The sequence below is a fragment of the Bombina bombina genome, chromosome 9 (genome assembly GCF_027579735.1).
Source record: "Bombina bombina isolate aBomBom1 chromosome 9, aBomBom1.pri, whole genome shotgun sequence".
In the NCBI taxonomy this organism is placed as follows: Eukaryota; Metazoa; Chordata; class Amphibia; order Anura; family Bombinatoridae; genus Bombina; species Bombina bombina.
Genome location: NC_069507.1, coordinates 151,474,496 through 151,608,083, shown reverse-complemented (window position 1 = coordinate 151,608,083; position 133,588 = coordinate 151,474,496). Strand labels below are relative to the sequence as shown.

At 37.5% G+C, this 133,588-nt stretch overlaps 1 protein-coding gene across 2 annotated transcripts; it reads left to right on the top strand.

Annotated features, from left to right (window-relative positions):
* The first annotated feature begins 13,187 nt into the window (after positions 1-13,187).
* LOC128640092 (glutathione S-transferase omega-1) lies at positions 13,188-56,651 on the top strand. Of its 2 annotated transcripts, none has more exons than XM_053692427.1 (7): positions 13,188-13,364; positions 15,231-15,308; positions 24,161-24,269; positions 39,538-39,760; positions 40,166-40,267; positions 51,402-51,508; positions 56,369-56,651. In XM_053692427.1, the coding sequence occupies exons 2-7, from the start codon at positions 15,278-15,280 to the stop codon at positions 56,520-56,522; spliced, it is 726 nt and encodes a 241-aa protein (XP_053548402.1). In that variant the 5' UTR covers positions 13,188-13,364; positions 15,231-15,277; the 3' UTR covers positions 56,523-56,651. The 2 variants fall into 2 exon arrangements, with proteins under 2 accessions (XP_053548402.1, XP_053548401.1); XM_053692426.1 differs by lacking the exon at positions 13,188-13,364 and adding an exon at positions 14,138-14,477.
* The last annotated feature ends 76,937 nt before the right edge of the window (positions 56,652-133,588 follow it).

Sequence of the window (133,588 nt, the reverse complement as noted above, 5' to 3'; positions counted from 1 at the left end):
TAGCATAATGATTTAAAGATTTTTTTTGGGAATTTAAAGAAAAAGTTTAAGCACATATGAGTCGTGGCTGATAGCCTTGGAAGGGCAGCAATTAAAAACAGTAGGCTCTGTAAGTCTGATACACACACGCCTGATAGAAAATACAATTAGATTACACTAGTAAAATGATTTAAAGTTTTTTTTGGGGGGGATTTTAAAAAAAGGTTAAACACATATGAGTCGTGGCTCATAGACTAGGGAGGGCAGCAATTAAACACAGTATGCTCTGCAAGTCAGCAAAACACACAGGCCTGATAGAAAATGATATTAGATTACACTAACAAATTTTTTTTTTTTTATTTAAAATAAGGAGAAGCAGATATGAGTGGTGGCTGCCTTGCACAGAGCAATTAACCAAAAGACTGAAAAAAACTGAAGTATAAAAGTGTGAGCCTGACAGACACAGGCTTGATAGAAAATTACATTAGATTACACTAGCAAAATGATTTCAAAGTTTTTTTTAAATTTAAAATAATGTTATAAGCGGATATGACCACTGGTGGCTGGCACAGAGCAATGAACCAGAGTATATGCTGTGTGACACAGGCTGATAGAAAATGAAAATAAATTACACTAGCAAAATAATTTCAAATTTTAGTTGGTTAAATTTAAACTAATGTTGTTAGGCAGATATCAGTGGTGGCAGTAATCACAGCATATGCTGTGAGCCTTACACACACGCTGAAAGCCAGGCAAATGCCAATAAAAATACGAATTATAGCCCTAAAAAGGGCTTTTTGGGGTGCTGTCCTTGCAGCAGAGATGAGATGAGTTCTTCAGGACTGTAGTGGACACTAAATACACTAGCCTAGCTATCTATTTCTCTATAATGTCAGCAGCAGCAACACAAAACGTCCTCTCACTAACAAAGCAAGGTCGTTATGAGTCTAAAATGACTGCTGCCAAGAAGAGGGGAGGGTCTGTGAGGAAGTGTCTGATGCTGATTGGCTCTAATGTGTCAGAAGGCTGTGACATACAGGGTCAAAGTTTCCGCAATAATGACACATGGGGGCGGATCGAACATCGCATGTGTTCACTCGCAGCTGTGAACGCGAACCAAAGTTTGCCGTGAACCGTTTGCGGGCGAACAGTTCGGGACATCACTAGTTCTCAGTTGGATTCAATTATTTCAACTGTTACTGGGGGGGGAGTTTTTTTTTACCTCAGGATAAAAGATCTACGGGTAAAGCTAAAGTTTCTAATCGTTTTTGTTGTTTTCGACAGAATAAGGGACAGAAAGCCAATCCTTCCCCCAAAGAATCGGGTTCCATTTGGAAACCCTCTTCAAGTTGGAATATGGGTAATTATACCAGTTCCGTTTCAGGAACAGGGTCTGGGGTTTTATTCAAACATATTCATTGTCCCAAAGAAAGAAAATTCATTCAGGCCAGTTCTGGATCTAAAATTTTTTAACTGTTTTGTAAGAGTGCCAACTTTCAAAATGGTGACTATAAGGACTATTCTGCCTTTTGTTCAGCAAGGTCATTATATGTCCATGATAGACTTACAGGATGCATATCTTCATATTCCGATTCATCCAGACCACTATCAGTTTCTGAGATTCTCTTTTCTAGACAAGCATTACCAATTTGTCGCTCTTCCATTTGGCCTAGTGACAGCTCCAATAATTTTTTCAAAGGTTCTTGGTGCCCTACTCTCTGTAATCAGAGAACAGGGTATTGCAGTGTTTCCTTATTTGGACGATATCTTGGTACTAGCTCAGTCTTTACATTTTGCCGAATCTCACACAAATCAACTAGTGTTGTTTCTTCAAAGACATGGTTTGAGGATCAATTTACCAAAAAGTTCCTTGATTTCTCAGACAAGGGCCACCTTTTTATGTTTCCAGATAGATTCAGTGTCCATGACTCTGTCTCTAACAGGAAAGAGATGAATGAAATTGGTTTCCGCCTGTCAGAACCTTCAGTCTCAATCATTCCCTTCAGTAGCTATGTGCATGGAGGTTTTTAGGTCTCATGACTGCAGCATCAGACGCGATCCCCTTTGCTCGTTTTCATATAAGACCTCCCCAGCTTTGTATGCTGAATCAATGGTGCAGGGATTATACAAAGATATCACAATAAATATCCTTAAATCCCAATGTTCAACTTTCTCTGACTTGGTGGTTAAATCACCACCGTATAATTCATGGGACCTCTTTTGTTCGTCCAACCTGGACTTTAATCAAAACAGATGCAAGTCTTTCAGGTTGGGGAGCTGTCTGGGGATCTTGGAAAGCACAAGGGGTTTGGAAATCTCAAGAGGTAAGGTTACCAATTAATATTTTAGTACTCTGTGATATTTTCAGGGCTCTTCAGGTTTGGCCTTGGGTGAAGAGAGAACCATTCATTTGTTTTCAGACAGACAATATTACAACTGTGGCATATGTCAATCATCAGGGTGGGACTCGCAGTCTCCTAGCTATGAAAGAAGTATCTTGGATACTTTCTTGGGCGGAATCCAGCTCTTGTTTAATTTCTTCGGTACATATCTCAGGTATAGACAAATGGGAAGTGGATTATCTCAGCCTTTAGACATCCGGGGGAATGGTCTCTCCATCCAGATGTGTTTTTTCAGATTGTTCAGATGTGGGGTCTTTCAGAAATAGATCTGATGGCTTCCCATCTAAACAAGAAACTTCCCAGGTACCTGTCCAATTATCCTCAGGTGTAGTCAGTTGATGCGTTAGCAGTTCCTTGGTTTTACCAACCTGCTTATATCTTCCCGCCTCTAGTTCTTCCAAGAGTGATATCCAAGATCATCATGAAACATTTGTTTGTGTTTCGGGTAGCACCAACATGGCCTCACAGGTTCTGGTATGTGGACCTTCTGGATGTCCAGTTGTCAACCTTGGCCACTACCTTTAACACCATACCTTCTGTCTCAAGGACCGTTTTTCCATCAGGATCTCAAATCATTGAATTTGAAGGTATGGGAATTGAACACTTAGTGCTTAGTCATAGTATCAATCACTGAGTCAGAGAAACCTCTATGTTACAGGCTCATAAACCTGTTTCTAGGAAGATTTATTATCGAGTTTGGAAGACTTATATTCAGGGGCGTATTACTGTCTAGGCAGACAAGGCACAGGCCTAGGGCGACAGCTTAGGAGGGGCGGTATTTTTTCTCACTATACAGTCAGACAGACTAAATAAAGCTTAGCAACTTGAAAGAAAAAAAAATTAAATTTGTTCTATATATTTTTTATTAGTATGTGTGTTATGCTGCTGTGTTCAACAGTCAGCCTTATCTGATTAATTATAAAAGTTACTGCTTATTGAGCAGGATTCAGGAGACATACTCATACTGTCTTGCATACAGCGGCTGTGAGACTGAGAATCCACTTACAGTTATTGCATGCAGGAGAGACAGGTGCTGCTGGCTGCCTACTATGGATCCTAAACAGGGATTTCCGAGATCTATGCACTGCTGGCTGGTAGGAAGTGACTGAGTGAGAACATGACACTGACCTCCTGCTCCCTCATCACTTCCTCCCAGCTTCCTATGTATCTGCACACGCGGGAAGAGGGCTAGGAGAGGCAGCAGCAGGCACACAGTGAAGCTGGTAAGAAAAACATGCTTTTTAAAAAAATGTCAGCAGGAGAATTCCAAGTAAACAGCCGTTCTGAGGATCTGTCTCTGCGGATTGATGTGAAAATAGAGCTGGCGCTTTGGTTTCTATCCCTTTAATCTATTTAATCTTCTTTGACTACTGGGAGTCAATAACTAAAGCTAGGATCTTACCCAGGAGGGTGCTTAGTGATATCCGTTTACTACATCTGCGGATTGATGTCTCATTCTGCTCTCAGTCTTCCCCAGGTAATAAATCAACTCTTTATCTTGGAAGCCGTTAACTTGCTCCTACACTTGTACTGTGACGGATCTGTAGTCTGCACATATTTTATTACCCTTATCCCTGCCTGTTATGCTTGCATGCAAGGATAAACATATCATTATCATTAGTTTATTGCCCACCTAAATCAAAGCAGTAATAAAGTTTTTGTGTGTGTGTGTAAATGTGTGAATGTATGTGTGTGTGTAAATCTGTGAATGTATGTTTGTGTGTGTGTGTAAATATGTGTATTTGTGTGTAAATATGTGTATGTGTGTGTGTTTGTGTGTGTGTAAACATGTGTAAGTGTGTTTGTGCGTTAATGTATGTTTGTATGTGTGTGTGTAAATATGTGTATGTGTGTTTGTGTGTGTGTAAATATGTGTATGTGTGTGTGTGTAAATGTGTATGTGTGTTTGTGTGTAAATGTATGTTTGTGCATGTGTGTGTGTAAATATGTGTATGTGTGTTTGTGTGTGTAAATATGCGTGTGTGTGTAAATATGTGTATGTGTGTTTGTGTGTAAATATATGTTTGTGTGTGTGTAAATATGTTTATGTGTGTTTGTGTGTGTAAATATGTGTATGTGTGTTTGTGTGTGTGTAAATATGTGTAAGTGTGTTTGTGTGTGAATGTATGATTGTGTGTGTGTCTAAATATGTGTATGTATGTTTATGTGTGTGTGTAAATATGTGTATGTGTGTATGTAAATATGTGTATGTGTGTTTGTGTGTGTAAATATGTGTATGTGTGTATGTAAATATGTGTATGTGTGTTTGTGTGTGTAAATATGTGTATGCGTGTTAGTGTAAATGTATGTTTGTGTGTGTGTGTAAATGTGTATGTGTGTTTGTGTGTGTGTGTAAATATGTGTATGTGTGTAAATATGTGTATGTGTGTGTGTGTAAATATGTGTATGTGCGTTTGTGTGTGAATGTATGTTTGTGTGTAAATATGTGAATGTATGTTTGTGTGTGTGTGTAAATGTGTGAATGTATGTTTGTGTGTAAATGTGTGAATGTATAAATGTGTGAATGTATGTTTGTGTGTGTGTGTGTGTGTGTGTGTGTGTGTGCGTACATATGTGTATGAATGGGAAAAAGTTGTGAACTTTAACAACATTGGAAATAATTGTTCCTTCCTTGCGTCCTAATCTTAAAAAAGTCACATTATACCCTGACCAAAAATTATTGTGGCCGAAAAACAGCCTAAAACATTGGGGGGTTGGGGGGCAGCATAATTTTGATTGCCTAGGGCAGCACAAAACCTAAATACGCCACTGCTTATATTTCATGGTGTTCTCATTAATTCTCCTGGCATTCTTTTAGAATTCCTAAAATTTTACAGTTTCTTCAGGATGGTTTGGATAAAGGTTTGTCTGCAAGTTCCTTGAAGGGACAAATCTCTGCTCTTTCTGTTTTATTTCACAGAAAGATTGCAAAACTTCCTGATATTCACTGTTTTGTTCAGGCTTTGGTCCGTATCAAGCCTGTCATTAAATCAATCTCTCCTACTTGGAATCTTAATTTGGGTTTGAAAGCTTTACAGGCTCCTCCTTTTGAGCCTATGCATTCTTTGGATATAAAACTACTTTCCTGGAAAGTGTTGTTCATTTTGGCTATCTCTTCTGCTAGAAGAGTTTCTGAATTATCTGCTCTTTCTTGTGAGTCATCTTTTCTGATTTTTCATCAAGATAAGGCAGTTTTGCGGACTTCATTTAAATTTGTACCTAAGGTTGTGAATTCTAACAACATTAATAGGGAAATTGTTGTCCCCTCTTTGTGTCCTTATCCTAAGAATTCTTTAGAGAGATCCTTACATTATGTTGAAGCTACTAAAGATTTCAGGAAGACTTCAAGTCTATTTGTTGTCTTTTCTGGTTCTAGGAAAGGTCAGAAAGCTTCTGCCATTTCCTTGGCATCTTGGTTAAAGCTTTTGATTCATCAAGCTTATTTGGAGTCGGGTCAAGCCCCGCCTCAGAGAATCACAGCTCATTCTACTAGATCAGTCTCCACTTTGTGGGCTTTTAAGAATGAAGCTTCAGTTGATCAGATTTGCAAAGCAGCGACTTGGCCTTCTTTACATACATTTACTAAATTCTACCATTTTGATGTATTTGCTTCTTCGGAAGCAGTTTTTGGCAGAAAATTTCTTCAGGCAGCTGTTTCAGTTTGATTCCTCTGCTTATGGTTTAAGTTTTTTCTTTTCAATTATGAGAAAAACTTATTTTTTTGGTTGTGGATTTAATTTTTTCAGCGGACAATGGCTGTTTTTATTTTATTCCTCCCTCTCTAGTGACTCTTCTGTGGGGTTCCACATCTTGGGTATTACTATATCATACGTCACTAGCTCATGGACTCTTGTCAATTACATGAAAGAAAACATAATTTTTGTGAGACCTTACCTGATAAATTAATTTCTTTCATATTGGCAAGAGTCCATGAGACCCACCCCTTTCATGGTGGTTATGTTTTTTTGTATAAAGCACAATTATATTTCCAGTTTCTTTTTTGATGCTTTTTACTCCTTTTCTATCACCCCACTACTTGGCTACTTATTAAACTGAATTGTGGGTGTGGTGGGGGTGTATTTATAGGCATTTTGATGTTTGGGAAATTTTGCTCCTCCTGGTAGGATTGTATATCCCATACGTCACAAGCTCATTGACTCTTGCCAATATGAAAGAAATTAATTTATCAGGTAAGTTCTTACATAAATTATGGGGTTTTTTTTTTCTTAAATTTCATTGGTGCATGTATTCGGACATTAGTTTTCGTGTCTGAAAACAAATTTAAAATTTTCAATATGAATTTACATTTATCCAAAAAAGTGAATTATTACCACATTCCACTACAGAAACAAATGCACGGACATCACTGACCAAGAGGGAAGCTCATTTTCATGCAAACTTTATTAAAGATGGTCCACTGTATAGATGTCAGATCATAGCACAGTGGCTAACCAAGTAAAGTTCTGAGTACACAGGATACGGTTATGTGAGCTACTGCTTTGAGACGACATAAATGATATCCCTGTATTACTACAGTGATCACCTGGCTATTAAAAATTATATAGGGGTTTACTTTTACAGAGGGGGTGATGGGCTTTAAAACAAGGGTGCATGGGGGTCTCTAAGCCATTTTGATCACATTACAGGCACATTCCTAAAAAAATGTTATATTTTTTTTTACATTTTTTTAATACATTGTATGCCCCCAAGACAAGCAGGTGATTACCTTTCCAACGGTTGGTCTTGGGGTTTGTAGGAGTTAAGGGAGCTGATATTGAGGGGATTTTATAAGCACCCCACCATCCAGCTCCCTTCTCCTATTTAGTGAGGCTGTTACTGTCCAGAAACATCCCAGAAATTACCCAAATGAGGCACAAACGAATGCCACCTCGTAAACTGCCTAAAACTGAAACCGAAATTTTTAAATTCATGATTCAGGTAGAGCATGCAATTTTAAACAACTTTCTAATTTACTTTTATTATATGGATGTAGCCTGAGTGCCTCAACTAGAAGTGGGCTAGGATGTGAATAGGTAGTACACATGTATTTATTAATAACAATAAATGATGACAGTTAAAACAATTAAAACAATAATTAAACAAAAGTTTAAAACCATAAATAATATGCAATATACAAAGGTACCTATGTGGAATATTCAAATAGAACATTAACATGGATCCATGTTTATCAACATACACACAGTATATATATATAAATATAAAAAGTATCACTAAAGAAAGTACCACTAAAGCAGTGCTACACCACCTTGGTACACAAATGGGGCACTAAGCGCCCAGCGGGGTCTTAGCCGTGATGTAGTGAGAAGTCACAAATTGTTCCTATCAGTTGAGAGTTTAATTTGTCCAATATAGTTATGTTATAGAGGATTTTTTTCCCACTTTTTTCTCATTATTTTGCACTATTTTTTAAGCGTTCAGTCAAATCCCCTTTTTTTTACACAGACGCTAGGTATATATTCCATTAGTTTACTTTTATTATCAATCAGGTAGATTACGAGTTATTTGTGCTAGAGGGTTTTTAACGAATGCAACAAAAGTTAAGTTATTTCACCCTCTATAGTGCAGCCATTACAAGTTTTGAAACAGCCGGCGTGCAATATGGTTGCGTTGAGCTCCATACCGCACACAATTTAAGCACTGTTTTGACGTGCTGGTGCACGCTTTCCCCATAGACATTAATGGTGAGAGAGTGTCAGAAAAAAACACCTGCGATCGCGGAATGAAAAGCTCCGTAACGCAACCCCATTGATGTCTATGGAGAAAAAAAAATTAAGTTTAAACCTAACACCCTGATATAACCTCCACGTCTAAACACCCCTAATCTGCTGCCCCCAACATTGCTGACACCTACATAATGTTATTAACCCCTAATCTGCCACTCCCGATATAGCCACCACTATACTAAAGTTATTAACCCCTATTCCTCCACACCCCAACATCACCCATACTATAATAAAGATATTAACCCCCTATTCTGCCGCTCCCCGACAGGGAGAACTCACTAGACGCTATGGGAGATGATTTTGCCGTGACTGAGGGCCTAACAGCAGGAGAATATCACCTGCAACTCTTCTGTCTTCACGGTGAGAACACAGACGACAGCGGCACTCTCTCTTTCCCAAGAAGACTATTATCTTGCACTCTCGGCCCACAACCACCCTGACCCCAGAGATCCCTTCAGACCTAGCTCTGTTTAGCGCAACGTTGTACTTCACCCTGGACCCGAGGCAGCCGATTGGGATAGAGCTAGAGAAAAATAGATCGACCACTACTCATACAGGGAGTACTTTCATGCCCCTTTTCTACAAGGTGAGTGATGAGACAAATTTTGGGGGGGCTACAGAGAGACTAAAGATTATCTCTTACGCACACCCCGCCATGTTAGTCTCGCAGCTTTTGTTCACCGGCACTCCCAATACCTCCCTGCTTACGCCTCTATTCTTGCGGTTAAACTGGATTCCCAGACCACCGGATCACACAGAGGTTCTCCCCAAAAGAGGCACCCTATATTGCTTTGACTTACTGCAGGGCCCTTTTGACCTGGACGGTTAGTTTTAAAAGTCATCTAGCCGATAAGCAGGGCTAGATTGAATGCTTGTACCACAGATAGATTGTGTGTTGTCTTAGAACTGAGTCTGCACACGGAGTTACTCAAGTACTCTAACAGCTCCATTATCACTTATGTGTCGTCTTAAGAAGCCAACAGGCCTGATGCTAATCCTCATTGCATTCTATCTGCTGCCGGCTTAAAGGGACATAATACTCATATGCTAAATCACTTGAAACTGATGCAGTGTAACTGTAAAAAGCTGACAGGAAAATATCACCTGAGCATCTCTATGTAAAAAAGGAAGATATTTTACCTCACAATCTCCTCAGCTCAGCAGAGTAAGTTCTGTGTAAAAAGTTATACTTCACCTGCTCCCAGCTGCAGGTAAAAAATGAAGAAATGAACAGCAGCCAATCAGCATCAGCAGTGCTGAGGTCATGAACTCTTACTGTGATCTCATGAGATTTGACTTAACTCTCATGAGATTTCATAGTAAGCTTCCTTTACCTGATTGGTGAAATAATATGAGAGTTCACAAAGCTCATCCCTTCAGTTGTCCCGGTACAGACATACTGATATGCTGCTTAGAAATCCTTTACAATGGGAGGTGGCTACTGAGGAACTTTTGAGGTAAAATATCTTTCTTTTTTACATAGAGATGTTCAGGAGATATTTTCTAGTCAGCTTTTTACAGCTATGCTGCATCACTTTCAAGTGTTTAAACATTTGGGTATTATGGCCCTTTAACTCTACAACGCTCTTAAACATGTTATGCTGCATCCAGTTTTAGAGATAGAGAAGCATTACTTAATACTCTTACGGTTGACTGCATATACAAGCCAATATTTAGAGACTGTACGCACACGTTCCCCTTGGCAAACATCCATCGATTATAACTTCTGAATCTGATGCTAGCAAATATACACACATCCCTGGATAACTGAACTGTAGTCTTGTTAAAATACGTTTGCCTATCTATATTCTATCAGCTTGAAGCCTTTTTGTTACCGTACTTAGTACTTCGCTTAATGTTCTTTATAAATAATATTAGAGGTGTACTGTTTTATAATGGAAGTTTTAAATATCAAGCATTCCTAGGGCAGTCATACAGGTCTTCATACTATCGCTTGCATGATACCTCTACCTCACACGTGGAACTTATGCTGGGACCCTAGAGGTCTTTCATTAGGGATCTTGTCAAAGAACGGGACATGACTGTACTCTCTTAAGGGTTAAGTTATTACTCATTCAGCAAGCCCTGAAGGTCTACAATTGATTTTTGGGGCTACCCCACATATTCCTATTTTCAGATAGGGTTGAAAACTGCTCCACTGTTAATATTTTTGCTAAGCTAGATAGGTTGCCTGGTCCTATGTTTTATGTTTACTTATCAATATATACAGTTGTATTGATTTATTGTTTAACTCTTAATTATCAGCATATAAGATGTTATTTACACTCTCACTGAGGTTCTTCACATTAATCCCCTGTAGGTATATTTCACTTCCCCACTTAGGCTAACTTTAGAGAGGATTACCTAGTAATGAGCCTGTGAGTACTATTTGTTTCTAATCCTCTGTTTGATATTAGTACTGGATGGTTAGCCTGCAAAACAGGGTTTTTATGAAAGGGGATAATACCATTTTAGGAATATATTGACTGAAGTCAATGCCTAAGCAAAACAACCTGTCCATCTAGGTTAGTTGGCTATCACAAATTGGTTTAATTAATTATATATCTATTTGAATGTAAAAGCTAACCTAATATGTAAGTAGTCACTAAGGCAGTAAGTAAGACCTATATATAGATTTTACTTAATTATTTTACATCTCAGGAGTTATAGTTACAATAGATACCATCTGAATTTAGCTATTTATTGATGATAAGGAGTACTATCCCTTAAACGTCATGCCTACGATCTGTCAGCGGCCTTGACGGGGTTATGGGTTTAGACAAGTATATACTTTATGGGTACTCTTTATCCTAGCCACACATTACTAGATCTAACAGTGTTTTACTGCTCTATAAGGCGTACCTATACTAAAGGAGACAACTCATTAATAGCATGTAATTGCGCACAGCTTCTAACCTCCGCCATGGCTTAAAGCAGATTAAAGAACTGATTTATCCAGATGCATCTCATTTAGGACACATATTGTAGTTAGTATACATATTAGCCCACAGGCTTATTACTGTTTATATACTGTATTAGTCTCATGTGTTACATGGTTCTGTTGCGGTAGATGCTAATGCTGGCCACATACGCCAAACTCATATATATGGTAAATTATGCCACCTTTTATTGTTTCTGGAGTATGTTCTTATATATTGCTCTTATACACTAATATACACATGTTGATCCTCGGTTAAGAATTACTCTACACATATATATTTATATGACATGTCATAAAACAATGTACTTTAGCTCATATCTTTATATGACATGTCATAAAACAATGTACTTTAGCTCTGAAAGAGAATCCCCTTATATGAGGTCTATGTTTGAATTTTTTCTGAGATATACCTAGCGGCCACATCTGAATTTAATTAACTTCTCTACTAGTTTGCATTGGGCCCTCACTCTCCTCAGTTTATGAAGTTAGCTCCCATAATATGTTGCACTATGTACACTGCTACTTTTCCATGTCCCTCAGATTAGGGACTCCCCATATTGTTATCAAGACTAACTACTAAGTTACATGAGCTGCCAAAGATATTTAGTGATACATATTCCTGAGGTAATTATTTTAAACCTTACCGAGAGAATCAAAGTATACGATGGCTTGCAGTTACTCATCTTGTATCCTTTCATACCAAGTAACATATAGAACATATCAGATTACTCTCCCTATACACAATTTCTTTAGGAAGCCCCTTCCTATTGTCGTGAGTGAGCTCATCTCAGGTGCAGTAAAAGAGGTCCAGACCAGATATTTATCAAACAAGGGCTCACCTCAAGAGAGGTAATCTTTATTACACTGTTGCAACAGTATCCCAGCACAAAACTCAGCAACGCAAGACTAACACATTTTCTTATACATGCATTTTTATACTATTACAGTAGCTTACAAAGCAGAGAGCTAATTGGCTGATAATGATTGGCCAATAAATCTCACGTGATTAGTGGTTGCTAAAAAAACTGGTTCTCTATGTTAGAATTAGTAAGATATGCTTTCTTGGAATTTGGCCAGATACTAATTGGGTTGGAAAAATAATACTAGACAAAGAGGCCTTGATTTTAAGACATTTTGAAAACAATCTATGAGAAAAAGCCAAAACAAAGTTATATGTTTGTGTAACTTATTAGGTTATAAGTGAATTGCTGGAAAATACAGAAGTAATATATCTGCAGTTTCAGAGAAGAGTTCAGTAAAAGAAAAGGAAAAGTTTGGTTAGACATAAAATAATGAAAATAGAATAAGCAGCTCATAACACTATGTTTTATATTCAATATACTTTAAGACCCAAAAGCTAGCCCAGATTCTCACCCTAACAGACTCCGCCCCCCACCTCCTTCTCTCCCCTTTTTCAAATAAGAGCGGCTCTTGCCCCGCTGAATTTCCTTTCCCCCAAATAAAACTATCACACCATCCCCCATTTTACTCCATTTTATTCAGATTTGATAGCTTACTTTATAATTCCTATAGTAATTTGTAGGCTATCATTATTTTTACTGTACCAAGAGTTATGAAAAGAGGTTTCATTGTTATATGTTGCGGCTACCCATTTCTCCTACACACAAGGTTTTTTTTTCTATTTTCTTTTAATCCTACATATTATTCATTTTATGATCCACAAGTCAGACATATTTTTATAACCCTTCTCACAAAGAACACTCTCATTGGTGAACTTGTTACTCAATCTGGCTAAAGCCCTTTTTACATGTAACTAGTAGACACGATTTTTATAATGGTAACATTTCTACCTTAATGTTTTGAAACTAACCTATTTTCTAGATGAGAATTGTAAAGATGTTCTTTCCAAGTTGGACATATATCTGGGCATATTTCATGTTCTGTTGTTATTGCTCATTGCCTCAATAAAAATTATTTAAAAAAAAAAAGTATAATCTGTGATGATGGTTTTGATCAAATTAGTTAAACTTTAAAAATAATATACACATATAATTATGGGGAAAAAAATATTGTTTTTAAATAAAGCTATTTTCTGATGAGTCATGTTACACAGCATTTTTTCAGTTGACATTTTCTAATCTCAATTTACATGAACTCACCCCCAGCGAATACAAGCAGTTTTTGTTAACTGAAAAGAAATAACTATAGACTAATGACTGAAAGACTGATTTTTCCATTACGTAATGCCTAAAGGTGTTACTGCTTATTGATTATTACTGAGGAGGGAGGGTTTGTAGCTCTGGGAAGATGTATAAGAATGAAAAAGGCTGCTCCCAGGTAAGAGAATCTACAGTAACGCTGGTATGTTTCATATGCTTTTTGCCCTACTAGATTAAGGAGTTGCGTGCAGCAATAGTCCGGGGCACGCTTGTTATTTTCCAGTTATTATTAGGGGAGCTGCATATTTAAATGACCAGTAAATTAAGATTCTAGTATTATATTTTAAACATATAATTGTGATTATATAGTATAAATATTCATTATGTTGGATACATTTTATATATTTTTCTTTACTAAATAAATTAATTCATTAAGCAGGAGAGGTTTGTATTAATATGATCCATTTGCTGCGCTATACATAATGCTAATTAGCATATTTGTTAATATTCCTGCTCACTCCTGAACGCATGGAGATAAAGGAAAAAGCAAGTGCAGTGAGTCCAGGTGAGTGGGGGGTGCAGCCTGTACAGGTGTCCTGTATCACGCTTGCCAATTCTTGACAGTGTGCATGGTCGATACATGGTGACGTAAGCAGTGATGTCAGCGGTATTGTACGGAGCATGTGCCGGGTTCTAAGAACGGTTACGTGCAACGTACCCGAGTAGCCCTTCATGATAGGTAAAGAATAATTATCACAGAAAGCTTGGAGATAATTAGATATTCAATATAGAATTGCAAGGTAAGTATATATAGTGACTGACAGCTGCTCACATAATCAACTACAAGTGGTTGGAGCTCACTGTGAGATACACAGACTGACTGCCTCTTGCTTAACAAGTTTAACAGGTTTAGAATACAACAAGATTAAGCCAGAGGAACTGTTTATATTGGAGCTTCCTGTCCAACCCAACCAAGGATGGAAGTCTGCATTCAATTCCTGGTATAGAGCATGTGCAGCTGCTTTATATGTCATGTCAGCACATTAAAATTGGGCTAAAAGAGACTGCTTCTGGGTGGTAGCTCTCCATGGAACGAGCTACTGAGCTGTTGTTCTTTCCTGGGTATTGTGATTGAGATCGAAAGTTTCCATCTACCAGGACACCAAGAAGGGCACAAGTATTCTAAAAGCAAATAAAGTTTCATCTGCCAGTGGTTGTATATCCAAGAGGACACAATCCTTGTCCAGCGTTATTGAATCATCCTTACCTCATACGATTGAGGGTATCTAATGTAAGTGCATACTCCTAGGGGGATATATACAAGATTGGAAGAAGATAAAAACAGACTCTTCATTTGTTATCTATCCTGACACATAAAGGAACAATTTATGTCTAATACCACATTTTTTATTTAGCTTTCGTGTACACCTTGAATATGTATTTTAACATGTATATCTTTTAAGTTATTTTGTCACTGTGCAGTATATTGTGTGTATATTGTGTGTTCATTTGCCACTCCTTATTGCCTAACTATACATTACTATTAGCCCTATTCAGGCCATTACATTATCTCCTTACTTACACAGCGCCATCTCTATAAATCTTGTGTTTATTTATTCTTTTGGAGGTACTGGGAACTCCTCCGACTTTTGGAGATTGGCAGCTAGTGTGAGATAAAAGGTGTATTTAACATATATAGGGGTACTTGAGATCACTGCAAGTACTAGTCTCTAGACCTTAGGAGCGCTGTGGGGTTAGCTAGAGGGTTCTACCCAATAGCTTTCTGACTTACATACCACTATATATATATATATATATATATATATATATATATATATATAAACATAATCTATGCATATTGTACATTTAATTTTCATATTAAGCCCTTTTGATTAATGAATTAAACATCTCTAGGTTTACTTTCTCTTTAAACCTTAGATAGATTTGGTATACGCCCTGGTTAATGAGGCAGACAATAATATGTTAAAGTACCAGGCTCTTGTGCACTAAAATGACTAATGTGTATTCAATTATTTCTTTTCAGATTGCTTATTTAACAAAGTTATCGATAGCATTGGGAAATTACACAAAATGGCCGGAACACAGAAGAGTTTGGGAAAAGGTAAAAACGTAGATGCTGTCTTGTTGTTTGCATTACCTAACAGTCAATGATCACCTGGAGTTAAAGGGACATAACAATGTAATAATCATTTTAAAGGACCACTAAAGTCAAAATTAAATTTTAAGCAACTTTTCAATTCACTTACAAAACTGTTCAAAGTATTTTTTAGTTTCACACTTTCTGGGGCACTCGCTCCTACTGAGCATGTGCAAGAGTTCACAGTGTATTCGTATATGCTTTTGTGATTGGCTGATGGATGGCTGTTGTAAATTTTAAAATGTGTCAGAAAAGAAAATCTACTGTTTATTTGAAATTCAGAGTTGCTATTGTATTGTCTTGTTATTGTATATTTGTTGATTAGGCAATTATACAGTATTTAATGTAAATATGGGATTATATTGAGTTAAAAGGACAATCTACTATAAAGTTTTGTCCCTATCAATGTGTTCCAATTGATTGATTTTACATGCTGGAGTGTATTAGATTGTTTACAAATATGACCTTTACCTTAATTGTTTCATTTAAAATATCTGCTGTTGGTTGTTGAAACCACCACCTATACTGAACATTTTAATACTGCAGTATTGGTTAGTGAACAGCTATGTAAGAAAAAGGCAGCAGCAGAACTCAACCTCTTATTGAAGGGAGAGGGCTCAGCTTATTTAAAATGGTGTTTGTGAGCTCCTTTCAAACACAATAAACTGCTATCAGCTGCTTGTCTGATTATATTGTCCCCTATGTACTTCCTTAGATACATTTGCATCCATAATTATACAACATAACTCAGAAACTATAGCTACTAAGACTGATTTTGAATGATCAATTTGATCCAAAAACACTTTCCAATGTACTTCTATTATCAATGTTGCTTTGTTCTCATGGTATCCTTTGTTGAAGAGTATACCAAGGTAGGTAAGGCACACGTGTCTGGAGCACTATATGCAAGCAAACACTGCTGCCATCTAGTGCTCTTGATAAGGTATAACATTGCTAAAAAGCATTCTTGCAAAACTGCTGCCATATAGTGCTCTTGCTAATGTATAACATTGTTATAAAGCATTCTTGCAAAACTCTAAAGGGACATAAAACTCTAAATCATTCTATTATGATTCACATAGAGATAGAGAATGCATTTTTAACCAACCTTCCAATTTAGTTATATTATCATATTTGATTCATTTTATTGGTATCCTTTGTTGAAGGTGCAGCAATGCACTACTGAGAGCTAGCTTAGCATGTTGAGTGAGCCAATGACAAGAAGCATTTAAAGAGACAGTTTACCACTTAGTTATCTTAAAGTCTTACCTTAGATTAAGCTGCAAATAGCATCCTGCACCTTTTCTATATCATGCAACAGTAACAGTAAAAAAGTTATTTTAAAATGAATATTGTTTCTGGCCACTTTGAAATGGCTGCCAAGCTTAGCCCACTGATGACATCATGATCTTTGCTGAATATGACATCTAATCACAAAAGGCTCACAAGTTGGATTTAACAACCTGTCACTGCTGTTTAGCAGAGTGCATAGATGCAGCCTAGATTGTGATGTCATCAGTGGGCGGAGCATGGCAGCCATTTCAAACTGGCCAAAAACACTAATCACTTTAAAATAACTTTTTTACTGTTCCTGGTGCATGATATAGAACGGGTGCAGGAGGCTATTTGCAGCTTAATCTAAGGTAAGACTTTAAGGTGTAGACTGTCCCTTTAAGTGTAGCCACAAATGAGCTAGCTCCCAGTAGTGCATTGCTGCTATGTTTACAACAAAGGATAGAATAAGAAAAAAAGCAAATTAGGTAATGGAAGTAAACTGGAAAATTGTATGGTCTATCAGGATCATTAAAGACAAAATAAGTTGTATATGTCCCTTTAAAAATACTTAATTTGCATGTGATATTGTGGCATTTGTAGCTGTTCCCAAACATTGTTGCTCTGAGGGTATCAATTTTTTTATTATATCAAAAACATTTAATTAATTAAATCATTTTATTATCTCACTATAATGACTAATGTAATGTAATGCAATATAATTTTCATATTTATACTGCTAGAAAGTGATAAGGCTGGGATAAAGACCTAGCTAATCAGCATGCTGAGAAATGGGGAGCCTTCAGGCTCTCCAGAAACAGAAGTTATAAAAGCAGCGGTCTAAAGACCACTGCTCCATAACTTGTTCGCCTGCTCTGAGGCGGCGGACAGAAATCAACCCGATCGAATACGATCAGGTTGATTGACACCCCCTGCTAGGGGCCAATTGGCCACAAATCTGCAGGGGGCGGCATTGCACAAGCAGTTCACAAGAACTGCTGGTGCAATGATAAATGCTGACGCTACATCGTATCATATCCGCTCGCACTATAATAAATCTACCCCTTGGTCTCTTTGTTTATAATAAACGCATGTTAAAGATTAACTGAACAGGGAAACTGAAGTTATCAATCATCACATAATGCATAAAAGCCTAATTTGCTGTTGTAAATGGGGGTTTTTTTGTTTGTTTTTTTAACTCCCACGGCTGCAAGGTGCACAAACACACAGGTCTCAACACACAGTATTTTGATTATCAACAGTCCTTTCTTGCACCAATTAATTCTAATTAATCAATCAAATCAGCCAATAGGATTTCAGTAGCTCTCATCCTATTGGCTTATTTGAAAATATCAGCCAATAGGAATGCAAGGTATCCCAAATATAAAATGGGTACCTTGCATTCAAGCTTGAGTGTGCGGCAACGATCGTAAGAAGAGGATCCTCCATGCTAGATGGTTCCGTGGTTGCCGGTCCTGTTCCTCGGTCACCTCTGCTCTGCGCTGCTTTTGCCCTGGATTAAGATAGCAGAGGTCCCCGCGCTGGATGAAGACCTTCAGCACCTGGAAGACCTTCTCCGACGGACTTCAGGAACTGTGAGTAACTATTTGGGGGCTAGACTTATGTGTTTTTGAGTGGGTTTATTTTTAGATTTTTTTATTTTAATAGGCCGCAAAAGAGCTGATTGCCCTTTTAAGGGGAATGCCCATACAAATGCCCCTTAGGTTTTTTTTTAGTGTTAGGTTTTTTATTTTTGGGGGGTTTGGTGGGTTGGGGGGAAATGGCGGATTAGGGGTTAATAGTTTAAATAGGTACTTTGCGATGTGGGGGAATGGCAGTTTAGAGGTTAATACACTTTATTGTTAGGGCAAAGAAGTACAAGAAGCGCAAAAAGACGAGTTATTTAATACATGTATATAAACAAAAATAAACATAAAAACTTACACTTAGGTAAGCACAATAAATCTCCAGACAAGAATCAAAGGCAGCGGCAGTCTGAGTCCCAATCAACAGGCAGATATGTCCGAGTTTGAAAAGGACCACCAAACACAAGCCGGCGTCTGATGTCACTGTAGAACACAGGATCCGGAGCGTCCCCCTTTAGGCCTAAACCTCACAGGCTGCACAAACTGTCAATAAAGACTAACAACAGTTCACGATATCCCTACGCGTTTCATCCGGAACCCGACCGGACTTCTTCAAGGGCACAGTTAGAGTAGTTCAAGTAAGATGTTCAGAGTGACAATGGGCTGATAATTTATACACAGGGGGAGAGCGCTCTCTAGTGATATAAGTACCGTAAAACAACCTATTCATATCTAAACCAAATAAACCATGTTAAAATCTAAAGCAAATGATTCATATTACCGCACAATAGAAATACATGTTCACATATATAATACATAGAAATATAAAACCATCTATAAAGTATATTGCGTACATAAAAAAAAAATATATATATATATATATATATATATATATATATATGTGTGTGTGGATCAATTAATTTAGTTTTTTATATATGGATTTTTATCTATCAGGGCTAGTCAGGAAAATAGTAGTCAATTTGGCTTATTATAGTTTGTCTTCCTCCATGACAAATTGATTTGAATGCCTGTTAGAAGTATTATCATAATTTTTGTCATTAGGAGTCTTAAGAGATACATTTTAAATTTTAAATATTAAATATTAATCATTTTTAAAGTATTAATTAATTATCTTAAAAATATGAATTTGTTTTTAAAATCTATTTTGATTGGATGACACCATTATGCTAAAATATTCCCAATTAATTTTTATTTATTTTTATTTATTATTTATTATTTTTTCATCATGTTTTTATCATATTTTTTATGCAATGTATTGTTTTTGTGCATTTTTATATGTATATCAATGTGTTTATAATCTGTTTTTGATGTACGCAATATACTTTATAGATGGTTTTATACATCTATGTATTATATCCGTGAACATGTATTTCTATTGTGCGGTAATATGAATAATTTGTTTTAGATTTTAACATGGTTTATTTGGTTTAGATATGAATAGGTTTGTTTTACAGTACTTATATCACTAGAGGGCGCTCTGTATAAATTATCAGCCCATTGTCACTCTGAACATCTTACTTGAACTACTCTAACTGTGCCCTTGAAGAAGTCTGGCTGGGTTCCGGACGAAACGCGTAGGGATATCGTGAACTGTTGTTAGTCTTCATTGACAGTTTGTGCAGCCTGAGAGGTTTAGGCCTAAAGGGGGATTTTTTCTACAGTGACGTCAGATGCCGGCTTGTGTTTGGCGGTCCTTTTCAAACTCAGACATATCTGCCTGTTGATTGGGACTCAGACTGCCGCTGCCTTTGATTCTTGTCTGGAGATTTATTGCGCTTACCTAAGTGTAAGTTTTTATGTTTATTTTTGTTTATATACATGTATTAAATAACTCAAGTCTTTTTGCGCTTCTTGTACTTCTTTGCCCTAGTTCTGTCTCTACTCCGGTGATCACAGGAATTATCACCAAATGAGAAGCGGCATCTGCTTGGGTTTTCCCTAGAATCATTTTCAGGACTTGGAAATCACCTTATTCGTATATGGAACTTTTCATTTTAAGCACATTTGTATTCTAGGTTTGCATTTATTTTGCTGATAACTTTTATATCATCTATTGTATGTTTGTTATCATTTCTTTATGTATGTGATGGATTTAAATGTGTGATAGTGCACATTTTTTTATGCATATCTCTGATTAATGTGATTGTTTCTTAATAGATATATAGTTGACAGGATTATTTTCAGTTGACTAGCGCTGATATTCTGTTTGGTGTGTATAATTACACTTTATTGTTAGTTGCAATGTGAGGGAATGGCGGTTAAACCCAATTACGGCTCAATGGAAACAAGCCCTCAGTTGTGAATTCAGCTGTGTGCATTAATTACATGATTGCTTATCAAAACCAATGAACAATAGTTCCATGGGTTGGATAATTTCTTCACATAATAATGTAATAGGGGTTGGGCATATGTGCATGTTTATGTTTTGCTGTGGCTTCTGGTTAGGTATATATTGTAACCAAGTTTGCAACAGATTGAAGGGCAAGCCAATCAGAAGTGAACTTCAAGGATGCATTAAAGGGACAATCAAGTCAAAATTAAAGGGACAGTTCACCCAAAAAAATTCTCCCCTTTAAATTATTCCCAATGATCCTTTTAACCTGCTAAAGTGTATTAAATTGGTTGCAAGTAGCTCCTTTACTCCTATTTCTGCATTTGAAATAGCTGATTTAGCCTGTGGTATCGCCACCTACACTGAACAAATTAATACTGGAGTATAGGCTATTGAATAGCCTAAGTATACACAGCCAGCAGAAGAGATTACACTCTCAGTGGGATGCAGGATAGTTAAGTAATAAAACGATCATTTTCCATTGTTCTCTCTATGTATTGAGCTTTGGTGTTCCAGCCAAATAAAAGATAAGGAAGCAAGTCTGTTTACACAAATTTAGAACATAATGAGATCTGATATCACCTTTAAGTTCAACCCATTGTAATAGGCTGTGGTTTCAAAGCACAAAATCAGCTACTTCATATACACAAATAAGCATGAAAATGGAATTTCTCAAAAATGTTATACTCTGCAGTTGGTATAACAAGTCATTTAAAATACATTAATGGAAAAACAATTTTACAGTGTACTGTCCCTTTAAACTTACATGATTCAGATAGGGCATGCAATTTTAAATAACTTTCCAAAGTACTTTTATCATGAAATTTGTGTTGTTCTCTTGGTATTCTTTTCTGAATGCTCAACCTAGGTAAGCTCATGTGCTAATTTCTAAGCTGTTGAATGCCACCTCTTATCTCAGTGCATGTTGAATTTTTTTCACAGCTAGACACTGCTCGTTCATGTGTGCTATATAGATAACATTGTGTTCACTCCCGTGGAGTTATTTATGAGTCATCACTCATTGGCTAAAATGCATGTTTGTCAAAAGAACTGAGGTAGGGCTGGAACTAACGATTATTTTCATAATCGACTAATTGGTCAATTATTTTTTGATTAATCAACTAATCGGATAAAAAAACAAAAATGTTTTCACTGTATTTAAAATAAAATCCAAGTTATTTTCCTTGCAGCAGAGAAGAGGCGCTCAGATGGTGTTGAGGTGCCTGAGATGATATAAGTAGGGTTTTGCCAATTTCACCAAGGTGGGATATTTATCATTGTTAGCTCCACCAATGCAAGGGGCCTCTTAACAAGTAAGCCTGGATGTCATTCTAGCATAAAAATATCTTGAATATCTATATGTAATGGTAAATACCCAGCTATGAGGTTAGGGAAAAATAATATATTTATAAAGGTTGAACTTGCCTTAATGCATGCACAAAGTAGTCATCCACGGCATACAGGATTCGGTGTGGCCAAAGGTCAATTTGTTCGAATTAAAAGAAATTGTATGAATGACTTAGATTTCCTCAAAGAGACTGGTCACTCAAGAAAAGTGATAGAGAGTACCTGGAAGTAACAAGAATGAATAGGAGGGATCTTATAGATCACACTAGAAGTGTAAATAGTAGAAATAACAGGTTTGATGAGTTCAAAGATTTGTAACATAGTGGGGAAGCATCTCCCTATTCTAACTGCCAAAGACAGTCTTAAGAAATATGTATCCAAGGGTTGTAACTATGTGGCCAGACGTGGCAGTACCTTGGTAATATCCTATCACCTAGCGTATTAAAAACACAAAAGACAAATACCAGTAGTTGGCTGAGCATGAAGGGACACTATAAATGCAATTTTAATAAATGTATAGCTTGTAGCAACACAAGGCCCACAAAGAACTTCCAATCCAAAGTAACACAAAGGGTGTACGACCTGTCAGCATGCACAAACTGCCGCACAACAAACTGCTGCACACTCAAGAACAGGTTTGTGTACTTAGCCGGTATAGGGAAGAGCTTACTACTTACTAAATATTTGCTCTCTATATGGAGAATTAAGGTTTTTGCACTTGGTTAGAGGAATAAAAAAATAATCCATCTGTGTATAAACAGCTTCCTAGAAAAACATATACTTTCAGCATTTTATAGTTTTTTTGTAGCCACTGTTGAATAATTTGAGGATGACTTATTAAGAAAACTATAACTAAGTGGCCAATATACACATTTGTTCAGTTATTTCATTTAATTTGCCTATTTGAACACAGCATTCTTTTAATTATGTTAATTGTTAACCATATAAATTTCCGGTTACAAGCAGTCACAGTATTTCTATGATTAAGGTGTCCTATCACCGAAACGCGTAAGAAGTCTGCGCTGTTGTTCTTAAATGTGCTTATATTAGCCACCGTTGGTTTTTCCTTGAATAAAGTTACTTTTTATGTGCCTTGGAGCTTGCTGGGATTTTTTTGTTGTATATGTATTTGGTACATACCACAATTTATTAAAAATATAAAAAGGTCAAAAGCTCTAAGGACTATATACCAGTAACAGGACAAAGCCTTACACATTTATCAATACAGTACATATAATCAGAAATAGCAAGTGATCCGCTAATAATTGTACAAACAGATAATAGTGCACATCTATTCAAATAACAAATCCCATCAATCTAGGGCTAAGTGTAAGTAACAAGTTTGGCACTATATCATGCAAAGCTTAGTCCCAAATCACCTGATTTAATATAAACAATCAAAATAATGATTCCTCTTATTTCTGGGTTGCACATAAGCAAGGAGTAGTTGTAAACTTAAAAATAATCTTATACTGTCCTGAAAAAGGAAAAAAGTAAATGTCTGATGTCCTTTAGGCTAAGGACATAACCATAAACCACAATACCATGTGCAGGAGCTTATTGGAGTGAAGCAACTGGTGTTGTGCACAGACCACTCAATTGTAAACCAACTAATCAATTATGAGATTCATTGACAACTATTTTCATAATCAATTATCTATTATATCGATTAGTTGTTGCAGCTCTACACTAAGGTAAGGGTTGCAGTCTGCACAGGCTTAGACACAAGGTATTCACAGAGGTAAAAAGTATATTAGAATAACCATGTTGGTTATGAAAATACTGGGGAATGGGTAATAAAGGGATTATCTATCTTTTTAAACAATAAAAATGGTAATGTAGACTGTCCCTTTAACTTTGTAAAGTTGACCTATTTGTCTGTGTGTGTATATATGTATGTAAATCTGTAGAACAAGCTTAAAAAAAACCACATTGTGATGGCCAAAGCTTGAAATGCAATTCTAGCTGTTTATTTATCCCTGTAAAACTGAGGCATTATCTGCGACTGCTTATTGTGTCATATGTCAATGATACCTCAATAGCTGGCTAAGGTTTGATCAATAGGATACAAACAAATCACTAGTCATTTGGCAATTTGTGATTATGTAATGTGCATGCAAACTTGTGTCTAATATTTCAATACAATTTTATAGCACTAATAATAATATAACAATATAACTTGCATTTGTTTTAATATACTCACAGTATTCTGCAAATTGCTGTAATCTATATATAATGGATAAACCTCTGTTTTTCAGGCAGCCCATCTCCAGGACCAGTACCTGATGGATCAATTCGAGTTTATAGCATGAGATTTTGTCCATTTGCCCAGCGGGCAAGGCTTGTCCTAGCTGCAAAAGGAATAAAGTAAGCATAACTTATGCTATGGTAGAATTACATTGTTATGATTATATATTAAATTGTATAATCTATATCAACAGTTTTGGTATAGTGATAAGGTCAACAGAGTGTACAGGTATTAAAAGGACATAAGAGTGCAAAGAAAATGATCTAATGTGTTAGAGAATTTAATTATCGTACTACCTAATCTGCCGCCCCCGCTATCACTGACCCCTGCATATTATTATTAACCCCTAATATGCCGCTCCGTACACCGCCACAACCTACGTTATCCCTATGTACCCCTAATCTGCTGCCCCTAACACCGCCAACCCCTATATTATATTTATTAACCCCTAATCTGCCCCCCCAATGTCGCCTCCACCTACCTACAATTATTAACCCCTAATCTGCCGACCGGATCTCACCGCTACTATAATAAATGTATTAACCCCTAAAGCTAAGTCTAACCCTAACACTAACACCCCCCTAAGTTAAATATAATTTAAATCTAACGAAATAAATTAACTATTATTAAATAAATTATTCCTATTTAAAGCTAAATACTTACCTGTAAAATAAACCCTAATATAGCTACAATATAAATTATAATTATATTGAAGCTATTTTAGGATTAATATTTATTTTACAGGCAACTTTGTAATTATTTTAACCAGGTACGATAGCTATTAAATAGTTAATAACTATTTAATAGTTACCTAGTTAAAATAATTACAAAATTACCTGCAAAATAAATCCTAACCTAAGTTACAATTAAACCTAACACTACACTATCAATAAATAAATTAAATAAACTACCTACAATGACCTACAATTAAACCTAACACTACACTAGCAATAAATTAATTAAATACAATACCTACAAATAAATACAATTAAATAAACTAACTAAAGTACAAAAAATAAAAAAGAACTAAGTTACAAAAAATAAAAAAATATTTACAAACATTAGAAAAATATTACAACAATTTTAAACTAATTACACCTACTCTAACCCCCCTAATAAAATAACAAAGACCCCCAAAATAAAAAAATGCCCTACCCTATTCTAAAATTAAAATAGAAAAGCTCTTTTACCTTACCAGCCCTGAAAAGGTCCCTTTGCGGGGCTGAACTTGATTCTGATTGGCTGATTCCATCAGCCAATCAGAATTTTCCTACCTTAATTCCGATTCGCTGATAGAATCCTATCAGCCAATCGGAATTCGAGGGACGCCATCTTGGATGACGTCCCTTAAAGGAACTGTCATTCGTCAGGAAGTCTTCGGTGAAGATGGATGTTACGCGTCGGCGGGATGACCATGGATCCGGAAGAAAGAAGATTGAAGATGCCGCTTGATAGAAGACTTCAGCCGGATCATGGACCTCTTCAGCTCCCGCTTGGATGAAGACTTCAGCCCGATCATGGACCTCTTCAGCTCCGGCTTGGATGAAGACTTCAGTCGGATCATGGACATCTTCAGCCCCCCGCTTGGGCTTGGATCAAGACATCGAAGTCTCTTCTGGACCGATCGGTGAACCCGGTGTGGTGAAGACAAGGTAGGGAGATCTTCAGGGGCTTAGTGTTAGGTTTATTTAAGGGGGGTTTGGGTTAGATTAGGGGTATGTTGGTGGTGGGTTGTAATGTTGGGGGGGTATTGTATGTTTTTTTTTTTACAGGCAAAAGAGCTGAATTCTTTGGGGCATGCCCAGCAAAGGGCCCTTTTCAGGGCTGGTAAGGTAAAAGAGCTTTTCTATTTTAATTTTAGAATAGGGTAGGGCATTTTTTTATTTTGGGGGTCTTTGTTATTTTATTAGGGGGCTTAGAGTAGGTGTAATTAGCTTAAAATTGTTGTAATATTTTTCTTATGTTTGTAAATATATTTTTATTTTTTGTAACTTAGTTCTTTTTTATTTTTTGTACTTTAGTTAGTTTATTTAATTGTATTTATTAGTAGGTATTTTATTTAATTTATTTATTGATAGTGTAGTGTTAGGTTTAATTGTAACTTAGGTTGGAATTTATTTTACAGGTAATTTTGTAATTATTTTAACTAGGTAGCTATTAAATAGTTATTAACTATTTAATAGCTATTGTACCTGGTTAAAATAATTACAAAGTTGCCTGTAAAATAAATATTAATCCTAAAATAGCTACAATATAATTATTATTTATATTGTAGCTATATTAGGGTTTATTTTACAGGTAAGTATTTAGTTTTAAATAGGAATAATTTATTTAATAAGAGTTAATTTATTTCGTTAGATAAAAATTATATTTAACTTAGGGGGGTGTTAGGGTTAGGGTTAGAATTAGCTTTAGGGGTTAAAACATTTATTAGAGTAGCGGTGAGCTCCGGTCGGCAGATTAGGGGTTAATGCTTGAAGTTAGGTGTCGGCGATGTTAGGGAGGGCAGATTAGGGGTTAATACTATTTATTATAGGGTTATTGAGGCGGGAGTGAGGCGGATTAGGGGTTAAGGGAATGGTTGGTTTAATGTAATCAGGATTGGGATTAGTCCTGTGTGAAGTTAGACCATAGAGGTTGAAATAGTCCTATCTAACGTGTTAATAGATTCATTAAATGCGTGAAGTCCAAGCGTATATTCCCTTAGACTGGGGGTTGTGGTAACATTCACTAAAAATGTAAGTTTAAAATCAAAATTGTATGTATATTACAGTGAAGAATTGCTCGAAAAAACAATGAGTGGCACAGAAAATATGTTTTCAAATAAAATAACAGAATTTAATATCAGTTATATACGAAAATATGGATCCATATCGATATTAGTATTACCTTAAGAACAATATTTCGGTATTACCCTAAAACATTTTTAATGAGTGAAGTCTATCTAACAAGATCTTCACATATACAAGAAAGGGGGGGAGCGTGATACGTTGTCAGGTTATTCTCTAATAAATAAACCTGCTTGATGTGTAAGTGTGCAGAAGTGAAAAATTGACAATGATTAAAACATATATATGATAATGGAGTGGGCTGAAATTTGTCAATAAATAGTATAAACCCTAATATTGGGAAATTACCCTATAAGTAATATACTTTGAGAAATCAGCATGTAAGCAATATACTTTGGGAGATCAGCATATAAGCACTGTAATATGTTGTGACAATTATATAACAACTGTATAACAAATGCTAGATATTCTAATTAAAATAACAGTATAAGAATAGCAGTATAAAAACAAATATAATGTGGGAAAGTAACGTGATCTCCAAATAAAATGGTGACAATCCAAATTGGTGGGCAATAGTTCAATCCGTGAACATGAAATCCAAAGATTATGCAAAGAAAAATAAAATCCACACAAAATCGTATTTCAAAATATATAGTTCCTTCAAAAAATGGTGATGTCTCAAAAAACGGAAAAAATATAGCAAGTGTGTGCACAAACTAGTGAACGTGATCACTGAGAAAACATATAGAGAAAAAGTTAAAGAAACTTTAAAATACTTTAAAAAGCTTCAGAGAGCTTGTTATTCTCAAAAAATAGTCTACAATCAGCTTCCTGATAGCAGAGGTCCCTGAGATGGCAAAAACAATAGTTCAGAAAAGGAGAATAAAAAACGAAATTCGATTAAAAATAAAACAAAAATCGAAGAAAGTGCCTGGGGAATCCTCAAAACCTGTAAACAAAAGATAACAACATAGTGTGATATTGCTATTAATATATATATTATATATATATATATATATATATATATATATATATATATATATATATATTATATATTAATAATAGAGAAAGGCCTCTATTGCAGGCCGAAACGCGTTGACAAGTATATGGTGAGCATTATTCCTTTTAACTATTGGATATTAATAGCAATATCACACTATGTTGTTATCTTTTGTTTACAGGTTTTGAGGATTCCCCAGGCACTTTCTTCGATTTTTGTTTTTTAGTCTGATTGTAGACTATTTTTTGAGAATAACAAGCTCTCTGAAGCTTTTTAAAGTATTTTAAAGTTTCTTTAACTTTTTCTCTATATGTTTTCTCAGTGATCACGTTCACTAGTTTGTGCACACACTAGCTATATTTTTTCCGTTTTTTGAGACATCACCATTTTTGAAGGAACTATATATTTTGAAATACGATTTTGTGTGGATTTTATTTTTCTTTGCATAATCTTTGGATTTCATGTTTTTCACGGATTGAACTATTTCCCACCAATTTGGATTGTCACCATTTTATTTGGAGATCACGTTACTTTCCCACATTATATCTGTTTTTATACTGCTATTCTTATACTGTTATTTTAATTAGAATATCTAGCATTTGTTATACAGTTGTTATATAATTGTCACAACATATTACAGTGCTTATATGCTGATCTCCCAAAGTATATTGCTTACATGCTGATTTCTCAAAGTATATTACTTATAGGGTAATTTCCCAATATTAGGGTTTATACTATTTATTGACAAATTTCAGCCCACTCCATTATCATACATATGTTTTAATCATTGTCAATTTTTCACTCCTGCACACTTACACATCAAGCAGGTTTATTTATTAGAGAATAACCTGACAACGTATCACGCTCCCCCCCTTTCTTGTATATGTGAAGATCTTGTTAGATAGACTTCATTCATTAAAAATGTTTTAGGGTAATACCGAAATATTGTTCTTAAGGTAATACTAATATCGATATGGATCCATATTTTCGTATATTACTGATATTAAATTCTGTTATTTTATTTGAAAACGTATTTTCTGTGCCACTCATTGTTTTTTCGAGCAATTCTTCACTGTAATATACATACAATTTTGATTTTAAACTTACATTTTTAGTGAATGTTACCACAACCCCCAGTCTAAGGGAATATACGCTTGGACTTCACGCATTTAATGAATCTATTAACACATTAGATAGGACTATTTCAACCTCTATGGTCTAACTTCACACAGGACTAATCCCAATCCTGATTACATTAAACCAACCATTCCCTTAACCCTTGGCCTTGCCTCCTTTGGCGCTCCTATCTAACTATTTCTCTAACTATACTGCACACCGCGGGCATTTGGGGACCCGCCTTAGACAGGAGCTATAGGTCGTCCCATACACAAGCGATGCAAGAAAAACAAGTCTGCTCGGATTAGGGGTTAATACATTTATTATAGTAGCGGTGCGGTGCGGTCGGCAGATTAGGGGTTAATAAGTGTAGGTAGGTGGCGGCGACGTTGGGGGCGGCAGATTAGGGGTTAATAAATATTATGTAGGTGTCGGCGATGTTAGGGGCAGCAGATTAGGGGTACATAGGGATAACGTAGGTGGCGGCGGTGTGCAGTCGGCAGATTAGGGGTTAAAAATTTTAATAGAGTGGCGGCGATGTGGGGGGGGGGGGCTCGGTTTAGGGGTACATAAGTAGTTTATGGGTGTTAGTGTACTTTAGAGCACAGTAGTTAAGAGCTTCATAAACCGGCGTTAGCCCAGAAAGCTCTTAACTCCTGGCTTTTTTCTGCGGCTGGAGTTTTGTCGTTAGATTTCTAACGCCCACTTCAGCCAAGACTCTAAATACTGGCGTTAGAAAGATCCCATTGAAAAGACAGGATACGCAAATGGCGTAGGGGGATCTGCGGTATGGAAAAGTCGCGGCTGGAAAGTTAGCGTTAGACCCTTTCCTGACTGACTCCAAATACCAGCGGGCGGTAAAAACCAGCGTTAGGAGCCTCTAACGCTGGTTTTGACGGCTACCGCCCAACTCTAAATCTAGCCATTATGCTTTTATATAACAATGTTTTTAACCTCTGCAAAGGGGGTTAAACACATGGTTAAATTCAGCTCCAGAGATCTGCTGGGATCTGGTTAGCTAGTGACAAGGAGCACATGTGTGTAGCCACCAATCATCATCTAACTCAACTGATTTTGAGCAAAGGATACCAAGAGAACAAAGTGAATTTGATAATAGAAGTAATCTTAAATGTCTCTTAAAATTGCATGATGTATCTGAACCATGAAGTATAAATTTTGACTTTTAAAATCAGGTTAACTTTCCAGTAACACAAGGCAATGGTAACATTTCAGAGTAGTAAAGCAAATGGGATAGTGGTGTTGGGTGCTTTAGATATTATAATTGATTGTTACAGGTGAATGGGGTCATCTGCTTTTTATTCCTGCTTTTCATATTTTAATCCCTCCCCCATTTACTTAGCTTCATGTCTTGGGTGGTACAAAGAAATTAAAGGGACATTAAATTAAAAATTAATCTTTCATGATTTATATCAAGCTGCATTTTTTAAAATTATTTTTTCCAAATTGCTCCTGTTGTTTAATTTGCTTCCCTATCTTGATATCCTTTATTGAAAAGCATACCTAGGTAGGCTCATGAAGAGCAGTGCATTACGTCAACTAGCTGCTGATTGCTGGCTGCACAAATATACCCCTTGTCATTGGCTTACCTGATGTGTTTAGCAAAATCCAAGTAGAGCATTACTACTCCTTCAACAAGGGATACCAAGAGAATGAATCACAAAAGAAAAAACGTGGGATTCATGTCCCTTTAACTAAATGACTGCTTCCAAATGTATGGATAATGATACATTTGAGAATTTGGACTGCAACCCCTTGAACTACAAAGAAACAATGGTGTTATTAAAATGATACCTTTGTTTATAATCACCTGTATAAGTGTCTACACAACTAAATACATTTTTTTAACAGTTCCTTGGCAGAGTTCCTATTAATATAACTGACTGCCATTTCCAACATACCCAGTTTTTTAAGGGATCAAAATATTGATCTGCCCTACATCTTTCATGTTTTGTTTATATTTAATTAGATATTAAATTGTTCTCATTTTTGTGAGGGAATGAAAGTTCTTATGACTTCTGCTTTAATTTTCACACAAATCAACTTTTTTAGTAAAGGAATAAAATTGTATTTCTAGCTTTGGTTTTGAAGTTACATTTGTATTTAAAGGGACATGGAACTCAAATGTTTTATTTCATGTTTAAGACAGCATACACTTTAAATTACTTTAAAATGTACTTAATTTATCTAATGTGCTGCATTCTCTTGGTATCCTTTGTTGAAGGAGCAGCAATGCACTCTGGAACTAGCTGAACACATCAGATGAGCCAATGACAACATGGATATATGTGCAGCCACCAATCAGCAGCTAGCTCCCAGCAGTGCATTGCTGTTAATCAGCCTACCTAGGTATGCTTTAAAAAAAACATAACAAGAGAACTTAGCAAATTAGATAATAGAAGTGAATTGGAAAATGGTAAGCTCTATCTGAATCATGAAATAAAAATGTTAGGTTTCATATGCCTTTAACTTAAGCCCTGTGGTCTCAGATAACTTGGAAATACAAAGGGTATAGGAGGCGCTATAGAGCCGTAGGATATATAGATAGATATGTAGATATAAAATTGGCTGTATTACCAGCCTTTGAGAATCTGAAATTTAAAAATCACGTCCCAAATCCCTTCATATATTTAGTTAACAATAAAGGTGTGACAGATCCTTACAGCATAGACTTGATGGGTGTAAAATAAAACAGAAGGGCAGAGAACCAGGAGTCCTTACTGCATATAAAATACAATTTATTGTCAAAATAAAATTAAATAATCAAAAGCAATATTCAGTTAAAACACATGCAATAATCAGTGAAACACAACCTGTATTGTTCATTAAATTCACAGCTAAAATAAATGTAAAATCCAATACCATTCACACACATAAAAAACAGAACCGGTTAGGCCATTCAAACTATTTCAAAATTCTCAGATATTCGTTAATGAGGATACAAATGATAGCTAGTGGAGAACACCTAAAGAAGCTTGTGTTCAAATCCTAATGTTAATGTCCCATGGGGATCCCCAAAAATAGATGTCCAGAATGACAATGTGGATTTATGTTACTATTCCAACTTTGAGATATTCAGGTAAGCACTCCAGTCTCTCTTAATTTAAAACTTGGCCCCCGATGGTTTCAAAGTTCATTCCTTACTGTCCTCTCGAGCACAGACAGTCAAATATATAAACAAAGCCGGGAGGCTTTCCTACCTCCTTTCAAATGTCCGCCCACACGTGTCTGCCAACGGTCTCCTTACCTGGCCCGACACTCCAGCTGCTCCCTCAGATGTAAAACAGCGATGGTCCCGTGAGTTACGTCACCCGGTGTCCGGATCCTGGGTGCCCACTTGCGCAAGTGTTAGTTACCACAGTTATTTCACAGGATGCCCTCTGCACTTCTGTACGCCAGGGTACACAGAGTTCTGTCCAGCTCCAATTCTTCAGACGTTCATAAACAGTAGCAGGTAAGTACTCTACGCGTTTCAACCCCTTTCCTGGGTCTTTTTCAAGATGCTACTTCCTGCTCACCTCTGTCCTTAAATCCTCTCTCTGCACAGGTGATTCGTTACCACTTCCACACCTTTCTTGTAGGTAAGTACTTCCTGGGGGGGAATCCTAAAAACCTCACATGCCATTCTTCTCTCTAGCTATAGCTCTGATATTAAAATGGATAATCATTTCAAATGAATAATGATGAATATACAAATAAACGAATAAATAATCTAGAAAAATACAATACAAAAATCCAATAAAAAAACAATAAAAAACTAATGTGTATTTAGAGTCCAGAACTAACATTTTAATAGTACACAAGATACAAAATTTAAAGCAGGAATTCGCATCGGATCTAAATCGAACCTAGCTCAAACAAACCTAGCCCTATAGTCCTATCCAAAAAATTCCCTCCTTAAAAATCTTATTAAATACACTATTTAGAAAATGCAAAAACTAAAACGGTTAATAACCTGGACCTCAGATAAAATCAATACTGTGCTAAAATTTCAGACACCTTCCCAAGAATAATAAAGAATAATAATAAAGCATTACCAAAACTGATAGAACCCTTAATTTAAAAAGGGGGCTAATTCCAACTCTGAATTTAGACCAAGTGGGTATAGGGTGTTAAAATCATAAATTAATTCTGCTTCCCTTTTAACTAATTTATTTTCAAAATCACCCCCTCCAATTATTTCTCACTATACACAACTCCAGAATTTAAGTTCTTTAGTATTGTTCATATGGACCTCCCTAAAATGTGTGTATAAGTGGGTCTCCAGTTTTCCCTTTTCTATGTTCCAGATGTGCTCTCTGATCCGATCCCTGAGCATCCTAGTTGTCTCTCCAATATAAAACAAATTACATGAGCACTGTAGCATATAAACCACTCCTTTGTTACTACATCTTATTGTGTCCTTTATAATGAATTCCCTACTTGTGCCCGGGATTGGAACCTTTTTCTTCTTTAACCCACATCTACATGCTTTGCATGTTGCACAGGGGAAAAAAACTTTTATTTCTTTCCCCCTCAGATCCAAATCTTTTTTACAATTTCTTTGCCTTCTGAACTCACTGGGTGCTAGCAGTGATTTAAAATTCTTAGTTTTTTTGTAAACTATCCTTGGGTAGACAGGCAATTTGTCCCCAATTACTGGGTAATTTTTTAACAAGTGCCAGTGCTTTCTCAAAATTTTCTTCATTAAAACATGATCCTCACTATATGTGTTTATGAATGGTATGTCTAATGTGTCTCTTCTTTGCTCTACCTTTCTTTTATATTCTAATAGTGAGTCCCTATTAGTGGTCCTGGCCCTTGTTATGGCGTTCTTTATATTATTTTCTTTATAGCCCCTTTCCCTGAACCTTTCCTCTAATAGCTCCACTTGTTCATTAAAATCCTCAATTCTTGTACAATTTTTTCTAATCCTCAGGCACTGTCCTACCGGTATGTTTTCTTTCCATTTAAAGTAGTGGCAGCTAGTTGCGTGAATATAATTATTGGAATCTGTCGGTTTAAAATGTGTTCTGGTTATTAATTCCTCCTTATTTACCATTATCTCTAAGTCTAAAAAATTAATTAATTCCCACTAATTTCATATGTAAAAGTCAATCCTCTGTCATTATTATTCATGGTGTTGAATACTTCTTTAAGGGAATCTTCAGTTCCTCGCCAGATTATTAGAATATCATCTATGTATCTTTTAAAAAGCACGAGATTCGCACCAAGCTCCGCAAACTGGAGGAACCTTTGCTCCCAGTCCCCCATAAACAGATTAGCGTAGCTCGGCTCGAATCTCGTGCCCATTGCTGTCCCCTCAATTTGTAGGAAATACTTGCCGTCAAATGAAAAATAATTATGTTCCAAAATAAAACTTATAATTTCCAAAATAAAATTTCTCTGTTCTTCTACTATCGTATTGTCTTTAATCAAGTACCCCTCGACAGCCTCTAACCCTAAATTGTGCTTAATATTGGTGTAAAGTGAAGATACATCACAAGTGGCCATCACAAATTCTTTCGCCCACTTAATCCCTTCAAGTATTCTTAGCACACTGGTGGAATCCTTTAGATATGAATCCAATTGTACCACATATTTTTGTAGGAACTTATCCATGTATTCGGATAAATTAGCCGTCAACAAGTCTATCCCTGAGACTATTGGTCTCCCGGGTGGGTTAGTAAGACTTTTGTGGACCTTGGGTAGGAAATAAAATATGGGGATCCTAGGGTGTCGGGGTTTAATATATGAATATTCCTTATCTGTTAAAATGCCTTTTTCTTTGCCTTTATCCAAAATTCTATCCAGCTTAGCCCTGAATTTATTGGTTGGATCCATCTCTAGTTTTTTATATGTTTTTCTATCATTCAATAATCTCTCAGCCTCGATCTTATACTTAGTACTATCCAGAATTACTAAGCCTCCACCCTTATCTGCCATTTTTATGGTTATATTGTTGTTTTTCTGAAGGTTCTCTAATACTTCCCTATCCTTCTTACTTAAATTCCTCCTAAATTTATGTTTTCTATCTGCTCCCTCCCTTAAGTCTGCCAGAACCATCTTTTCAAAGGTCTCCAAATTGCTCCCTCTGTCATTCTTGGGGTAAAACTTAGATTTTGTTTTTAGTTCTGTATGTTTGTATAGATCAGGTTCTTTTGGTTCATTAGTAATATACCTTTCGACTGGATTCTTTAGAAAGAAACGTTTAAGAGTCAGATTTCTCACATACTTTCTTACATTTATATGTGTCTCAAACCTATTCAACTTTTTTGAAGGGGCAAATGAGAGTCCCAAATTCAGAACTCTTTCTTCTTCTTTACTTAGTATTTTTTCACTTAAATTGAAGATCCCTACTTTCTTAACTACTTCTGTCTTTTGGCTTCCATTTTTTCTTCTTCTCTCCCTTCTTCCTCCTCTAATTCCTCTATTTGTCTTTTTCTTTCCCTTGAACTTACAACCTTTTCTTCCTTTCCCTGTCCATTCAAGCCTCTTAGTTGTGGAGCCCCCTCCCTGAGGGGTGTGTGGCCTAAAAAATCCTTTTCCTCTCTAGTTAGGTCTATGTGACCCATGGTCTCACTAGGGGCAGGTTGATGTTTACTTATCATAGCTAGGGGAGTGAACCTGTTTGCCATGGGTATCTCTGACTTTCTTGACTCCCATCTATTTTCATCCTTAGTCTTTTGCTGGTTTGGTCTCCCTTGATATTGGTTGACCTCTTCATAGTAACCTCCATTCCTCTGTCTATGGTTATTAGGCCCTCTCTCTCCATAGAAGTTCCTATTCCCCCTATAATCTCCTCTCCAGAAGTGGTCCCTATTTTCAAAACGATTCTCCCAACCATATCGGTTGCCATAGTGGTTATTATATCTCATATCAGGCCCTCGATTCCACCCTCCAGTGTTCCTATTTCTAAAGTTCTTATTCTGATATCCCCTATTTTCTTCAAAATTATTTCTTTCCTTATATCCATTACCGTGAAAATTATTCTGGTGGTCATATCTTCTCCTATCAACCCTCTCCCATGGATTATTGTTAACCCTCTGGGTTTCTGTGTTCCCCCTTTCTAGATTTTGTTCAACAATCCCTTGTGTCATGGAGGACTCAGAGATATCCCTTTCCAATTTTTTACATTTGGTGACTATAATTTCTTTCTTCACACTTTCTAGTCTCTCAATCACAACCTGTTGTCTTTCTTTCAATGTCTGATCTTCTTTAACTATTTCTAATTTTTCTTTAATGCTTAAAATTTCATTATTGATTTGTTCTATGCTCTCATTTCTGGATTTTTTAATAACTTTGATCAGTCCTTTGGAAGCTTCCTTTAATACATCATCCCATTCTTTTTGTAAGTGTTCACTTAACTCAAAAGTGCAAGTTTTCTTTAGTTTTAACCCTCTAGGGATGGTATTCTGGTCCAAATATCTATCTAAAAAGATCAGTTCCATTTTCTGCCTCAATTCTCTATTTAGAACCTTTTCTAAATCTCCCACTAGTTTTAATACTTCCGCTTTATTCATAGTGTATTCTTCAGGTTTCTGAAATTCATTTTTCATGAGTTCAGACAGCAATTTATCTCTGTATGAGAAAATATCCATATCTATATCTATACTGGACTTGCAGCTAATACACCTCAGGAAGAAAAGGATTAATAAGAACAGACACGGATGGGTATAGCGCTAGACCAAACACCTACTCAGCCTCACTAAAGTTATTGCCTCCTCCCTAGACAATATCGAAATCAAATGGAAATACAAAGGGTATAGGAGGCGCTATAGAGCCGTAGGATATATAGATAGATATGTAGATATAAAATTGACTGTATTACCAGCCTTTGAGAATCTGAAATTTGAAAATCACGTCCCAAATCCCTTCATATATTTAGTTAACAATAAAGGTGTGACAGATCCTTACAGCATAGACTTGATGGGTGTAAAATAAAAGACCCAGTAATTGGGGATAAATTGCCTGTCTACCCAAGGATAGTTTACAAAAAAACTAAGAATTTTAAATCACTGCTAGCACCCAGTGAGTTCAGAAGACAAAGAAATTGTAAAAAAGATTTGGATCTGAGGGGGAAAGAAATAAAAGGTTTTTTCCCCTGTGCAACATGCAAAGCATGTAGATGTGGGTTAAAGAAGAAAAAGGTTCCAATCCCGGGCACAAGTAGGGAATTCATTATAAAGGACACAATAAGATGTAGTAACAAAGGAGTGGTTTATATGCTACAGAGCTCATGTAATTTGTTTTATATTGGAGAGACAACTAGGATGCTCAGGGATCGGATCAGAGAGCACATCTGGAACATCTGGAACATAGAAAAGGGAAAACTGGAGACCCACTTATACACACATTTTAGGGAGGTCCATATGAACAATACTAAAGAACTTAAATTCTGGGGATTGTGTATAGTGAGAAATAATTGGAGGGGGGGTGATTTTGAAAATAAATTAGTTAAAAGGGAAGCAGAATTAATTTATGGTTTTAACACCCTATACCCACTTGGTCTAAATTCAGAGTTGGAATTAGCCCCCTTTTTAAATTAAGGGTTCTATCAGTTTTGGTAATGCTTTATTATTTAAGGAGGGAATTTTTGGATAGGACTATAGGGCTAGGTTTGTTTGAGCTAGGTTCGATTTAGATCCGATGCAAATTCCTGCTTTAAATTTTGTATCTTGTGTACTATTAAAAATGTTAGTTCTGGACTCTAAATACACTTTAGTTTTTTATTGTTTTTTTATTGGATTTTTGTATTGTGTTTTTCTAGATTATTTATTCGTTTATTTGTATATTCATCTATTTATATCTCAGAGAATCGCACAGTAATGATTTTAATCTAACATTTTGAAATGATTATCCATTTTAATATCAGAGCTATAGCTAGAGAGAAGAATGGCATGTGAGGTTTTTAGGATTTCCCCCCAGGAAGTACTTACCTACAAGAAAGGTGTGGAAGTGGTAACGAATCACCTCTGCAGAGAGAGGATTTAAGGACAGAGGTGAGCAGGAAGTAGCATCTTGAAAAAGACCCAGGAAAGGGGTTGAAACGCGTAGAGTACTTACCTGCTACTGTTTATGAACGTCTGAAGAATTGGAGCTGGACAGAACTCTGTGTACCCTGGCGTACAGAAGTGCAGAGGGCATCCTGTGAAATAACCGTGGTAACTAACACTTGCGCAAGTGGTCACCCAGGATCCGGACACCGGGTGACGTATCTCACGGGACCATCGCTGTTTTACATCTGAGGGAGCAGCCGGAGTGTCGGGCCAGGTAAGGAGACCGTTGGCAGACACGTGTGGGCGGACATTTGAAAGGAGGTAGGAAAGCCTCCCGGCTTTGTTTATATATTTGACTGTCTGTGCTCGAGAGGACAGTAAGGAATGAACTTTGAAACCATCGGGGGCCAAGTTTTAAATTAAGAGAGACTGGAGTGCTTACCTGAATATCTCAAAGTTGGAATAGTAACATAAACCCACATTGTCATTCTGGACATCTATTTTTGGGGATCCCCATGGGACATTAACATTAGGATTTGAACACAAGCTTCTTTAGGTGTTCTCCACTAGCTATCATTTGTATCCTCATTAACAAATATCTGAGAGGTTTGAAATAGTTTGAATGGCCTAACCGGTTCTGTTTTTTATGTGTGTGAATGGTATTGGATTTTACATTTATTTTAGCTGTGAATTTAATGAACAATACAGGTTGTGTTTCACTGATTATTGCATGTGTTTTAACTGAATATTGCTTTTGATTATTTAATTTTATTTTGACAATAAATTGTATTTTATATGCAGTAAGGACTCCTGGTTCTCTGCCCTTCTGTTTTATTTTACACCCATCAAGTCTATGCTGTAAGGATCTGTCACACCTTTATTGTTAACTAAATATATGAAGGGATTTGGGACGTGATTTTTAAATTTCAGATTCTCAAAGGCTGGTAATACAGCCAATTTTATATCTACATATCTATCTATATATCCTACGGCTCTATAGCGCCTCCTATACCCTTTGTATTTCCATTTGATTTCAATATTGTCTAGGGAGGAGGCAATAACTTTAGTGAGGCTGTGTAGGTGTTTGGTCTAGCGCTATACCCATCCGTGTCTGGTCTCAGATAACTTGACAACACCCTGCGAAGTATTACTTTACTAGACCTACAGGCAATAAAGGGTTCAAGTAAGAGTCAGTGGTGGTTCTACCCCAGTATTTTACTTGCACCCTCTCTCAGGACTGTTTGGGCTGAGGAGGTGGTTGAATATTCCCCTCCCTGCTGCTGTCCCTTCATGTCTAGCCATGCTCCTAAAACACTAAGATCCACCATAGAACATCCCAGAATCCAACTCCACCTGATCTGACTGGCCCCACAGTCCTCCCTAGCTTAGTCTAAATCTTCTTAGCCCCTCCCCAAAATGTAATTTCAGTACCTGCTACTGACTGTCTATCAATTTAACCCATCAAATGTATCTTTATTTTCTTAAGCCATGAATTGGTAAACATAAACTTAAAAAACAAGCCAGAGTGGTTTGTGGAGAAGAACCCATTTGGTGCGGTACCTGTTCTGGAGACGAGTAAGGGTCAGCTAATCTATGAATCTGCAATAGTGTGTGAATACCTGGATGAGGCTTTTCCTGGAAAGAAGTTAAACCCTAAAGATCCCTTCCAAAGAGCACAACAGAAGATGATACTAGAACACTTCTCCAAGGTACAAACTGATGAACAAGCTTGATTGGTAGACTTTTATTGCATGAAAAATAGATGTCTGGTTCCTACAAAGCTTTCCATTGTTCTCCAGTTCTCTAATCCTGAGCTCATACAGCAGACAGCATTTGGAAAGCAACAAACAAAAATAAAATAATGAACTTGACAGGCTTTTATGTCTAAAACCATTCTGACCGTATTTATTTTATTATAGCCTCATGGTAAAAACACTGTTTTTATTGAAGGATATTCCAGATTAAAAGATATAATTTCTATCTAACCAATACCATGATGCTTGTTGTATTGTCTCTCAGTAATCACAGCACTCATATATCATACATTATATGGCTATATTTGGGGGAAAATTATGATAAATATAGTTATTAAATATGCTTTTTACTCTTCTCAGATAATTATGGTGTTATATAAAATCCTTCCTGCAAAGCAAAACAAGGAAGATATAACAGGACTAAAATCAGAAGTGCAAGAAAAGCTAATTGCATTGGATAAGGTAATAAAATTGTAGAAGTGAATTTGTACTTTGCGTGTTTTTGTTTTTCAGACCTTTAAGTAACCAATGTTTTTGAAATGCATTTGTAGGGTTAGTTAAGAAACTGTAGTGATTCTGTTAATTAAAATAATCAATATACTTCTATATAAGCTATAGATGCCTCATGTTTAAGGAAGATAAAGATGGTCTTTCACTTGGGTATGGTCTGTGCGACCTGGGTTGGTGTTCAGGACTGTGGGGGATAGCCTTGGTGTTCATGTGCAGAGTTGGGAATTCCATGAAGGAATTTGGGCATCTCCAGTTTTTAATATGTGGAGTTGAAATGATAGGTGGGGGAAATAGCTCCCAAAATATGACAATTTTGTAAAAAGCAGTTGGAACACAAAAACATTCCCACTGGCTTTGTTCAGCGATGACAAACATAAGCCAGCTACAGAGTAGAAAGGGATACTCTACACCTAACTGTAGCTCTTAAAAGGGCATTCAAATAATTTTTGTTGTTGTTGTCTATAAAAGAGGGTATTTTAGTATCTATTACATTATTATCTTGTTTTAAAAATTAGATGTCCCTGTCCTGTTTAGATAGTGCTCATTCATTTGTGTGATATACAAGTTTTATAAGTATATAAGTTTTTAGTTTAATGAAACAAGTAAAAAGCTCTCTTCGTATTGCAAATGGAGACAGGTTGAAGATAAGTGTAACCTTATGTCCATACGCTTGTTACAGTGTCATGCTGTACCTATGAAATTCTTTCATAATAGTCTTGTTTTTCAGTACATTTGACTAATGGTTTAATTAAGAAAGGCACCAGGAAAAAAATTTATGTGATGGCTGTCTAGTACCCTATCGGTCTTAGGTTGGAGAATATAGCTTTATATTAATTTTTTTACACTATCATATCTTTAAACTTCAGCATAGTATAATGCATAGCATAAATGTTTTATTTATATTTTTTAACATTTTAAAAGTATTTGTTTTCATTTATATACTAGATGGATACATGAACTATAGTTTAAGCAAGCTGATTTATATAATAAATGGTTACATAAACTATAGTGTAAGCAAGCTGATTTATTTGCTAGATGTATACATGAACTATAGCATAAGCAAGCTGATTTACATACTAGATGGATGCATGAACTATAGTGTAAGCAAGCTGATTTATATACTAGATGGATACATGAACTATAGTGTAAGCAAGCTGATTTATTTGCTAGATGTATACATGAACTATAGCATAAGCAAGCTGATTTATTTGCTAGATGTATACATGAACTATAGTGTAAGCAAGCTGATTTATATACGAGATCAGCGGTTTCCAACCTGTGGTATGCATACCCTGGGGGTAAGCGGCGGACAAGTTGGGGGTACGCGAAAATATTGTTGGTAATGGCGGAAGATGTGGGGGGACACTCTCAATGGGTCATCAACTAATAACCATCGTGGAACTGTGGAAGGAAGGAGCGCTCAGCCTGGATAGTGACAAGTGTAGTCCTGGCCTGGCATATAGGCAGATGGGAGCCCCTGTAAATGAAATATGTGGACTGGGTGTGGATGACTCCGGTCCACATATTAATGATCACGCTGCTTCACCAAACAGCTTAGGCTCCTGCTCCACCCACTCCCGTGCACAAACTTTTGACTGCGAGTGTGCAGTTAGAAGCGGCACTGCAGCAGCATAGCTGCATGGACACGTGTGGTAGAGCCGTGGAGGTTGCGACTCACACAGGCGTGGCGGGTCTGCATGCCCAAATAAGTTATAGTCAGTGCCAGTAAGTAAAGTACTGCTGCTAGTGGTTGCTTGATTCAGATTGCTTCACTTCCAAATATAAACGTCCATAGTGGCTGGGTGGGTAATATCAATCTGATCCTTTTCCTGTGTAATCTAATTGCAGTTGCCTGCCTGCCAAGCCACTTGCCCAGTGCCACCACTTATATCTGGTGTAACAGTAGTGTAAATTAAAAAACTTCTTTGACTGTGAAACATCAGTCTGCTAGTGTAATCAAATTGCAGTTGCCTGCCTGTCTGCCTGCCAGCGTGTGTGCCAGGCCCACTTGCACAGTGCCACCACTCATATCTGGTGTAACAGTAGTGTAAATTTAAAAATAAAAACTTTTTTGACTGTGAAACATCAGTCTGCTTTTGTAATCTAATTGCAGTTGCCTGCCTGCCAGCGTGTGTGCCTGTGTGCCAGGCACACTTGCCCAATGCCCCCACTCATATCTGGTGTAACAGTAGTGTAAATTTAAAAAAAAAACTTTTTTGACTGAGAAACATCAGTCTGCTAGTGTAATCTAATTGCAGTTGCCTGCCTGCCAGCGTGTGTGCCAGGCCCACTTGCCCAGTGCCACCACTCATATTTGGTGTAACAGTAGTGTAAATTTAAAAAAAAAAAACTTTTTAGACTGTGAAACATCAGTCTGCTAGTGTAATCTAATTGCAGTTGCCTGCCTGCCAGCGTGTATGCCAGACTCACAGCGTATACTGTGCCCACTTACCCAGTACCACCACTCATATCTGGTGTAACAGTAGTGTAAATTTAAAAACAAAAAACTTTTTGGACTGTGAAACATCAGTCTGCTTTTTTGTGTCAGGCTCACAGCGTATACTGTGCCCACTTGCCCAGTGCCACCACTCATATCTTGTTTAATAGTAGTGTAAATGTACATTTAAAAAAAAAACTTTTTGGACTGTGAAACATCAGTCTGCTTTTTTGTTTCAGGCTCACAGCTTATACTGGGCCCACTTGCCCAGTGCCACCACTCATATCTTGTTTAATAGTAGTGTAAGTGTACATTTAAAACAAAAAAACTTTTTTGACTGTGAAACATCAGTCTGCTTTTTTGTGTCAGTCTCACAGCGTATACTGTGCCCACTTGCCCAATGCCAGCCACCACTCATATCTTGTTTAATAGTAGTGTAAGTGTACATTTAAAAAAAAAAAACTTTTTGGACTGTTAAACATAAGGCTGCTTTTTTGTGTCAGGCTCACAGCGTATACTGTGCCCACTTGCCCAGTCTGACCACTCATATCTTGTTTAATAGTAGTGTAAGTGTACATTTAAAAAAAAATGACAGGCAGAGGCAGGCCACCCCGCAGGTGCCGTTGTGGTCATGGTGCTGTGATTCCCTTTGGCCCTAGAATAATGCAGTGTGGTGCGTTAAATGGGGAGTTTGGTCTGTCACTGTGAAGCGGGCGTAACCCTTACACTACCTGATCGATACAACATCATACCTGATGTTTTAAAGCACGTTATTCCAAACAATTTAGGAATGTTAGGTGATTTATGCCCTTTATGGATTAAAACCAGACTCTGCATCAACGATGAAATTTTCCGTGGGAGTTTAGTGTAAGCAGGCTGATTCATATATAGTGATGTCGCGAGCAGTTCGCCGGAGAACAGTTCCCAGCGAACATAGCTTGTTCGCCTTCGCAGCGGCGGGCGAACATATGCGATGTTCGATCTGCCCCCTATTCATCATCATTAAGTAAACTTTGACCCTGTATCTCACAGTCTGCAGACACATTACAGCCAATCAGCAGCAGACACTCCTTCCCAAACCCTCCCAGCTCCTGGGCAGCAGCCATTCATTCTGATCCTGCATTGTTAGTCAGAGGAGGGAAAGTGTAGCTGCTGCTAATTTAATAGGGAAATCGATAGCTAGGCTAGTGTATTCAGTGTCCACTACAGTCCTGAAGGACTCATCTGATCTCTGCTGTAAGGACAGCACCCCAAAAAAGCCCTTTTTAGGGCTACATCAGTCGTTTTTTGTTATCTAATAGCAGTTGGCTGTCTGCCACTGCCAGCCTGTGTGTCAGGCTCACAGCATATACTGTGCTTACTTGCTCAGTGCCACCACCAGTCATAGCTGGTGTAACAGTAGTGCAGATTTTAAACAAAAACATTTTTTGACTGTGAAACATCAGTCTGCTAGTGTAATCTAATTGCAGTTGCCTGCCTGCCTGCCAGCGTGTGTGCCAGACCCACTTGCCCAGTGCCACACCACTCATATCTGGTGTAACAGTAGTGTAAATTTACAAAAAACTTTTACATCAGTCTGCTAGTGTAATCTAATAGCAGTTGCCTGCCTGCCACTGCCAGCCTGTGTGTCAGGCTCACAGCATATACTGTGCCTACTTGCTCAGTGCCACCACCAGTCATTCTGGTGTAACATTAGTGTAAATTTTTTAAAAAAACCTTTTACATCAGTCTGCTAGTGTAATCTAATTGCAGTTGCCTGCCTTCCAGTGTGTGTGCCAGACCCACTTGCCCAGTACCACAACACTCATATCTGGTTTAACAGTAGTGTAAATTTAAAAAAAAAACTTTTACATCAGTCTGCTAGTGTAATCTAATGGCAGTTGCCTGCCTGCCACTGCCAGCCTGTGTGTCAGGCTCACAGCATATACTGTGCCTACTTGCTCAGTGTCACCACCAGTAAAAGTCTGGTGTAACATTAGTGTAAATTTTTAAAAAAAAACTTTTACATCAGTCTGCTAGTGTAATCTAATTTCAGTTGCCAGGCCAGCCTGCCACTGCCAGCCTGTGTGTCAGGCTCACAGCATATACTGTGCCTACTTGCTCAGTGCCACCACCAGTCATATCTTGTGTAACATTAGTGTAAATTAAAAAAAAAAAATTACATCAGTCTTCTAGTGTAATCTAATTTCAGTTGCCAGGCCAGCCTGCCACTGCCAGCATGTGTATCAGGCTCACAGCATATACTGAGCCTACTTGCTCAGTGCCACCAGTCATATCTGGTGTAACAGTAGTGTAAATTTAAAAAAAAAAAAACTTTTACATCAGTCTGCTAGTGTAATCTAATTTCAGTTGCCAGGCCAGCCTGCCACTGCCAGCCTGTGTGTCAGGCTCAAAGCATATACTGTGCCTACTTGCTCAGTGCCACCACTCATATCTGGTGTAACATTAGTGTAAATTTAAAAAAAAAAAACTTTTACGTCAGTCTGCTAGTGTAAATTAATTTCAGTTGCCAGGCCAGCCTGCCACTGCCAGCCTGTGTGTCAGTTTCACAGCATATACTGTGCCTTTTTGCCCAGTGCCACCACTCATATTATCTTGTTTAATAGTAGTGTAAGTGTACATTTTAAAAATAAAAAAAATATTTTGACTGTGAAACATCAGTCTGCTTTTTTGTGTCAGGCTCACAGCGTATACTGTGCACACTTGCCCAGTGCCACCACTCATTATCTTGTTTAATAGTAGTGTGTGTACATTTTAAAAATAAAAAAAATATTTTGACTGTGAAACATAAGTCTGCTTTTTTGTGTCAGGCTCACAGCGTATACTGTGCCCACTTGTCCAGTGCCACCACTCACATTATCATGTTTAATAGTAGTGTAAGTGTACATTTTAAAAATAAAAAAACTATTTTGACTGTGAAACATCAGTCTGTTTTTTTGTCAGGCGCACAGTGTATACTGTGCCCACTCACAGTAGTTTGCACGCATAGTAGCACTAATTGAAAAAAAAATTATAGACAGAGGCAAGCCAACCCACAGGGGCTGTCGTGGTGCTGTGATTCCCTTTGGCCATAGAATAATGCCCAGTGTTAGGCCACGTACCATGAACACGAAAAGTTCTGATGAAATAGTTGGCTTTATAACACAGGACACCCAATCTTCTACAGCTTCAGCTCGTAACCTTGATGCACCATCCTCCTCGTCTAGCTTAGCTTCGGGCACCTCTCAACTTACCACTTGCCCGCCTGCCGCCACCACCGACACTAGTACCACAGCCGCCTCACTCGATCTGTCAGAGGAGCTATGTACACCTCAGTGTGAAGAAATGAGTGATGCGCATCCATCATTGACAGAGGATGTAGATAACTGTGATATATCTTAGTCAGGCAGCATTACAGACATGGACAACGCACGGTGTGATGATGATGATGATTTTGTACCCGCCGTTGCTTCCATTGTTGAGTTGTCAGATACAAGTGATGGGGTTGATGATGACGATGCGTCCGTGGATGCCACGTGGGCGCCCGGTAGAAGAGAAGAACAGGTGGAAAGTTCAGATGGGGAGACAGAGAGGAGCAGGAGGAGGAGACGAGTTGGAAGCAGGGGGAGGTCGTCGCAAGGAGCTAGTGGCACAGTCAGACAGCATGCATCGGCACACATGGTCATCCAGACAGCACGCCAATCAACGCATGCTGTTGCCACCACCAGAATGGTGTCATCGCAGAGCTCAGCAGTGTGGCATTTTTTATGTGTCTGCCTCTGACAACAGCAATGCCATTTGCAAACTGTGCCAAAAGAAACTGAGTCATGGGAAGTCCAACACCCACCTAGGTGCAACTGATTTGCGAAGGCACATGATCTCACATCACAAATGCCTATGGGATGAACACATGAGGACAAGCAGCACACAAACTCAAAGCCGCCATCCTCCTCCTGGTCCAGCATCTTCAGCCATGTCAACCGCTGCTGTCCTCCTTGCCCCCTCTCAACCATCCGCCAATATGTCTCTCTTCCGGAGCAGTTCCTGCTCATCTGCCACAGTCAGGTGTCTGTCAAGGACATGTTTGAGCGTAAGAAGCCAATGTCACCAAGTCACCCCCTTGCCTGGTGTCTGACTGCTGGCTTGTCTGAACTGTTAGCCCGCCAGCTTTTACCATACAAGCTGGTGGAGTCTAAGGCGTTCAAAAAATTTGTAGCTATTGGGACACCGCAGTGGAAGGTACCCGGCCAAAATTTCTTTGCACAAAAGGCAATCCCCAAACTGTACTCGATTGTGCGAAAGGAAGTAATGGCATGTCTGGCACACAGTGTTGGGGCAAGGGTCCATATAACCACTGATAGCTGGTCTGCAAAGCATGGTCAGGACAGGTATATCACCTATACTGTGCATTGGGTAAACCTGCTGACGGCTGCCAAGCATGGAATGCCTGGCTCTGCAGAGGAGTTGGTGACACTGCCAAGACTTGCAGGCAGGCCTGCTGCCACTTCCTCTACTCCTCCTACTCCATCCTCTTCCATAACCTCCTCGGCTGAGTCCTCTTCTGCTGCTGCATCGTGCTCCACATCAACGGCACCCCCCCAGCTCCCCAGGTACTATTCCACATCCCGGATATGGCAGTGTCACGCCGTCTTGGGGTTGACTTGCCTGAAAGCAGAGAGTCACACCGCAGCAGCACTCCTGTCCGTCCTGAACGCACAGGTGGATCAGTGGCTGACTCAGCACCAACTGGAGATCGCCAAAGTGGTTTCTGACAATGGAAGTAATTTGGTGGCGGCATTGAAATTGGGCAAGTTGACACATGTGCCGTGCATGGCACATGTGTGTAATCTGATTGTACAACGCTTTGTGCATAAGTACCCAGGCTTACAGGATGTCCTGAAGCAGGCCAGGAAGGTGTGTGGCCATTTCAGGCGTTCCTACACGGCCATGGCGCACTTGTCAGATATCCAGCAGCGAAACAACCTGCCAGTGAGGCGCTTGATTTGCGACAGCCCGACACGTTGGAATTCAACACTCCTAATGTTTGGCCACCTGCTCCAACAAGAAAAAGCTGTTAACGAGTATTTGTATGACCGGGGTGCTAGAACAGCCTCTGGAGAGCTGGGGATTTTTTTGCTCCGTTACTGGACGCTCATGTGCAATGCCTGTAGGCTCATGTGTCCTTTTGAGGAGGTGACAAACCTAGTCAGTCGCACCGAAGGCACGATAAGCGACATCATACCATTTGTTTTCTTCCTGGAGCGTGCCCTGCGAAGAGTGCTGGATCAGGCCGTAGATGAGCGTGAAGAGGAAGAGTTGTGGTCTCCATCACCACCAGAAACAGCCTTATCAGCATCGCTTGCTGGACCAGCGGCAACACAGGAAGAGGATTGTGAGGAAGAGGAGTCAGAGGAGGAATGTGGCTTTGAGGAGGAGGAGGAAGACCAAGCACAACAGGCATCCCAGGGTGCTCATTGTTGTCACCTATCTGGTACCCGTGGTGTTGTATGTGGCTGGGGGGAAGAAGATACCTTCAGTGAGATCAGTGAGGACGAGGAACGGGACATGAGTAGCTCGGCATCCAACCTTGTGCAAATGGGGTTTTCATGCTGTTGTGCCTGTTGAGGGACACTCGTATAAAAAAGCTGAAGGAGAACGAACTGTACTGGGTGTCCACGCTACTAGACCCCCGGTATAAGCATAAAGTGACTGAAATGTTACCGAATTCCCGCAAGTCAGAAAGGATGGAGCATTTCAAAAATAAATTAAAAAGTATGCTTTACACAGCTTATAAGGGGAAGAGATGAAAGTAATACTCCTCCTCCCACGACGGCAAGGACAGGACGCTTTCCAGACATGTTGTTGATAGAGGACATGCGGACCTTTTTAACTCCTATGCATCGCCACAGCCCTTCAGGATCCAGCCTCAGAGAACAACTCAACCGACAGGTAGCAGACTACCTTGCAGTAACTGCAGATCTCAACACTCTGAGGAGCGATGAACCCCTTGACTACTGAGTGTGTCGGGTTGACCTATGGCCTGAGCTATCGCAATTTGCAATTGAACTTCTGGCCTGCCCCGCTTCAAGTGTCCTGTCAGAAAGGACCTTCAGTGCAGCAGGAGGTATTGTCACTGAGAAGAGAAGTCGCCTAGGTCAAAAAAGTCTTGATTATCTCACCTTTATTAAAATGAATGAGGGATGGATCCCGAAGGGACTGACATTGGGCGATACATTCGAGTAAAAAAGGCCTGATGAGATGAGCTGCCTTGGGCTAAAAATGGTCCACACGCTACTGTATTTTATCTTCGAATGCCGGATGAGTTGCGTGACTTATCCACCAACAACTAGGGTTCAAGCCGCAATGTTTTAGGGCACTTTCTAACTATCAAACAACATCAATTTTTCTGGCCGCTGCTACAGCAGCGACTGCAACAATACCTAATTTTTCAGGCATGTGTATATGCCTATTTTTATGGCCTCTGGTGCTGCACTGTGGCTTCAAAACCCAAACAAAAAAAAAAGGCACATAACAGGGATTAAACTGCTAAGAATAGTACTACTTAACACACCACTCATATCTGATGGCACAGTAGATTGCACGCGCAGTGCCCCAAATTTGAAGTAGGTGTACCGACCAAGCATCTTTTTCCATCTCCCTTTTCCTAAAAATTATCTCTGGGTTCCTAAAAACGATGCCATACCTGTACTCGATTGTGCAAAAGGAAGTCATGGCATATGGGGTCTTTCATGCTGTCGTGCCTGTTGAGGGTCGGGGACCCTCATATAAAAAGGCTGAAGGAGAACGACCTGTACTGGGTGTCCAAGCATCTTTTTCCATCTCCCGGTTCCTAAAATCCATGACATATACATGTCCTCTGATAGGGCACGTAACAGGGATTAAACTGATAAGAATAGTACTAGTTAACACACCACTCCTATCTGGTGGCACAGTAAATTGCACGCGGTGCTCTGACAAAATGCAGAAGGACGTTTGGCAGATGGATATTTGGCAGACGGACATTTGGCAGACAGGCAGAAAGCTAAAGAATGTTCCGATTTCGGCCGAGGGCAGATACACAGAGTGCTTTGTTCTAATCAGAGCCTCGGGCGCCGCAACTGCCTCTGGGAACCTTACCATGGGTCCCAGAATGCCCGTCTTGTAATTCTCTGTCTGGGAAATTATCTATCAAATCTATCTATTTATCTATCAAATCTATCTATCTATCGTATCTATCATTAAATGTATCTATTGCATCTATTGATCTATGGGGAGTTTGCGGTTGTGCAAATGGACTGTTTGCGGTTGTTTGCGGTGCGATAAATGGGAAGTTTGGTCTGTCACTCTGAAGCGGGCATAACCCTTACACTACATGAACAATACAACATCATACCTGATGTTTTAAAGCACGTTATTCCAAACAATTTAATAATTTTAGGTGATTTATGCCCTTTATGGATTAAAAACAGACTCTGCATCAACTATGTAATTTTCCATGGAAGTTTTGCCATGGATCCTCCTCCGGCATGCCACAGTCCAGGTGTTAGTCCCCTTGAAACAACTTTTCCATCACTTTTGTGGCCAGAAAGAGTCGCTGTGCATTTTAAAATTCGCCTGCCTATTGAAGTCAATGGCGGTTTGCCGGTTCGCAAACTTTTGCGGAAGTTCGAGTTCGCTGTTCGCGAACGCAAAATTTTAGGTTTGCGACATCACTATTGATATACTAGATGGATACATAACTATAGTGTAAGCAAGCTGATTCATATACTAGATGGTTACATGAACTCTAATGTAAGCAAGCTGATATATATACTAGATGGCTACATGAACTATAGTGTAAGCAAGCTGATTTATATACTAGATGGATACATGAACTATAGTGTAAGCAAGCTGATTTATATATTAGATAGATACATGAACTATAGTGTAAGCAAGCTGATTTATATACTAGATGGATACATGAACTATAGTGTAAGCAAGCTGATTTATATACTAGATGGATACATTAACTATAGTGTAAGCAAGCTGATTCATATACTAGATGGATACATGAACTATAGTGTAAGCAAGCTGATTTATATACTAGATGGATACATGAACTATAGTGTAAGCAAGATGATTTATATACTAGATGGATACATGAACTATAGTGTAAGCAAGCTGATTTATATACTAGATGGATACATGAACTATAGTGTAAGCAAGCTGATTTATATACTAGATGGATACATGAACTATAGTGTAAGCATGCTGATTTATATACTAGATGGATACATGAACTATAGTGTAAGCAAGCTGATTTATATACTAGATGGATACATAAACTATAGTGTAAGCAAGCTGATTTATATACTAGATGGATACATGAACTATAGTGTAAGCAAGCTGATTTTGGAAACCCAATGCAAAATATTTATGTCATAACAAAACAAGCTATTCTAATCAATTATTCCGCCCAAAAAAGTCTCTTGTATCTTACTTAGGGCTTGTGATATTACAATATGTCTGATATATGTGTATGTATATATATATATATATATATATATATATATTTAAATATATATATATATATGTGTGTGTGTGCGTGTGTATGTGTGTGCGAAAAACATAAATATAGAGGTCATTTGTTTATGAAATCATTAATACTAATTTTATGTCATTTCTTTTTAGCTTCTAGGTAAACTGAACAGCAGTTTCTTTGGAGGAGATTCTGTATCCATGATTGATTACTTGATCTGGCCCTGGTTTGAACGATTTATACTTTTTGATGTGAAGGAGTAAGAGAAAATTATAAATATTATTATGTAAAGAAGAACTTAGTATTTGCTTGGTTTATTAGACACCTTAAAATAGCAAGAGCATCTCACATGATGTATCTTTCATTCATTGTTTTCCCAGTTTCATGAACAAGCTTTACTCTTTCTCAGAATTCTCAGAAACCTGAAAGGGCAGACACTCCCTCCAACTCCTTCATATGAAAAGACAGATTAAACAAATAGGAGCCACACCTATACATCTGACACTCTGGGGCTTGGTTATGAGTCTGAAAAGCAGCACAATGTTATTAAAAAAATAATCAAATCTATACATTGTTATACAAACACTCCCATATGGGCTAGATAAATGGATCATCTACAATACATTTATGCATTTGAAAAATCTAGTGTGCAATGTTCCTTTAAATTACATGACTGCAGGGTTGTCTTTACAGGGAATAAAATGATGCCAACACCTGCTACATACAATACGTTCTGCAGACAATCAGTGTAGTTAGAGCCTTTAGTAATAAGAATAAATAAAAAAAGAGATAATGTCGAGCCCACATTCTTGATTCTAGACAACTGGTTTTCAAACCTGTCCTCAGATCTCCCTGATAGATTTTGAGGATATCTGAACTAGAGCACAGGTGAAACAATCAGCTGATTAGTAATCGTGGTTATTTTACCTGCTCACGTCCATGTTAACCCCTTAATGACCAGACCATTTTTCAATTTTCTTACCCTTAATGACAATGGCTATTTTTACATTTCTGCAGTGTTTGTGTTTAGCTGTAATTTCCCTCTTACTCATTTACTGTACCCACACATATTATATACCTTTTTCTCGCCATTAAATGGACTTTCTAAAGATACCATTATTTTCATCATGTCTTATAATTTACTAAAAAAAAATAATAAAATATGAGGAAAAAATGAAAAAAAAAACACACTTTTTCTAACTTTGACCCCCAAAATATGTTACACATCTACAATCACCAAAAAACACCCATGCTAAATAGTTTCTAAATTTTGTCCTGAGTTTAGAAATACCCAATGTTTACATGTTCTTTGCTTTTTTTGCAATTTATGGGGCAATAAATACAAGTAGCACTTCGCTATTTCCAAACCACTTTTTTTCAAAATTAGCGCTAGTTACATTGGAACCCTGATATCTGTCAGGAATACCTGAATATCCATTGACATGTATATATTTTTTTTTAGAAGACAACCCAAAGTATTGATCTAGGCCCATTTTGGTATATTTCATGCCACCATTTCACCGCCAAATGCGATAAAAAAAAAAAAAAGTTCACTTTTTCACAAAATTTGTCACAAACTTTAGGTTTCCCACTGAAATTATTTACAAACAGCTTCTGCAATTATGGCACAAATGGTTGTAAATGCTTCTCTGGGATCCCCTTTTTTCAGAAATAGCAGACTTATATGGCTTTTGGGTTGCTTTTTGGTAATTAGAAGGCCGCTAAATGCAGCTGCGCACCACACGTGTTTTATGCCCAGGAGTGAAGGGGTTAATTAGGGAGCTTGTAGGGTTAATTTTAGTGTAGTGTAGTAGACAACCCCAAGTATTGATCTAGGCCCATTTTGGTATATTTTATGCCACCATTTCACCGCCAAATGCGAGCAAATAAAAAAAAAACAACATTTTTCACAATTTTAGGTTTCTCACTGAAATTATTTACAAACAGCTTGTGCAATTATGGCAGAAATTGTTGTAAAAGCTTCTCTGGGATCCCCTTTGTTCAGAAATAGCAGACTTATATTGCTTTGGCGTTGCTTTTTGGTAATTAGAAGGCCGCTAAATGCTGCTGCGCACCACACGTTAAGTATGCCCAGCAGTGAAGGGGTTAAATTAGGTAGCTTGTAGGGAGCTTGCAGGGTTAATTTTAGAGATCAGCCTCTCACCTGACACATCCCACCCCCTGATCCCTCCCAAACAGCTCTCTTCCCTCCCCCACCCCACAATTGTTCCCGCCATCTTAAGTACTGGCAGAAAGTCTGCCAGTACTAAATAAAAGAGGTTTTTTTTTTTTTTAAATAAAAATAATAAAGTATTTTAGCTGTGATGGACCCCTGCCTTAGCCCCAACCTCCCTGATCCCCCCTCCAGCTCTCTAACCCTCTCCCCTACCTAATTACCACCATCTTGGGTACTGGCAGCTGTCTGCCAGTACCCAGTTTGGCCCCAAAAACCCCCCAAAAAGTATTTTTATTTTATTTTTACTTAAAAAACGATTTCTGTAGTGTAGCAGCCCCCCACAATACCCCCACCCCCACCCCCTCCCAGATCCTTTTATATATATATATATTTTTTTTTTAAATCCCTTTTTTTTCCCCTTTCTGCATCATTCATTGGTGTCAGTGTGGCTAATGGGTGCACGTGCATGCGCACACGTGCACATGCATGCTCACGTGCACGTGCGCGCATCGTGCACGCGCACGCGCACCCTCACACCCGGCACTATCGCTACCGGTGCAGAGAGGGCCACAGAGTGGCTCTCTCTGCATCGGGGGCTTGTAAAGTGGTATTGCAGGATGCCTCCATATCGAGGCATCACTGCAATACCCTCAGAGCTGCTGGAAGCATTTGTGATCGCTTCCAGCACTCTGTTAGACAACTGACGTACCAGGTACGTCTATTGTCATTAACTGCTTGTTAATGCATGATGTACCTGGTACGTCAGTTGTCATTAAGGGGTTAAAGGAACATTCCAGTCAAAATTTAAATGCACATAGATTAATTTACATCTTTGAATAGAAACCTATTTGCAATCTACATCTATTAGCAAAAATGCTTCTAGTAAAAGTTATCGCTGTTTTAGTGCTAACATTTTTATCTGCATGTGCATATGAAGCATAGCTAGATATTGTCACTGCACCCACATTTTAAATAATGCAGCTGCTCAGATCATCAGTGGGGCTTGTATCATGCCAGCAATTAACAAATTGAGTCATTACAAGATGGTACAAGCATCTTAGGATTTCTGAGCAAGTGCTGTGTTTAAAATGCTGGTGCACGGTGCATACTTAAATACACTTTTGAAACAGCTATAGCTTTTATTAGAAGCATTTTTGCTAATGCAGGTATATTACAAAATTGCTTTTGTTCAATACCGAAATGCACCCATGTGGTTTCCAATGTTGGCTGGAATATCCCTTTAATCCTGAAAATCTGGCCTGTTACGGAGGCCTGAAGAGAGGTTTGGAAATCAGTGTTCTAGTCCCATAGCATGAAACACCAATCTAAAGAATTTTTGAAGCCAGTTTGCCTAATATTTATTCTTTTCAGTCTTGATTGTAGATTATCGTTTTATCATCTCTTGCATTTAATTTGTTTATTCAGTTAAATCAAATAGTTATATTTATAAGAAAAGACAACCTAGGGTACACTAATGCCAATGATGCCTTTTACTGTGCCTAATTAGAGGGACCTAACAAGTCAAAATGAAACTTGCATGATTCAGATAGAGCAATGTAATGGCAAACAACTTTCCAATTGACTTCTTGTATCAGTTTGACATTGTTCTCTTGGTATCCCTTGTTAAAGAGCAAGCATAGGTAGACTCAGGAGCATGCACGTGTCTTGAGCACTATAGGTCAGCATTTATTGCAATAATATTTGTAACAATGTTAAATACTTTTATAAACACTGCTGCCTGTAGTGCTGAACAATACTGTTTAAAACATTGTAACAAACACTGCTTCCATATAGTGCTCAGGAAACATGCACGCTCCTGATCCCCATGCAAAAACATAGCTACAGCTAGCTCCAGACCAGCAATGAACTACTAAACACAACTGATGAGCCAATGACTAGAGACGTGTGTGTTACCATCCATCATCATCTGGCTGCCAGTAGTGCATTGCTGCTCCTAAGCCTATCTTCAACAAAGGATAAGAAAAGATCAAACTTTGGCTTAGTTTCCATTGAGGCGGTAAAGTTTGGAAACTGATGGTTTAGAACTTAATGGACTTTAATAAAGGTCAATATTTTTAGCACCAGTTTCCTAACTTAACTAGGCCTACATTTGATAAAAGCAGCACATCAGAAATTTGTTTAAAATTGATGGTGCTATCTGAATCATGAAAATTTATATTTGACTTTCATATCCATTTAGCAAAGGAACCACACAGGATTCTAATTTCCTGACTAGTTATTTTTTTTATTAATTTAGTGGCAATTTAAAATGTATTTTCAAAATAAATTAACCAATCTGACAATAAGAATGATCTTTTAAATTTGCCCTCTTTTGATAAGAGAAGTTTCAATATGTTCCCATCCAATTAATTAAACTAGAAATTGATGGCAAGCCATTGCCTTCTTTATACTAGATGGGACATTTGCTAATTATTTACATCTAAATAGAATTGAGGTTGTTACTTCATGATGATAAGTTGAACTCACACACATGATTTTGACTGGATGGGATGAAAATAAAGTATTTTTTTTAAATTTTCCAGTAAGAAAAAGATGGGTTGCTATATATTTGTTTTCTTGGCACACACAGGTGCATGTGTCTAATTTTGTTATTTTCTTTGAGGGATAGAAAAGTCAATAATAAACTTCTATTTTCAAATGTACTTTGTTCTCTTGGTATCCATTTTTTGAAAAAGGATATGTATGTATCTTACACTAGTGGGAGCTAGCAGGTGATTGGTGCCTGCACACATTTGTCTCAATAGATGTGTTCAGCTAGCTCTCAGTAACGCATTTCTACTCCTTCAGCAAACGGTGCTATGGTTTGATAATAGAAGTACATTGAAAAGTTTTTTAAAATTGTATGTTCTATATGAATTATGAAAGAAAAAAATGTGTTTTTATGCCCTTTTTAATATATGATTTTATTCTTCTTCTCCACAGATGTTTGAATAAAACCTCACAATTAAATGAGTGGTATCAGCGTATGCTGCGGGATACAGCAGTCAAAGCAACCTTTACTGAACCTGACCTTCACCAAGCGTTTATAAAACTTTATTTTAAAGACAGTGTTGACGCTGCTGATTATGGCCTATAAAAAACTGTACGATCCAACCTCTTCCTGTCTCTTTGCAGTACATTGTTATGCAAACGCACTGAATGTATTGCAGTCTTTGTTAAAAATGTAATAGTTTACCAACAAATAAACATTTATTTAATCATCTAATTTCTTCAATCTGTACACATTAGATCATATGGAAATCTTAATTTTTCTCTTTCCAGTACAGTTTATGAAAACTAGTAATTTAATTGCATTCTTTAGTGAATATTTAAAGGGATACTTTCTTTAATGATTCAGATAGCGCAGGCAATTTTAACTTTCACATTTACTCCTATTATCAAGTTTTCATTTTTTTAAAAGCAGGAATGTAAAGCTTAGGAGCGGGCTCATTTTTTGTTGATAACCTGGGTTATGCTTGCTTATTGGTGGCTAAATGTAGCCACCAATAAGCAAGTGCTAAATAAAGGTAGAAAGAGAATGAAGAGAAATTGCTAAAGGAGTTGCTTAAAATTGCATGCACTATCGGAATCATTAAAGAAAAAATTTGGAGAGCTTGCTTTTGAAGTCTGATTGTAGATGGATATATTTACAACCTAAGGCCTAGATTTAGAGTTTTGTCGGTAACGACACGCGTAGCTAACGCGTGCTTTTTTTTCCCCGCACCTTTTAAAGCCCGCTGGTATTTAGAGTTCACTGAATGGCAGGGTTTTCTGTGCAAAAATAAAAAGAGAGAAGCGCTCAACCTGGGAACGAACAATAGCATAATAGATTGTTCTATGGCTAGTTACCACCCTAGAAGCAGCCTCTTTTTGCTCAATATGTGCCTTTCACAGAGAAAAACTTTCCTGTAGCATATCAGTCTGATCCTGACTTCACAGTACAGTCCAGCCCCGAAATACCAGGCAATCCCTCTCTGAACAAGAGAAACAGCAAAACCCCAGACGTACGTTTCGGCCTATTGTGGGCCTCGTCAGTGAGGTGCAGCCATATCCCTCTAGGCACACTGAGCAACGGGTCCACGTCTGGATTCCCGCATCACACTTAGGGAGACTTCCCTAAGTGTCATAATTTGCATAAATAAAAAGAGAGAAGCGCTCAACCTGGGAACGAACAATAGCATAATAGATTGTTCTATGGCTAGTTACCACCCTAGAAGCAGCCTCTTTTTGCTCAATATGTGCCTTTCACAGAGAAAAACTTTCCTGTAGCATATCAGTCTGATCCTGACTTCACAGTACAGTCCAGCCCCGAAATACCAGGCAATCCCTCTCTGAACAAGAGAAACAGCAAAACCCCAGACGTACGTTTCGGCCTATTGTGGGCCTCGTCAGTGAGGTGCAGCCATATCCCTCTAGGCACACTGAGCAACGGGTCCACGTCTGGATTCCCGCATCACACTTAGGGAGACTTCCCTAAGTGTCATAATTTGCATAAATAAAAAGAGAGAAGCGCTCAACCTGGGAACGAACAATAGCATAATAGATTGTTCTATGGCTAGTTACCACCCTAGAAGCAGCCTCTTTTTGCTCAATATGTGCCTTTCACAGAGAAAAACTTTCCTGTAGCATATCAGTCTGATCCTGACTTCACAGTACAGTCCAGCCCCGAAATACCAGGCAATCCCTCTCTGAACAAGAGAAACAGCAAAACCCCAGACGTACGTTTCGGCCTATTGTGGGCCTCGTCAGTGAGGTGCAGCCATATCCCTCTAGGCACACTGAGCAACGGGTCCACGTCTGGATTCCCGCATCACACTTAGGGAGACTTCCCTAAGTGTCATAATTTGCATAAATAAAAAGAGAGAAGCGCTCAACCTGGGAACGAACAATAGCGTAATAGATTGTTCTATGGCTAGTTACCACCCTAGAAGCAGCCTCTTTTTGCTCAATATGTGCCTTTCACAGAGAAAAACTTTCCTGTAGCATATCAGTCTGATCCTGACTTCACAGTACAGTCCAGCCCCGAAATACCAGGCAATCCCTCTCTGAACAAGAGAAACAGCAAAACCCCAGACGTACGTTTCGGCCTATTGTGGGCCTCGTCAGTGAGGTGCAGCCATATCCCTCTAGGCACACTGAGCAACGGGTCCACGTCTGGATTCCCGCATCACACTTAGGGAGACTTCCCTAAGTGTCATAATTTGCATAAATAAAAAGAGAGAAGCGCTCAACCTGGGAACGAACAATAGCATAATAGATTGTTCTATGGCTAGTTACCACCCTAGAAGCAGCCTCTTTTTGCTCAATATGTGCCTTTCACAGAGAAAAACTTTCCTGTAGCATATCAGTCTGATCCTGACTTTCTGTGCGTTAGGCTCCAAAAAGGGAGCGTAGAGCATCATTTACCGCCACTGGAACTCTCGATACCAGAGTTGCTTACGGACGCGGCCAGCCTAAAAAACGTGCTCGTGTACGATTCCCCCATAGGAAACAATGGGGCTGTTTGAGCTGAAAAAAAAACCTAACACCTGCAAAAAAGCCGCTTGCAGCTCCTAACGCAGCCCATTGTTTCCTATGGGGAAACACTTCCTATGTCTGCACCTAACACTCTAACATGTACCCCGAGTCTAAACACCCCTAACCTTACACTTATTAACCCCTAATCTGCCGCCCCTGCTATCGCTGACCCCTGCATATTATTATTAACCCCTAATCTGCCGCTCCGTACACCGCCGCCACCTACATTATACCTATGCACCCCTAATCTGCTGCCCCTAACACCGCCGACCCCTATATTATATTTATTAACCCCTAATCTGCCCCCCACAACGTCGCCTCCACCTGCCTACACTTATTAACCCCTAATCTGCCGAGCGGACCGCACCACTATTATTATAAAGTTATTAACCCCTAATCCGCCTCACTAACCCTATAATAAATAGTATTAACCCCTAATCTGCCCTCCCTAACATCGCTGACACCTAAATTAAATTATTAACCCCTAATCTGCCGACTGGAGCTCACCGCTATTCTAATAAATGTATTAACCCCTAAAGCTAAGTCTAACCCTAACACTAACACCCCCCTAAATTAAATATAATTTTAATCTAACGAAATTAATTAACTCTTATTAAATAAATTATTCCTATTTAAAGCTAAATACTTACCTGTAAAATAAATCCTAATATAGCTACAATATAAATTATAATTATATTGTAGCTATTTTAGGATTTATATTTATTTTACAGGCAACTTTGTATTTATTTTAACCAGGTACAATAGCTATTAAATAGTTAAGAACTATTTAATAGCTAAAATAGTTAAAATAATTACAAATTTACCTGTAAAATAAATCCTAACCTAAGTTACAATTAAACCTAACACTACACTATCAATAAATTAATTAAATAAAATACCTATAATTATCTACAATTAAACCTAACACTACACTATCAATAAATTAATTAAATACAATTCCTACAAATAAATACAATGAAATAAACTAACTAAAGTACAAAACATAAAAAAGAACTAAGTTACAAAAAATAATAAAATATTTACAAACATTAGAAATATATTACAACAATTTTAAACTAATTACACCTACTCTAAGCCCCCTAATAAAATAACAAGCCCCCCAAAATAAAAAAATGCCCTACCCTATTCTAAATTACTAAAGTTCAAAGCTCTTTTACCTTACCAGCCCTTAAAAGGGCCCTTTGCGGGGCATGCCCCAAGAAGTTCAGCTCTTTTGCCTGTAAAAAAAAACATACAATACCCCCCACCCAACATTACAACCCACCACCCACATACCCCTAATCTAACCCAAATCCCCCTTAAATAAACCTAACACTAAGCCCCTGAAGATCTCCCTACCTTGAGTCGTCTTCACCCAGCCGAGCCAAATTCTTCATCCAAGCGGAGCAAGAAGAGGTCCTCCATCCGGTAGAAGTCTTCATCCAAGCGGGGCAGAAGAGGTCTTCCATCCGATTGAAGTCTTCATCAAAGCGGAATCTTCTATCGTCATCCATCCGGAGCGGAGCGGCAGCATCCTGAAGACCTCCGACGCGGAACATCCATCCTGGCCGACGACTGAACGACGAATGACGGTTCCTTTAAATGAAGTCATCCAAGATGGCGTCCCTCGAATTCCGATTGGTTAATAGGATTCTATCAGCCAATCGGAATTAAGGTAGGAATATTCTGATTGGCTGATGGAATCAGCCAATCAGAATCAAGTTCAATCCGATTGGCTGATCCAATCAGCCAATCAGATTGAGCTCGCATTCTATTGGCTGATCAGAACAGCCAATAGAATGCGAGCTCAATCTGATTGGCTGATTGGATCAGCCAATAGAATGCGAGCTCAATCTGATTGGCTGATTGGATCAGCCAATCGGATTGAACTTGATTCTCATTGGCTGATTCCATCAGCCAATCAGAATATTCCTACCTTAATTCCGATTGGCTGATAGAATCCTATCAGCCAATCGGAATTCGAGGGACGCAATCTTGGATGACGTCATTTAAAGGAACCGTCATTCGTCGTTCAGTCGTCGGCCAGGATGGATGTTCCGCGTCGGAGGTCTTCAGGATGCTGCCGCTCCGCTCCGGATGGATGACGATAGAAGATTCCACTTTGTTGAAGACTTCAATCGGATGGAAGACCTCTTCTGCCCCGCTTGGATGAAGTCTTCTACCGGATGGAGGACCTCTTCTTGCTCCGCTTGGATGAAGAATTTGGCTCGGCTGGGTGAAGACGACTCAAGGTAGGGAGATCTTCAGGGGCTTAGTGTTAGGTTTATTTAAGGGGGGTTTGGGTTAGATTAGGGGTATGTGGGTGGTGAGTTGTAATGTTGGGGGGGGGTATTGTATGTTTTTTTTTACAGGCAAAAGAGCTGAACTTCTTGGGGCATGCCCCGCAAAGGGCCCTTTTAAGGGCTGGTAAGGTAAAAGAGCTTTGAACTTTAGTAATTTAGAATAGGGTAGGGCATTTTTTTATTTTGGGGGTCTTTGTTATTTTATTAGAGGGCTTAGAGTAGGTGTAATTAGTTTAAAATTGTTGTAATATATTTCTAATGTTTGTAAATATTTTTTTATTTTTTGTAACTTAGTTCTTTTTTATTTTTTGTACTTTAGTTAGTTTATTTCATTGTATTTATTTGTAGGAATTGCATTTAATTTATTTATTGATAGTGTAGTGTTAGGTTTAATTGTAACTTAGGTTAGGATTTAATTTAAAGGTAAATTTGTAATTATTTTAACTATTTTAGCTATTAAATAGTTCTTAACTATTTCATAGCTATTGTACCTGGTTAAAATAAATACAAAGTTGCCTGTAAAATAAATATAAATCCTAAAATAGCTACAATATAATTATAATTTATATTGTAGCTATATTAGGATTTATTTTACAGGTAAGTATTTAGCTTTAAATAGGAATAATTTATTTAATAAGAGTTAATTAATTTCGTTAGATTAAAATTATATTTAATTTAGGAGGGTGTTAGTGTTAGGGTTAGACTTAGCTTTAGGGGTTAATACATTTATTAGAATAGCGGTGAGCTCCAGTCGGCAGATTAGGGGTTAATAATTGAAGTTAGGTGTCGGCGATGTTAGGGAGGGCAGATTAGGGGTTAATACTATTTATTATAAGGTTAGTGAGGCGGATGAGGGGTTAATAACTTTATTAAAGTAGCGGTGCGGTCCGCTCGGCAGATTAGGGGTTAATAAGTGTAGGCAGGTGGAGGCGACGTTGAGGGGGCAGATTAGGGGTTAATAAATATAATATAGGGGTCGGCGGTGTTAGGGGCAGCAGATTAGGGGTACATAAGGATAAAGTAGGTTGCTGAGCTTTGCGGCCGGCAGATTAGAGGTTAATTATTATAGGTAGCTGGCGGCGACGTTGTGGGGGGCAGGTAAGGGGTTAATAAATATAATATAGGGGTCGGCGGTGTTAGGGGCAGCAGATTAGGGGTACATAAGGATAACGTAGGTGGCGGTCGGCAGATTAGGGGTTAAAAAATTTTAATCGAGTGGTGGCGATGTGGGGGGACCTCGGTTTAGGGGTACATAGGTAGTTTATGGGTGTTAGTGTACTTTAGAGCACAGTAGTTAAGAGCTTTATAAACCGGCGTTAGCCCAGAAAGCTCTTAACTACTGACTTTTTTCTGCGGCTGGAGTTTTGTCGTTAGAGGTCTAAAATTCACTCCAGCCACGACTCTAAATACCGGCGTTAGAAAAATCCCATTGAAAAGATAGGATACGCAATTGACTAAGGGGATCTGCGGTATGGAAAAGTCGCGGCTGAAAAGTGAGCGTTAGACCCTTTAATGACTGGCTCTAAATTCCGGCGGTAGCCTAAAACCAGCGTTAGGAGCCTCTAACGCTGGTTTTCACGGCTACCGCCCAACTCTAAATCTAGGCCTAAGGGTCTAAATGAATACAAACAAAAGTGTCTTTCTTTATATTTGTCATTGTTCACCATTCAAACACATATGTCAATACACATTGCAAATGACCACCCCCCTTTTTTAATATTTGCAACCCCCCTTTTTTAAATTCCTTTATACTAGTATTGCTTGCTGTTAGAAGAAAATATCACATTTATCACTTTAATTTTTTACATTTTACTCACTATTCACATTATCATTTAATTCTCACGTCTGTTTTCCCACAGTCAATATCTCACTAGTTTATAAGTATTTATCTTAAGATTCATTTTCTATATTTGAAATTTATATTATCATCAATTTTTTAAATATCACTATTCTCAAAATTTTAAGCACGGTCAACTCTATATTGTGGCACTGTATACTTACAAATATGTTTTATAGAAGAAAGTTACATTCACACAATTCGTGAATGTGAACATATGACAAGGTTGCACTCAGGTTCAAAATTAAATCTTGTTTATTATAACCCTTGATAAACCAAAAAACACCTTAATTAAAAAGCTGCAAAACACAAGTAAATACAAATCCAGGCCTGGAAAACAAATATAAATGTTACAAGGAAAGAACATCAGAGTTTAGCAAGTACCAGAGCACATAAGTGTATAAAACACGCACCTAAACTCAAAGTGGTTCATACACAACAGTATAATGCAACCCAATTAAAGTATTGGAGCATATAGCGCTATTATAACGTTATAATGTTGCAGAGTTCCTTGAACTGTGACTTAGTTGCCAAAATGGAAAGTGAAGCCCATAGTGTATCAACACGCTCCACTGATCAAAATATAGGCAGATTTAAATCATATGCTTGTTTGTTTTTAATCCAGTGTTCAAATAACAAATCCCTTTACAAAGTACCTTCACGGTTACCAATTATAGGTCAAAACCATTCTGTAGCAAACTTTCAGTGTAATGCGGTTACTCCCATACAGATACGGAGCTTCGCTCAATATTGGTAGCAACTTGAAAGTCGGGGATAGATCCGGAAAACAAACTTCAGCAAGCTGGACAAGATTCACCGGTTTACAGGTCACCAAACATTATGCGTTTCGCCCCTTCCTTTTTCCTGGGCTGTCACTGGGACTTTGCCAGATGCTGAATTGGTGTAGGAGACCAGCCTTTTATAATAGCTTTGATTAGCTCCTCCACTTTCTGTCTCATTCCCCTGAACACAGGTTATACATATAAAATATGTTTTAGCATGAATATATATATAATTTCTCTGTAACAAAAATTTGGTAGTAATTTTAAGTTAATAAACTTTAAGTAAATTCCACACTCATACATCTTAGTAACATACAATATAACTGACAACAGGAATTTATTCTGTCTCATCTTATAAAATCGAACATCTTTGTATGGCTTACACAATAAAATTATCATATACTAAGTGTTGTTGTTGAGTGAAACTTGTAAATAATATATTAATTTAGCAATTAATGGCAGCAAACATATATTCATTCAATGTTCAGAATCTAAATGAGATAATCTAATATCTATTTACTCACTGACACATTTCATATTCTATTACAATTTGCTACACTTTGATAGGTAATATTCATTTATACACTTTCCAAATTCACAAAATAATAATACTTCGTAGTTCTCCTCCCTACTGATATGCAAACTATTACATGAACTTTAAAAATAATCAGTAATATATTCAGTAGAATTCTAATATAAGAATGTGATGAAGCTATGACTGACAGTAATCTCAGACCAACAAGCTATTATGCATAAGAAAGATCATCCAATCATTGGTGACTCGCAATAGTACCTTCTCGTTCATTGGCCCATGTAACGCTGGTGTTATGCACAATTTGATTGACTTATAATATGGAACTGACAAACATAATAACGTATGGCTGATTTCTAAGTTGTACACTAAGATCCAATCTGCATTAGGAGGCGGGCATAATATTGAGATATAAAACACCAAATCTGACCAGCACATACCCCTCAGAGGAAGCGTTATGTGAAACGCGCGTCGGGGCACTCTCACGAGGTCATAGTACCTCTCTTTTAATCGCTTACTCAGTTGTCCTTTATGGAATAATAGCTACCTTGATATTTCATTAGTCAGAGAAATTGTAATTTAAGATCCTGCTATAGGAGGAGCTTTAGGCCAGACTAGCAATCGCTATAGTCCTTAACATACCTTAGCAGCTGCACTGTATGTGATTCTGAAACACAATACCTTACAATAAGTTGATTTGGCTAGTACTGTCAAAACTGTTTGAATACCATATGTATCAATGATACTACCATTCTGATGTATATCATCTAAACTGTGTGTGATTTGGATACACAATACCTTATAAGAGGTTTATTTTCCTATAATTGATAGCACTGTCGGTATACCGTAGGTATCATAGATACTAACACTCTGCTATACAATACTAATTGTTGCTATCTCATTATTCTATACTGAGCTCAAGATACTTTTAAAGTGTGTGTGTGTGTGTACAGCTTGGTTGGATTTTATTTAGTATTTTTTAGTTATTTTGTATGAATGTTTGATATTTATTTTTCATTTACTTGTGACACTTTACCTTTAATCTAATATATCATTAGAGTCAGGCAATCTGTTCTTTGTTCAATTATAGTTGCATTTTTTGTAAAAATGGAAAATAAATTCTCAAATATTCTCTTGGTGCCAAAAGGTAATACTGACAAAAATATTTTTTAGTGCACTATAGAATAAGATTAGCACCTCAGTCATGTTTTCCCGATCAGTTATGAGCAACACATGCTGTGGGGTTGCCAGGGTTTTTTTCCTGTTTTGTTTGCCATGTGCTGCGGGCAGCCATTTTACTCACCTCTCTTCCTGACTATGGTGCATTGTGGGGGATGCTGCTCATTTCCTGCACTTCCTTTTATGGCCAGACTGGTGTGCATCATCCGTGTGAGAAAGGATGCAGTCTCAGAATTGTGATGTCATCAATTATTATTTAAAAGGCCTCTGTTCAGTATGCTTTGCCTTTGCATTGTCTCAGACCTGTTTGTGAGAGTTTCTGTGTATTACCTGGCTGCCTGACGTCCTTCCTGGTTCCTGATCCCTGGCTTGTTCCTGACTCTGCTGTTTTCCTTGTTCCTGATTCCGGCTCATCTGACTATTCGCTGTGGCTCCTGACTCGGCTCGTCTGACTACCAGCTCTGGTTTTGACTCCTGGCTTGTTATTTGACTTGTGGACTTTTTATTATTTTTTGCAATTAATAAAGGTGTGATTATTTTTGCACTTCTCGTCTCAGTCTGATTCCTGGCACCCTGACAGGGGTGTGCAGGGAGGACAGGACATAGTGCTGCTGGATAAGACTATTCATATCCCTGCCTGCAAACCCTGCACCATGTGTAACTCATAACTGTCCTGTAAAATATTGCTGAGGTTACAGCTAGGGATGGATGGGAGAATGTGTTTATATTAAAATATTATTGTAGAAATTCGATTTGCATAATCGAATGTTGATAAGAACGAATATTCTTAAAAATTCTATAATCAAATGTTATTTACAGTATTTGAATGTCCCTTGATTTCGAATGTCACTTTTAATTCCGAATGTCACTTTTGATTTCAAATGTTCCTTTTGATTTCGAATTTACATAATAGATCAAATATACTCATTTGATTATTAAATTTCTATATTTTATTTATTATGAACATTCAAATTTGAATATTACATTTATAAAACAGATGTAGACTAGAAATACTATTTCGAATTTGAATATTATATTTATAAAACAGTTGTAGACTAGAAATACTATTTCGAATTTGAATATTACATTTATAAAACACAGTTGTAGACTCGAAATACTATTTCAAATTTGAATATTACATTTATAAAACACAGTTGTAGACTAGATATACTATTTTGAATTTGAATATTACATTTATAAAACACAGTTGTAGACTAGAAATACTATTTAGAATTCGAATATTATATTTATAAAACACAGTTGTAGACTAGAAATACTATTTTGAATATAATATTTATAAAACACAGTTGTAGACTAAAAATACTATTTCGAATTTGAATATTACATTTATAAAATATAATTGTAGGTTAGAAATACTATTTAGAAAACAAAATTGAATATTACAAATTTGATTAGGATAAAATTAATTTGAAATCAAATTTGATGTAAAATACATATGGCTAGATTACGAGTTTTGTGTTATGGGTGAAAAAGCAGCGTTATGGCACTTTTTCACTACCGCTGGTATTATGAGTCTTGCAGGTGTAACTGTACCGCACACTTTTTTGGCCGTAACGCAACCTAACTACCGCAGCTTTCAAAAAGTCCTTTTTCAATGGGACTTCCATAGCGCCGGTATTACGAGTTTACCTGTCTGGCCAAAAAGTGAGCGGTACAGCCCATAACTACAAGATCCATACCGTAAACTGAAAGTCAGTATTTATAGGTTTTACACTACAAAGCCGTAACATAAAACTCATAACTAAAGTGTTACAAAGTACACTAACACCCATAAACTACCTATTAACCCCTAAACCGAGGCCCTCCTGCATCGCAAACACTAAAATAAAATTATTAACCTCGAATTTGCCTCTCCGGACAGCGCCGCCACTATAATAAACATATTAACCCCTAAACCGCTGTACTCCCGCATCGCAAACACTAGTTAAATATTATTAAACCCTAATCTGCTGTCCCTAAAATTGCCACAACCTACATTACTGTTATTAAACCCTAATCTGCTGCCCCCAAAATCGCTGCCACTATACTAAAGTTATTAACCCCTAAACCTAACCCTAAGTCTAACCCTAGCCCTAACGTAACCCTAACACCCACTAACTTTAACATAATTAAAATAAATTTAAATAAAAATTACAATTAATACCTAAATAATTCCTATTTAAAACTAAATACTTACCTATAAAATAAACCCTAAGCTAGCTTCAATATAACTAATAGTTACATTGTAGCTATCTGTCAGGGTTTTTTCCCTGCTTTGTTTGTTATGTGCTGCTGGCAGCCATTTTACTCACCTCTCTGGTGCATACTGTGTGATGTTGCTTCCTTTTATGGCCAGACTGGTGTACATCATCAGTGTGAGACAGGATGCAGTCGCAGAATTGTGATGTCATCACTTATTATTTAAAGGGCCTCTGTTCAGTATGCTTTGCCCTTGCATTGTCTCAGACCTGTTTGTGGGAGCTCCTGTGTATTGATTATGAGTTCCCAATAACCTCTAGGGAGAGAGGGGGGGATAGTGGGTTTTTAGCCCTTAGACCTATAGAAACCAAACCTGGGTGTTTCCAGTAGGTAGTGCCTTATGCCAAATAATATAGAATTATTACAAAGAAGAGGGACAGAGAAAGTGAAGCATATTGGGCACACTTGAAGGGGCAAAAACCATTGCTATATTGATTGTGTGGTGTGTCGTGTATTAATTAAACTTAACTTTTATATCAATAATCATTAAAAAGTAGTGTAGATTTCCACCAATGTATAAAAGAGAAACAAACAATATTAAAATTGTGTCCGATTAGTACTCGGTACACAAAAGCTCCTCTCAAATGTGATACAGTGATCAGTTTGTATCACACTGTCCTGTTGAAACCAAGTAAATATCAAATATTTCACTATATGTTATTTTTGTGAGAGTATGAGTACCATTTCCATCAATATAGGTCTATTTCATTCAAATTTCCCCATTGCACATATCATTATATAAATGATTATGTGTTTATCAGTCGCTAATGGGGTTATTTGACAGTAAAGTGTTGCCACACTATTATAAGAGTCTAATTTGGCAAATACAAGATTAATAAGTATTGGTGTACAGGTAATTTTATTCAGGTAAATATGAGAAAAACATTTGTAATAAACACCTATATGTCCTGGTGTTTATACTGTTCACATTAGTTCAATATTGAAGATAGTTATTGCTACTAGTGTTGACAGATTTGCAATGTTAATCGTATATTGTTTATTGTGAATCAACCTCAGTAATCATCCATTAACGTGTGCTATATACGTGGTATTAGCCTGGTAAATATAATTATTTCAGGTGAGGTTGGGATTCTGAGGTAGTTCAAAGTCTAAAAACACAGTGCAGGCTCATATAAAGCGATAACCTTTTGAAAGACAACAATCTGTTATAAGGCTTATGGTAGCCCAAATCAATTAAACCTAGGTATAATATCGCTATAAGGAGCAGGCACTAGTGATATTTTGCTGCACAAAGTATTTGCCGGAAAAGAATGGCACTCAGGATAGTCTGTCTATAGCGATAGCTTTACGCTTGAGCATATTGCTCCAACAAACTGTAGTAAGATTAAAGTATTAACCTTTCCCAATTAAAGCCTATAATCGCTGTAACCGCTATGCCAGACTAACATCTAAAGTTTTTTTTAAAAAAAATTAAAGTAAAGGGTGCCTAAAAGAGGCCAACAATTAGTCTAATTTCAACGGACTGATTGAGAGGAGCAGTGCGAATGCCTGACGCGCGTTTCGCAACTGCTTTTTCAGAGGCGTCCGGTCCCACCGCCACACACTACTTTTAAAGGACCTTCAGCCAATCACATGGCTGATTGCATTTTTGTAAATTCTTGTCACCCTATCGGCTGGTTCCTACCATCTAGCTGTGGCCTATAAGACTAGGGTGTGTGTTTGTTAACGTGTCCAATAGATTACTCGTCTAATGTTTATCTTTTTATGTCAGACTGATCTCGAATGGGAATTGAGTGATCAACGATAGTTAATACTACTATAGATGTATACTATCTATTGCAAAGCAAGTGTTTGAACATATATATGTAGATCCTTGTATGATATTTGTATCTTATGATTACCAACCTTTCTATCATATATATTTAGACAATCAGACGTTACTTGTAGCTACCATATGTATACTTTGTCTATTTGTAGCTATTATTTGAACAAATATTTGTGAGGACTGGTAATGTATATCCCGTTGCAGCCCATACAAAGTGGATCCTTCAATTGTGGCACTGTTATATTTACACAGTGCTTTTTACACTTTATAGCTAGATCATATTATAGGATAAAAATGTTCTTATGTCATTTTATTGTGTCACATATATTCGATGTTCAAAATTAGTCACAGTTTCATTATGCACATTTGTCATGTTTAATACATAGCAATGTTATACTATATTTATATTAACGTGCCATTTTTACATTTGAACTATATACACGATATAGATTTTGTAATTTAATCTGATCTTTGTATGGTTTCCACATAGTGCCATTGTAGCACCATATCAGGGATGTGTATTCTTTTATCATAGATGAGATGGCTGAACATTATATTTCCGATCATTGTCATTGAAAATCACAGTTGGCTGGTTATATTCTAGGTACTATGTATAGTCAAACATGATGTCTTAGACTGTGCAGGGTAAATTTATCTCATTCTTTTAAAAGCTCAATTAAAAAATATATATATTACAGAATACCTTTGGTTATATAATTCATTTGGTTTTATAACTGGACATATACTCCGTATATTATTTAAATTGTTGATCAGACAAGGGTATGCCAATAAATAGATTTTTTACACAATTGTGTTTTTTGTTTTTATTCATGTATATGCTTTTTGTAGATCTCTCTAGTATAATCTCGACACAGAATTATTGTACTGTGTCTAGTCAAACATTTTTATGAGGTTAGTGTAAAAAGGCACTGTATTTTATCATTTTGTTTAGCCCATTTGGTTTCATGCTCTGTAGCCAAAAGATCCACCTGGATTCAGCCTTTAGAAGGGTATTCTCTATATTTCCTCCTCTGATACCCAAGGTCAGTTTTTGTAGGACCCAGCATTTCAATTCTGGTTTACTGTCATGGCAGTCTAAAAAATGTCTTACAACTGATGTTAGTTTCTTATCTTTTTCAAGATCTTTTTTTGCATTTTTTATGTTTCCCAGGTGTTCACCTAGTCTTCTCCTGAGTTCCCTAGTGGACATTCCCACATACTTTTTGTTGCAGCTACATTCCAAGCAGTATATTACATTGTACGTTCTGCAGTTAAACAGACCATTAATTCTTTTCACACCATCTGGAAAGATGGGCATTTCTTTGATAGTTTTCATATAGACACAGAATGTGCATGCACCGCATGGATATGTACCTGTTAATCCATCCTTTCTAATGCTGGGTTTTCTTGCAAAGTGACTTCTCATGACTTTGTCTCTAATCGTTGGTGCCCTTTTCAAACTAATGGCAATCTTGTTTCCCACATTTTTGGCTAGATCTACATCGGTTTGCAATATGTGAGCATGCTTGTTCAATATCGTAGTTATCTCTTTGTGGGCTATGTTGTATGTGCCCACAAAACAAATTCTTGTGTCCTTGTTCTGTTTTTGTTTAGGGAATAATAGCTCATTCCTATTCATATGGAGTGCTTTATGGTATGCCCTTTTAAGAATGCTGTTTGGATATCCTCTGCTTTTCAGTCTCATTTTTTGTTCTTTTGATTCCTTTTTAAAAGTGTTAATTTCTGAACAGTTTCTCCGTATTATTAAGAATTCTCCATATGGGATTGCTTTTTTGGTAGAAGGGTGATGTGCACTGTCAAAAGATAGTATCGAGTTTGTAGCCGTTTCTTTTCTGTGTATACCTGATTGTACACATCCAAACATATCCCTTGAGATTTTCAAGTCAAGAAAGGTTACTGCTGTATTGCTGATTTCAAACGTTAGTTTTAAGTTTAGATCATTGCAGTTTAGTTCATGAATGAACTGTTTGAATCTCGATTCTTCTCCCTTCCATAGGATGAATACATCATCTATGTACCTGAGCCACAACAGTATGTTATCAGTGTATTGTTCCATCTTTTCTCCAAATACGTGTTCCCGCTCCCACCATCCAAGATATATGTTAGCATATGTTGGGGCACATGCTGTGCCCATGGCAGTGCCACGTATTTGGAGAAAGAATTTGTCGTTGAACACGAAATAATTGTGGCTCAGGACAAATTTTAGGAGTCTCAGTATGAATTCATTTTTAAGCGTATTCACACTTGGTTCCATTTCAAGGAAGTATCCCACTGCATGGCACCCCCATTTATGCTCTATCGATGTATATAGGGACTCAACATCGCATGTGGCAAGCCAAGTATCAGAATCAAGGGTCATGCCTTCAATTTTGTTCAGAATGTCCATAGTATCCCTTGTATATGAAGGGAGGGAGAGTACTATATCTCTTAATCTCAGATCAATATATTGTGACGCTTGTTCACATAGGCTTCCAATACCTGACACAATCGGTCTGCCAGGAGGTATTTTCTGATTTTTGTGCACCTTAGGTAGCAAATATAATGTTGCTACTTTGGGGTTGCTGACATTTAGGAATTTGTATTCTCTTGTATCTATTAGTTCGTCTTTTTTTTGCTGTCTCAATTAGCGTGTTATATTTTGCCAAAAAATCTTGTGTTGGATTTCCCCAGAGTGGTTTGTAGCAGTTTTTATCTCCTAGCTGTTTTTTTGCTTCAGTTAGGTATAATTCGGTAGGCCAGATCACAACATTTCCTCCCTTGTCTGAAGATTTGATTACCACGTCTTCCCACTTCTCGATTTCTCTCAGTGCTTTGGATTCCTTTTCACTGATATTTTTTGTGTTCACATCACGAAGTTTTAGAATATCTCTAATTACCACTTTTTGATATGTATCTATTTCAGGAAATTGACAGATTTGAGGCATGTATGTCGATTTTTTTACCAGTTCTTTTCTCCAATCATTACTGTCAGTGTTTTCATTTTCATTTTCTTCTAGTAGAGATATTAAGTCCATAATGGCTTGTGTGTCACAATCAGTATCTTCATGTTTAGCAAATATTTTATTCAGAGCCATTTTTCTAGTGAAAAGATGCACATCTTTTATTATTTCAAAATAGTCTATGTTGTTATATAAATATAGTATAACATTGCTATGTATTAAACATGTCAAATGTGCATAATGAAACTGTGACTAATTTTGAACATCGAATATATGTGACACAATAAAATGACATAAGAACATTTTTATCCTATAATATGATCTAGCTATAAAGTGTAAAAAGCACTGTGTAAATATAACAGTGCCACAATTGAAGGATCCAATTTGTTTGGGCTGCAGCGGGATATACATTACCAGTCCTCACAAAGATTTGTTCAAATAATAGCTACAAATAGACAAAGTATACATATGGTAGCTACAAGTAACGTCTGATCGTCTAAATATATATGATAGAAAGGTTGGTAATCATAAGATACAAATATCATACAAGGATCTACATATATATGTTCAAACACTTGCTTTGCAATAGATAGTATACATCAGAGCCATTTTTCTAGTGAAAAGATGCACATCTTTTATTATTTCAAAATAGTCTATGTTGTTAGTTGGGGAGAAGGAAAGTCCTCTTTTCAGAACGTTGATATGGTCTTGTGATAGTATCTTATTGGACAGATTTATGATTTGTAAATCTGTGGTCTTTACCACCTCGGTCTCTTCGACCAGTCCTCCTTGTTCCGGTCTTTCCCGTACCCCCATCTCGATCTGTTCCTGAGATTCCGCTCTGGTTTTCCCTCCCCTCCTTATTCCTTTGTTTTTGGTTTTGTGCTTCTCTCGTTTTTTGACTCTATCTGTGATAGTATAGCAAGTCTTTCGTTAGCGCTAGGTACCAGCAACCTTCTATTAGAGGTACCTTCTTCCACATCCTCAGCTGCTGACGATTCGTATTCAGATGTCGAAATTTCATTCTTATCTCCTTTAGGTGGTAGGAAATTTCTCCTCCGTCTTGGGTTCTGTTCATCCCATGTAAAGACTCTCCCTTTTTTTAAGTCTTTTATATCCCTGCTTAGTTTATCACATTTTGTTTTAATGATTTCTCTTTCTTTTGAATCAAGTTATTCCCTTAGATATTTGTATGCAGTTTTGAAGTTATCTAAAGATTCAAATTTGGCTAGTTTAATTGTTATTTCAGATATTTCTGTGCCTAGTTCTTCAACAATTTCGGTTTCGTAATCCGATAGTATAGCGACAAGTACTTCTGAGCAGGAGATTAGGGCTTGTTCCCATCTTCCCCTATAGCTTTCTATGTGGAAGCTGAAAGATGGGAATAGACTTACTCTTAGTCCTTTTGGGATTATGTGGGATTATACTACATTGTTTACTAAGTTTTTGATGATTTAAAACTTAGTAAACAATGTAGTAATGCAGCGAGTAAGGCTAGCAGAATGCTTGGATGTATTGGTAGAGGTATTTGCAGCAGAAATAGTAAGGTTCTTATGCCACTTTATAGATCATTAGTTAGGCCTCATCTTGAGTATTGTGTGCAGTTCTGGAGGCCATATCTTCAGAAGGATATTAACAAACTTGAATCTGTGCAAAGGAGGGCTACCAAAATGGTACATGGTCTAAAAAATAAAACTTACCAGGATAGGCTCAATGACCTAAATATGTATAGCTTAGAGGAGAGAAGGGAAAGAGGTGATATGATAGCAACTTTCAAGTACATTAAAGGGTTTAGTAAAACTGAGGCTGTGGGTATTTTACATAAAATGGAAAATTCAAGAACAAGGGGTCATGAGCTCAAGCTAAAGGGTAGTAGATTCAGGAGTAATTTTAGGAAGCACTTCTTTACAGAAAGAGTGATTGATTTATGGAATAAACTTCCTCAAGAGGTAGTAGCAACAAACACTGTGGGGGACTTTAAAAATGCATGGGACAAGCATAGGGCTATCCTACGAACTAGATAAGTTTATACTGTTAGGTAAGGTCGGGCAGACTTGCTGGGCCTATGGCTCTTATCTGCCGTCAATATCTATGTTTCTATGTTTCTATGTGCTTGGCTAGGTACTTATCGTAAGCGCTTTTATTCCACACAGAGCGTGTGTGTTTTCTAAGCAGTTCCCCTAGTTCTTTTAGACCAGATTCCCAGTCATCAATTTCTGTTGGTTTATAACCTTCAGCCGATAGGTTGGCAAATATTTTATCTATATTTGCTTTGCGGTCCTTTTCTCTCTTTAGAAAATCTTCCATTAAATTAATGGAAGCCATATTACCCCCAGGAAATGACTACTGAATAGTCTAGAATAAACTGATTATGAGTTCCCTATAACCTCTAGGGAGAGGGGGGGATAGTGGGTTTTTAGCCCTTAGACCTATAGAAACCAAACCTGGGTGTTTCCAGTAGGTAGTGCCTTATGCCAAATAATATAGAATTATTACAAAGAAGAGGGACAGAGAAAGTGAAGCATATTGGGCACACTTGAAGGGGCAAAAACCATTGCTATATTGATTGTGTGGTGTGTCGTGTATTAATTAAAACTTAACTTTTATATCAATAATCATTAAAAAGTAGTGGAGATTTCCCCCAATGAATACAAGAGAAACAAACAATATTAAAATTGTGTCTGATTAGTACTCGGTACACAAAATCTCCTCTCAAATGTGATACAGTGATCAGTTTGTATCACACTGTCCTGTTGAAACCAAGTAAATATCAAATATTTCACTATATGTTATTTTTGTGAGAGTATGAGTACCATTTCCATCAATATAGGTCTATTTCATTCAAATTTCCCCATTGCACATATCATTATATAAATGATTATGTGTTTATCAGTCGCTAATGGGGTTATTTGACAGTAAAGTGTTGCCACACTATTATAAGAGTCTAATTTGGCAAATACAAGATTAATAAGTATTGGTGTACAGGTAATTTTATTCAGGTAAATATGAGAAAAACATTTGTAATAAACACCTATATGTCCTGGTGTTTATACTGTTCACATTAGTTCAATATTGAAGATAGTTATTGCTACTAGTGTTGACAGATTTGCAATATTAATCGTATTGTTTACTGTGAATAAACCTCAGTAATCATCCATTAACGTGTGCTATATACGTGGTATTAGCCTGGTAAATATAATTATTTCAGGTGAGGTTGGGATTCTGAGGTAGTTCAAAGTCTAAAAACACAGTGCAGGCTCATATAAAGCGATAACCTTTTGAAAGACAACAATCTGTTATAAGGCTTATGGTAGCCCAAATCAATTAAACCTAGGTATAATATCACTATAAGGAGCAGGCACTAGTGATATTTTGGAGGATAGAAAAACAAGGGGCGCCAACATAGTGTGAATCAGTTTGGAAAACTGCAAAACAGTAGTTATAATAAAATCTACTCACAAGTGGAGTCGCACCTAGAACCAACTGGGTGCAAACAGGCAGGCTGACATTCAGGACCAGCAGTCAGTACGCTGGGGGTCTCACCCGGGAGACCTGTGGGTGGGTCAGATGAGGTAGATGGAGTCGGCTGTGTGTCGTCTGGTGAGCCGGATCGCCACTGTGGAAGTCCAAAGGGCTGTGTTGTTTATCCCAAAAGGGTAGCTGCTCACACGATCAGCCTTGTTTCCAAACGAGTTTCCAATGTCAGTGTATGGAACAAAGGGATAAAAACCAAAGTGGGTATAACCACTGCAAACTGTGGTAATATTAAAAAGGCACAGAAAAACCGGGTCTGTCTAAAAACAAGTATTTAATTGCTACGCGTTTCTCAGTCCGTAAAGGACCGTTTCCTCAGGCATATACAAAGGTGTTCAACAGGCTACCATTTATACCTGACAGTGACCCGGAATCAAAATGTGGAGGTCATCTCCAAAGAATTGACAATAAAATGTTAAAATACAAAAATACAATAAAAAATGGAACATGTATCAAAATTGTGTTTGAGCAGCAATCAGATAATATATTCATATCATGAAAAAACAAAGAGAACAAACATAAAAACAGCATGTATTTGCATTGATGAGTGACACCTGTGATAGTGTTTCTGAAAAAAAAAAAAAAAAAAGCTAAACCTGTGTGTGTATCCTATCCTATAGATAAACATGTTGTCACCTCAAAAGACTATTGGGTTATATGAAAATAAGATCCCAATGGTGACTATTGTTTAGTGTGCAAAACAAATCTGTATGTAATCATTAAAGAATATATATAAACTAGAAAAAATATATATATGTTTTCCTCTGGGTTGGGCTCGAACCCTTGACCTTGTGTATGCTAGGCTTTTACTGATCTAAAAGAGCTATTCAGATATGACAACAAATGAGAATGATATCACTCGTAATATACCAAACAATAGTAGATAATATGGATGTATTAGAATTATGAGTTTGCAGAAAACATTGTTCTTGTAAAGAGCCCACATATCTTATATTCTAGAAACAAAAATAAGATGGTTATGGTCGATAGATTCTAGATAGAACAAGAAAAATGGTCTTTTATGTATCTAGATAATGATTTAAGGAACGCTATCTCAAACTAGCGGTCCCAAATATAAATTAAATGTCTATGTAAATGTTGAAGGTGTTGGATGAAGATTAAATGAAAGAATATAGCAATCCTGGTTTGGAGACATATAAATATGCTATATGCAAGCTGTTGTAATACTGGTAAAAAAGTGATGTAAAAATGGTAAAAAATGGGTCATGGAAAAAACCTATTGAGAAATATTAGAAAATTGTATATATTAAAAAATCTAATGATATACTGCTAAAAAGTGTATATATATAAAAAGAACCTTCGTTTAAAGCATATATTTTTACTAAATGCTAGCTGTGAAGGTTCTAGTGATACTGCTCATGATATTCTTTTTCTAAACTCATATTGATAATGAATTGTTTCAAATATTTTGGGTGGGATACAAACCCGTGTCTATATATGTAAGGACCCAATGTTTAGTCTGATGAGCTATCTGGAAATAGCAAAGTATATAGGAATCTTAGTGTGGTTGACTCTAAACTAATCGATATAACATTAAAAATGCTGTACACTAATAGGAGTGATTCAACTCATTGATTCTTAGTGTTTGTGTGTATCTCTGATGGTGATGTCTTGATTAATAAATGTATTAGAAAATGTTGTAGAGAATCTATTGATGTAAACTGGATATGTATATGAGATCTAAATATGATGTATGTATCTGAGAAAATGTTGTAATAATGAATGTATGAAAAATATTGTTAGAAATCTGTTGTTGTAAACTGAATGTAGTATGTAATGTGAGCTCTGCAAAGGACGGACTTATATGAAAGCAGCCAAATCAACATTGGCATTCAAACCCAGTGGATACAAAGTTTTGAGTTTATGTATCCAGTAAGTTTCTAATTGTCTAAGTTTAATTAGACGATCATAATCAGTGGATGGAGGTACATGGTCTATCGGAATTATTTTAAAAATATCTGCTCTACCATCATGTATTGTTTCACAGTGATTTGAAACACTGTGATTAATCTTACTTTTTTACAGTTTTTACAATTCCGATAGTGTTCACCCCAACGGGTGCGTACGTTCCTAATGGTACGCCCAATGTATTGGACCCCACAAACACAATTTAAAAGATATATAATATACTTAGATTCGCAATTGAGGCGATGTGATATCTGATAAGACAAACCAGTAGTGTTAGATTTAAATGTTTTTTGAGAACATATAAATTTACACATATTACATCCTCTTTTGCCACATTTATATGAACCATATAATCTCAAAAAACTCTGTGTTTTTTTCAAATTACTTATAGATGACTGGCTGTGTTTTACCCTTTTGCTAGGTGCTAGTTTGTTCCTAAGGGTTGGTGCCCGTCTGTAAACAATTTTAGATCTCTCCTTAACTATATTTTTTAAAAAAGGATCCTTTTGAATAATGTTCCAATGTTTGTTGAGTATATTGCAAATTTTTTTATGATTGCTGTTGTATTGTGTTATAAAGAGAGGTTCACTATTGGCATCCCTATTAATTGTTTTGTTTGGATTGGTTGTGTTATTTTCAAACTTTTCATAAAAGAGATCTCTATCCAAGTCTCGTGCTTTTTTTAAACATCGATCAAGTAAATCAGCTGGGTAACCTTTGTCCAAAAAACGTTGATACAAAATCATGCTTTGTGAGTCAAAGGTATCTAACTCTGAACAATTCCGACGAATTCTTTGGAATTGACTAAAAGGGATATTTCTTTTCCACCCAATGTGGTGGTTACTGGAATAATCAAGGTAACTGTTGCTATCCACCTTTTTGAAAAAGGTTTTGGAGACAACATTCCCTGTACTACCCCAGCTCAACAATAAATCCAAGTATTCTATTGAGGAATTTTGGATATTAGCTGTGAAAGTAAGACCCATATGGTTGTTATTTAAATGTTCTACTATTGAATTGGCTAGAGCAATATCCCCTTTTAAAATAAAAATGAGATTGTCAATGTAACGGCCATAGAATACCAGGTTCGCCCAAAGGTTTGCAGAGTAAATGTATTGATCTTCAAAAATTCCCATAAAGAGATTGGCAAAACTTGGGGCGAACCTGGTACCCATGGCCGTACCCTTGACTTGCAGAAAAAAATTGTCCTGAAAGATAAAATAATTATGTTTGAGTATATACTCTATCCCTTCCAAAATGAATTCCTTTTGAAGATCTGGCATGTATAGATCTTTCTCTAGGAAAACTGAAATCGCATTGATTCCCATGTTGTGACAAATATTGGAATAGAGGGAACCAACATCACAAGTGATCCATATTAGGTTATTGTTATTGCAAACATTTCTGAGTTGGTATAAAAGGTGAGTACTGTCTTTGATATAAGAAGGTAAGTTGACCACGTATTTTTGTAGAAATTGGTCTAAATAAAAAGATAGGTTATAGGTGAGATTGCCTATACCTGCTATAATAGGGCGCCCAGGTGGATTAGCTTGGTTTCTATGTATTTTGGGCAGGTGATAATAGTGTGCTACACTAGGATTGGTTACTTTTAGAAATTATTTTTCTTCTTTGTTCAAAATGCCTGTTGCAATTCCTTTCTGTATCAGATCATTATATCCCTTTATAAAGGTATTAGTGGGATTGAACATGATTTCTCTGTAATAGTTTGTATCTGTTAAAATGTTATTTGCCTCTTTTAAATAGTCACCAATGTCTTGTAAGACAATACCACCGCCCTTGTCGGCATCCCTGATTATCAAATTTCTGTTATTGGCCAAAGTATGTAAAGCTATTTGTTCACTTTTATGAAAATAATATTGTTTCTTTTGATTTTTGGATAATTTCTCTAGATCTTCAATGACTGATCTTTGAAATAGTTAAATATAATGATTAGTTGATAGTGATGGTATAAATTGGGATTTAACCTTTATGTCTGTGTGGATGTAATCTTCAAACAGATGAGTAGTTAGGCCCTCTGTTTCTGAATATATCACTTGCATATTTCTGTTGGGGTTCATACTGTTCACTAAAATAGGCTGTGTATTATCCGTGTGTGTATGTTTTTGTTGTTTGAGTTTTTTCTGTGCAAAAATTTTTTGCAAAGATAATTTTCTTGTAAATTTGTTGACATCAACAAACAGATGATATAAGTTGTGGGGATTGGGTGGACAATAGGAGAGACCCTTGTGAAGGACTCTTTTTTCATTGGTGGTTAAAGTATGTGATGACAAATTAAATATACCATGTCCTAATTTGGAAAGTTTCTCTTTTTGGGCTGAAAGACCCCTTCCTCTTGCACCTCTTGGTCTAAAGGGAATGGTCTTTTTCTTTGATTTTCTAAATTGGTGTGCGGAAAAAATAATCTGTTTTGGTTGTGGCCGTTCTCTAAAAAAGATGAAGAGTATTCATGTGAAGTGCTGGGCATATTTTCTCCATCAGAAATCGATGCTAAAATGCCAAATCTATTCTGATGTTCGAAAGAAATGTTTGATTTTGGTGTCTGGTCATGTGGTCTTTCTAAAAGAGTTCTATGATTCTGTTGTAAATACTCATCTTTTGAGCCCTGATTGAAGGTATTTTTGTGTGTGTTTGGATGTGAATAGGGCATAAGGCCTTGATATGGAGAGTTATAACGTGGTTTGTAGGTGTTATTCTTATTCCCATGGAATTGACTTTGATAGGTCCCATGGTGATGATATGATGTATGTTTGTTTGTGTTTGATTGGTGGATTCTTGGTCCATAATTGCTCTGATTTGCTGCGTGATTTGGTCTGTAATTGTCATGTTGATCATATCTATAATTTCCATTTGTATGATGTGTGTTACTCTGATTTCTAAAATGTTCTCTTTGATAACCTTTGTTTTGGACTGTAGTCCAGTTCTGACCTTCTGTTTTTCTAGGAGCATAAGAGTTCTGATGTCCCCTACTGTTATCTTTAGGTGGAGGTATATACTTGTTTTTCTCTATTCTATTGAAAGTATATACTTGAACATTGTTATAATCTAATTGGTCCCTTTGTAGTTTTTTGCTTTTGTTTGAAACAATCTCATCTTGGTATTTATCAGTGCGGTCATTGATTTCTTTTAAAGTATTTGAATATTCTGGATTATTGACATGTACCTGTAAGTCATTCTGAATTTTTTCAATGTTGTGACTACACTCATCAGTGAGTTTTTTTCTATGATCTATTAAGATTTTAATTAGACTAAAGGAGCATTCATCTAGGGCTTTGTACCAACTTTCTAGGAGGTCCTTATCTTCTTTAAAAGAACAATGTTTTAAAATCCACAAACCTCTGGGAATCTGTTTGATTTCTAAATATTTTTCTAGAGTTTTAAGATCCCACCAGTGCCAGTGTTCTTTCATTAGTTCCTCTTCAAGCAGATGGAACAAATCTTTCATAGATTTAAGAATATTGGGATCAGAATATGTTTCTATGGTCACAGTACTACTTTGTAGGATATAGTTGGACCGTTTTTTGTTTCTATCATCCTTAGACTGCATTTTAGAAATTTAGTGTCTATTCAATAGTCTGAATGTAAAATCAATGTGAATAAAATAAATTGAAGAATGTAAAAAAGAAAGAAAGGTGTCTAGGTGACTTGTGAACCTGAGACAAAAATGGTGTGAATATAAAAATGGTGGCTATTCTCAAAAACAAAAAAAACAAAAAGTGAGCGAAACTGTCCCCTAATAAACACCAAAAAGCAATAAAGTATAGAAGTATTTTCTATAAGAAAAAACTAAGGGGACGCGCTGTAGTGTTGATAGAAATTGTGTTGATGTGAATGATATTCCTCTGGTATCGTGTGAGTTGAACCGTGACAGATAAGTATGTGAGAGTAGAGGTGTATATGTGTATATGATTGGGTGAAATCTTGTTAATCAAAGGAGAATGTGTGACTTATTACAAACCATAAGACTTGAAATAATTGTGATACATAAGCAAAAAATCATGAAACAATTGTGATACCTAAACAAAAAATCAGTTGGAATATTGCAAAAACCTAAAGACTTGCAACAAAATATGTGAACAGTTGAATTTGATTAAACTCAAAAAACTGAAAAGTCCAATATGTGATAAGTGTTCAGAGATAAAAAGTCCAAATTCAATATAAAGGATATATAAAGAACAAAAGTTCAAAGGATCAAAACAAATGGCTTGCTCCGCTTGAATCCAAGGTGTGATGAATCAGGAAATCTAGGAGGATAGAAAAACAAGGGGCGCCAACATAGTGTGAATCAGTTTGGAAAACTGGAAAACAGTAGTTATAATAAAATCTACTCACAAGTGGAGTGGCACCTAGAACCAACTGGGTGCAAACAGGCAGGCTGACATTCAGGACCAGCAGTCAGTACGCTGGGGGTCTCACCCGGGAGACCTGTGGGTGGGTCAGATGAGGTAGATGGAGTCGGCTGTGTGTCGTCTGGTGAGCCGGATCGCCACTGTGGAAGTCCAAAGGGCTGTGTTGTTTATCCCAAAAGGGTAGCTGCTCACACGATCAGCCTTGTTTCCAAACGAGTTTCCAATGTCAGTGTATGGAACAAAGGGATAAAAACCAAACTGGGTATAACCACTGCAAACTGTGGTAATATTAAAAAGGCACAGAAAACCGGGTCTGTCTAAAAACAAGTATTTAATTGCTACGCGTTTCCATTTTTCTTGTTCTATCCAGAATCTATCGACCATAACCATCTTATTTTTGTTTCTAGAATATAAGATATGAGGGCTCTTTACAAGAACAATGTTTTCTGCAAACTCATAATTCTAATACATCCATATTATCTACTATTGTTTGGTATATTACGAGTGATATCATTCTCATTTGTTGTCATATCTGAATAGCTCTTTTAGATCAGTAAAAGCCTAGCATACACAAGGTCAAGGGTTCGAGTCCAACCCAGAGGAAAACATATATATATTTTTTCTAGTTTATATATATTCTTTATTGATTACATACAGATTTGTTTTGCACACTAAACAATAGTCACCATTGGGATCTTATTTTCATATAACCCAATAGTCTTTTGAGGTGACAACATGTTTATCTATAGGATAGGATACACACACAGGTTCAGCTTTTTTTTTTTTTTTCAGAAACACTATCACAGGTGTCACTCATCAATGCAAATACATGCTGTTTTTATGTTTGTTCTCTTTGTTTTTTGTTTTTTCATGATATGAATATATTATCTGATTGCTGCTCAAACACAATTTTGATACATGTTCCATTTTTTATTGTATTTTTGTTTTTTAACATTTTATTGTCAATTCTTTGGAGATGACCTCCACATTTTGATTCCGGGTCACTGTCAGGTATAAATGGTAGCCTGTTGAACACCTTTGTATATGCCTGAGGAAACGGTCCTTTACGGACTGAGAAACGCGTAGCAATTAAATACTTGTTTTTAGACAGACCCGGTTTTCTGTGCCTTTTTAATATTACCACAGTTTGCAGTGGTTATACCCAGTTTGGTTTTTATCCCTTTGTTCCATACACTGACATTGGAAACTCGTTTGGAAACAAGGCTGATCGTGTGAGCAGCTACCCTTTTGGGATAAACAACACAGCCCTTTGGACTTCCACAGTGGCGATCCGGCTCACCAGACGACACACAGACGACTCCATCTACCTCATCTGACCCACCCACAGGTCTCCCGGGTGAGACCCCCAGCGTACTGACTGCTGGTCCTGAATGTCAGCCTGCCTGTTTGCACCCAGTTGGTTCTAGGTGCCACTCCACTTGTGAGTAGATTTTATTATAACTACTGTTTTCCAGTTTTCCAAACTGATTCACACTATGTTGGCGCCCCTTGTTTTTCTATCCTCCTAGATTTCCTGATTCACCACACCTTGGATTCAAGCGGAGCAAGCCATTTGTTTTGATCCTTTGAACTTTTGTTCTTTATATATCCTTTATATTGAATTTGGACTTTTTATCTCTGAACACTTATCACATATTGGACTTTTGAGTTTTTTGAGTTTAATCAAATTCAACTGTTCACATATTTTGTTGCAAGTCTTTAGGTTTTTGCAATATTCCAACTGATTTTTTGTTTAGGTATCACAATTGTTTCATGATTTTTTGCTTATGTATCACAATTGTTTCAAGTCTTACGGTTTGTAATAAGTCACACATTCTCCTTTGATTAACAAGATTTCACCCAATCATATACACATATACACCTCTACTCTCACATACTTATCTGTCACGGTTCAACTCACACGATACCAGAGGAATATCATTCACATCAACACAATTTCTATCAACACTACAGCGCGTCCCCTTAGTTTTTTCTTATAGAAAATACTTCTATACTTTATTGCTTTTTGGTGTTTATTAGGGGACAGTTCCGCTCACTTTTTTTTTTTTTTTTTTTTTTGTTTTTGAGAATAGCCACCATTTTTATATTCACACCATTTTTGTCTCAGGTTCACAAGTCACCTAGACACCTTTCTTTCTTTTTTACATTCTTTTATTTATTTTATTCACATTGATTTTACATTCAGACTATTGAATGGACACTAAATTTCTAAAATGCAGTCTAAGGATGATAGAAACAAAAAACGGTCCAACTATATCCTACAAAGTAGTACTGTGACCATAGAAACATATTCTGATCCCAATATTCTTAAATCTATGAAAGATTTGTTCCATCTGCTTGAAGAGGAACTAATGAAAGAACACCGGCACTGGTGGGATCTTAAAACTCTAGAAAAATATTTAGAAATCAAACAGATTCCCAGAGGTTTGCGGATTTTAAAACATTGTTCTTTTAAAGAAGATAAGGACCTCCTAGAAAGTTGGTACAAAGCCCTAGATGAATGCTCCTTTAGTCTAATTAAAATCTTAATAGATCATAGAAAAAAACTCAATGATGAGTGTAGTCACAACATAGAAAAAATTCAGAAAGACTTACAGGTACATGTCAATAATCCAGAATATTCAAATACTTTAAAAGAAATCAATGACCGCACTGATAAATACCAAGATGAGATTGTTTCAAACAAAAGCAAAAAACTACAAAGGGACCAATTAGATTATAACAATGATCAAGTATATACTTTCAATAGAATAGAGAAAGACAAGTATATACCTCCACCTAAAGATAACAGTAGGGGACATCAGAACTCTTATGTTCCTAGAAAAACAGAAGGTCAGAACTGGACTACAGTCCAAAACAAAAGTTATCAAAGAGAACATTTTAGAAATCAGAGTAACACACATCATACAAATGGAAATTATAGATATGATCAACATGACAATTACAGACCAAATCACACAGCAAATCAGAGCAATTATGGACCAAGAATCCACCAATCAAACACAAACAAACATACATCATATCATCACCATGGGACCTATCAAAGTCAATTCCATGGGAATAAGAATAACACCTACAAACCACGTTATAACTCTCCATATCAAGGCCCTATGCCCTATTCACATCCAAACACACACAAAAATACCTTCAATCAGGGCTCAAAAGATGAGTATTTACAACAGAATCATAGAACTCTTTTATAAAGACCACATGACCAGACACCAAAATCAAACATTTCTTTCGAACATCAGAATAGATTTGGCATTTTAGCATCGATTTCTGATGGAGAAAATATGCCCAGCACTTCACAGGAATACTCTTCATCTTTTTTAGAGAACGGCCACAACCAAAACAGATTATTTTTTCCGCACACCAATTTAGAAAATCAAAGAAAAAGACCATTCCCTTTAGACCAAGAGGTGCAAGAGGAAAGGGGTCTTTCAGCCCAAAAAGAGAAACTTTCCAAATTAGAACATGGTATATTTAATTTGTCATCTTTGCACAGAAAAAACTCAAACAACAAAAACATACACACACGGATAATACACAGCCTATTTTAGTGAACAGTATGAACCCCAACAGAAATATGCAAGTGATATATTCAGAAACAGAGGGCCTAACTACTCATCTGTTTGAAGATTACATCCACACAGACATAAAGGTTAAATCCCAATTTATACCATCACTATCAACTAATCATTATATTGAACTATTTCAAAGATCAGTCATTGAAGATCTAGAGAAATTATCCAAAAATCAAAAGAAACAATATTATTTTCATAAAAGTGAACAAATAGCTTTACATACTTTGGCCAATAACAGAAATTTGATAATCAGGGATGCCGACAAGGGCGGTGGTATTGTCTTACAAGACATTGGTGACTATTTAAAAGAGGCAAATAACATTTTAACAGATACAAACTATTACAGAGAAATCATGTTCAATCCCACTAATACCTTTATAAAGGGATATAATGATCTGATACAGAAAGGAATTGCAACAGGCATTTTGAACAAAGAAGAAAAATAATTTCTAAAAGTAACCAATCCTAGTGTAGCACACTATTATCACCTGCCCAAAATACATAAAAACCAAGCTAATCCACCTGGGCGCCCTATTATAGCAGGTATAGGCAATCTCACCTATAACCTATCTTTTTATATAGACCAATTTCTACAAAAATACGTGGTCAACTTACCTTCTTATATCAAAGACAGTACTCACCTTTTATACCAACTCAGAAATGTTTGCAATAACAATAACCTAATATGGATCACTTGTGATGTTGGTTCCCTCTATTCCAATATTTGTCACAACATGGGAATCAATGCGATTTCAGTTTTCCTAGAGAAAGATCTATACATGCCAGATCTTCAAAAGGAATTCATTTTGGAAGGGATAGAGTATATACTCAAACATAATTATTTTATCTTTCAGGACAAATTTTTTCTGCAAGTCAAGGGTACGGCCATGGGTACCAGGTTCGCCCCAAGTTTTGCCAATCTCTTTATGGGAATTTTTGAAGATCAATACATTTACTCTGCAAACTTTTGGGCGAACCTGGTATTCTATGGCCGTTACATTGACAATCTCATTTTTATTTTAAAAGGGGATATTGCTCTAGCCAATTCAATAGTAGAACATTTAAATAACAACCATATGGGTCTTACTTTCACAGCTAATATCCAAAATTCCTCAATAGAATACTTGGATTTATTGTTGAGCTGGGGTAGTACAGGGAATGTTGTCTCCAAAACCTTTTTCAAAAAGGTGGATAGCAACAGTTACCTTGATTATTCCAGTAACCACCACATTGGGTGGAAAAGAAATATCCCTTTTAGTCAATTCCAAAGAATTCGTCGGAATTGTTCAGAGTTAGATACCTTTGACTCACAAAGCATGATTTTGTATCAACGTTTTTTGGACAAAGGTTACCCAGCTGATTTACTTGATCGATGTTTAAAAAAAGCACGAGACTTGGATAGAGATCTCTTTTATGAAAAGTTTGAAAATAACACAACCAATCCAAACAAAACAATTAATAGGGATGCCAATAGTGAACCTCTCTTTATAACACAATACAACAGCAATCATAAAAAAATTTGCAATATACTCAACAAACATTGGAACATTATTCAAAAGGATCCTTTTTTAAAAAATATAGTTAAGGAGAGATCTAAAATTGTTTACAGACGGGCACCAACCCTTAGGAACAAACTAGCACCTAGCAAAAGGGTAAAACACAGCCAATCATCTATAAGTAATTTGAAAAAAACACAGAGGTTTTTGAGATTATATGGTTCATATAAATGTGGCAAAAGAGGATGTAATATGTGTAAATTTATATGTTCTCAAAAAACATTTAAATCTAACACTACTGGTTTGTCTTATCAGATATCACATCGCCTCAATTGCGAATCTAAGTATATTATATATCTTTTAAATTGTGTTTGTGGGGTCCAATACATTGGGCGTACCATTAGGAACGTACGCACCCGTTGGGGTGAACACTATCGGAATTGTAAAAACTGTAAAAAAAGTAAGATTAATCACAGTGTTCCAAATCACTGTGAAACAATACATGATGGTAGAGCAGATATTTTTAAAATAATTCCGATAGACCATGTACCTCCCTCCACTGATTATGATCGTCTAATTAAACTTAGACAATTAGAAACTTACTGGATACATAAACTCAAAACTTTGTATCCACTGGGTTTGAATGCCAATGTTGATTTGGCTGCTTTCATATAAGTCCGTCCTTTGCAGAGATCACATTTCATACTACATTCAGTTTACAACAACAGATTTCTAACAATATTTTTCATACATTCATTATTACAACATTTTCTCAGATACATACATCATATTTAGATCTCATATACATATCCAGTTTACATCAATAGATTCTCTACAACATTTTCTAATACATTTATTAATCAAGACATCACCATCAGAGATACACACAAACACTAAGAATCAATGAGTTGAATCACTCCTATTAGTGTACAGCATTTTTAATGTTATATCGATTAGTTTAGAGTCAACCACACTAAGATTCCTATATACTTTGCTATTTCCAGATAGCTCATCGGACTAAACATTGGGTCCTTACATATATAGACACGGGTTCGTATCCCACCCAAAATATTTGAAACAATTCATTATCAATATGATTTTAGAAAAAGAATATCATGAGCAGTATCACTAGAACCTTCACAGCTAGCATTTAGTAAAAATATATGCTTTAAACGAAGGTTCTTTTTATATATATACACTTTTTAGCAGTATATCATTAGATTTTTTAATATATACAATTTTCTAATATTTCTCAATAGATTTTTTCCATGACCCATTTTTTACCATTTTTACATCACTTTTTTACCAGTATTACAACAGCTAGCATATAGCGTATTTATATCTCTCCAAACCAGGATTGCTATATTCTTTCATTTAATCTTCATCCAACACCTTCAACATTTACATAGACATTTAATTTATATTTGGGACCGCTAGTTTGAGATAGCGTTCCTTAAATCATTATCTAGATACATAAAAGACCATTTTTCTTGTTCTATCTAGAATCTATCGACCATAACCATCTTATTTTTGTTTCTATAATATAAGATATGAGGGCTCTTTACAAGAACAATGTTTTCTGCAAACTCATAATTCTAATACATCCATATTATCTACTATTGTTTGGTATATTACGAGTGATATCATTCTCATTTGTTGTCATATCTGAATAGCTCTTTTAGATCAGTAAAAGCCTAGCATACACAAGGTCAAGGGTTCAAGCCCAACCCAGAGGAAAACATATATATATTTTTTCTAGTTTATATATATTCTTTATTGATTACATACAGATTTGTTTTGCACACTAAACAATAGTCACCATTGGGATCTTATTTTCATATAACCCAATAGTCTTTTGAGGTGACAACATGTTTATCTATAGGATAGGATACACACACAGGTTTAGCTTTTTTTTTTTTTTTTTTTCAGAAACACTATCACAGGTGTCACTCATCAATGCAAATACATGCTGTTTTTATGTTTGTTCTCTTTGTTTTTTGTTTTTTCATGATATGAATATATTATCTGATTGCTGCTCAAACACAATTTTGATACATGTTCCATTTTTTATTGTATTTTTGTTTTTTAACATTTTATTGTCAATTCTTTGGAGATGACCTCCACATTTTGATTCCGGGTCACTGTCAGGTATAAATGGTAGCCTGTTGAACACCTTTGTATATGCCTGAGGAAACGGTCCTTTACGGACTGAGAAACGCGTAGCAATTAAATACTTGTTTTTAGACAGACCCGGTTTTCTGTGCCTTTTTAATATTACCACAGTTTGCAGTGGTTATACCCAGTTTGGTTTTTATCCCTTTGTTCCATATACTGACATTGGAAACTCGTTTGGAAACAAGGCTGATCGTGTGAGCAGCTACCCTTTTGGGATAAACAACACAGCCCTTTGGACTTCCACAGTGGCGATCCGGCTCACCAGACGACACACAGCCGACTCCATCTACCTCATCTGACCCACCCACAGGTCTCCCGGGTGAGACCCCCAGCGTACTGACTGCTGGTCCTGAATGTCAGCCTGCCTGTTTGCACCCAGTTGGTTCTAGGTGCCACTCCACTTGTGAGTAGATTTTATTATAACTACTGTTTTCCAGTTTTCCAAACTGATTCACACTATGTTGGCACCCCTTGTTTTTCTATCCTCCTAGATTTCCTGATTCATCACACCTTGGATTCAAGCGGAGCAAGCCATTTGTTTTGATCCTTTGAACTTTTGTTCTTTATATATCCTTTATATTGAATTTGGACTTTTTATCTCTGAACACTTATCACATATTGGACTTTTCAGTTTTTTGAGTTTAATCAAATTCAACTGTTCACATATTTTGTTGCAAGTCTTTAGGTTTTTGCAATATTCCAACTGATTTTTTGTTTAGGTATCACAATTGTTTCATGATTTTTTGATTATGTATCACAATTGTTTCAAGTCTTACGGTTTGTAATAAGTCACACATTCTCCTTTGATTAACAAGATTTCACCCAATCATATACACATATACACCTCTACTCTCACATACTTATCTGTCACGGTTCAACTCACACGATACCAAAGGAATATCATTCACATCAACACAATTTCTATCAACACTACAGCGCGTCCCCTTAGTTTTTTTTTTTATAGAAAATACTTCTATACTAGTGATATTTTGCTGCACAAAGTATTTGCCGGAAAATAATGGCACTCAGGATAGTCTGTCTATAGTGATAGCTTTACGCTTGAGCATATTGCTCCAACAAACTGTAGTAAGATTAAAGTATTAACCTTTCCCAATTAAAGCCTATAATCGCTGTAAAAGCTATGCCAGACTAACATCTAAAGTTTTTTTTAAAAAAAAATAAAGTAAAGGGTGCCTAAAAGAGGCCAACAATTAGTCTAATTTCAACAGACTGATTGAGAGGAGTAGTGCGAACGCCTGACGCGCGTTTCGCAACTGCTTTTTTAGAGGCGTCCGGTCCGACCGCCACACACTACTTTTAAAGGACCTTCAGCCAATCACATGGCTGATTGCATTTTTGTAAATTCTTGTCACCCTATCGGCTGGTTCCTACCATCTTGCGATGTGACGATGGCACGGTAGCGTCATCGTCAGCTGTGGCCTATCAGACTAGGGGGTGTGTTTGTTAACATGTCCAATAGATTACTCATCTAATGTTTATCTTTTTATGTCAGACTGATCTCGAATGTGAATTGAGTGATCAACGATAGTTAATATTACTATAGATGTATACTATCTATTGCAAAGCAAGTGTTTGAACATATACAGGGAGTGCAGAATTATTAGGCAAGTTGTATTTTTGAGGATTAATTTTATTATTGGACAACAACCATGTTCTCAAAGAACCCAAAAAACTCATTAATATCAAAGCTGAATAGTTTTGGAAGTAGTTTTTAGTTTGTTTTTAGTTATAGCTATTTTAGGGGGATATCTGTGTGTGCAGGTGACTATTACTGTGCATAATTATTAGGCAACTTAACAAAAAACAAATATATACCCATTTCAATTATTTATTTTTACCAGTGAAACCAATATAACATCTCAACATTCACAAATATACATTTCTGACATTCAAAAACAAAACAAAAACAAATCAGTGACCAATATAGCCACCTTTCTTTGCAAGGACACTCAAAAGCCTGCCATCCATGGATTCTGTCAGTGTTTTGATCTGTTCACCATCAACATTGTGTGCAGCAGCAACCACAGCCTCCCAGACACTGTTCAGAGAGGTGTACTGTTTTCCCTCCTTGTAAATCTCACATTTGATGATGGACCACAGGTTCTCAATGGGGTTCAGATCAGGTGAACAAGGAGGCCATGTCATTAGATTTTCTTCTTTTATACCCTTTCTTGCCAGCCACGCTGTGGAGTACTTGGACGCGTGTGATGGAGCATTGTCCTGCATGAAAATCATGTTTTTCTTGAAGGATGCAGACTTCTTCCTGTACCACTGCTTGAAGAAGGTGTCTTCCAGAAACTGGCAGTAGGACTGGGAGTTGAGCTTGACTCCATCCTCAACCCGAAAAGGCCCCACAAGCTCATCTTTGATGATACCAGCCCAAACCAGTACTCCACCTCCACCTTGCTGGCGTCTGAGTCGGACTGGAGCTCTCTGCCCTTTACCAATCCAGCCACGGGCCCATCCATCTGGCCCATCAAGACTCACTCTCATTTCATCAGTCCATAAAACCTTAGAAAAATCAGTCTTGAGATATTTCTTGGCCCAGTCTTAACGTTTCAGCTTGTGTGTCTTGTTCAGTGGTGGTCGTCTTTCAGCCTTTCTTACCTTGGCCATGTCTCTGAGTATTGCACACCTTGTGCTTTTGGGCACTCCAGTGATGTTGCAGCTCTGAAATATGGCCAAACTGGTGGCAAGTGGCATCTTGGCAGCTGCACGCTTGACTTTTCTCAGTTCATTGGCAGTTATTTTGCGCCTTGGTTTTTCAACACGCTTCTTGCGACCCTGTTGACTATTTTGAATGAAAAGCTTGATTGTTCGATGATCACGCTTCAGAAGCTTTGCAATTTTAAGAGTGCTGCATCCCTCTGAAAGATATCTCACTATTTTTGACTTTTCTGAGCCTGTCAAGTCCTTCTTTTGACCCATTTTGCCAAAGGAAAGGAAGTTGCCTAATAATTATGAACACCTGATATAGGGTGTTGATGTCATTAGACCACACCCCTTCTCATTACAGAGATGCACATCACCGAATATGCTTAATTGGTAGTAGGCTTTCGAGCCTATACAGCTTGGAGTAAGACAACATGCATAAAGAGGATGATGTGGTCAAAATACTCATTTGCCTAATAATTCTGCACTCCCTGTATATGTAGATCCTTGTATGATATTTGTATCTTATGATTACCAACCTTTCTATCATATATATTTAGATGATCAGACGTTACTTGTAGCTACCATATGTATACTTTGTCTATTTGTAGCTATTATTTGAACAAATATTTGTGAGGACTGGTAATGTATATCCCGTTGCAGCCCAAACAAAGTGGATCCTTCAATTGTGGCACTGTTATATTTACACAGTGCTTTTTACACTTTATAGCTAGATCATATTATAGGATAAAAATGTTCTTATGTCATTTTATTGTGTCACATATATTCAATGTTCAAAATTAGTCACAGTTTCATTATGCACATTTGTCATGTTTAATACATAGCAATGTTATACTATATTTATATTAACGTGCCATTTTTACATTTGAATTATATACACGATATAGATTTTGTGATTTAATCTGATCTTTGTATGGTTTCCACATAGTGCCATTGTAGCACCATATCAGGGATGTGTGTTCTTTTATCATAGATGAGATGGCTGAACATTATATTTCCGATCATTGTCATTGAAAATCACAGTTGGCTGGTTATATTCTAGGTACTATGTATAGTCAAACATGATGTCTTAGACTGTGCAGGGTAAATTTATCTTGTTCTTTTAAAAGCTCAATTAAAAAATATATATATTACAGAATACCTTTGGTTATATAATTCATTTGGTTTTATAACTGGACATATACTCCATATATTATTTAAATTGTTGATCAGACAAGGGTATGCCAAAAAATAGATTTTTTACACAATTGTGTTTTTTGTTTTTATTCATGTATATGCTTTTTGTAGATCTATCTAGTATAATCTCGACACATAATTATTGTACTGTGTCTAGTCAAAAATTTTTATGAGGTTAGTGTAAAAAGGCACTGTATTTTATCATTTCGTTTAGCCCATTTGGTTTCATGCTCTGTAGCCAAAAGATACACCTGGATTCAGCCTTTAGAAGGGTATTCTCTATATTTCCTCCTCTGATACCCAAGGTCAGTTTTTGTAGGACCCAGCATTTCAATTCTGGTTTACTGTCATGGCAGTCTAAAAAATGTCTTGCAACTGATGTTAGTTTCTTATCTTTTTCAAGATCTTTTTTTGCATTTTTTATGTTTCCCAGGTGTTCGCCTAGTCTTCTCCTGAGTTCCCTAGTGGACATTCCCACATACTTTTTGTTGCAGCTACATTCCAAGCAGTATATTACATTGTACGTTCTGCAGTTAAACAGACCATTAATTCTTTTCACACCATCTGGAAAGATGGGCATTTCTTTGATAGTTTTCATATAGACACAGAATTTGCATGCACCGCATGGATATGTACCTGTTAATCCATCCTTTCTAATGCTGGGTTTTCTTGCAAAGTGACTTCTCATGACTCTGTCTCTAATCGTTGGTGCCCTTTTCAAACTAATGGCAATCTTGTTTCTCACATTTTTGGCTAGATCTACATCGGTTTGCAATATGTGAGCATGCTTGTTCAATATCGTAGTTATCTCTTTGTGGGCTATGTTGTATGTGCCCACAAAACAAATTCTTGTGTCCTTGTTCTGTTTTTGTTTAGGGAATAATAGCTCATTCCTATTCATATGGAGTGCTTTATGGTATGCCCTTTTAAGAATGCTGTTTGGATATCCTCTGCTTTTCAGTCTCATTTTTAGTTCTTTTGATTCCTTTTTAAAAGTGTTAATTTCTGAACAGTTTCTCCGTATTATTAAGAATTCTCCATATGGGATTGCTTTTTTGGTAGAAGGGTGATGTGCACTGTCGAAAGATAGTATCGAGTTTGTAGCCATTTCTTTTCTGTGTATACCTGATTGTACACATCCAAACATATCCCTTGAGATTGTCAAGTCAAGAAAGGTTACTGCTGTATTGCTGATTTCAAACGTTAGTTTTAAGTTTAGATCATTGCAGTTTAGTTCATGAATGAACTATTTGAATCTCGATTCTTCTCCCTTCCATAGGATGAATACATCATCTATGTACCTGAGCCACAACAGTATGTTATCAGTGTATTGTTCCATCTTTTCTCCAAATACGTGTTCCCGCTCCCACCATCCAAGATATATGTTAGCATATGTTGGGGCACATGCTGTGCCCATGGCAGTGCCACGTATTTGGAGAAAGAATTTGTCGTTGAACACGAAATAATTGTGGCTCAGGACAAATTTTAGGAGTCTCAGTATGAATTCATTTTTAAGCGTATTCACACTTGGTTCCATTTCAAGGAAGTATCCCACTGCATGGCACCCCCATTTATGCTCTATCGATGTATATAGGGACTCAACATCGCATGTGGCAAGCCAAGTATCAGAATCAAGGATCATGCCTTCAATTTTGTTCAGAATGTCCATAGTATCCCTTGTATATGAAGGGAGGGAGAGTACTATATCTCTTAATCTCAGATCAATATATTGGACTCCTTGCCCAGTGTGCTTAGAGGAATGTGGGTGCACCTCACTGACGAGGCCCATAGGAGGCCGAAACGATCGTCTGGGGTTGTCATGTTCCTTGTTCAGAGGAGAATTGCCTGGTATTTCGGGGCTGGACTGACCTTAATTGGCAGGATCAGACTGATATACTTCAGGAAAGTTTTCTTCTGTGAAAAGCACACTGGTCTAAAAGAGGCTGCTTCCGGGTGGTAAATCGCCATAGAACAAGCCACTGAGCTGTTGTTCGTTCCTGGTGGAGCGCTTCTCTCTTTGTATGCAAATTATTATGACCCTGGGGAAGTCTCCCTATGGGTGATGGGGGAAACCAGACGTGGACTCCTTGCCCAGTGTGCTTAGAGGAATGTGGGTGCACCTCACTGACGAGGCCCATAGGAGGCCGAAACGATCGTCTGGGGTTGTCATGTTCCTTGTTCAGAGGAGAATTGCCTGGTATTTCGGGGCTGGACTGACCTTAATTGGCGGGATCAGACTGATATACTTCAGGAAAGTTTTCTTCTGTGAAAAGCACACTGGTCTAAAAGAGGCTGCTTCCGGGTGGTAAATCGCCATAGAACAAGCCACTGAGCTGTTGTTCGTTCCTGGTGGAGCGCTTCTCTCTTTGTATGCAAATTATTATGACCCTGGGGAAGTCTCCCTATGGGTGATGGGGGAAACCAGACGTGGACTCCTTGCCCAGTGTGCTTAGAGGAATGTGGGTGCACCTCACTGACGAGGCCCATAGGAGGCCGAAACGATCGTCTGGGGTTGTCATGTTCCTTGTTCAGAGGAGAATTGCCTGGTATTTCGGGGCTGGACTGACCTTAATTGGCAGGATCAGACTGATATACTTCAGGAAAGTTTTCTTCTGTGAAAAGCACACTGGTCTAAAAGAGGCTGCTTCCGGGTGGTAAATCGCCATAGAACAAGCCACTGAGCTGTTGTTCGTTCCTGGTGGAGCGCTTCTCTCTTTGTATGCAAATTATTATGACCCTGGGGAAGTCTCCCTATGGGTGATGGGGGAAACCAGACGTGGACTCCTTGCCCAGTGTGCTTAGAGGAATGTGGGTGCACCTCACTGACGAGGCCCATAGGAGGCCGAAACGATCGTCTGATAACTTGCCTGAGGAAACAGAGTGGTAGCTCTGAGAAACGCGTAGCGAATTCTACTGATTTTTATTGTACACTGTTATATTTTTATATAAAGTGTTTTTTATATATATCTGGAGTCTCCTGAATTTTTTATCTGAACCTTCTGAATACATTGGACCATCTTTCACCGGAGTGGTATGTGCGCTGGGCCACTTTTAATATACCCAGCTTGCTTCATTAGCACTACAGTGTGCTCTATACTTTGTGAGTATATCTCTGAAGGGTAAAGCTGGTGGGTTCACACTCTGCTTACTAATTCCACACTAGGAGTCGCCCTCTGTATATCTTCTTACTTTTCAGATGATTTTGGAAATCTACTAAGAGGAGCTGCCCTAGCATTCTAATGCACAGTCAACTGGGACACTGATAAGTTTCCAGACTGCTTATCTAGGCATTATCTTTGCCTTCACTACATGTGAGTACAAAATCTATATCTCATTCTATTTATCCTTATATATACTGGCTACACTAGGAGGCGCCCTTTCTTTTTTTGTTTCAGACGTGGACTCCTTGCCCAGTGTGCTTAGAGGAATGTGGGTGCACCTCACTGACGAGGCCCATAGGAGGCCGAAACGATCGTCTGGGGTTGTCATGTTCCTTGTGCAGAGGAGAATTGCCTGGTATTTTGGGGCTGGACTGACCTTAATTGGCAGGATCAGACTGATATACTTTAGGAAAGTTTTCTTCTGTGAAAAGCACACTGGTCTAAAAGAGGCTGCTTCCGGGTGGTAAATCGCCATAGAATAAGCCACTGAGCTGTTGTTCGTTACTGGTGGAGCGCTTCTCTCTTTGTATGCAAATTATTATGACCCTGGGGAAGTCTCCCTATGGGTGATGGGGGAAACCAGACGTGGACTCCTTGCCCAGTGTGCTTAGAGGAATGTGGGTGCACCTCACTGACGAGGCCCATAGGAGGCCGAAACGATCGTCTGGGGTTGTCATGTTCCTTGTTCAGAGGAGAATTGCCTGGTATTTCGGGGCTGGACTGACCTTAATTGGCAGGATCAGACTGATATAATTCAGGAAAGTTTTCTTCTGTGAAAAGCACACTGGTCTAAAAGAGGCTGCTTCCGGGTGGTAAATCGCCATAGAACAAGCCACTGAGCTGTTGTTCGTTCCTGGTGGAGCACTTCTCTCTTTGTATGCAAATTATTATGACCCTGGGGAAGTCTCCCTATGGGTGATGGGGGAAACCAGACGTGGACTCCTTGCCCAGTGTGCTTAGAGGAATGTGGGTGCACCTCACTGATGAGGCCCATAGGAGGCCGAAACGATCGTCTGGGGTTGTCATGTTCCTTGTTCAGAGGAGAATTGCCTGGTATTTCGGGGCTGGACTGACCTTAATTGGCAGGATCAGACTGATATACCTCAGGAAAGTTTTCTTCTGTGAAAAGCACACTGGTCTAAAAGAGGCTGCTTCCGGGTGGTAAATCGCCATAGAACAAGCCACTGAGCTGTTGTTCGTTCCTGGTGGAGCGCTTCTCTCTTTGTATGCAAAATATTGTGACGCTTGTTCACATAGGCTTCCAATACCCGACACAATCGGTCTGCCAGGAGGTATTTTCTGATTTTTGTGCACCTTAGGTAGCAAATATAATGTTGCTACTTTGGGGTTGCTGACATTTAGGAATTTGTATTCTCTTGTATCTATTAGTTCGTCTTTTTTTTGCTGTCTCAATTAGCGTGTTATATTTTGCCAAAAAAATCTTGTGTTGGATTTCCCCAGAGTTGTTTGTAGCAGTTTTTATCTCCTAGCAGTTTTTTTGCTTCAGTTAGGTATAATTCAGTAGGCCAGATCACAACATTTCCTCCCTTGTCGGAAGATTTAATTACCACGTCTTCCCACTTCTCGATTTCTCTCAGTACTTTGGATTCCTTTTCACTGATATTTTTTGTGTTCACATCACGAAGTTTTAGAATATCTCTAATTACCACTTTTTGATATGTATCTATTTCAGGAAATTGACAGATTTGAGGCATGTATGTCGATTTTTTTACCAGTTCTTTTCTCCAATTATTACTGTCAGTGTTTTCATTTTCATTATCTTCTAGTAGAGATATTAAGTCCATAATGGCTTGTGTGTCACAATCAGTATCTTCATGTTTAGCAAATATTTTATTCAGAGCCATTTTTCTAGTGAAAAGATGCACATCTTTTATTATTTCAAAATAGTCTATGTTGTTAGTTGGGGAGAAGGAAAGTCCTTTTTTCAGAACGTTGATATGGTCTTGTGATAGTATCTTATTGGACAGATTTATGATTTGTAAATCTGTGGTCTTTACCACCTCGGTCTCTTCGACCAGTCCTCCTTGTTCCGGTCGTTCCCGTACCCCCATCTCGATCTGTTCCTGAGATTCCGCTCTGGTTTTCCCTCCCCTCCTTATTCCTTTGTTTTTGGTTTTGTGCTTCTCTCGTTTTTTGACTCTATCTGTGAGAGTATAGCAAGTCTTTCGTTAGCGCTAGGTACCAGCAACCTTCTATTAGAGGTACCTTCTTCCACATCCTCAGCTGCTGACGATTCGTATTCAGATGTCGAAATTTCATCCTTATCTCCTTTAGGTGGTAGGAAATTTCTCCTCCGTCTTGGGTTCTGTTCATCCCATGTAAAGACTCTCCCTTTTTTGAAGTCTTTTATATCCCAGCTTAGTTTATCACATTTTGTTTTAATGATTTCTCTTTCTTTTGAATCAAGTTCTTCCCTTAGATTTTTGTATGCAGTTTTGAAGTTATCTAAAGATTCAAATTTGGCTAGTTTAATTGTTATTTCAGATATTTCTGTGCCTAGTTCTTCAACAATTTCGGTTTCGTAATCCGATAGTATAGCGACAAGTACTTCTGAGCAGGAGATTAGGGCTTGTTCCCATCTTCCCCTATAGCTTTCTATGTGGAAGCTGAAAGATGGGAATAGCCTTACTCTTAGTCCTCTTGGGATTATGTGCTTGGCTAGGTACTTATCGTAAGCGCTTTTATTCCACACAGAGCGTGTGTGTTTTCTAAGCAGTTCCCCTAGTTCTTTTAGACCAGATTGCCAGTCATCAATTTCTGTTGGTTTATAACCTTCAACCGATAGGTTGGCAAATGTTTTATCTATATTTGCTTTGCGGTCCTTTTCTCTCTTTAGAAAATCTTCCATTAAAATAATGGAAGCCATATTACCCCCAGGAAATGACTACTGAATAGTCTAGAATAAACTGATTATGAGTTCCCCATAACCTCTAGGGAGAGGGGGGGATAGTGGGTTTTTAGCCCTTAGACCTATAGAAACCAAACCTGGGTGTTTCCAGTAGGTAGTGCCTTATGCCAAATAATATAGAATTATAACAAAGAAGAGGGACAGAGAAAGTGAAGCATATTGGGCACACTTGAAGGGGCAAAAACCATTGCTATATTGATTGTGTGGTGTGTCGTGTATTAATTAAAACTTAACTTTTATATCAATAATCATTAAAAAGTAGTGGAGATTTCCACCAATGAATAAAAGAGAAACAAACAATATTAAAATTGTGTCCGATTAGTACTCCGTACACAAAATCTCCTCTCAAATGTGATACAGTGATCAGTTTGTATCACACTGTCCTGTTGAAACCAAGTAAATATCAAATATTTCACTATATGTTATTTTTGTGAGAGTATGAGTACCATTTCCATCAATATAGGTCTATTTCATTCAAATTTCCCCATTGCACATATCATTATATAAATGATTATGTGTTTATCAGTCGCTAATGGGGTTATTTGACAGTAAAGTGTTGCCACACTATTATAAGAGTCTAATTTGGCAAATACAAGATTAATAAGTATTGGTGTACAGGTAATTTTATTCAGGTAAATGTGAGAAAAACATTTGTAATAAACACCTATATGTCCTGGTGTTTATACTGTTCACATTAGTTCGATATTGAAGATAGTTATTGCTACTAGTGTTGACAGATTTGCAATGTTAATCGTATTGTTTACTGTGAATAAACCTCAGTAATCATCCATTAATGTGTGCTATATACGTGGTATTAGCCTGGTAAATATAATTATTTCAGGTGAGGTTGGGATTCTGAGGTAGTTCAAAGTCTAAAAACACAGTGCAGGCTCATATAAAGCGATAACCTTTTGAAAGACAACAATCTGTTATAAGGCTTATGGTAGCCCAAATCAATTAAACCTAGGTATAATATCGCTATAAGGAGCAGGCACTAGTGATATTTTGCTGCACAAAGTATTTGCCGGAAAAGAATGGCACTCAGGATAGTCTGTCTATAGCGATAGCTTTACGCTTGAGCATATTGCTCCAACAAACTGTAGTAAGATTAAAGTATTAACCTTTCCCAATTAAAGCCTATAATCGTTGTAACCGCTATGCCAGACTAACATCTAAAGTTTTTTTTTAAAAAAAAATTAAAGTAAAGGGTGCCTAAAAGAGGCCAACAATTAGTCTAATTTCAACGGACTGATTGAGAGGAGCAGTGCGAACGCCTGACGCGCGTTTCGCAACTGCTTTTTCAGAGGCGTCCGGTCCGACCGCCACACACTACTTTTAAAGGACCTTCAGCCAATCACATGGCTGATTGCATTTTTGTAAATTCTTGTCACCCTATCGGCTGGTTCCTACCATCTTGCGATGTGACGATGGCACGGTAGCGTCATCGTCAGCTGTGGCCTATCAGACTAGGGGGTGTGTTTGTTAACATGTCCAATAGATTACTCATCTAATGTTTATCTTTTTATGTCAGACTGATCTCAAATGTGAATTGAGTGATCAAGGATAGTTAATATTACTATAGATGTATACTATCTATTGCAAAGCAAGTGTTTGAACATATATATGTAGATCCTTGTATGATATTTGTATCTTATGATTACCAACCTTTCTATCATATATATTTAGACGATCAGACGTTACTTGTAGCTACCATATGTATACTTTGTCTATTTGTAGCTATTATTTGAACAAATATTTGTGAGGACTGGTAATGTATATCCCGTTGCAGCCCAAACAAAGTGGATCCTTCAATTGTGGCACTGTTATATTTACACAGTGCTTTTTACACTTTATAGCTAGATCATATTATAGGATAAAAATGTTCTTATGTCATTTTATTGTGTCACATATATTCAATGTTCAAAATTAGTCACAGTTTCATTATGCACATTTGTCATGTTTAATACATAGCAATGTTATACTATATTTATATTAACGTGCCATTTTTACATTTGAACTATATACACGATATAGATTTTGTGATTTAATCTGATCTTTGTATGGTTTCCACATAGTGCCATTGTAGCACCATATCAGGGATGTGTGTTCTTTTATCATAGATGAGATGGCTGAACATTATATTTCCGATCATTGTCATTGAAAATCACAGTTGGCTGGTTATATTCTAGGTACTATGTATAGTCAAACATGATGTCTTAGACTGTGCAGGGTAAATTTATCTTGTTCTTTTAAAAGCTCAATTAAAATATATATATATTACAGAATACCTTTGGTTATATAATTCATTTGGTTTTATAACTGGACATATACTCCGTATATTATTTAAATTGTTGATCAGACAAGCGTATGCCAAAAAATAGATTTTTTACACAATTGTGTTTTTTGTTTTTATTCATGTATATGCTTTTTGTAGACCTATCAAGTATAATCTCGACACAGAATTATTGTACTGTGTCTAGTCAAACATTTTTATGAGGTTAGTGTAAAAAGGCACTGTATTGTATCATTTCGTTTAGCCCATTTGGTTTCATGCTCTAGCCAAAAGATCCACCTGGATTCAGCCTTTAGAAGGGTATTCTCTATATTTCCTCCTCTGATACCCAAGGTCAGTTTTTGTAGGACCCAGCATTTCAATTCTGGTTTACTGTCATGGCAGTCTAAAAAATGTCTTGCAACTGATGTTAGTTTCTTATCTTTTTCAAGATCTTTTTTTGCATTTTTTATGTTTCCCAGGTGTTCACCTAGTCTTCTCCTGAGTTCCCTAGTGGACATTCCCACATTCTTTTTGTTGCAGCTACATTCCAAGCAGTATATTACATTGTACGTTCTGCAGTTAAACATACCATTAATTCTTTTCACACCATCTGGAAAGATGGGCATTTCTTTGATAGTTTTCATATAGACACAGAATTTGCATGCACCGCATGGATATGTACCTGTTAATCCATCCTTTCTAATGCTGGGTTTTCTTGCAAAGTGACTTCTCATGACTTTGTCTCTAATCGTTGGTGCCCTTTTCCAACTAATGGCAATCTTGTTTCTCACATTTTTGGCTAGATCTACATCGATTTTCAATATGTGAGCATGCTTGTTCAATATCGTAGTTATCTCTTTGTGGGCTATGTTGTATGTGCCCACAAAACGAATTCTTGTGTCCTTGTTCTGTTTTTGTTTAGGGAATAATAGCTCATTCCTATTCATATGGAGTGCTTTATGGTATGCCCTTTTAAGAATGCTGTTTGGATATCCTCTGCTTTTCAGTCTCATTTTTAGTTCTTTTGATTCCTTTTTAAAAGTGTTAATTTCTGAACAGTTTCTCCGTATTATTTATAATTCTCCAGTTTAGTTCATGAATGAACTGTTTGAATCTCGATTCTTCTCCCTTCCATAGGATGAATACATCATCTATGTACCTGAGGCACAACAGTATGTTATCAGTGTATTGTTCCATCTTTTCTCCAAATACGTGTTCCCGCTCCCACCATCCAAGATATATGTTAGCATATGTTGGGGCACATGCTGTGCCCATGGCAGTGCCACGTATTTGGAGAAAGAATTTGTCGTTGAACACGAAATAATTGTGGCTCAGGACAATTTTTAGGAGTCTCAGTATGAATTCATTTTTAAGCGTATTCACTCTTGGTTCCATTTCAAGGAAGTATCCCACTGCATGGCACCCCCATTTATGCTCTATCGATGTATATAGGGACTCAACATCGCATGTGGCAAGCCAAGTATCAGAATCAAGGGTCATGCCTTCAATTTTGTTCAGAATGTCCATAGTATCCCTTGTATATGAAGGGAGGGAGAGTACTATATCTCTTAATCTCAGATCAATATATCGTGATGCTTGTTCACATAGGCTTCCAATACCCGACACAATCGGTCTGCCAGGAGGTATTTTCTGATTTTTGTGCACCTTAGGTAGCAAATATAATGTTGCTACTTTGGTGTTGCTGACATTTAGGAATTTGTATTCTCTTGTATCTATTAGTTCGTCTTTTTTTGCTGTCTCAATTAGCGTGTTATATTTTGCCAAAAAATCTTGTGTTGGATTTCCCCAGAGTGGTTTGTAGCAGTTTTTATCTCCTAGCTGTTTTTTTGCTTCAGTTAGGTATAATTCGGTAGGCCACTGGCCAGATCACAACATTTCCTCCCTTGTCTGAAGATTTGATTACCACGTCTTCCCACTTCTCGATTTCTCTCAGTGCTTTGGATTCCTTTTCACTGATATTTTTTGTGTTCACATCACGAAGTTTTAGAATATCTCTAATTACCACTTTTTGATATGTATCTATTTCAGGAAATTGACAGATTTGAGGCATGTATGTCGATTTTTTTACCAGTTCTTTTCTCCAATCATTACTGTCAGTGTTTTCATTTTCATTTTCTTCTAGTAGAGATATTAAGTCCATAATGGCTTGTGTGTCACAATCAGTATCTTCATGTTTAGCAAATATTTTATTCAGAGCCATTTTTCTAGTGAAAAGATGCACATCTTTTATTATTTCAAAATAGTCTATGTTGTTATATAAATATAGTATAACATTGCTATGTATTAAACATGTCAAATGTGCATAATGAAACTGTGACTAATTTTGAACATCGAATATATGTGACACAATAAAATGACATAAGAACATTTTTATCCTATAATATGATCTAGCTATAAAGTGTAAAAAGCACTGTGTAAATATAACAGTGCCACAATTGAAGGATCCAATTTGTTTGGGCTGCAGCGGGATATACATTACCAGTCCTCACAAAGATTTGTTCAAATAATAGCTACAAATAGACAAAGTATACATATGGTAGCTACAAGTAACGTCTGATCGTCTAAATATATATGATAGAAAGGTTGGTAATCATAAGATACAAATATCATACAAGGATCTACATACATATGTTCAAACACTTGCTTTGCAATAGATAGTATACATCTATAGTAGTATTAACTATCGTTGATCACTCAATTCACATTCGAGATCAGTCTGACATAAAAAGATAAACATTAGACGAGTAATCTATTGGACACGTTAACAAACACACCCCCTAGTCTTATAGGCCACAGCTGACGATGACGCTACCGTGCCATCATCACATCACAAGATGGTAGGAACCAGCCGATAGGGTGACAAGAATGTACAAAAATGCAATCAGCCATGTGATTGGCTGAAGGTCCTTTAAAAGTAGTGTGTGGAGGTCGGACCGGATGCCTCTGAAAAAGCAGTTGCGAAACGCGCGTCAGGCGTTCGCACTGCTCCTCTCAATCAGTCCGTTGAAATTAGACTAATTGTTGGCCTCCTTTAGATGTTAGTCTGGCATAGCGGTTACAGTGATTATAGGCTTTAATTGGGAAAGTTTAATACTTTAATCTTACTACAGTTTGTTGGAGCAATATGCTCAAGCGTAAAGCTATCGCTATAGACAGACTATCCTGAGTGCCATTATTTTCCGGCAAATACTTTGTACAGCAAAATATCACTAGTGCCTGCTCCTTATAGCGATATTATACCTAGGTTTAATTGATTTGGGCTACCATAAGCCTTATTAAAGATTGTTGTCTTTCAAAAGGTTATCGCTTTATATGAGCCTGCACTGTGTTTTTAGACTTTGAACTACCTCAGAATCCCAACCTCACCTGAAATAATTATATTTACCAGGCTAATACCACGTATATAGCACACGTTAATGGATGATTACTGAGGTTGATTCACAGTAAACAATATATGATTAACATTGCAAATCTGTCAACACTAGTAGCAATAACTATCTTCAATATCGAACTAATGTGAACAGTATAAACACCAGGACATATAGGTGTTTATTACAAATGTTTTTCTCACATTTACCTGAATAAAATTACCTGTACACCAATACTTATTAATCTTGTATTTGCCAAATTCGACTCTTATAATAGTGTGGCAACACTTTACTGTAAAATAACCCCATTAGCGACTGATAAACACATAATCATTTATATAATGATATGTGCAATGGGGAAATTTGAATGAAATAGACCTATATTGATGGAAATGGTACTCATACTCTCACAAAAATAACATATAGTGAAATATTTGATATTTACTTGGTTTCAACAGTACAGTGTGATTCAAACTGATCACTGTATCACATTTGAGAGGAGCTTTTGTGTACCGAGTACTAATCGGACACAATTTTAATATTGTTTGTTTCTCTTTTATTCATTGGTGGAAATCTCCACTACTTTTTTAATGATTATTGATATAAAAGTTAAGTTTTAATTAATACACGACACACCACACAATCAATATAGCAATGGTTTTTGCCCCTTCAAGTGTGCCCAATATGCTTCACTTTCTCTGTCCCTCTTCTTTGTAATAGCTCCTGTGTATTACCTGGCTGTCTGACGTCCCTCCTGGTTCCTGATCCCTGCCTTGTTCTGACTCTGCTATTCACCTTGTTGTCTCACTACTCGCTTTGGCTCCTGACTCGGCTCGTCTGACTATTCGCTTTGGCTCCTGACTCGGCTCGTCTTATTACCAGATCTGGTTTTGATTCCTGGCTTGTTATTTGTCTTGTGGACTTTTTATTATTATTTGCTATTAATAAAGGTGTGATTATTTTTGTACTTCTTGTCTCAGTCTGATTCCTGGCACCCTGACACTATCTTAGGTTTTATTTTTATTTCACAGCTAAGTTTGTATTTATTTAAACTAGGTAGACTAGTTAGTAAATAGTTATTAACTATTTACTAACTACCTAGTTAAAATAAATAAAAAGTTACCTGTAAAATAAAACCTAACCTGAGTTACACTAACACCTAACCTTACACTACAATTAAATAAATTACATTAATTAAATACAATAAACTAAATTACAAAAAAATACCCCACTAAATTTCACAAAATAAAAAAGAGATTTTAAAATATTTAAACTAATTACACCTAATCTAATAGCCCTATCAAAATAAAAAAGCCCCCCCAAAATAAAAAAAAATCTCTAGCCTATACTAAACTGCCAATAGCCATTAAAAGGGCCTTTTGCTGGGCATTGCCATAAAGAAATCAGCTCTTTTACAAACAACCCCCCAACAGTAAAACCCACCACCCACACAACCAACCCCCCAAATAAAATCCTATCTAAAAAACATAAGAGCCCCATTGCCTTGAAAAGGGCATTTGGATGGAGATTGCCCTTAAAAGGGCATTTAAATGTAGTTCTTTTTCAGCCCAAACCCTAAGCTAAAAATAAAACCCACCCAATAAACCCTTAAAAAAAAAACATAACACTAACCCCCGAAGATCCCCTTACAGTTTTTGAAGACCGGACATCCATCCTCAATGAAGCGGCAGAAGTCCTCAGTGAAGCCGGCAGAAGTCTTCATCCAAGCGGGCCGAAGTCTTCATCCAAGCCGGCAGAAGTCTTCATCCAGACGGCATCTTCTATCTTTATCCATCCGGCGCGGAGCGGCTCCATCTTCAAGACATCCGACGTGGAGCATCCTCTTCTGACGATGGCTAATGAAGAAGGTTCCTTTAAGGGACGTCCGTTCCTGTGAATTCCGATTGGCTGATAGAATGCAATTGGAACAGCCAATAGAATGCAAGCTCAATCCTATTGGATGATTGGATCAGCCAATAGGATTGAAGCTCAATCCTATTGGCTGATTGCATCAGCCAATAGGATTTTTTCACCTCCGTACCGGATGTCTTGAAGATGGAGCCGCTCCGTGCCGGATGGATTAAGATAGAAGATACTTTCTGGATGAAGACTTCTGCCGGCTTGGATGAAGACTTCGGCCCGCTTGGATGAAGACTTCTGCCGGCTTCACTGAGGACTTCTGCCGCTTCATTGAGGATGGATGTCCAGTCTTCAAAATCTGTTAGTGGATCTTCGGGGGTTAGTGTTAGGTTTTTTTAAGGGTTTATTGGGTGGGTTTTATTTTTAGCTTAGGGTTTTGGGCTGAAAAAGAGCCTAATGCCCTTTTAAGGGCAATTCCCATCCAAATGCACTTTTCAGGGCAATGGGGAGCTTAGGTATTTTAGATAGGATATTATTTGGGGGGTTGGTTGTGTGGGTGGTGGGTTTTACTGTTGGGTGGTTGTTTGTATTTTTTTTTTACAGGTAAAAGAGCTGATTTCTTTGGGGCAATGCCCCACAAAAGGCCCTTTTAAGGGCCATTGGCAGTTTAGTTTAGGCTAGGGTTTTTATTTATTTTGGGGGGGGGCTTTCTTATTATGATAGGGCTATTAGATTAGGTGTAATTAGTTTAAATATTTGATAATTTCTTTTTTATTTTGTGTAATTTAGTGGGGTTTTGTTTGTAATTTAGTTAATTGTATTTAATTAATGCAATTTATTTAATTGTAGTGTAAGGTAAGGTTTTAGTGTAACTCAGGTTAGGTTTTATTTTACAGGTAACTTTGTATTTATTTTAACTAGGTAGTTAGTAAATAGTTAATAACTATTTACTAACTAGTCTACCTATTTAAAATAAATACAAACTTAGCTGTGAAATAAAAATAAAACCTAAGATAGCTACAATATAATTATTAGTTATATTGTAGCTGGCTTAGGGTTTATTTTATAGGTAAGTATTTAGTTTTAAATAGGAATTATTAAGGTAATAATAGTAATTTGTATTTAGAATTATTTTAATTATATTAAAGTTAGTGGGTGTTAGGGTTAGACTTAGGGTTAGGTTTAGGGGTTAATAACTTTAGTATAGTGGCGGCGACTTTGGGGGCGGCAGATTAGGGGTTAATAAGTGTAAGTAGATAGCGACGACATTGGGGCAGCAGATTAGGGGTTAATAAATGTAATGTAGGTGTCAGCGATGTCGGGGGAGGCAGATTAGGGGCTAATAAGTGTAATGTAGATAGTGGAGATGTCGGGCGGAAGATTAGGGGTGTTTAGACTCGGAGTTTATGTTAGGGTGTTAGGTGTAAACATAACTTTTCTTTCCCCATAGGAATCAATGGGGCTGCGTTACGGAGCTTTACGCTCCTTTATTGCAGGTGTTACGCTTTTTTTTAGCCGGTTCTCCCCATTGATGTCTATGGGGAAAACGTGCACGAGCGCGTAAAACCAGCTCAAAGAAGCGCTGGTATTTGAGTGCGGTATGGACTTCAATTTTGCTCAACGCTCACATACTGCCTGCTAATGACGGGTTTATTAAAACCTGTAATAGCAGCACTATAGGGAGGTGAGCGGTGACAATAACTTGCAAGTTAGCACCGAGCCGCTCATAACTCAAAACTCATAATCTAGCCGATAGTTAAACTTCTATTAAACAAACAAATATTTTCGAATGTTATTAAAAATTCTAAAATTAAAATTCGAAAAAGTATGTTAGAATGTTATATAAACATTCGAAATTTGATTAGAACAAACAAATGTATCGAAATTCATTTAAAATGTTGAATATTTTGTAACATTCGCTTATCCCTAGTTACAGCCCTATTATACAGTGAGAAAAGGCACACAATCTGAATGTTAGCCCTTGTTTAAAAATCATGGCACACCCTAGAGCTTTCACCTTCTGATTTGCTAATAATGATAAGGTAATAGCACCACTGATATGTAAAATAGAGATGGTCATTGCTCCACTACATCAACTGATGCACATTTTGAAGAGATGTTATTCAAGCTGATATCTTCCATTTTTTTTTTTATGTTCAGCTACATAAAGAGTAGAAATCAGTTCATGTTTACTTAAAGGGACATAAAAAAAACAAATATTTCAGATAGAGCATGCCATTTTAAATACATTTTCCCTTTACTTCTTTGTCTAATTTCCTATTTTCTCGTTATCCTTTGTTGAAAAGCATACCTAGGTAGGCTCATAAGCGGCAATGCAATAGTAGGACCTAAATGAACACATCTGGTGAGTCAATGACTTGAGGCATATATGTGCAGCTACCAATTAGCAGCTAGCTCCCAGTACTGAGCTACCTAGGTAAGTTTTCAACAAAGATAAGAAAGAGAACAAAGCAAATTAGATAATAGTAATTAATTAGAAAGTAGTTTACAATTGCATGGTCTGTCCGAACCATGAAAGTTTAAAGGGACAGTAAAGTCATAATTAGACATTCATGATTACCACGGAGTGTACAATTTTAAACAACTTTCCAATTTACTTCTATTATTTTCTTTGCTTCCTTCTCTTGTTATCCTTTGCTGAAAGGTTTATCTAGGTAAGGTCAGGAGCAGCATAGAATCTAGGTTCTAGCTGCTGATTGGTGGCTGCATATATATACCGATTGTCATTGGCTCACCCATGTCTTAAGTTAGAAACCAGTAGTGCATTGCTGCTCCTTCAACAAATGATACCAAGAGAATTAAAACAAATTGATAATAGAAGTAAGCTGGAAGTTGTTTAAAATTGTACAGTATGTTCTACCTAAATCATGAAAGAAAATTTTTGGTTTTCATGTCCCTTTAATGTTTACTTTACTGTCCCTTGAACCAGAGATCGTATATGGTTATTTTAACCATGTAAAACCAAAGTTGTACTGGATTTGAGACCATAAACTTTATTGTGGACCAAGAATCGGAAGTTAAAGAAACACTAAAGTGTAAATAAAACATTTTTTGTGATTCAGGTGGAGTATGAATTTTTAAACATCTTTCAGTTTACTCCCATTATCAAAAGGTGCACAATCTTTTTATAGGCACACTTTCTGAGGCACCAACTCCAACTGAACATGTGCAAGAATTCACATTATATACATATATGTATTTTTTGATTGACTGATGGCTATCACATGATACAGGAGGAAAACAGGGTATAGAGAGAACACTGCAAGTTCTCTTATTAACAACTTAGCTATTAACAACTTAACAAGCTATTTTACACTCAATTACAGAGCTATAAACGATTGAATTACTTCTTATATTGTTAAGGAGGAGATGCACTACGATAAAATCTCTTTTGGGGGACTTTGAGGAGAGAATATATAAATGGATTCATAATATTCTGCTGCCATTGTGCCAGACTTTATCTATGCACATAACATGCCAACAAGAGGATCTACATTTGAGCACTAAGCAGCCACTACTTCTCCAGGACCTAAGTGATGGTTATAGAGAATGCTTGGATGTCACCCTTCATGCTACAGAATTTCAGATGGGCAATTTGGAGGTCGCAGCAGCTCCTGCAGAAGCTCCTGCTCATCAGCAGTCCACAGATATATGGTCTAAGGAGAGTATTTGCTAGAAGACTGGGGCAATCTGGTATGAGATTGCCCATATTTACTGCTTGTGGAGATGCAGTCAGCTTAAATAATAAACTTGATCATAAAAAACAAAAAAAGTATTAGTGTTTAAATAAATGTGATATGTTATCACACTAGGATGCACTGTCCCAAGGCTTTTTCTAAGCCCCTTCTTGGATTCAGGTGACACTTCAAAGGAGAAAAATAGGAAATAGTGCAATTTACACTGGTATACCACTTCTAGTGATGTTACTCATGTGGTTCTGAGCTTTAACCAAGCTCTATTGTATGTCAGTATAGCTTTGTTAATGATTCTTGGTTCAAAGCTCTTATTTATGATGGATACTAGTGTTTGTAGTTTTAAATATGTGGTACTAGATTCTTGTACCCAGACATAATCATGAATATTGTATTGACAAATTCCCTTGTACTGAAGTTATTGGGGCATATGTATCAAGCTCTGTCTGAAGACTCGCCAGAAACAGCAGTTATGAAGCAGCGGTCACAAAGACCTCTGCTCCATAACCTGTCCGCCTGCTCTGAGCAGGCGGACAGACTTCGCCGGAAATCAACCCGATCGAGTACGATCGGGTTGATTGACACCCCCCTGCTGGCGGCCGATAGGCCGCGAGTCTGCAGGGGGTGGCGTTGCACCAGCAGCTCTTGTAAGCTGCTGGTGCAATGCTGAATACGGCGAGCGTATTGCTCGCCGTATTCAGCGAGGTCTGGCGGACCTGATCCGCTCTGTCGGATCAGGTCCGACAGACATTGATAACTATAGGCCATTGTCTGTTAATTCTGACATGTGAATTTCCTTTTTTTTTGTATTGCAAGTTGCAACCTTAATAAAAATTATAATAATAATAAAAATCTACTACTCATTTGAATTTGAAATATATATCACAATAAACAGAACGCTGTTCTCTAAAGTCCAACTTAAATATAAAGAATATAGACCCAATATGCAAGTAGTATTCGGGCAATGATTGGACCTTACTCATGTGTGAGAGAGCTAAGTCTGAGCTCTTAGTGCAATAATCATGTGGGATTATATTCCCTCTATGGTAACAAATTGATCAGCCATCCGATCTTCAGATTATAACATCTATTTACAAAGTAGTAGAACAAAACAAACGATTAAGGACATAGACAGGTTAATGCGGTAAGTCTCACAGTGCAGCAGCTCTACGGATGCAAACCTTAACAAGCGTTTAGCACATGTAACTGTTTCTGGAATTGATGTAAAAAAGATATTTTCACAAATCCTCTGCCCTTAATAATAGTAATGTGCTTTCTTGTACCGATCCTACTCTGACGTATGTTTCTCAGAGTCCTTTGGCTTTTTCAAGGCTTATCTTTAGACTTTCATTTGAATTTCAGACTAAGGCCTAGATTTAGAGTTTGGCGGTAGCCGTGAAAACCAGCATTAGAGGCTCCTAACGCTGGTTTTAGGCTACCACCGATATTTGGAGTCAGTCAGGAAAGGGTCTAACGCTCACTTTTCAGCCGCGACTTTTCCATACCGCAGATCCCCTTATGTCAATTGCGTATCCTATCTTTTCAATGGGATCTTTCTAACTCTGGTATTTAGAGTCGTGTCTGAAGTGAGCGTTAGAATTCTAATGACAAAACTCTAGCCGCAGAAAAAAGTCAGTAGTTAAGAGCTTTCTGGGCTAACGCCGGTTTATAAAGCTCTTAACTACTGTGCTCTAAAGTACACTAACACCCATAAACTACCTATGCACCCCTAAACGGAGATCCCCCCACATCGCCGCCACTCGATTAAATTTTTTTAACCCCTAATCTGCCGACCGCCACCTACGTTATACTTATGTACCCCTAATCTGCTGCCCCTAACACCGCCGACCCCTATATTATATTTATTAACCCCTAATCTGCCCCCCTCAACGTCGCCTCCACCTTCCTACACTTATTAACCCCTAATCCGCCTCACTCCCGCCTCAATAACCCTATAATAAATGGAATTAACCCCTAATCTGCCCTCCCTAACATCTCCGACACCTAACTTCAATTATTAACCCCTAATCTGCCGACCGAATCTCGCTGCTATTCTAATAAATGTATTAACCCCTAAAGCTAAGTCTAACCCTAACACTAACACCCCCCTAAGTTAAATATAATTTAAATCTAACAAAATAAATTAACTCTTATTAAATAAAGTATTCCTATTTAAAGCTAAATACTTACCTGTAAAATAAATCCTAATATAGCTACAATATAAATTATAATTATATTATAGCTATTTTAGGATTAATATTTATTTTACAGGTAACTTTGTATTTATTTTAACCAGGTACAATAGCTATTAAATAGTTAAGAACTATTTAATAGCTAAAATAGTTAAAATAATTACAAAATTACCTGTAAAATAAATCCTAACCTAAGTTACAATTAAACCTAACACTACACTATCAATAAATTAATTAAATACAATATCTACAAATAAATACAATGAAATAAACTAACTAAAGTACAAAAAATAAAAAAGAACTAAGTTACAAAAAATAAAAAAATATTTACAAACATCAGAAAAATATTACAACAATTTTAAACTAATTACACCTACTCTAAGCCCCATAATAAAATAACAAAGACCCCCAAAATAAAAAAATGCCCTACCCTATTCTAAATTACTAAAGTTCAAAGCTCTTTTACCTTACCAGCCCTGAACAGGGCCCTTTGCGGGGCATGCCCCAAAAAATTCAGCTCTTTTGCCTGTAAAAAAAAACATACAATACCCCCCCCAACATTACAACCCACCACCCACATACCCCTAATCTAACCCAAACCCCCCTTAAATAAACCTAACACTAAGCCCCTGAAGATCTTCCTACCTTGTCTTCACCATGGCAGGTATCACAGATCGTTCCAGGCTCCAAAATCTTCATCTAAGCCCAAGCGGGGGCTAGACATCCATCATCTGATGGCTGAAGAAGTCCAGAAGAGGCTCCAAAGTCTTCATCCTATCCGGGAAGAAGAGTAGATCCGGACCGGCAACCATCTTCTTTCAAGCGGCATCTTCTATCTTCATCCGATGAGGACCGGCTCCATCTTGAAGACCTCCACCGCGGACCCATCTTCTTCTTCCGACGACTTCCCAATGAATGACGGTTCCTTTAAGGGACGTCATCCAAGATGGCGTCCCTCGAATTCCGATTGGCTGATAGGATTCTATCAGCCAATTGGAATTAAGGTAGGAAAATTCTGATTGGCTGATGGAATCAGCCAATCGGAATCAAGTTCAATCCGATTGGCTGATCCGATCAGCCAATCAGATTGAGCTCGCATTCTATTGGCTGATCGGAACAGCCCATAGAATGTAAGCTCAATCTGATTGGTTGATTGAATCAGCCAATCGGATTGAACTTGATTATGATTGGCTGATTCCATCAGCCAATCAGAATTTTCCAACCTTAATTCCGATTGGCGGATAGAATCCTATCAGCCAATCAGAATTCGAGGGACGCCATCTTGGATGACGTCCCTTAAAGGAACCGTCATTCGTCGGGAAGTCATCGTCGGAAGAAGATGGGTCCGCGGTGGAGGTCTTCAAGATGGAGCCGGTCCTCATCGGATGAAGATAGAAGATGCCGCTTGGAAGAAGATGGTTGCCGTTCCGGATCTACTCTTCTTCCCGGATAGGATGAAGACTTTGGAGCCTCTTCTGGACTTCTTCAGCCGTCGGATGATGGATGTCTAGCCCCCGCTTGGGCTTAGATGAAGATTTTGGAGCCTGGAACGATCGGTGATACCTGGCATGGTGAAGACAAGGTAGGAAGATCTTCAGGGGCTTAGTGTTAGGTTTATTTAAGGGGGGTTTGGGTTAGATTAGGGGTATGTGGGTGGTGGGTTGTAATGTTGGGGGGGGGTATTGTATGTTTTTTTTTTACAGGCAAAAGAACTGAATTCTTTGGGGCATGCCCCGCAAAGGGCCCTGTTCAGGGCTGGTAAGGTAAAAGAGCTTTGAACTTTAGTAATTTAGAATAGGGTAGGGCATTTTTTTATTTTGGGGGTCTTTGTTATTTTATTAGGGGGCTTAGAGTAGGTGTAATTAGTTTAAAATTGTTGTAATATTTTTCTGATGTTTGTAAAAAAAATTTTATTTTTTGTAACTTAGTTCTTTTTTATTTTTTGTACTTTAGTTAGTTTATTTCATTGTATTTATTTGTAGATATTGTATTTAATTAATTTATTGATAGTGTAGTGTTAGGTTTAATTGTAGGTAATTGTAGGTATTTTATTTAATTAATTTATTGATAGTGTAGTGTTAGGTTTAATTGTAACTTAGGTTAGGATTTATTTTACAGGTAATTTTGTAATTATTTTAACTATTTTAGCTATTAAATAGTTATTAACTATTTAATAGCTATTGTACCTGGTTAAAATAAATACAAAGTTACCTGTAAAATAAATATTAATCCTAAAATAGCTATAATATAATTATAATTTATATTGTAGCTATATTAGGATTTATTTTACAGGTAAGTATTTAGCTTTAAATAGGAATAATTTATTTAATAAGAGTTAATTAATTTCGTTAGATTTAAATTATATTTAAGTTAGGGGGGTGTTAGTGTTAGGGTTAGACTTAGGTTTAGGGGTTAATACATTTATTAGAATAGCGGTGAGCTCCAGTCAGCAGATTAAGGGTTAATGTTTGAAGTTAGGTGTCGGCGATGTTAGGGAGGGCAGATTAGGGGTTAATACTATTTATTATAGGGTTAGTGAGGCAGATTAGGGGTTAATAACTTTATTATAATAGCGGTGCGGTCCGGTCGGCAGATTAGGGGTTAATAAGTGTAGGCAGGTGGAGGCAATGTTGTGGGGGGCAGATTAGGGGTTAATAAATATAATATAGGGGTCGGCGGTGTTTGGGACAGCAGATTATGGGTACATAGGGATAATTTAAGTAGCAGCGGTTTACGGAGCGGCAGATTAGCGGCTAATAATAATAATATGCAGGGGTCAGCGATAGCGGGGGCGGCAGAATAGGGGTTAATAAGTGTAAGGTTAGGGGTGTTTAGACTCGGGGTACATGTTAGAGTGTTAGGTGCAGATGTAGGAAGTGTTTCCCCATAGCAAACAATGGGGCTGCGTTAGAAGCTAAACGCAGCTTTTTTGCAGGTGTTAGGTTTTTTTTCAGCTCAAACAGCCCCATTGTTTCCTATGGGGGAATCGTGCACGTTTTTGAGGCTGGCCGCGTCCGTAAGCAACTCTGGTATCGAGAGTTGCAGTGCCGTTAAATATGCCTGTACGCTCCCTTTTTGGAGCCTAACGCAGCCATTCTGTGGACTCTCAATACCAGAGTTATTTTAAAGGTGCGGCCAGAAAAAAGCCAGCGTTAGCTATGCGGGTCGTTACCAACAAAACTCTAAATCTAGCCGTAAGAGCCTGATATTCAAAAGCTTGCCGGCATAGAATGGAATCATGTAAAATCTTTTGGATTTTTTTTAGATCTTATATTGTAATGTAGGTGTCTCTTCTTCACATCAAGAACCCTGCATAGTAAGATAAATATATTTCAAATACAAATTTGTTTCTAAATTTTTTTAGGGACCTCTCCATACTGACAAAATGTCTTAGACCATTTTGCCTGAGTGGAGAGCTTTTGAATATCAGGCCCTAAGTGCTATTGCATTGTCTTTTTTATTTTTTCTTATTTTTTATTTTTATTTTAATTGAAATTAGCATGTAAGTACAAGTGTAAGAAATGGTAAAACTTGGTTAACCTGCAAGCTGAAGTCGATATAACAAGTGAAATGTGAAATATTTAACATAAGAACAATTTATATTGGTAGAACTACTCTCTACCATGAAACCTCGCCAATACTGAAATAAAAATAAGAAGCTAGACAAGTGCGGAAAAAAGAGTAAGGAATTGAAGAGGAGGAAAAGACAGAAAGGAGAAAAGAAAAGAGAAAACAAAAAGGAGAGGGGGAGGTGCGGATTGTCTATGTTGGTGACCAGACTTTATTGTTGACTATGTGTTCTAATTTTAAGTTTGTTAATTATTCTCCGCTGATCTAGTTTCCTTTCCTCTTGATATTGTTGGAGAGATTCTCAGTAGAACTTAATATCATAAAACATGTTCGTTTTATTTCTTTTGAAGAAGCTTTATTCTTCCAGTGCAAGTAATTCAGCTGTTCAAGATCTCCAAGAAGGCACATCTGGGATTTGTATAGATTTCCAATTTCTTGGAAAGGATAAGAGCTAATTTCACTTCTACATTTGGGTTTAAAGTTTAACAGGTGTTAGATGGATATCATTTCCCAAGAATTGTCTAAAAAATCAGTTCTAGTTCATCTCAAAAAGATTTCAAGTTAGGACAAGCCCACCAGAAATGTGCCATGGATCCACTCTCTTCACACCCTCTCCAACATCTTGAGGATGAACGTGGATAAATGCTATGCAGTCTAACTTGGGTGATATACCAATGGAGGAGTAATTTTTAGTTTGTTTCTAACATTTGTGGCAATGTGGATGATTTGCGTGTGTTATGGAAGACCCAATGCCATTCTCTCTGCCCCATGCCCAGTCCCAACTCCTCCTTCCATTATTGGAAGACAACAGGAAGCCTAAAAAATTGGCAGTCAACTAGCACTCAACATTGTGTAATATAGGGGATAAAAGCGACTGTGGTGTGGAAAGCCCTGTTTCTTTTTGTAATAAAGCACCCCATATGGAAAGAAGGGAAAACTGGGAACAAATTAACTACACTCTCACTTTAAACTCTTTTTGGGAAGACAGTGGAAGAGGAAAGTAAAGAGAGAGAGGAGTTATCTGAAGTTGGGACAAGTACTTGCTCTCCACGCCCTGTTTCTTGTCAGGAAGAACTGCAGGTACATGGAAAGATGCTAGTGGACAAAGACTAATGGCCAGTAAAGAAGCACCCTAGTCTTGCACAAACTTTATTGCATAATCTCAAGATGCGCTGATCCGACATAAAAATATTAATATTTAACATTCCAATGTTTTTCACATAGGAGAATATATTCTATTTATTTATAAATACATACGATTTTTGTTAGGAGTCATAGGGTCCTATTTATCAAGCTCCATATGTATCTTGATGCCCCGTGTTTCTAGCGAGACCGCTGCTCCATAACCTGTCCGCCTGCTCTGAGGTGGCAGACAGACATCACCAAAAATTAACCCGATCGGGTTGATTGACACCCCCTGCTGGTGGCCAATTGGCCGCGAATCTGCAGGGGGCGGTATTGCACCAGCAGTTCACAAGAACTGCTGGTGCAATGATAAATGCAGAGAGCGTATGCTGTCGGCATTTATCGATGTGCGGCGGACAATATCGGATCATGTACACTTGCACCTTTTTAAATATACCCCATAAAATGTGTTAAACAGAAGGTAGTGTTTGGATGGTCAAAGAAAAGAAAAGAAGAGCACACTGAGCATAGGCATCCATGACTAAGTCATTTGTATTACATATATCCACAAGTTCAAAGTGTGAATCGGCAGCATTTAGTTAAATTAGTGATCCAACCCTTAAAAGTATGTTTTCCTGACTTGTCTAGGACGTTTTTCATCCAACCAATTTTTCAATAAATTTGATCTGGATTGGAATTGCTGAGGGAATCCCTACCTATGAGTGATGATGTCACCAAGCCCCAGAAACCAGGAAATGAAAAGGCAACTTCATACCTTAAGGATGCTGGATTGGGGGGGGGGTTCAACCCCTACATCTCAGCTCTTTTAGTTGAAATTATTTTTATTATTATTATTGCAGAACCTATAAAACTTACATCACATATTATTTGTTCAGGTAAGATCCCTTGCCCTTCCCACCTTTCAAAGAGAAATCTTCAGTTTCTTGTCTAGTAGGCATGAGTTTATGTGATGTCAAAATTGTGGAAATAAGATTTTAGCGTAGCTTCACCCAGAATATTCTGTATGTCCATGCATCTGCATATATTATTATAACCTCTAAAAGCGAGAGGGGTGTACATCATCCAAGATGCAGAAAAGTCCTTGTAACAGTACAACCATTTTCCTCCCTCTATAGCTTTCTAATACATAAATGTGTAGATAATAACAATAAACATTAAACAATAAAACAAAACATAAACTTTAACTGTAACTTGCCTGTCTCAATCAATCTTCTTTCGGAGATCCAGGGAGGAAGCCCCTCTGCTTACCCTACAAGGGTTTCTCATAAACAGTCAGTGTCCTATGTCCCCTTGTAACTTTAAATTAATGTCTGTGTCTTGTAATGTTTGTGTGTTCTAGTTCTTTAACAGTAATGTTTCAATATCCCTTCAGGATCCAGTAACTCCATATCTTTAGAAATTGGTCATGAGTTGCTTGTGTAAAGGAGGCTGATTCGGACAACTTATATGTAGCTTTGATCTTCTCTATTATTTCTTCCCATGTGGGGGCCCCTATCTTCCAGTGTCTGGCCACACATATCCTAGTAGCTGTGCAAAGTGTACGTATAAATGTGTTGATGGCTTTGTTAAAGGGTTTAACACGTTCATTTAATAACGCTTGGGACATTGTTAAAGTTATACGTTCATCTAGGACATCACTTAGTAGTGCAGATAGCCTAGACCATATCCGTTGTATCTGGGGGCATTCCCACCACATGTGTATGTAGGTCCCCGTCTCAATACATCCTCTGTAGCAATTTTTGTTGCCCTTCTGGTTATAGTGTGATGTAATTACTGGCGTGAGATACCATCTGAAGGTGGTATTAATACAATTCTCTTTAAAGTCTGCACTGATCAGACCCCTCCCTGCCGTATAGAAAATTTCTTCCCAATCCTCTTTTGATTGGATTTTATTTGTGTCTGATCATCTCAGCTCTTTTATTTTGAAAAAGTTTTTATTAATTTCTTTTTTTTTTTTTTCTTTTTATAACAAGTTCAGGTATATACAGTCAGGTCAATCAAAAACATTTCAAAAGATTGCAATGGTGTCCATTGTTTACATTTGATAATCTAGAGTCTATATGTATGGTGCACATTCGTCCTTAAAAAAAGAATAAAATAAGTATAAACATTATTAGCAGTTAGCAGGCACGAATACAATCAAGTGAGGTAATTGTCAATCAATTGATCCATCGGTCCATCGGTCCCGGCTCTCTCTTAAATATACATTAGTCTATCCGGTTAGTATACCAGGACACCCTACCTCTCTGTCTTTTATCTTCAAGGTACATTTTGTATGGTTCCCACTGAACAATAAACTCGTCTCTAGTATTCAGATTCTCAGCTGCCAAACTGGCCATTTCATAATGGTGAATTATTTTCTTTTCAATCAAATTGAAACTCGGGGGTGTGGATTTCCAATATTGTGCAATGCCAATCCTTAGGACTGTGCAGATAGTTTTTACTCATTTTTTATGTTGTTTTAAAATATTGGGGATCGGGAAGTGTAGTAAAGCTTGTTCGGGGGATAGTACAATATTCTTATGGAAAAGCTCACTGAGTAACTGTGAGGCTTTCTCCCATATTTCTCTTACTCTATCACACTCCCACCACATATGGAGATATGCACCCCTAGCGTTGCAACCTCTGTAGCAAAGGTTTAGGCAGGGGTTCTCTGAACCCCCATATCTAGACGGGTAGATGTACCATTTAAATGCAACTTTAAGGTAGTTTTCTTTCAGCAAAGCATTATGTGAGAAGGAGAGGCCTTTGGCCAGGTTAGTAGTCCAAGTCTCCAAGGACCAAGTCCTATTTAAGTCTCGTTCCCACTTCAGTATGTGTGGAGGTTTGATTTCTCTAGGTTTGCTATTGAATGTGGGATATAATGTTGAGATTGTGCTGTGCATCGGTTCCTTAGCTAGACATAATGATTCGAAAGTAGTGTTCAATGGTAGTTTGGAGAGGTCAGTTACTGCTTTGGTTCTAGATTTTAGCTGCAAGTAATGATACCAAATGTTTTTGTCATTGGGGTCAATGTCTCTGTATTGTTCGAATGAAATGAAACCTCCGTCAGTATATACATCTGCAATTCTATACAGTCCTTTGTTAGCCCATTTTTTCTGTATGTGTGGGTCTATCGTAGTTTGTGGTAAGACTAAAGGTATTAGTTTTGATTTTTCCTGGATTAGGGGAAACTTGGCTGTCAATTTATTCCATATAAAGATTGTGTGAGAGAGTGCTACATATTTACATAATGAGGGGTGGGCATCCTTTTTAGGGGTCCACAAGAGACTAGAGATCTGTTGGGTTTTGGCAATCTGTGATTCTATCTGTGTCCATAAGGGTTGTTTTATATGACTAAACCAATGTATCGTTTGGGCCATGCGGGCTGAATAATAATAAGATGTCAAATTTGGGAGACCCAACCCTCCGTCCCTCCGATGCGTACTCATGATTGTTTTGTTTATCCTGGCACACTTGCCTTGCCATACGAAGCGCAAAATATCTCTCTGGAGTGCATTGAGTTCAGAAATGGGGACAGAAATCGGAAGGGAACAAAATAGATACAATAATTTCGGGAGCAGTGTCATCTTTGTTGAGACTATTCTGCCATAAAAGGAAATCTTAAGCTTTAGCCATTTCGTTATTAAATTCCTAATGTGAGTGAACATTGGTAAATAGTTTGCTTGGTATAAAGTATAAATGTCGGTTGAAAGATTAATTCCCAGATATTTCAGTTTTTTGTGGGCCCAGGTGAAAGAGAAATTAATTTCTAAAAGCTTTTTAGTGTGTTGGGGTAAGTTGATTCCAAGTGCTTCACATTTATCTTTATTTATTTTGTATCCAGAGAGCACGCCATACTGTTGGAGTAATGCATATAAAGGAGGGAGAGAAAGGAGGGGTTTAGTCAATGAAAGTATGATATCATCCGCGAATAGCAAAATTTTATATTCATTAGCCCCAATACGGAGTCCAGAGATATCAGGGTCATTTCTAATTTGAATAGCTAGTGGCTCAATACAGAGGGCGAATAAAAGAGGGGATAAAGGGCACCCCTGTCTTATCCCATTTCTAATTTGTATAGGTTTAGATTGGTACCCTGAGAGTTTCACAAATGCTGAAGGTTGGGAATATAGTGTTGTGAGGGCATCAAGGAAAGCTCCTGTGATACCTGTTTTCTTTAGGACTGCAAACATATACTCCCAATTGATTCTGTCAAACGCCTTCTCTGCGTCCAAAGAGAGGAACAGAGAAGGCGTTTTTTCAGTAGTGGCCAGATTGATCAGATCGATAATTTTGCGGGTGTTGTCCGGGGCCTCCCTATTCCTAATAAAGCCAACCTGGTCCGGGTGGATCAGCCTCTCCAGGATGGGATTAAGCCTATTGGCCAGGATTTTTGTGAGGAATTTTACATCCTGGTTTATTAATGATATGGGGTGGTAATTTTGGCAATGGAGCCTGTTTTTCCCCAGTTTTGGGATGACAGCTATTCTGGCCATTAACATTTCACTGGGGATTTTCTTTTTTTGCATTATGGAATTAAATACCTGAGAGAGTAGGGGAGTTAGTTCTTCCAAGAATAATTTGTAGAAAATTCCGGAATAGCCATCCGGGCCAGGTGTCTTAGAACTTTTTAGGTTTTTAATGGTATGTTTTATCTCGGATTCGGAGATAGGGGAATTTAGGCTGGATTTTTCATCCTCTGTAATTTTTGGGAGCAAGTTTGCGTCTAGAAAAGCATTTAATTTCTCAGCCCTATCAGTCGTGCCGTGGCGTGTAGGAAGGTTGTAAAGATTCTGATAAAAATCAGCAAAAGTGTTAGCAATTTGGAGGGGGTCATTAGTGTGTTTTTGGTCAGGTAGTTGGAGTTGTGGGACTGTGGTGCTTCTTGTTATATCCTTGAGTTTGTTAGCTAGCATTTTGTCGGGTTTGTTCCCGTATATGTAGTAATGTGTGTCTATCTGTTTGATTGATCTAGCTGCTTCCTTATCTAGTATTTTGTTTATTTCATCGTTTATGGTTTTTAGTTCTTTTTTCTTTTTCTTGCTAGTGTTGGTCGTGAATTGGGATCTTATTATATTGGCCTTAGCTTGTAGTTGTGAGAGTTTAGCTTTCTGCTGTCTGTTTCTGTTATTAGATTCGGAAATCAAATTGCCTCTTATGTAGGCCTTTAGTGCTCCCCATACGAAGATGGGGTTAGGGGTACTGCCTGTATTTAAACTTATAAATTCTGCTATGCGTTCTTTAATCTTTTGTGAGATTAGAGCATCTTGTACTAGACTGGCATCCTGTTATTGTAGCTTCTACCATGGAATGATCTGAACAAGGACAGTTTATTATTTTAGCGTTAATTAGGAGAGGTATCAGGATCTGGCTAAGGAATATGTAATCTAATCTAGATTTAGTGTGATGCATAGGGGAGTAGTAAGTGTAATCCCTATCCTTTTCGTGTAGGGATCTCCAACTGTCAATCAGGTTGTGGTCTAACGTGAAATCTTTCAATATGTATGATGTTGAGCCGGAGGATCTAACCCTGGAAGTTGTGTTTGATGTTTTATCTAGGTCACGGTCTAGAGATAGGTTGAAGTCGCCCCCCATAATAGTCTTGTATCTTTTCCACTGGGTCAGTAGTTTACTTAGTTTAGTCATGAAAGGGCCCTGGTGTTCATTGGGGCCATATACGTTTACAATGAGTATCGGGGTGTTTTGAATCAGACCTTTAACTATTAAAAACCTTCCTTCTCTATCCCTGATAATTTCTTCCTCTTTGAAGTTCAAAGAGGAATGTAGCAATATAGTCACTCCACATTTCTTTTTCCCACTGATCGCATGATATTGCATTGGGTATGCTGTGAAGTCTCTAGTAAAGTGAGTCTCTTGTAGTAGAACTATGTGAGCATGTAATGATTTATATGTGGAAATAGCCTTCTTTCTTTTTAGGTCAGAGTTGAGCCCTCTGAAATTATGCGAAAGGATTTTTATAGACATATTGGGATAAAAAAGATTTCTTTAGTATATGCACCAAGAAGAGTGATGTTTAGTTTTATTAACCTCCAGGGGGCAGACAGGCCACAGACTGTAGCGAGTTTTGATTTGGGCCATGCTATTAGTGTAATGTTGAGAGTGAGAGAGCAGGGACTTACCTTGGGACCACACCGTGAGGACCAACCTGTATTCATCTTACAGCAATAGACACTTAGGTTAAGTTGAAATAATTCAGATGGATTAACCATATTAGACTGACGACATATCTGAACAAAGAAAAAATAAATGATGGTGAACAAAATAATCCAGAACTTTAGAGTAATATCCCTAGCCAGGGAAAATTTGTTAGTATGTAGGGTGAAGGGTCCTCAAAACAACATCTAGATCAGTATCTCCTAAACAAGGATTATTAAAGGGATGGGGAGCTAGGGAAAGGGAACTTTAGTGTGAAGGATCTCTAATGAGGTTACAATGACAGACATAACATTCACAATGATTACTAACCAATTTAGTAACAGTAACAACAGTATAAACATTAGTGCAACAACAACAGCATCCCCTGAGTGAGGCTCAGGTATAGCCTAACCAGCAATGGTAGCAATGGTAAAAATTAAATAATTTGCAACTCATAACTTTTAAAGTCTCTTCTAGAGAGATGGGTAGGCATTTTAGTTCTTTTAAGACTTGAATACCACAAAGCCAATCTTAGTAAACCAAAGTTAATGAGGCTCAAAGCTCTTCAGGGCCTTTTATTTTGTCAAGTTGGTGGGAGTTCTTCATCTTCAGAGGGGGTCTCAGTCTCCGACTGGGTATTTGAAGTATTCTTAGTTTTTCTTTGTCTCTTTGCTTGCCCCACCGGGGTCCACTCTTTTTGAATGGGTTTCCTCTGGGGATTCTTGTTGGGTGTAGTTTGGGGGGATTCAAAAGGGATCTCTAATCTGCGTAGTATAGATAGCCCTTCCTTGAGGTCTGAGCAGGAGTATGCAACATTTGCCTGGGTGAAGGCCAATTTAAAAGGAAAATGCCATCGGTATTTAATTTGAGCTTTCGTGAGTGCTAGTGTGACAGGTTTAAGGTCTCTCCTCTTCCTCAGTGTGATTGGAGCCACATCAGCAAAGACTTGGATGGAATGTCCTTCGAAGTTAATCGTTGGTGATTGTCTTGCTGCCTTAAGGATTAGCTCCTTGGCGTGATAATAGTGGAATTTAAGGACAATGTCTCTAGTAGAAGACTGTTGGGGCTTGGTGAGGGCTCTGTGTACCCTGTCCATTAGGAGCTTGTCTGGTTCTAAATCTGGGACCAGTTGATGGAAAAGTGAGGTCATGGTTTCATCTAGGTTTTTGTATGTTTCTGGTAAGTTTCTGATTCGGAGATTAGACCTACGAGATCTATTCTCGAGGTCCTCAATTTGATCCTCTAATTTATGTATATATTCTTCATGGTCTGAGATAGCTTTTTGTATATGGGGTATTTCTTCTGCTATCACATCCGTTTTTTCCTCTAGTTCTGCTGTGCGAGTACCTATTTCTTTGATGTCCTGACGAAGGTCGGATAATGCAGATTTCAGTTCTTTTTGAAATAAAGATTTGATTTGGGTAAGCAGTTCCTTGTTTTGGGTATCAGTCTGGGGAGACGCTGATATTTCTGACATGCTGGAGTCCAAAGTATCTCCCTGGGGGGGGGGGCTTTTGTTCTGTTGTTTATGCTTTAGTTGGGATTTGGACAGACACTCCTTGACAGTTTGTGTTTTATTCTTCATCATGTGTTATGAAGGAAGACCCCCGAAGGGAAAGAATGTTGATATGACAAAAAACTCTGGTTTGGTCGACGACTCAGGGTTAAGCTGTATAGAGCAGAATTTTGTTACTGTGTCATTGGTGTGGGATGAGATCCTATTCTATGCATTAGGAGATACAAGGCTGATCTACTTCACCCACATTTCACTTTACTCACTGGATAAGCATCGCAGGGGTTCAGGGCAGCTTGAATAAATTTAAAGATGACTTGCGTGTGTGATATAAGTTCCTCAGTCTGGTGACTTCTTTTTCGCCCCTTTGAATACTCTCAATGTGAATCCCAAAGCACAGCCTCTAGTGCTGCATCTCTAGGCTCAGGAGATGGCGTTGTTATAATTAACGGGGGCGACGTGGTAAGGAACTGTACAGCCCAGGATGAGTTTTAATGCATAGTGATTATGTTATGTGACACTCTCAGTGATCCGGTTCTGAAAGGATCCCTTACTCAATCGCTTAAGCTTTTGGAAAAGGCAGGTTTTATCCTTTTATGAAGTGTAGGGTCTCCTAGGCTCCCTTGCTGGGAAATGGTCCTAGCCTGTGAGATTAAAGTACTGCTCGCTTGCTAGGAGGCCTGTCAGGGGGTTGTTTTAGGTACAGGGAGGCCTGTATTGTGTCTTTGTGTTCAGAAACTCTTGCAAAGGATTTAGCCTTTATTTATTCTGTATTTTTCCCCTCCTCTATCTCAAGGGTGCTTCGAGGATCAGAAGTATCTGGTTGCCTCACCTTCCGATCTTTTATTTTGGGGGTTTCAGTACTCTGTCCCTTTTTGATGCGATGGGTCCCGCAGGTCCCTAGGGCCTAGAAAATCTCAGCTCTTTTAAAAGGACATGAAACACACATTTTTCTTTTATTATTCAGATAGTGCTTGTGATTTTAAACAGCTTTACAATTTACTTCTATTATCTAATTGGTTTTGTTCTCTTGCTATCCTTTATTGAAAAGGATACATAGGTAGGGTCAGGAGATGCTGATTAGTGGCTGCACATATATGCCTCATGTTATTGACTCACCCAAGCTAGCTCCCAGTAGTGCATTGCTACTTCTTCAACAAAGGAAACCAAGAGAGTTAAGAAAATTCAATAATAGAAGTAAATTGGATCACTGTATAACATTAAAAACTATATCTGAATCATGAAAGAAAAAAAAAATAGGTTTTGTGTCCCTTTAAATTCTAGAAACCCCCCTGCTCTTTCAAATGGTGGGTGTCTTGGGGGTATAATGCTAAAGCACTTATATGTAAAAATAATAACAAATAAAAAATCCCCACACTTCTTCACACTGCAGGCTGGGGTTCTCTAGTCACTTATAACAGGTTATCAAAAATGCCTTTGAGACTAGAAATGTGCGATTTGATTCGGAAAGATTCGGAAATTCTGCGAATTCGGTAAATTCAGGATTCGGATCAATTTGAATTTCCGAATTAAAATAGTGCCAAATCTACCGAATAAATCCAAATTAGTTCAGATTTATTCGGATTTATTCGGTAGATTCGGATGGCCATGGATTACACTAGAATTGTACAGTATATTAGGTTATATCACTCTGCTATGGGTTACACCTAATATACAGTACATAATACTAGTCTAATACACAGCACGTCCCACCTAACACTTACCAAAATTCCGAATAACCGAACGGAATCCAGCCGAATTTATTCGAATCCGAATGAATCCGAAACGAATCCGAACCGAATTGATTTGAATTTTTCCGAATTCGAATCGATCCGAACCGAAATTAGAAAAAATCAGAATTGATCCGAACCGAACCGAACCAAATTTTTTCGCCATGCACATGTCTACTTGAGACCCCAATGACCCCTTGTATTTACACCCAGAAGTCCTCTTCAAAATGAAGCCCCAATACAGGTTTTTATAGCCAGGTAATCAGTGTGGTAACAGTGATCACCTGGAGTGTATAAATGTGCATTTATTTGAGTAGAGGCTCAGGAGTGCCACCTACATGCACCTCAAAGTTACATTTACCCAAAGGGTCTTTTATCTATGTGAAGAACCCCTTCTTTTTATAACAGAGTTTTGAGAGACACACATTTTTTTCGTCAAAACCTGGTTTATTAAAATTTTAATACAAATATAATTTTTTTGTTGAGTTCTCACATGTCATGATCCATACATAAAATAATAGCAGGGCCCGCGCTGATGCCAAATAAACACGTTACATTTTGCATAAAAAAAATAATCTTTTTGATTATAAAATAATCATCCAATCAATCAGCTCTTGGCATAAAATAAGCTTACTACGAACTCTGTGTGCCTGAGCTCAGGTGGGTGCATCCGGATCACATGTGGTACCGTACGTAGTTAGTTCAGAGGAAGGTGCTCTGGCTCACTCAGGAGGATTTAGATTTTACCTCCACTGACCATGGCGCCATAAGTGTCATCTGTTCAGTGTGAGATGGAGTGGAGGAGTCTGATGCGAGTTGAAGAACAGAATTCCGGTGGCTGGGGAGTTATTGGAATTGGAGAACAGAGTGCAATTAGGGGAAGTGAGGGGTTTGTCTTTTGTGAGCCATAGGGAAAAGGCAAAGTGTTTGCTTGTATGTAGTAGATGCCATCTGTCTGCTGTGATATTGTATGCAGCGTTCTGAGTCTGAGAGGGCAAATCATGGATCTGGGGCAAGCTGTGAAACAATATTTGTTGTGGAAGTACATTAGGGCTGAATGTTTTGTTAAAAGGGTTGTGTGAGGAAGACGCTCTTTGCCTCATTTACATAGTGGTGGGGCATCTTACTTCCAGCATGAAATGGGGGGGTCTAGTACTGTATATTTAGTTTGCAGCTAGGAGACATGTCTCATATAAATTGTGCTGAAGTGCATAATATTTGATGTCTGTTGGGCTAGGGATTGATTGCCTTTTAGAGAAAGGTTCAGTGTCTGATATTTTCAAAGAGAAAGAGGGGTCCTGTGTCTACCGTGATTTAGAGGAGTCTGGTGTCTGATATAAATTATGGTACAGAGCTCCTATATTTGAAAAGTTTGTAAAATGTCTCCATCAGCTGTCAACTTAATTTCTGTTAGAGGAGTCCAATGCTCCAGGGCTGCTGATAGCTCAGATTTAAAAATGTCTGTGTCACGCCGCCGCGTCTGCTGCTCGCTATGGCATTTGCCATAGATGCAGAGGTGGTGACTCATTGTTATGGCTGTTGTCATAGACCCAGTGGTGATTGTGAGCATGCGGAGATGACGTCATCGCCACACGCTGTCTCTCTCTCCTGATGTCGCTTCCCCATACACCTAGGAGGTCTCCTTGGCGCGAACAGGTGCCTATGTATGTACCTCCTTCACTTCATCTCACTGCCCAAGTATAGGTGTTACTGTGTGTGCTCCTGGGTGCTGTATTACTTATATTGCTGGATTGCCATATCGTTACTGAACTCTGCCTGTCTGACCACCCTGCTTGCTTAACCCTTGTACTGCTGGATTACAGACATCCTAACTCTCCCGGAAGGTCTGGGAGTCTCCCGCATTGAAAAAGCTGTTCCCTGACAACTGCAAAATAAACATAATCTCCCAGAAATAGCGGTGCCGTCCGCTATAATAAACCTATTGGCTGATTGGAACAGCCAATAGGATTTTAGCAGCTCTAATCCTGTTGGCTGATTGAAATCTTTCAGCTAATAGGAATGCAAGGGACGCCATCTTGGATGATGTCACTTGCATTAAAGTTCCAGTTTACGGCTGCGACCGTATGAAGAGGATGCTTCTCGCCAGATGTCTTCAGGATGGACCCGGTCCGTGCCGGATGGATGAAGATAGAAGATGCCGTCTGGATGAAGACTTCTTACCGCCTGGATGAGGACTTCACCAGCTGGATGAAGATGGAAGAGGCCGTCTGGATCAAGACTTCTTGCCGCATGGATGAGAACTTCGCCGGCTGGATGGATCCTTCAAGCGGGACTTCAAGAACTGTAATTGGATTGTTGAGGGTTAGTGTTAGGTTTTTTTAAGGGATTTTTGGTTGGGTTTAATTTTTAGTTTAGGGCCTGGGCATGTAAAAGAGCTAAATGCCCTTTTAAGGGCAATGCTCATACAAATGCCATTTTCAGGGCAATGGGGAGCTGAGGTTTTTTTAGATAGTTATTTTATTTGGGGGGGTTAGTTGTGGGGGTGGTGGATTTTACTTTTGAGGGGGTGTTTGTATTTTTTTACAGGTAAAAGAGCTGTTATCTTTGGGGCAATGCCCCACAAAAGGCCCTTTTAAGGGCCATTGGTAGTTTATTGTAGGCTAGGGTTTTTTTTATTTTGGGGGGGCTTTTTTATTTAGATAGGGCTATTAGACTAGGTGTAATTCTTTTTTATTTTTGATAATGTATTTCTTATTTTTTGTAATTTAGTGTTTGATTTTTATGTAATTTAGTTATTTGTATTTTTAGTAATTTACAAACTTACCTGTGAAATAAAAATAAAACCTAAGCTAGCTACAATATAACTATTAGTTATATTGTAGCAGGCTTAGGTTTTATTTTACAGGTAAGTTTGTATTTAGTTTAAAATAGTTATTATTTAGTTAATAATTGTAACTTTAGTTTAACTGTATTTTAATTATGTTAAAGTTAGGGGGTGTTAGCAGGGCCGCCATCAGGGGGTGAAATGGGTGACTCCTGTCAGGGGCCCAATGGGCCCCTTAAAAAAACTTTTAAAAAAAAAAGAACTTAAAAAAAAAAAATTGGCAGCTGGTACTACAGCAGAGTGCTAATTGAGCATAGGAAATGTTATTACAAGGAGTAAAGTACGTGTATTAGCATTTGAGAGGATTTCAGATTGTGCACTAAACCACTATGCACAGTGTGAGACAGACTTGGCACTTACGTTTGTACAGTGTGTGCCTGAGTCAGACGGCAGATCACTATCATTTGCAGAGAAGGTAGGACTTAGTAAATGTTTTTTATTTCTTTGTGCAATTTTGGATTGTAACTTCAGTGTGTAGTAGTTGTATGGTGGGGCCAGGGGTCCATAAAAACAATTTTCTTTAGCAGCAGGTGTATATATATGATTATTTTACAATGCTGTAGAAATTCTATATTTAAAACCATGCAGAAATGTTTCCTCCTCAATACACAAATGGTGGGTGCCCTTTTGGCAGATATGCATTATATATATATATATATATATATATATATATATATATATATATATATATATATATATATACTTCATAAGTAGAAAAGCAAAAGCTGGCATGCCTCCAAGTAGATTTTAAAGGGGAATCACTCAAAGCATCCTAATCTAAGTGTTTATCAAATAATGTAAACAGGGAAGATAACAGCACAATAATACTAGATATATTAAATATATTCATAGCAAACCACTTAAACCTTATACAGGGAATTGAAAAATGCTAATCAGGATTAGTATAAATAGAGAACAATCAGAACATCTCAATATTTGAATATAAAATATACATCCAAACAAACAAAAGAGGGGTGTAATAACAGCTACTGAGAATTGCTGAATATATTAATTACAAGTAACGAACCACATATGAGGAAATACTGGAAGATGAAGAAAAATTAACTTCCTAACAGAACATTAATAATTAGTACTGAAACAGAGACCTTTGTGACTGTAACACAATGGGAATGGAATTAATTGATTTTAAATTTCAAATATTGTTATTATAGTTACTGATTACAGGAACACAAACCATGAATTGTGAAATACCCGCAATAAGTAATTGATCAACATCTTGACAAATAATTAAGAATTGATAATTATAAAGAGACCTTAGTGGATGAAACACACTGGCCTAGATTTAGAGTTCGGCGGTAGCCGTCAAAACCAGCGTTAGAGGCTCCTAACGCTGGTTTTGGGCGCCCGCTGGTATTTGGAGTCAGTGATTAAAGGGTCTAACGCTCACTTTGCAGCCGCGACTTTTCCATACCGCAGATCCCCCTACGCCATTTGCGTAGCCTATCTTTTCAATGGGATCTTTCTAACGCTGGTATTTAGAGTCGTTTCTGCAGTGAGCGTTAGAGCTCTAACGACAAAATTCCAGCCGCCTGAAAAAAGCAGGAGTTAAGAGCTTTCTGGCTAACGCCGGTTTCTAAAGCTCTTAACTACTGTACCCTAAAGTACACTAACACCCATAAACTACCTATGTACCCCTAAACCGAGGTCCCCCCACATCGCCGCCACTCGATTAAAATTTTTAACCCCTAATCTGCCGACCGCCACCTACGTTATACTTATGTACCCCTAATCTGCTGCCCCTAACCCCGCCGACCCCTATATTATATTTATTAACCCCTAACTTGCCCCCCACAACGTCGCCGCAAGCTACTTAAAATAATTAACCCCTAATCTTCCGACCGCAAATCGCCGCCACCTACGTTATCCCTATGTACCCCTAATCTGCTGCCCCTAACATCGCCGACCCCTATGTTATATTTATTAACCCCTAATCTGCCCCCCACAACGTCGCCGACACCTACCTACACTTTTTAACCCCTAATCTGCCGAGCGGACCTGAGCACTACTATAATAAATGTATTAACCCCTAATCCGCCTCACTAACCCTATCATAAATAGTATTAACCCCTAATCTGCCCTCCCTAACATCGCCGACACCTACCTTCAATTATTAACCCCTAATCTGCCGACCGGAGCTCACCGCTATTCTAATAAATGTATTAACCCCTAAAGCTAAGTCTAACCCTAACACTAACACCCCCCTAAGTTAAATATAATTTTTATCTAACGAAATAAATTAACTCTTATTAAATAAATGATTCCTATTTAAAGCTAAATACTTACCTGTAAAATACATCCTAATATAGCTAAAATATAAATTATAATTATATTATAGCTATTTTAGGATTAATATTTATTTTACAGGTAACTTTGTAATTATTTTAACCAGGTACAATAGCTATTAAATAGTTAAGAACTATTTAATAGTTACCTAGTTAAAATAATTACAAATTTACCTGTAAAATAAATCCTAACCTAAGATATAATTAAACCTAACACTACCCTATCAATAAAATAATTAAATAAACTACCTACAATTACCTACAATTAACCTAACACTACACTATCAATAAATTAATTAAACACAATTGCTACAAATAAATACAATTAAATAAACTATCTAAAGTACAAAAAATAAAAAAGAACTAAGTTACAGAAAATAAAAAAATATTTACAAACATAAGAAAAATATTACAACAATTTTAAACTAATTACACCTACTCTAAGCCCCCTAATAAAATAACAAAGACCCCCAAAATAAAAAATTCCCTACCCTATTCTAAAATACAAAAATTACAAGCTCTTTTACCTTACCAGCCCTGAACAGGGCCCTTTGCGGGGCATGCCCCAAGAATTTCAGCTCTTTTGCCTGTAAAAAAAAACATACAATACCCCCCCCCCAACATTACAACCCACCACCCACATACCCCTAATCTAACCCAAACCCCCTTAAATAAACCTAACACTAATCCCCTGAAGATCTTCCTACCTTGTCTTCACCATCCAGGTATCACCGATCCGTCCTGGCTCCAAGATCTTCATCCAACCCAAGCGGGGGTTGGCGATCCATAATCCGGTGCTCCAAAGTCTTCCTCCTATCCGGCAAGAAGAGGACATCCGGACCGGCAAACATCTTCTCCAAGCGGCATCTTCTATGTTCTTCCATCCGATGACGACCGGCTCCATCTTGAAGACCTCCAGCGCGGATCCATCCTCTTCTTCCGACGACTAGACGACGAATGACGGTTCCTTTAAGGGACGTCATCCAAGATGGCGTCCCTCGAATTCCGATTGGCTGATAGGATTCTATCAGCCAATCGGAATTAAGGTAGGAATTTTCTGATTGGCTGATGGAATCAGCCAATCAGAATCAAGTTCAATCCGATTGGCTGATCCAATCAGCCAATCAGATTGAGCTCGCATTCTATTGGCTGTTCCGATCAGCCAATAGAATGCGAGCTCAATCTGATTGGCTGATTGGATCAGCCAATCGGATTGAACTTTATTCTGATTGGCTGATTCCATCAGCCAATCAGAATATTCCTACCTT

Bases quoted from the DNA above. Each gene is read 5' to 3' on its own strand.
- LOC128640092 (XM_053692427.1), top strand. From the start codon at position 15,278: ATGGCCGGAACACAGAAGAGTTTGGGAAAAG. The intron at 39,761-40,165 runs GTACAAACTGAT...TACTCTTCTCAG, and splicing joins TACTAGAACACTTCTCCAAG to ATAATTATGGTGTTATATAA. The intron at 51,509-56,368 runs GTAAGAGAAAAT...TCTTCTCCACAG, and splicing joins ATACTTTTTGATGTGAAGGA to ATGTTTGAATAAAACCTCAC.